General features: G+C 36.6%; 3 protein-coding genes across 4 annotated transcripts; 2 read left to right on the top strand and 1 right to left on the bottom strand.

The window, feature by feature from the left end:
- Window positions 1-34704: 34704 nt before the first annotated feature.
- leo1 (LEO1 homolog, Paf1/RNA polymerase II complex component) lies at window positions 34705-59002 on the bottom strand. The gene is made up of 11 exons (XM_067389811.1): window positions 58911-59002; window positions 57286-57888; window positions 53001-53105; window positions 52823-52917; window positions 50720-50868; window positions 50449-50628; window positions 49858-49992; window positions 47415-47550; window positions 40534-40723; window positions 36700-36797; window positions 34705-35170 (listed from the first exon to the last, which is right to left on the bottom strand). The coding sequence occupies exons 1-11, from the start codon at window positions 58966-58968 to the stop codon at window positions 35036-35038; spliced, it is 1884 nt and encodes a 627-aa protein (XP_067245912.1). The 5' UTR covers window positions 58969-59002; the 3' UTR covers window positions 34705-35035.
- A 3444-nt stretch (window positions 59003-62446) lies between these two features.
- On the top strand, window positions 62447-107299 carry tmod2 (tropomodulin 2). 2 transcript variants are annotated; one of them, XM_067389808.1, is made up of 11 exons: window positions 62447-62582; window positions 74500-74675; window positions 76593-76749; window positions 93396-93518; window positions 94090-94161; window positions 95375-95505; window positions 96343-96450; window positions 97494-97637; window positions 100123-100267; window positions 102292-102400; window positions 104452-107299. In XM_067389808.1, the coding sequence occupies exons 2-10, from the start codon at window positions 74550-74552 to the stop codon at window positions 102366-102368; spliced, it is 1083 nt and encodes a 360-aa protein (XP_067245909.1). In that variant the 5' UTR covers window positions 62447-62582; window positions 74500-74549; the 3' UTR covers window positions 102369-102400; window positions 104452-107299. The 2 variants fall into 2 exon arrangements, with proteins under 2 accessions (XP_067245909.1, XP_067245911.1); XM_067389810.1 differs by lacking the exon at window positions 102292-102400.
- Window positions 107300-121415: 14116 nt separating this feature from the next.
- On the top strand, window positions 121416-128827 carry lysmd2 (LysM, putative peptidoglycan-binding, domain containing 2). Its single transcript, XM_067389008.1, has 3 exons — window positions 121416-121902; window positions 123006-123340; window positions 128359-128827. The coding sequence occupies exons 1-3, from the start codon at window positions 121648-121650 to the stop codon at window positions 128405-128407; spliced, it is 639 nt and encodes a 212-aa protein (XP_067245109.1). The 5' UTR covers window positions 121416-121647; the 3' UTR covers window positions 128408-128827.
- The last annotated feature ends 1613 nt before the right edge of the window (window positions 128828-130440 follow it).

Raw genomic sequence — 130440 nt, 5'->3', positions numbered from 1 at the left:
TGTTATGAGGTGATGAGAATACTTTTTGTGTGCCAAAAAAAACAAAATTATTCAACAATATTAAGTGATGGGCGACTTCAAAACACTGCTTCATGAAGCTTCGAAGATTTACGAATCTTTTGTTTTGAATCAATGGTTCGGAGCATGTATCAAACTGCCAAAGTCATGTTAACCATTGAAATTTCGAAACGTTTCGAAACACTTATGAAATCACTTGACTTTGACAGTTTGATACATGGCTCAGTGAGGCCTCCATAGCCAGCAATGACATTTCCAGTGGTTCAATATTAATATTAGAAAAAATAAAATAAAAATAAAAATAACGACTTATTTAGTTATGGCCGATTTCAAAATACTGCTTCATGAAGCTTCGGAGCATTATGAATCTTTTGTGTCGAATCATGATTCGGATCGCGTGTCAAACCACCAAACTGCCATTTTAAAACAACCCAATCGCTGTGTTTGTACATTTTCAACCCAACTTGGGTTATTTTTTAGAATGTATACACTCTAAAAAATGCTGGGTTGTTTCAACCCAAGTTTGGGTCAAAAATGGACAAACCCAACCATTGGGTTAAATTTTTAAATGCATTTTTTAACCCAACGGTTGGGTTTGTCCATATTTGACCCCAACTTTTTTTAGAGTGTAGAAATGATCTGATGTTATAGGTCTACTCCAATCTTTCAGTACAATTATCTATTAGAATTAAACACATTGTCATTGGTGGAACAACATCCAATAATAACCGTCTGAACAGCTGCCTCACATAATGCAATATTTAGTCAAAACAAGGCTTTATACTGCCCAGCTATTTATGGTTTCTTAAGAAAATAACTGTTTTGGAAATTTTAGAAATGGCCATATGTGCAAAAAGTCTCAAACACGCACATTAATACCAGGTGTAAATAGCCATCTGTCCTTTAGTACTGAGCTGAGCTAGTACTTATGTAGTGTTTTCTCGATGTTTTGAAGTTTGTGTTGTGTAATCTCAGCTACCTACCGAGAATTCCTTCCTGGTGAATGCCACTTGCGTCATGTGCGCAATAAATAGTAAAAAAGCACTTTGACAAGGATGTGTAAAATAAAGGAAGTGTCATTTATGGCTAAACTTTGACTAGTTCTGAAAATACAGGCTCTCTAGGAGTGAGCTGTTATGTGTCTAAATATGTGAGTGCCATGCACATGTGCCTGCTGTGCTTGGCTGTTCCCTCAGTTTCAGCCTTTTGGAGTGCACAGACCTCAGATGATTTTTAGAGTTCATCTTTCTCTTGCTCCCCCATCTTTCCTTTATTTCTTCTTCTCTGTGACTTTATGACACTGTTATGTTCTCTTGAAGGTCCTTCTTTCAGGATGTTCTCTTTTACACTCAGAAAAACAAACAGGTTCAGTAGGGCATTTGCTTTGTTTTGTTTTCTTTTTTCATTTGACCTTATGTGGTGATCTGAGCTTTTGCTCTTTGACTGTTACTAGTGTTGCTGTCCATGGTTAATGTGATTTCACCAATAGAACATGTTCCTGGATCAACATCTTTGTTGATCCTGGAACATCATTCCAATCAACCAATCAGATTTGAGGAATATTTGAGGGATATATATATATATACATAATGACAAGTTCAGGTTTACAACAAATGCTTTTATGCCATTCTTATTCACCTATCATTTCCCCTTTTGATTTTAGTGATAAATCATGGATAGGATTATGTTTTTGGACAGGAATGTTGTTCCAGGATCAACATTAGATGTTGATCCAAGAACATGTCTTGCTTGGCAAAATCACTACAACCCAAGTATGATGAGATTTTTGCCTATTAGCATCAACATGACCAGTAGTATACTACTGAATGATTTGTTGACGCAATGATGTCACTCTCCACCATAATCTCATAGTACACCTCGTCCTTATCAGCACAGTTTCACAAGGGAAATATTCAAGTAGTGACGTCTATCCACATTCCACCAAAACATCACTCTGGTAAACTTTTAACCATAGTGTTTTGAAGGAATCTCTATTGCCTCAATCCTGTTTGGATGTTTTACTAGTAATATTACATTTTGTGATTGTTCTTCTGAATGAATATTCATTCAGCTATACAAAAAAAAAAAAAAAAAAAAACAGAAAAAGCTAACATAATCCAGGATAATAATTTAAGGTAACTTTATTTCTTTCTCATAAAAAAAAAAAGAAAAAAGAGAAAAGAAAAAAATCAACTGAATCCAAATCCACAGCAGGCATCCAAAGGTAACAAAGAGGTGACAGAATTCTCTATAACAACCTATTTTCCATGTTGGGTCAAGGTTTGTTTGACACAGTTTTAGCTGGTGGACCAGCATAGCAATATGCTCTTCTTATAGCAAAATTAGTTGAGAAAAGAAGTCTTGCTGCTTTAGCTAGTCTGCTAGGATGCAAGTATAGGAAAATGTGAACAGCTTTCTATTTCCTTCATCACCTTAATTAATGAAAGATAAATTTGTTTTGGACAGTCCATTACTTCTTGTGTGATTTTGAACATGACAAGATCAAAGTTACAGCAATCCAGATTATTGCCAGACTATGCTAGATTACATAATAACAGATACTCATGGCAAACTGTATCCCTCTCTCTTGTTCTCGGCTATGGGGCCTGTGCCATTACAGTCATAAATTAACTGATCAATAATGGGTAGACAGGACATGGAATGTGATCTGTTTTTAGCTACTCATGAATTGGACTTCATCCTGCTCTGGTCACGTCCATCAGCTGTGCTACAGAAACCTGAATCCATCTAACCAGGATACAAACCTCTCAATAGTGGGTGGAAATGACCATAAATATATCTTACCAGTAACAAATAAAATAATGTAACTGCAAGCAGCAATTAAGGGGCCAAGCACAACAGAAGCAAACAAACAAGCTAGCAGCAGAACAACAGTGTCATAATGGACTATGATAGCAACTGAGACAAAGACACTGCATGTCAATTTTGAAGTCAATCAGACCTCTCCAACATATGCGTGTCAAATTTGGTGAAAAATTTGGTTATAGACATTTATATGTATGAACATATAAAAAATTACCAACACCTGACTGATTGCATTTTTTTTCTTTTGCCACTTACTATCAAAATTTTGACATTTGGCCATTAGGGTATAGTAAACAACCTGTGTTTTCGATTTACCTATAGTGGATTTTCGTGAAAATTGGAGAAGTTAGAAAAAGTAGGTTTTTCTGAAAATTCAAAATGATGGAAAAATTTCTAGCCCTTACAGTTCAAACATTATAGCATAAACGTGAGTGAAACTTTGGACAGGTGGTGGCGCTAGAGGGATTGCGTTAGAGACTGCAAATTTGTTATGGTGACAGTTTAGACTGTCCTCTATCAGTGTGTCAAATTTCACAACTTTTTAACATATGGTTCTATGGGCTGCCATAGACTTGGAGAGTGGAAGAAGAAGAAGATGATGAAGAAGAAGAACACCAATGGATACAATGGGTCTAATCTTCCAATCAACAGCCAGAGTATATAAGCAGCTGCTTACCTCTCTTCAGTCTCAGCTGTTTCAGCATCCCTCCACCTCCCCAAACTCCACCTTCATTTCAGGTACCTTGCCCTATGTAATCACATCCTATATTTATTCACTGGGGGGTGTATCAGAGCTCGAGTTGAAGATGCTTCATCGAGCCCCTCCTCAGTGGACAGCAAGCCAAATTAGCTAACCTAATATCCTAAAGATTATATGGGCAAACGAACTCGTTAATTTTTATCAATGTTGAAACCAGTTGTGCTGCTTCATTTTTTGTGCAAACCGTAATGCATTTTTTTTTTTTTTTTGCAGAATTCTATGACAAATAGAAAGTTCAAAAGAACATTTATTTGAAAGAGTTTTTTGTAATATTTTTTACCATATACATAAATGGGTTACTGGCCTATAGCCATGTTCCCTTTAATGACTGTGATTTTTTTTCACCCATGCATGCAACGTATGAATGCAATTGAAGACAATTTCTGTGTTTAACATGAAAAATGACAGGCTGGTTGTATCACTCCAGATTATCTGAGGTTGGTTGTTTTATATGTGATGTATGTCTGATAACAGGGTTGTGTTTATGCAATAGCATGGAATAAAATTTCCCTTGATTCACACTGATTGTAATCACTCATAAAAATGACCATAGGGCCGTTAGGTGGCCTCTATCAGCGGCTGTTTCAGCAACAAAACTCTCTGAAAATGTTGCATAACTCTTGTTAATCATCAGTAAAGTTTAGACTACTGGGTGTGATGGCGTCATTTGAAGCACAATTCTGGGAAACTTTAAGTTAAAAGGCTGTTGCACCATTGTTTGATCTGACTGATTGTTTTATACCATTGTACTGCCTGACGTCCAAAATAATATTACGGGCACAATAACCTTCGGATTTTGCAACACATGCATTGTTAATCATAAGAAAGGCTGACATCACAAATCTCTGGTCACAAAAGAGTGTGGTAAGACTGTTTGTGACATCAAAGGGGGGTGTTTGGTCATGTGGCCTACTTTAAAATCTCATGGGATTGCTCCTGTAGATTTTTGGATGCATGACAGCAGTGGAAAGGAGAAGCAGAGAATCAAAGTATATCAATTGGTAGTTGCAGGTTGCATTACAAATATTTGATGTATATTCTCAACTAAGACATCTCAAACAAGGAACTTTGGAGTTTGATTAACTCAAAAGCAGTTTTGTTACTTCATTTGGTACCACCACACTGGTTATTAAAATTACCAAGTAGAATGAGAATGGATGCAAGGACGGGATGTGTCTTCTGAAAAGAGGCTGGGAAGAGTGTTTGTTTCATCCAAGTAGAAGGCCAATTATAGGTCGTAAATAAAAAGATCCAGTCTAAATTGGTTAGTGATATAGTCACAATGTGAAATTGAAAGAATGGATTGTCAGTTCTGGAAATGGAAAGATGCAGAATTTCCCTCAGCACTGCCTTAACATGAGTCCTGTGGAGAATTTGAAAAGAAGTGTAGCCTGAGATAGTTCTTGATTATTATACAGATTTCAGTTAAAGTAAAGACATGGATGGACATCATTTTGGCACTGGCTGAAACAATCACCTGATTTTATGACAAAAAAGGTTTTAAGAAGAGACCATTTTAACAAAACAAGACATACAGGACACAAAATATTCATGGAGGATAATTCACAACCTCCCATTATACACTCTTTTCAACATCTATAGGCCTAAACCTTCTTTCATCTCTCTGTCAATCACCTCCTAGTTGGTACTTTCAGTATAGTCTGTGTTTATATGTTTAATTTGTTGGTTACATACTTTATGGTTGGTTACATGGTTGTTTGGGGGATTCAAAGTTCTTGAGATTCTTTAAAGCACATATGTTCTAAAAATGGAGAATAAAAAGCTTTGTAGAACTTAAAAAATTCTCTATGGTCTCAGCTTTAAAACTATTTTGCTTCTAACTAGAACCTTTGTATGTGAGAATGTTCTTTGTTTAGCAGCCTTTGGTTAACCCTATAAAGCCCAATGTATTATTTGCAAGTTCTCTAAATTATTAAAATCAAAACTTTGCTGACAAACTGTACAGGTCTTACACATGCCTTCTGCCATCTGATGAATAGTTTATACTTTTTTAGCAAGTAAAATGTGAAAAATCAAATATGATACATCAAGCTTTTGAAGAACATTTATTTGTACATCTTTCAATCATCATTGTATAATGCAATAAAAACAGCAGAGCTTTGGTCATAAATGGCCATTTAAATTTCATCTTACTAAGACATTATTGGAAGATACAGAATGACAACTGATATTTATACATTTTATGTAGTCTGCTAAACTGTAATAAAGATCTAACATCTGTATTATTATACAAGCTATCAGAATTACTTTTCATCCATATAAATATCAGCAACTGCACCAAATTTTCCACCTTGAGTATGAGCTCCATATTATCATATAATACAATATTGGCCATAAAACCCTGATGCATCAAATATGATACATTTTTCTTAAAGATTTTGTCTTAATGTTCAATAAACTGTTCCATTTAAAAAAAATAAATAAATAATAATATATATATGACGAGCAGGGTGGGTGAAAGCCGTGAGGGAACGGCGTGAGGCTGCAGCTGCGCGCTGCACCGGTCTCAAATCTCTCAAGTAGGAGCTCCGGAAGCATAAAAGGGGAGGACCAGGCCTGAACTTTACTTTATGTTTTATTATGTTTGTAGATACGGGAAGAAGGAGGCGGGAACCGGCAAATGTTCAACATAACTTTAATATAAAATAAACAAAGAACAAAACGAAAGTAATGACACAAACGTAATAAAACATAAAGTCCAGGCCTGGTCCTCTCTACTCCTTCACTGTCGTCCCTCCCCTTTTATGCTTTCTGAGCTCCTCCATGAGAGATCCGAGACCGGTGCAACGCGCAGCTGATGCTCGTTAACACTCGCGTCACTGGCCTCGCGCCGTTCCCTCACGGCTCTCACCCGCCCTACTCGTCACATAAATAGAGATATTACAGACATACAGAGTAAAATTTTTTTTTATAAATTATATATATATATATACAATTATATATATTGTATACAGCTTTAAATAACGGCATAAAGTGAAGAAAAAGAAATAATAGGAGTTAGTTTTTGAGACCTGAAGGCACAAAAAGAGGGGCTCATGGAAGAAAATCACTCAAAATCCCTCTCTGATTTGCAAATGGAAAAGCAGAGATGCTGTATGTGATCCCCTCACTGTCCCTCTAGAGTCTGAAGCGCTGCACAGACAGACAGAGGATGATGACACCAGCTGACAAATCAGTGAGTCAGTGTTGTTGAGAGTGTTGTCTAGAGCTCAGAGACACTGAATATCAGGACATCAGACGTAGTGTCCGCGTGTGCAAAAGTCATGGAGCTCGAGAATCAGAGGCAGAAACTGCTAGAGGCATGAACTCAACTGAAGGGCTGTCAAAGAATCAAACAAGCACAAGTGTTGTGTAAGACAGTGGCTTTGAAAGAAAGTTTCTTTGCTGTGACTTCAGCCATTTTCTGACCCTTCGCAATTAAACGGGCTGTTGGGCCTAACATACTCCTCGCGTGTGAAATGAGCAGTGCTTTGCTGCATCTATTTGTGAGCTGTGGGTTGCTGTCGTGTCAAATATAGTTTTTAAGTCCTCCATCCTTCAGACTGCCCTGAAAAGCATGGACTGCACTGAGACAGATTCATAAACAGCTAGTGGACTAGTCCTTCATGCTTTTGCTACCAACATTGTGATTCACCTTTTCTTTTATTGTTTAATAAAGGTCTTTATATGGCTGAATGGGTTAGCTGAAGGTGTAGTGACTTCATAATAATGGAAATCGCAGGCTTGTTTCTTGAGATGACAGAAACAAAAGTTGTTGTTTGGATTTCAGTTTTGTTAAAAAAAAAACTTAGTAGCAATTATTAACAGAGAACTTTATGTAGTGATTGAGATGGGATTGCAACCATTGAGCAGTCTGTGGTCAAAATGAAATTTCTGTCATTAAGTACTCACCCTCATGTCTCCCCAAACCCGTAAGACCTTCGTTTGTCTTTGGAACACAAATTTGAGGTCTAGAAAGGTACTACAGACATTGTTAAAACTGTCGACGTGACTACAGTGGTTCAGCCTTAATATTATGAAGCGACAAGAATACTTTTTGTTGACTTTATTAAACAAATTCGTCTGTCCTCTGTCATACTGCTATGCTATTTTTGTTGCAGAGCTTCAGTGTTTATGTCTGAATGCGGGCTCAGTATTGGCTAACATGTGCACTGCAATAATTTAGAAATACACACATCGTTGTGTTGATGGACATACACCTGTTAATGTTGATGTAGAGGAATTACATTTGCAAAATCTCATAATATAAGTCAAACTGAGTAGTGTATCAGTTCTTGCAATGGAGGCTCGGGGTGAATAACTAGTTCTTCCAACTGTTTCATCATCGGACTCGCGCTCGGATTGATATGGTAAAATTGATGCCATCATTACTGTCTTTACAGTGTGTACAATCGCTGTGCTCCAGAAGCCTTCAAAGCTGAATCAGGTGTTTGTTTCCAAGAGGGGTGTAAGGGGTAGACCAATCACAACAGACTGGGCCATCTGGCCAATCAGAGCAGAGCAGGTTAATGAAAAGGAGGGATTTAGAGAGACTGAAGCATCGGATGAGTCATTTGAGAATCATTGAAAAATGTGGTGATGTGCAATGTATATTATGAGAAAAAGAAAGTGTTTTTTGGACTTTGATGCATGTAAACCTGTTATAGTAGACCGCCATAACAAAATGAAAGGGTTAATTCACCCAAAAACTGAAAATAATGTTATTAATTACTCACCCTTATGTCGTTCCACTCCCTTAAGGCCTTCGTTCATCTTCAGAACACTAATTAAGATATTTTTGATTAAATCCGATGGCTCAGTGAGGTCTCTATAGACAGCAATTGTAAATATCAAGATCCATAAAGGTACTAAAACACATTTCATGTGAGTACAGTGGTTCTACCTTAATATTATAAAGCAGCAAGAATACTTTTTCTGTGCCAAAAAAACCCCAAAATAACAACTTTTCAACAATATCTCGTGATGGTCGATTTCAAAACACTGCTTTGGATCTTTACGAATAATTAGTAGTAATAATAGCTAATAATTCTCTAATTGTTTTACATGGGGACATCAACAGAAAGTAATTATTTTAATGTTATCTGATTTAGAAATGTCAGTGTTTTTCTGCACACAAGTAAATTATTTTTTATTTTTTGATAAATGTGTGGTAATTTAAACCCTGTCCAAAGTTTGAAAGCCGGAATTAACCAAAAACAAACAAACAAACAAAAAAACTAAACAATACAACAACAACAAAAAAAAAAACATTTTAGAAATAGAGATTATTTAATACTGATTATGGCACTGCATACATTTTACAAAGTTTATTTTACTTATTAAGGCTGCATGATCATCGTACTTGTCGCAATATTGAACATGGTAATGTGGCTCATTATGTGAGAAGAAAACTTCCAGGTTCTTAAAAGCAAAACTCGCTTGTCTCTTGTGAATAAATTGTCCTTTGAATGCATATGTTTGAACACAGTGGTGTGTTTGCTTTTACAGACACCTCCTTTAAAAACAATTACCATTTGTGTAGTGCTTGAGTAAGTTTCACAAAAAACAGTATGAACAAATCACAGATGGGTTAGAATCAGATGGGATTAAAATAACAAATGTGTCTGCCCTCCTCAGGTAAAACTAATCCCATCTGAATAGGGCTTAACAACCATCTCCAATTAATTCATGCAGAACAAACAAACAGATCTCACTCTTTCTCTTCCATTACCCCTTGAGTATAGGATGCTGCTTTTCTTTCTTTCGAGGACAGCTGAATTGGTCTTTAGGGTGTGTGTGTGTGATCTTTCCCATGTGTTTTTATACGCATGTTCTGCGTGAGGCCTGTTGGAATAAGGAGTGTGTGTTTAAGTTCTGTTGTGTTTCTGCTGAGTGTTCTGAGCCTACTGGGATGAAGTGTGTGTGTGTGTGTGATCAGGTGTTCTGTACACAGGGGCCGCCTCCGTACCCTGAGACATTCTTCCCACGCTCTGTTTAACTGTCTGCCTGTCTTTCTCTTTCTGTCTCTCTCTCTGTCTCGAATACATCTGTGGGCAGCGTAGCAAGATTTTTCTCACCCACTTGAGAAATACACCAATCTTTTACATAACAAATGAAACGCGTGCTAGCCAGCTGCATGCAGAATGCAGCATTCTGTGATGATGGAGTAGTTCTTAAAAGCCAACATAAAATGGCATGCAGAAACCATTGTAGGCTACTTCAGTAATGTGACGTAAAACAGCATTTTTAATAAGAAAATAGATGGGACTTTTTCCATCGGGAACTGAGTGGCTAGTAAAAAGGGGAGGGGCTGGACAATAAGAGGACATAAAAGAAAGTTGTTTCAAAGGCAGAGAACTTGTTATATTCTTATAGCATTACATTCATTGTGGACCTTTACTAACCCTGTATAGACTGACATATGAAAAATAGTGAGAAAAATCCAAAATATTTTTTTTTAAATGGAAGCATTTATTACTTCTTTAGACAAAAAAAAAAAAAAAAATTATATTAAAAAGGGTTTCTGTTTCATTTTCATGGACTTTTAGTTTGTAACTCTTTCTTTACTGTGTTTCCTTTTTGTTTCCTTGGTTTCTAGAAGGTTCTCATTTGTTGTCATGGCTACTCGTTGTTTGTTTGATTGATTGGATTTAACTGTTCCTTGTTTAGCCCTTTTCTTTTTTTCCTTTTTTTTAACTCTACATATAACCCTCAGTTCAAATTGTTCTTGGTCAGTTCTTATCTGAGTTTATGTTTATTTTTAGTTGGTTGTTGTTCTCCTGCATTTTTCAGTTTTCTCTTGTGTTCATTGTTAAATAAAGTGACTGCTGTGTATAGATCCTGCCTCAACTACTCTTCCTTGTTGCAACTAACTTTGACAAAAAGCCTGATGTAACATATTTGATATGATTTTTTAGTCTAAAAATGAAGTATGAATGGTCAAGTAAACATACATTGAACATTTTAATTTGACACAAAACAGTGATGGCAAAAGATGGTACTTTGATATTTATTGTGGTACTGAATGATAACCATATACATGTTATTTGCATGGTACTCAAAGCTACATATGCAAAGAAACTATGGAATTACCATGGTACTGTGCAAAAATAATGACAAAAAATAAAACATGGCACATTTAGTCAACTCAAATTATGAACAGTATTTTCCCATCTCACTCTGTTACGTTTAATAAAATCAATTAAAGGTAAAATATGAAATAATTTTGTCCGCTAGAAGTCGCTAGAAGCCTATTCAAAACAAAGGCGTAGCTTGATGATGCCAAGTTTTAGAGCGGAAACTTGGGAGATGTCAACGGACAATCTCAACGGACAGTGCAAAAGAATAGGGATTGGAGTAGGGAAGAACTCATGCTCATGGATGAGATTATTATCGTTGCTGTAGTATGAAGCAGGGCAGAACAGAGTGTTGTAAAAGCTGAACGATGCCGCTGGAGCGATTGCGCAGCAGAACTTTTATTATGACACAGTCGCCGGCACCGCTTCCGCTTTTCCGGTCATGAGTATGAAGTAACACAGCTCTGTTTGTTATTAGATAAATTTGAGTTTGTTGAAAATATTATAACGTTACTCTGTGCGTTCGCTCGGCGGCTGCTGTGAGACACTTGTTTGAGACACACTGCAGTAAGATAGATCAATTTTAGAATATCATATAATATTGGATGTCTTGTGTTGATAAATGACATGCAATTCATTTTAAAATGTAATGTATGATGGAGGAAATCATGTATTACTGTTAATACAAATAAAGCTGCATCTGATTATGCTATATGTTAGCTATTTGACAAAATCGTGTTTTTCTCTGAGGCATATGGTAAAGCATGGTAAATCGAAAAAAAAAAGACTAAACGTATTTATACTAAAGTACATAACACTGGCCTAGTGGTTTTTGGATATTTTACTGCAAAAATATTACATATTGCACCTTTAATACAACATTACTTGTTGTCTTTTTATTATGTGATTGAGGCTTCCTCATATTCAGATATGAAAATAAAGATACTAAAGTATACAATGGTAATCCTCAGACAGAATCAAACTTACAGGTCACCTACATTTTAAGTGCAACACGTAGGCGCACATGTAGCACACGTTCACCCCTCACCTGGTTTTATTTGTTGGCAAATCTTTATCTCGGTTGGCATGTCTGCAGTCTCTCTATACTGTCTAGAGCAGCTGTCTGCTTCACCAGTCTCTTATAAAAAGAATACTTGTAATCATGGAGTTTAGCTAATCTGACTCAGAATGCATTTGTGACAGGCTCTCTGGTTTTATGCCTGTATGCCAACATAAGAAGACAGGCTTTCATATGTTCTGAATTACACTACAGGATTAGACTGACTTGCTATCAGACCTTATTATCTTGACCCTGGATCTCTTTGTCATTCTATTCTTTTGTTAACCTAAACTCTTTACATGTGTTTATGGTTTTTATGTACTGTAATTTCTTCAAAATTACACAGTATTGATGCTGTAAAATCTATTAAATCCAAGTAGACACTGTCACATCTCTGTTTTCAAAGACTCTTATTCTGATATTAATTTTGTTCCATTGTCCCTCCCTTCTTGTTTTCTGTATATGTCTTGATTGAGTTCACCTGTGTCTTGTAAAATTTTCTCATTTAGTCTATGTATTTGTAGCCCTCAAATATTAGTTGTCAGTTCTTATTTTTAAGTTGGTTGTGCTTCCCAGTATTTCTGTTTTTTCTGAGTCTTTTTTTTAGTAAATTAATAAATTACTGCTTACACCTAGATCCACTCTTCCTCCACCAGTCCCATCCAGTTCCAAGGCTTCGCCTCCTTCACTGGTTCCACACAGTTCCTTGCTCATCCATGTCCTTCTGCTTCTCCGGTTCCACTGGTGTGGCCACAATCTTCTGGCCAGCTAATTCAACCATGGTCTTTGGAAGAGAAATTTGAACCCTCCCATTCCACGTCGGCCCTCCAAGCCCATGACTCAGCCATGTCCCTTTGACCCATTGGCTCCACTCTGGCTCCTCACTCCACCATGGCCTGTTATCCCTCTGGCATCACCAGGGTCTCTTGTCCTTATATCCCTGCCTTGGTCTGTCATCTCCTTGGCTCCAACATGGACTTAGGGGCCAGGGGCCTGTGGCTGTGCCCTCCACTATTTCGGCTCCACCGGGGTCATTCAACCGTCCAGCTCCATTGTTGTCCTCCCTCCCTGCGGCTCAGCTTGGTCTTCCAAACCCCCAGCTCTATCTTGGTCCTCCGATCCTCCAGCTCCACCATGGCCCTCCGGTCCAGTGGCATCACTCTGGTTCTCCAGCCCTTCAGCTCTAGCCTCCGTGACTCCGGTTCGGCCTTCGTCTCCTCAGTTCCACCCTGCACTGCTCTACTGTAGGTCTGTCATCTGAGTGATTCATTCCATGAACAGAAAATATATGTGAAATGTGCAGTATACATGTTGTGTATAATGGTTGAATTATGAACATAGTGTTATTATGAACATGGCCAAAAAGACCACTTTGAAATGTAATCATCATTAAGTTTCCATGACTTTCTATTTCTATTCAGTTTAGAGTGACTTGACTGAGATGGGTATAGGTGTTAATGCTCCCTCTGAAATACATGACTTACCAGGTCACAGACTGATATTATATCATTTAGGAGCAACGTGATCCATTTGGGGTGGAAAACTCAATAGAGGGGGATGGAGGATAGCTATTTATGTCACCTGCTATCTGTGAAGCAACATCAAAGAGAGAGAGAAAGAAAAGTAGAGAGACATGAGGGCTTTAAAAGCTGTCTTCTATTTATAGCTGCTCTGGTGTTTGCTTGGAAGGGTGCTCCATAAGGACAGACAGAGAGAGAGACAGATAATGAGGGGGTGGCTAAATGGCAGATGGTATGAAACTGAAATGGCAAGAGTGAAAGAGCATTGAGGATAAAGGGTTAATTTGGGTTACAGCATTTGGTGTGTTAGCACATTCAACATTTCAAATCTGGTTAAATTCATAATCACTTTTAGCCTTGTACTTTATATCAAAAGTCAAACATCTTTGCATTTTGTTGGGTTTTTTTTTCTTAAACTCTACTGCATTTAGCTGTAAAAGTTGACTTTAATAACACAGCAGGCAAAGGAATGGTTCAGTCACAGTTAGAGTCTATACAACTGTATGAAGGAGGTTTATCCAACAGTGTTAAATACACCAGACCGGACCATTTGGAAAACGTGAGTTAGAGTCCATCCACTTTGCCTTTAGCTGTTCTCAACACTAAAAAGTAAAGTAGTAGTTCTGGAAACTACGATGCAATCTTTTGAGATGGTGTCCTTGGCTTTGGCTTTTCATTGTAGGACAAAATGGTCCCTCACCAGCAACCCAATAGATAACACATTAAATTCCGACCAAACTACTTTATTGCCAGGATCTCCTACTTATTTGATGCATAAAAACCTGATGCAAACTACAGAATGAAAATCCATACAAATATCAGTTCCCAGCAGGTCTCTGAAGTGTTGGTCTGCAGAATAAATGGTTGGCTGAAGTGTTGGGGCATATAGAGAACCTCTCATTCTAATGTACCTTTCAAGGTATTTAATGATTTTTCCTTGTTAGGCATGATTGATAGGGTCTGATGATGATGTCTATCTTATGTAGGTATGTGACCCATTCTCTCATTGAATTCATGTCAATTGTAATAAAATTGGAAAGTGCTACCCTTGGGACAATGACAACGGGACTGGACCAAGGGCTGTGAAACTCCTTGATAATTCCCAGCTGTAATATCCACAGGACTTACACTGGCTTATCCACTTACTGCTGGGCATGTAGAATTTGAAACATATGTTTGTGGATGAGGGGCATCAACCTGTTAATCGGCACTCATGTCTCGTACATGCTCAGTAGTAGAGCATTGTGGGTAAGGTTGTGTGACCTGAATTAGTTTGGCCATATCTTCCCCTTTGCAACCTCTTTGTTATATGCATAGGCAGTTGGCAGGGAATAGTTGGCAGGTTTTATGTGCCCATCCTTCCCATCAATATGAGGAAGAGGGATTGCAATTCATGTAAACGTGAATGCAACTCAAATTCTGTCACTTGTTCAGGAAGTAACATTCGCATGCATTTTAGCCAATGGCAACTGTCATGTGTAAAAGATGACAGTGCTGAAGATTTACCTTTGAGATGGGCGCAAGTCAGCATGTAGTGTAATTTGCAAGATGTTATGCACATAGGCACAAATGTAATTCACTCTGCATACACATAATATCATCAAATAAAAAATAAAAAAAAACCTACAATGTATTGACCTGCATTAAAAGAGGCAAGTCCACAGGAGTTCTGAAACAAGATCAATGATACAGGGGTGCCGGGAACAATGTCACTCGGATTCGGACCGCAGCAAATGTGCCCAGTGTCTAATCCCTCTGAAATAATGTTAATATAAGTGATATGTGAAGGGTATGCCTTGCTGAGTGCTGGATCTTATCCCTGTGTCTCAGGCCAAGAGCAAGGAAACACCCTAGACAGATGGTCAATCCATCGAGGGATGACACACATACTCTCTCAGACATTTGGGCAAATAAGTGTTTTTGGATTGTGGAGAACCAAAGTACCCAGAGGGAGAACATGCAAACTCCATACAGAAAGGTCCCATGATTCAACAGGGACTTGAGTCGGTGACGCAACAGTGCTACTCACTATGCCACGATGCTAGGCATTCTACTTTTGATGTAACATGCTAGTAGACATACTAAGATAAGATTTCCATAAGCATATATTGTAACTCCTAGCTTTTATCGCGCTTTTTAGATAAATGTTTACATTCAGTAAAAACTATGTGAAGGTAATATCAATAGATCTGATGATGTTAAAAAATGAGTTCAATTACAAAGATGCGGGAAAGTTTCCTTTAAGTATAAAAAACTAGTAAAGCAGCCCGTTAAACTGCAGAAGGTGCAGTTTCATGTTGAATGTGAGATTACTGTCAAGCAGGAGGTCACCTGCATGTTATGAAAGAGATCTGAATCCAGGCTCAGAGCTACAATAGCAGGCTCTGTTCAGCCTAACCAGCCCGTCATCAGCTTTTATTCAGCAAGGGCCAGTAACAGTGTGGTGGAAATTAGATATATTAGCTTTAAAAGCTGGTTCTCATTACAAATGTCCCCACTCCAATAAATGTTGTTTGTATAAACACACAAGCAACTGAGGTGGTGCTGACCGACTTTTCATCTGGTGTGTATTTCACTGTGCTTTTAATATGTCATCCTAATTATTAGGCCTACCATGTACTGGCCAAACCTGAGTGCACATGAGTATGTGTGTGTGCGTGTGTGATCTGTGGAACCCAATGGAAGTTGCTAGACTAGCATATGCAGTGACTTGCAAGCATATGACCTGCATGCTGCCATCTTTGCTCATGGGCAAGTCATTTGAATACACAGCTACTTATGGCCTTCAATGGAGAAAGACGCTTTTGCCCCCAAAATGGTGTGATTACAATACTAATGGACCATGCTAACCAGCCAAACCTATTAGTTCACTTTCAAATGAAAATTTGCCCAAGTTTAATTGCCCTCAAGCATACATACTCAAATGTATATTTTATTCTTTCTGATGAACACAATCTGAGCTTTACAATGGCAGTGAACAAGGGTCACGAGTATGAGCTGAAGAAAGTGCTTCCATCTACATCCATCCATCCATCCATCCATCATAAATGTATACTCCACACGGCTCTGGGGGGTTAATAAAGGCCTTCTGAAGCGAAGCAATGCATTTGTGAAAAAAATATCAATATTTAACAAGTTATGAAGTCAAATATCTAACTTCTGCCAGACCGCCTTCTGTATTCAGCGTACAAATAAAGTGTAACACTCTTGCAGTTCAAAAAGCTTATTCAACTGACACGATGCTAGTTTACACTTTCTTCGTAACTTGAATACGATAACTATGACTTTAATTTATGTTTTATTTTATAGTTTAATATATAATTTTTATAGCTTCTTTTTCATTCTTGTTCTGTTCTGAATACCATTAAACTTAAAGGATTTGTTGTAGAGGGAACTACAATAATAATTTTGTTTTATTTATCAATAGTAAATATATGTTGATGTTAGAAAAAATTAGAAATGCTTTGGCAATACATTGTAACAATTGTCATGCCAATAAAGCACACTTTAAATTGACATATAAATTAATGTAATTGTTTGCAATTACAAGAATAACAGGTGTTTTTGGTGTAAAATTAATTTCTCTTTCATGAGAGTAGTTCTTCTACTTGGCCGGGTTATGTTTCTCCATTTCATAAACTCTAGGGGCGAGGCTTCCAAACCGTGAATTTTTAGCGGCATGATATTTAAATAAAGATTTTTTTTTTAGCCGCCACATTTATCAACCTATGTATAATTCATACGATGGGATTGCCAGTATACGAAAGTGTGATGAATCACACGTGAACCCTGTCGTAAGACAATTTATGCGCTCAGATCTGCGCTTGTTTCTACGTTAGATTGATAAATGAGGCTCATTCAGTCTAGAGAGAGCACAAGTAAGACGGAGCTCAAATTACTTGGAAAGACTGCTGAATCTTGAGACAGGCTCTTTTAAAATTACTATTTTAACTTGACATGGTACATGTCCAAGTACAAACACCAAGAGTTTAACTTCTGACAAGCCAGTCGTGACAAAAAATTATGTATATTTACCTGTTAGACCTACCTGAATATCTTAAAGCACTGTATACAAGGTTACATGTCATGAGTGTCTGTGGTGAAGGAGGTGCACAACAGGAATAGAAATAGTATTTTATAGCCAAACAAATACAGAACACAGCCACGTACGCAAATCATAGAAGAGAATAGACAAAGGAACTGGGTCAAAAGACAGGCACTGAATTAAAACACAACTAAATATATAACCCTGACAGTATGCCCCCTTCTGGAAAGGCACGTCCTTGCACCATACAAGGGTCCAACTGAGGAGGAAGGGCGGGGGCTCTGGAGGAGGACAAGAAACTGGAAATGGGCGAGACTAGACAAAGTCCAACACATAAGTCCATGAGGGAGTGGACGGTGGGAGGAGGCAAGGGGAAGCCTGGAGCAGGATGTGCCAGATGTTGGTCCAGAGACCGGCCAGGACAAAGCCCCAGTGTAGAGTCGAAGGAGGAAGGAGCCATGGTGTAGACTTGGCAGGCACCACCCTGGGGACGGCTGATGGAGACGTTGCCACTGGAGATAGAGACCCAGGTGGAGCAGACAAGCCAAAAGGCCTACATGACATCACTGGCACTGGAGACGCAGTGGCAAACATCCGAGGTGGAATCAGGGAACCATAGGACTAAGGCAGAGCCAGAGGGACAGAGGATGGAGGTGGAGCCAGGGGGAGGACGGAGCTATACGGAGCCAAAGGTGCAGGCAGGACGAAGACTGACCAAGGCGCAGCCGGTGGGACGAGGGAGCCTGGCGAAGCTGCTAGGACGATGGTTTCTGGTGAAGCCGAGGGAGGGAGGAGCCAAGGCAAAACCGACAGGTAGACAAGCTATGGTGGAGCAATGGGTACTGAGTCTGGAGGCGGAACCAGGGAATCCTCTTTATTGGGCAGAGCTGGTGACTTGAGGCTCTGAAGCAGATCCTCAACTGATGGTGTTGGAGATGCAGAGTAGCTGAATGGAACCAGCAGAGGTCTTTTGAGTTATGCTATCACAAGGGAGTATGCTTTGTTTGAAAGCTAGTTGAGACATATTGCAAGGAGGCAGGTCCTGACATAATTTTTAACAGAAATCAGCTATTAAAAGTTACAGATAACAGAAGAGAAAAGCAACTAAAATGATAAGGGGAAACAGCTAGAGTTTTGTGCATCAGACAGTCACAATTATCAATTTCTTGAGCCTTCTGTCATCAGTAGAAGAGGTACGACTGACTCATGCTCTCTATACAAAAGAGAGCTGCTACAACACCTGAAAAAAATCAGGAACTGCAGATGCTCCAAGGACACACACAGCTACTAAATGCGTCATAAATGACCCTGCTTCATTTCGATTATCATGCATGATTATGATGCAGATTGATTGAGATGTGGGTGTAAAGCACATTATAAAGGCTCATCACAGACAGTTATGCTATTATTTGGAAATAGCAGCCTGATCGAATGGATGCTGCGCTGGTCTTACTGCTGCATGGGAAAATGGCCCATCTCCATTTTTCCCCCTCTAAACACAAACAGAGAAGCTCCGCAACTTGATTCTTGTGCAATTTTCTCTCTGTGTTTCTCCTGTTACTTAATCTCCCAGTCGGACGCGAGTTTGGGAGAGACGAGGGATGCATGGAAAGTGCTGATATGTGTTTCTCACTGTTTGACTCAAGTTAATGGTTCTGTCAGGGTGCTGATCACAGCTAGGTACCAGATTCCACAGATCTGTAGGTTATGAACTGTCCTGAGAATGATTGTCAGCATATTCTAAATCACAGGACCAAAAAAAAAAAAAAAAAAGAAAAAAGAAAAAAAGAGAGATATCTCTTTTAAGGAAAAAAAAAAAAAACTAATATATATATATATATATATATATATATATATATATATATATATATATATATATATATATATATATATATATATATATATATATATAAAATACTTTTAAAAAATTATATGAAGTAGTATAAGAAACAGTAAACTATAACACTCATTTTTGCATTTTAGCAATTCAATAGAAAGGAGGTTTTTCAGTAAGTAATTTATTTGTGAAAATTGCATATAATATTAAAACTTGTTTTCAGAGAATTTATCTTTAATATATTTTGAATTAAGTTCATTTATACCTATATCACTGGATTTATGCTTAAAACAAGAAAAAAATTCTCTATCGTGCCGGTCTTCCGTGGCGGGTGGCTGGTCTCTAGATGTGGAGTGGGGCTGGTGTTGTCCTCTGCCAGGCCAATGGTAAACGGGGAGTTGTTATTTGCCATTTCGTTATGGATTTATACTAAATTGAAGGATTTATGCTTAAAACAAGAAAAAACAATCCCAGTGAGGTCAAGAAGATTATTGGCCTGTTCTGTGTCAGTTGCCAGGTCATTCTTCCCCCTAAGCTAGTATTCTGCAGTTCTGTTCTCCAAGTTGATTCTCAACAGCATCCCAACAAAAAACATAGAGGAAGAGCTTGCAGCTGGTTTTGCACTGATTTGCACAGAAAATAAGTTTGTAGTGTGCATCTACTAAGTTGGTATGGACATTTATTTATTATCCCAATGTATAAATTATAAATGTAAGTATATTATATTATGCATTTACGTAACTCACTTCTTGTGATTTGTGACCCTGGACAACAAAACCAGTATGTAGCAATAGTCAACAATACATTGTATGGGTCAAAATGATTGATTTTTCTTTTATGCCAAAAATCATTAAGATATTAAGTAAAGATCATGTTCTATGAAGATATTTTGTAAATTTCCTACCATAAATATATCAAAAATGTATTTTTGTGAGTGGATATGCATTGCTAAGGACTTCATTTGGACAACTTTAAAGGCGATTTTCTCAATATTTAGATTTTTTGGCACCCTCAGACTCCAGATTTTCAAATAGTTGTATCTCAGCTAAATCTATCTATGTATCTATCTATCTATGTATCTATCTATCTGTCCGTCCGTCCGTCCGTCTGTCTTGTATTGCAAATATATGAACATGAATGTGTAAATCAGGCCATAAATCCACTAGTGCATGGACGCTTGCTTTGGTGTTGCCACTTCTCATAGTCCTCATGCCATTCCCCTGCCACCCCATAAATAATTTTCTAGATCTGCCCCTGGCTTGGCTTAAGCCCCGTTTCTCAGATGTTTCTCCAACACCAGTCATTTCCTCTAGACTGTCTCAGTCTGACATCCGATTTAATGCAAAGACCTAAGTCAGAAATTACAATATGATTTTTTATAAATCCTATCAAGACCAAATTCTCCTGAGCTATGTCTCCTTAATTATGAAAGAACAAGATTTAACCAATTCCCAAATTTTCATCAAAAATGAAAATTCTGTCATCATTTACTCACCCTTATGTTGTTCCAAAACTGTTTGACTTTATCTCGCAATTATGACTTGTGAACGAACAATTGTGAGACATAAACTCACAATTGTGAGAAAAAAGTAAGAAAAGTACAACCCAAATTCCGGAAAAGTTGGGACTTTTTAAAAATGTGAATAAATTGAAAAGTAAAAGACTTTCAAATTACATGAGCCAATATTTTATTCACAATAGAACATAGATAACAAATGTTTAAACTGAGAAATTTTACAATTTTATGCACAAAATTAGTTCATTTCAAATCTGATGCCTTCTACAGGTCTCAAAATAGTTGGGATGGGGGTATGTTTACCATGGTGTAGCATCTCTTCTTCTTTTCAAAAAGTGTGAAGACATCTGGACATCAAGGTTATGAGTTTCTGGAGTTTTGGTGTTAGAATTTGGTCCCATTCTTGCCTGATATAGGTTTCAGCTGCTGAAGTGTTTGTGGTTGTCTTTGACATATTTTTCATTTAATGTTGCTCTAAAACCTTGATATACCTTTCAGCATTCATAGTTCCTTCCAAACCTTGCAAGCTGCCCATACCGTATGCACTTATGCACCCCCATACCATCAGAGATGCTGGCTTTTGAACTGCACGCTGGTTTCCAACAAGAATGTCAAATTTGGACTCGCCTGACAATAAAACACTTTTCCACTATGTTTTGCAAGCTAGAACCTTATAATTTCAAGTGAAAAATTATTATTTTTTTTTTTAAGAATTAGAAGATTCTATCTGCATTTGACCCATTCCAAAAATCCCCATTTTTCAAATTTGAGAGCATTTTGATATTTTACAGTTAGAATACATTTAGAGTCTATGTCATTTATGAAAGAGACTTCCCCATTTACTTTTTGTTATAAAACTTTGAAGCTCAGTATCTCAAAACTGCTCAGAATGCAGATAGAACCTTATAATTACAAAGTGACGAAATGCCTCAGTGTTTGTTTTTTTACCTTTCAATGGAATCAAGCCCCAGTGTGGTTTGGTTCCCAACATTGTCCTACAGATTAAATAAAGTTATGCAGGTTTGGAACAGGGTGAGTAATGACAGCATATTCACTTTTGGATGAACTATCCCTTTAAGTCAGGAAAAACACTCACCAAGAGCCAAATGTGAAATAAATTTCAAGTAAATAAGTTGAAATTCAATTGTAAAATCGATAGTCTGATCCTTGCTAATGCAAGTCATGGTCATGAATACATCTGTCAAAACATTGCTGTCTTCAAATTCTTCTTTCTTCAGAAAATCTAATGTATTTTTCTCTATAAATTTACATAGTGACACATGGACTATTCTTCACATCAAACCAACAAAGAAAATGTGGACACTGTTTGGACCATTTAAATTCTAATTAAGTAGAAATCATGTTTGAAGCATGCACAGCAGTCATGTTTGAAGCAATCACCATTGTGATTATGCCCATTTCTCTGAAAATGCTCTAACATTAACCAAGTGTGACCCTCCAGGTAAAACTATATTGCCTGATAAGTAGGTCTTGTAAAGTGTTACACATTAGATGACGCACATTAGATGATGTTGTCCTTGAATAGTAACCCTCTGAACCCTCTGAAGCAAATCACCATGTTATCAATCAGCGACTGTACAGGAAGCTTAAGCCAGTTGGTGTGGTACTGTATGATAGTGGCTCTATTGAAGGGATGGGTAGACTTTTACAGCCAGACCCGGAAAAAAAAAAAGATAAGATAATAGTTATATTAATAAGGTTAGAGGTTGCACAGAGTTTGTAGAATTAAGAAAGTGCAATCAAACAAAAGCACCACAGTCTCTTGCAGGTCTGGACTGCAGCAATATTTAAAGGATTAGTTCACTTAAAAATGAAAATTACCCCAAGATTTACTCAACCTCAAGCCATCCTAGGTGTATATGACTTTTTTCTTTCTGATGAACACTATTGGAGTTATATTAATAAATATCCTGATGCATCCAAGCTTTATAATGGCAGTGAATGGGAATATGGAAGGTGGTCTGGCGGAAGCTATTTTACTTTATACCTTGTTAAATAAGGATATTATGGATATTATTAAGTTTGAAGCTCAAGAAAGTGGATGGAGGCACTTTCTTGAGCTTCATGGTCCTGTTCACTGCTATTATCATATGGGATTTGAACCCAGTTCTCCACAAAATTATTACCTTTCAACCATCAAAAAAGAGTTACACCATTGATGTTTAGAGTAGAGTGGAAATTCAAATACAAAAAAAGCTAACTTTAGCATACTTTCAGAACGAGTGCTTAGTACAGAAATAATATACTTTAAAAGAATATACTTAAGTGCGAACTGAATGTAATGTTTTCTCACACTTAATTTCAAGTAATTCACAATTAAATGAAAATGCATTATAGTTTCAGTTTATATTAAATGCAGTTAGTCAAACTTAAATGATTAGTTATTTTTAAAATGAAAATTACCCCAAGCTTACTCACCCTCAAGCCATCCTAGGTGTATATATGGCTTTATTCTTTCTGATGAACACAATCGGAGTTATATTAATAAATATCCTGACGCATTCAGACTTTAGAATGGCTGTGAATGGGACCAAGGAGTTTGAAGCTGAAGAAAGTCCATCCATCCACACAGCTCAGTGGGGTTAATAAAGGCCTTCCAAAGTGAAGCGATGCGTTTGTGTACGAAAAATATCCATATTCAAGTTATCAAGTTATTCAAGTGTAACATTTATTAGATTTGAAGTGCACTATAAGTGTGTATTCAATAAAATTAAGCACATTTTGTCATAATAGTAGACTTCATGGATAATGAACATGGATGCATTTTAGTACACAGCTAATGACAAATATTAATTCTTAAGCTAATGAAATACATGATAATAAAACCTGTTCATCAAATGATTACATGTGTGTAAAACATGGTAAATAATGTCTGTTTATAGTTGTATCCATGCAGAACAAGCATAGCATAGCATTGTCCTCCACAGTTCAATTGCTATAAAGCTAACAGAAGATGTTTTTTTTATCATCTTTTAAGTGTCAGTAAGTGAACATTCCATATCTGACTTTAAATAGAATTCAGCAGAAAACCTATGACTGTGAGATGTTTCCAGCATTAATGGGCTCTAATGGCTCTACATGATTATGTCTTCCCCAGAAGCTTGAGGGGGAACACAGGGAAAACAAGACAGATGAGGAACACTTGTGCGTCTATACAGAGCTCATATGACTTTCCAAGAAAGCCTGGCAACAGAGAACTACTTAAGGCTGAGGGAACCTCTAATAGCCACCATGATACAAGAGACTATGTCCATATACATTTGAAAGAAAAAAATACATAAAAAATATGAAAGAGTAAATGGATCTTTGTACTTTTGCAAAAACAGATTGAATATGTACACTGGACAAAAACAAAACTTTCTTTTATCTCAAACTGACTTTGTACACTTAGATGCATCAAAAGATTTTAAGTTTTGTGGCTTAAAGAAACAGTTGGGGAACTATAAAATCAATATACAGTTCAATTTGAGTTCATTAAGTTCAAGCACTAATTAGTCTGTGGGCCAAATTATAGGCCTGAAAATACATTCAGAGGTGAATTCATTACACAGTTGAGGCACTTTAGTCCATATTTTAGCACAAAACCTCCATCTTATTCACAAACCACCCACAGTCTATCTAAACCAATTCCCCACACACACTAGTGCCACATTAGGCATATTAAGTCATTTTCTTCAGCACACACCAATGCAAATTAGACTTATTATAGATTGTACCTTTTTCACTTACTGCCAGCCATAAATAACTTTGGGTTATTACCACCCACGGAAAACAGATGGTAAATATAATTTTAATTAAGTGATGTTTGTTTACATTTTCTAGTGATCATGGCAACAGCAATTCATCAAATCATAATCAAGGCAAATAACCAGGCATAAATCCATATGTATAAGCAAGCCACCTTCAGCATTTAAAGAGTCGATTCAGGTGCCTTGCATACCGCAGTCCTTTTATATTATTAATTTAAGAGTAATTTATCACTACACAACACCCTTAGCAACCACTCTTAGCAACATAATCTGTATGTTCTCAATTGATATTTTTCATTGAAGCTTACTGTATTATGTAGAAGAGTATTGTGAGCGAGTTTATTACCTGCATTCAGATTGAGCATTTTCCTTCAGGTCAGTCCTATGTTCATAATAAAAAATCTGTTTAAATGTCTGATGTATTATCCTGTTCTTTTAACAGTTAAGGGGTTTTCCCATGACTGACAGCGCTAGTCAAAGCATTTGTCAGTTGCGTCTTGTTCCGTGTTCACAACAATTCAGTCTTTTCAATGTAAAAGTCTTCTCTACTGACTGACACACTCATAAAAACAGACTTTGCTGCCATCTAATGGCGTAACAATGTAACTTCTATCGCTGTTCACTGTCAGGAACTATTTTTTCCAGCGGAAGGAAGGCTTTAATGAAAGTTTACTTCATGAAAGTTGCATTGATACTTATTTTTGGCTTTAATATTTGTATTGTGTGGTAATCATTTTATAAAAGCAATAAGGTTTTAGTGTTGTATTGTGAATAAGTCATGGCTGAAGGGGTTGCAGACACTCTGCTTCGCATCGGGAGAGACCGGGTATGGTTGTAATATGGGGAGAGTTGTAACACCACCAATTCCACCAATCAGGGATAAACTAGGAGTCCAATGATCATTTCATTATTTACCCACTTCCTCAGATGCCTTGTCAATGCTATAAATTGGTACATGCAAATGTATTTTTTATTATATTTTTAACTATATTTTGTTTAGCACTTAAACTTTTGCAGATAAAATCATATAACTTATATTACAAGTTATTGTGGTTAATTGTGGTTTCTCAGGTCAAATGTAATGCATTTTTAACCTGCTAATTTCAAACCATTATGGTAATACAGCTGGCTAAACACCGGCTGACAGGGGTGGGGTGGGGTGGGTTGTAACCAGTGTTGGGGAAAGTTACTTTTAAATGTAATGCAATATTGTGTTAATCCCTAAAATAATTGCACTACTTTTTATGAAAAGTAATTACATTACGTTACATTACTTTTGCGTTGGGCTGGGCTTGCTTGTTTGTGTAATAACAAACTTCTATTTTTGGCAAATGTAAAGGCCCTTTCACACCAAAAGTGAAATGAAGAAGCCTCAGGCTGAAGTGCATTTATTTACACATGTAGAGGGCACAGCTAAAACAAACCTTTCAGATGTGCTGCCATTCTGGATTAAAGAAGAATAGTTCAGCACTCTTATTTCTAAATCTAATCTAAAGTAATTTTTGCTTATTAATATTGTTGAATTGTATCATTTAAGATCAGCAGCAAAGACATTGGTTGATAAAGTGAAATTAAATACAAAGTATATTTGTGTAATTTAATATATTTAATTATTACAGATTTGTGTAAAATTCTGTGAATTTCACTGTTTTATTGCATTTCACTGTTTTTATTTGTTTTGAGGAATACTGAATGTTTTCGTGCAAGTGAGATGAGTAAATTCATGTTCACATTTAGGCTAGAACTACAATAACCAGTCGTCAATAAGCTGTTAGTAAATAAATATGAAAACAAAGTAACTTTCATTACTTATTTGAAAAAGTAACTTCTTGTACATTGAAAAAGTAATGCATTACTTTACTAGTTACTTGAAAAAAGTAATCTGATTACATAACTCAAGTTACTTGAGTTAACATTGTAACCAACACTGGTTGTACCATCTTTAAGTGTTACAACCATCGCCTTACATACAACTAAGAAAATTGTAATGTTGTCAGTCTGATGATGAAGATAAGAAGCAGAGAAGATCAAATATAAGTCCTTTTATTTAAAGGGGATGTGTAATGCATTCTGACTTATTTCCTTGTTAAAGAGTTGCATTCTCATGCTAAACATGGCCAAAGTTTCAAAACATGAGTTGGACGTATGTATTTTTGTGCCAAATACACTACCTCCGGTTTCATACCGGGTTTCGGAGAGTTTTTTTTTCAAGTATGGCCTGTGTGACATAAAAAGAGAGCAGAATTCCTTTTATAGGCACTTTTCCCTGATAAGTGTGCACACACACATCACCCAGAGCAAGAGCAAGAGCACGCCCATCAACGCATTTCGTTCGAGATATGGAAGCTGAGAGATTTTTCACCAAAGGCTGTGTCCCAATTCAGGGGCTGGACCCTTTGAAGGCTGCATACATCATCGGTCTCATTTAAGAAAGAAATTACAGTATTTTACACCTCACAATGAATATCAATCAATTTTATTACGGTTACTCTTCTTAAATAAGACATCCTTGATAACGTATGCAGCATTCAAATGCGACCTCCGGAGGACGCAGCCTCCGAAATGAGACGCAGCTCCTGTCACCAAAGGAGTGTGTTTTTGGCTGTGAGGGAAAGATGACCTTTTTCAGCTTCTCAAAGAACCCAGCATCAAGGGAACAGTGGTTGAAGTTTGTTTTTCCAGAGCAGCAACGGAGTTTTGCACGTATGTTGTTTGTTCCCGGGATTTCGGTGATGAATGCTTTGTAAACAAGTCCCAGTTTGGTGCTGGATTTGCAGATCGCGGGTGATGATTAAAGCTGCATCAGATGTCTCTGTTTTGTTGGCAATCGGCGCTCAAGTGCATATAATGTAAACAACACAACGCTCCGAAGCTTGCAGTGTTTTGAAATCGGCCATCACTATATAAGTCGTTATTTTGTTTTTTTTGGCGCACCAAAAATATTCTCGTCGCTTTATAATATTAATATTGAACCAATGTACTCACATGAACTGATTTAAATATGTTTTTAGTACCTTTATGGATCTTGAGAGAGGAAATGTCACTGTTGGCTATGCAGGCCTCACTGAGCCATCGGATTTCAACAAAAATATCTTAATTTGTGTTCTGAAGATGAACGAAGGTCTTACGGGTGTGGAACGGCATGAGGGTGAGTAATAAATGACAGAATTTTCATTTTTGGGTGAACTAACCCTTTAAGCACAAGTCCCTTTAAAGAATTTTGTACTAATATACTAATTTACAGACATGCACAAACTCCTGAGTCAAACAGTGGATTTGAGTTATGGCCAGTCACAGATAGGCATTGTTTTGTATCGTTCTTTTAGATTGATTCAGTAAACCTGTTTTTGAAGCATGTTGCATGGTGTGGCCACTGTTTTTGGTTCTTTTGTCTAATTGTTACAAATCACTCCAGTATGTGTTACAACCTACCATGGTAATGGGTATAATACAGGCACACCATGTATTTGACTTCAACCCTTAAGGGCTGTGATATGATTTGAATTGGTGGCTTTTGTAGTAAACAAATGTGTTTTTGTTTTAGTTTGCATAATAACTCGGGAACAATCCACAATGGAATGAGATTGTGTGTTGTGTGTTATCTGGAATGTTCCAGGGGACTGTGAACAACAGTGGAAAAACCGGTCTTCCTTATCTGACTCATTCAGTGAATTCAGAATAGCATGCTTAGCTACTACTCTAGTATGCTAATATGCTATTCTGAATCAAGGTCATGGAGTCTCTAATGAACTGATGAGTTGATGTCATGGTAAGACATCAACCATTTTAAACCAATGGTTGGGTTTGTCCATATTTGACCCAAACATGAGTTGAAACAACCCAGCATTTTTTAGAGTGAAATTGGCTTTCTAACATTACCCCATTAGCCCCTGCTACAGAGGTCATAACTACATCATTATAATGGGCAAAAAGCTGCATTCTCCATTGATGGCCTTTCAAAAAAAGCTGCATTCTGATAGAATACTTGAGCAAATATGGTAGAATTCAAATTGTATTATTGGGGGTTTCTTGCATCACATGTTCATATGGGAATGCTAATGGTTAGCTCTCTCCAGTTTTTATATAGAGCTCTTAGAATGAATCACATTTTTGAGGGCCTAAACATGCTCAAAAACTCATGAAACTCACAAAGTCACAAGTGGTGAAAATTTACATCTGATATGGGTTTCAGAATTAGGTGTGGCAAAATGGCTTGATAGTGGCACCTACAAAATTTCAATTAAGCGCCTTTCGTGCTACGTTTCACGTACAGGTATGAAATTCGGTAGACACATGTAACAGCCCAATACCTACAAAAAAGTCCCTTGGTGCAAAATCTGAAAACCCAACAGGAAGTTAATTTTTTTAATTTTGAAGTTTCTTTGCAAATTTTTTGCAATTTCCAGACATTGTATTTTAACCAACTCTTAGATATTTTATCAGAAAACATATTTGGTCAGTCTAATCTAAAGGCCTTTGTGACGTTAAATTGCAAAGATTGAGTTTGGGCGTGTCTGTGGTGGCCTGACAAATTTGGATGTTGCGCCATGAAACAGGAAGTGTTTGTATGTTTGATGTCTCACATGTTTGATGAGAGTCCTGGCCTACAGACATATATATGCCAATATTCAGTTAGTCATAGCGCCATCTGCTGGCAACAGGAAATGGCATGCTTTGCACTGTAATTCACTCCCAGAAATACATTTGTATCTGCCATGAAGCACCAAACTTGCTTGAAACACATTAAATCATGCAACACTTGTCTAAGTATGAGATTAACGCCACAAAACAGGAAGTTGTTGTAACTCAGGCATATAATGTCTGATCTGCTCCAAACTTCATGTTTGATATATGCACTGCATGGCACTTATCAAACATGGCAATATTCAATATTCAGTAATAGTCAAAGCGCCACCTGTTGGCAGCAGGAAGTGTGGCATGTCGAAATGACTTTGTCATATTTCTCTTGTATTTAGTCGTTTACATGCATGTCACCCATTATTCACTGTTTTCCTAAGGCCAACGGGTGGCGGTGAGCCCGGGTGAGAGGGCCCTTTCATCGCTGCTTTCAGCGTTAATATATCTTTGCATTTGAAGGTTTAAAAAATATATAAATGTTCAATTTATGGGCATCACAGTATATCATTTCTGTTTCATCTTTATTTTCAATAAAAAAAACTGACTAGATCAGCATTACCTACATGTGTGAAGTTCATTGAGACCTTTTTGTTCTTCAGTATATTCATTTTTTGATGCATGAGTCAAGTAGAGCAGTGCTCCTTAACTTTTTTTTGTCTTTCATATGTTTTGGGTCAAATGTTTATGGAAAAACAGTGAATTTATTATAAATGAAATCCAAAAGAATTGTATTCTTTGTATGATGGGATTGAAATACCATAAAAGCACAATAAGTCAATGAGTATGAAATATCTTCCTCTGGAATACTTGATGCTGATTGGTCAATGGTGGCATTTCTGCGGTATTTATATATATATATATATATATATATATATATATATATATATATATATATATATATATATATATATATATATATTTATATAATGATCACTAAACCGTATATATCCCGCATCTCTGCATGTATCACCATGCAGTATCTTTCTTCACACATACGAAAATTATTTAAACTCAAATTAATAATTCATGTCCATTATGTAAGAAAGGAAAAATAACAGTTTATTTCTCAATAATGACCTGCTGACTACAAATTTCTCCCCACTTGATGCATGCTATTTCACACAGTATTTTTAAAAATACAATAAGCAGTGTTATATAGCTACTGCACAGTATGCAGTAAAGTAAATTCCATTTTGAAAACAGCTATCAACTGCAGTACTGGCCACAATAGCTATAGAGTGGACAGAGAGATGATGGGGAAGACAGTGAGGAAATGCTGCAGAGGTCTGACCCCCCCATCCCCCGTCTGTGACAACGGCCTACCAGCACTGCCACACCATTACATAACACTACTGCAGAGAGAGGGAGAGAGAGAGGGAGAGGAGGTAATAAATCACACAGAGACACACTGCAGGATTCTCCACACCTTCAGCTGCAGTACATACAACCATTTCACACCGGAATGACAACAGACAGCATTTTGGACATACTATGTATGTTCATTCTTAAAATGCTCATTTATGTGACGTAGCTGCTGACTCAAGCAGTATTGTGTGCAATTGTATGGTGTGCAATTGTAACAGCCCTTAGACACACCTGAACAACACAAACACATCCGTCAGCATCTGTGTGAAACATGTGTGAGTGAGTTTGTCGATGAAGAAGCAGGACAAGATGAAGCCGCAATGTACGCTTACGTGTTTATATGATTTCATAACTACAGTTCAGTACAACCCTGAGGCAAAATGAAGATGAAAAGGGGATTCCTTAGTGTGCAGATGAATGGAGGAGAGCGTTGTGGAATGAATAACAAGTAATTTATGCAAGCATGACTGCTCAAATCATCTGGGTAAGCTTCTCCTGGATACAGAGTGGGAACATGGGAGAAAATAGAAAGAACTGGAGCTTTACATTTACTTAAGCAAGCATTAGTGGCTTTTGCCTGAGCAAAATTCATCGTCATGAGGGAAGGATGTTGTGGGTGGTTGCACTGATCTGCCGGCGATTTGATTTCGCCCGGCAACTCAGTCTGGAAACCCGTGCATTCATTTCTACTGTGGCTGTTACACTTTTGCAGGAACCAATCATAGACTGGCTTATCCACCTTGCTCACTGTTGGCTCACTAAACAAATCACTCGAGTGGGTGTAAATACCACTCACTTTCATGTTTTTTTTGCACATCCTGCAAAAATCACTCGATGCCATTGCTGCTTCTGCAAACCGCTGATCAATGCTACAAACCAATACAAACTAAACCTGTCTGGAGTTTTGATTGGTTGAAGGATTATCCAATTGCGTGAATAATGCTCGTTGATCACGCCTCTTGTGCAGTAGAAAATACATACAGACTCTCCAGACCAATGTTCAATTTTAAATTGAGCTTAGTCTGGTGATAGCCAGACAAGGCTTGATCCCCTCTGAAGGACAACAAAATAAGATGTTGGGGGGGTCAAAGAAAGTAGTCTCCAATATTGCCAATTGGCTACCATTCTTGCTGCAAGGAGGTACTGCAAGCATCTAAAGGCTTTTCTCCATTTGAACTCCTGTATTGATGGCGGGTCCAAGGGCCTGTGGAAAATCTGGGAGGCTACTTCGCCTGAAGAGACGACGAAGTCTGAGAAGGGCATCATCCAGTATGACCTTGAGATGAGAGACCACTTAGAGAGCTACAAAGAGAGAGAAACTCCAACAGACACAGAAGACATGGTACAACACGCCACATCCCAAGAACTGCAACCTGAACAAAAGGTTCTGTTACTGCTCCCAACATCTACGAACAAACTGCTGATGAGGTGGCAAGGAACCTACAGTGTGATTCGCAAGATGGGACCAGTGACATATAGGATTCATCACCCCAACAAAGGCAAGGCTACACAGACTTACCACATGAAGGAGTGAAAATAGCCACCCAGCAAACCTGAAACATTGCTGCTGATTCGTGTAGTGGAAGAGGATCAGGAGGACGAACAACCAGAACCAAAGGTGAGAGAGCCAGCACAGCCAGTGGTGTTGATTTGTTTCACTTGGAAGAGTCCAAACAGGCTGAGCTTCACCACCTTCTGGATCATTCCCCCTCGATGTTCTGTCAGAGGCCTAGGTGGACGAACCTGGTACATCAAATCCACCTTCTAGATCTGACACCTTCCAGACAGAGGACATATCAAGTACTGGGGAGGCTGGAGGCACCCCTGAGAGCAGAGATTTTAAGATGATGCTGGAGTTGGGAGTTATTGAATCCTCCAAGAGTGGAGCAGCCCAATTTTTATCGTCCCTAAGAAAGATGACAATTTACTCATCTGCACTGACTTCAGAAAGCTGAATGCCCAGTCAAGATTTTACGCATACCCAATGCCACACATTGATGGTTTTCTGGAAAGGATCGGCCAAGCCAAGTATATCACAACATTGGACTTATGCAAAGGGTATTGGCAAGTACCCCTGGAGGAGGCACCCAGACCCTACAATGCATTCCAGACCCCGCTGGGGGTTATTTCAATTCACTGTTTTACCTTTCAGGCTGCACGGGGTACCCACAACTTTCCAAAATCTGATGGAACAAGTCCCCCGATGCTGTGAAGATTGGTCAGCAGCTTACCTGGATAATGTTGTCATATACAGTATGACCCATAGACCCTTAGCAAGATCCAAGAGTCTTTAAATGTGGCCAAATGTGAGTGGGTTAAATCTGAGACCAACTACCTTGGTTACCACCTGGGAAATGGAGAGCTGAATCCTCAATTGGACAAGGTAGATGCTGTTCGACATGGCCCAAGACAAAGGACAAAGAAGGAGGTCCGATCCTCCTTCGGACTGGTGGGGTGGTATTGACATTTCATCCTCAACTTCTCCACTACTGTCGTCCCATTGTCTAACCTGCTTTGTAAAAACGTCAAGAACCCAATCTTCTGTACTGAGGAGTGTGAGGGAGCCTTTAACACCCTGAAGGAATGGATGTTATCACACAATCTTCAAAAGCCCACCAAGGAGTTTATCGTCCAAGTAGATGCTTCATATGTGGGGATTGGAGCAGTCCTGGCCCAAGGAGATGCGGACAAAGTTAGATATCAACCTTGCCCCCAGAACAAGATAGCTGACAACCTGTCTCTGTATCCGGTCAGTTCGCAGTCTGAAGAGGGGGGAAGTGATGTGATGAAGTGACCTGTCCCTGTTAGTTAGCTAAGCACTTACACACACCTCATCTTACCTCATTCCTCCGTTCCCTGCTAAGGCGATGCACACGCACGCCGTTAGCACGCTGGTTTTAACACACACAAACCAATTCACTCCATTTCCATCCCCGACAGCAATCCACACTGTGCATAACAACACATAGATACTGGAGTTGTCTTTCGTTTTTTTTCTTTATTTTTCGTTTTGTTTTGTTAATACTTATTTGTGTTCTGTGTTTGTAAGCGTCTGTGTAGTCAGTCTTTCTTGTTGCTTTTCCTCCATCGGCTGGCCAAATCCGATCGCCACCCAGCGGTCTGGTCAGTGTTGCGTTGCATTGGTGTTGCACATGTTTACTAAAAGGCCTTTTACATGCTAAAAAATGTATGAACTTAATCAGATGGTAGAAGGCATGCGTAAGACTGTGTACAAAAGGTTTTTCTTGTTGATAATTAAGAGGCCATAAAAATATGAGGAAGTACTGTACAGGCATGAATTTGTATTTTCTTCAGCCTGAGGCTTATTCATTTCACTTTCTGGTATGAAAGGGCCTTAAAATTTGTTTTTAAAAAACAAGCAAGCCCAGCCCAGGTGAGAAAAGGTAACACAAAACTAACGTGACACACTATTTTCCATAATAAGTAACCAAAACAATTAGTTACCTTTTTAAAGGAAAATAATGTCAGCATACACCACTAAAAGAAAGCAAAAAAAGTGCTAAACACAGCAAGTTGGTAAAACAAGGCTGCAGCTGTAGAGAGGTGACCTGATAGATCAGAAGCTCTGCAGTAATAAATGAGAACAAATGCAGAGTAAGGCCTGCATTACCTTCAAGGAAGTACAAGTGTTTGTGTGCGTGCGTCATTCTGGGGCCATGGGGCGAGATCTGTACATAAACAGCCTTTCAAATCTCTCTCTAGGCTGAAGATTCAGCAGGTGCTGTGAATAAAATGCACACCAACACAAACATAGTCGCCATGTCAATAATAAAACTGCACCTGTGATGGATGTGCTTTCACCCAATAGCATTCATAAATTACAGGTTATAATTAGGTTGATCATTTTACCAGGACATGAAGTCCTGCTCAAAATATATTTTAATATTGGAAATTAATTTTATCGCCCCCTGAAGTATACTTCGTAATACATTTGGCATTTGAAGGTTTAAACAAAATCCATTTCTGTTGCCTCTCTGTTTACATATATTTAAGTAAATCTGAAATGTCCATCATATACGGAGCATCATTTTTGTTTCATCTTTATTTTCATATAAAAAAAAAAAAAAGTTTTGATGCTGTATCTTTAAAAATTCAATATTAACCTTTGAAAAGTATAACACTCTTTTTTTTATCCTAAAGAAAATGTTTTTAGCAATAATTCACAAAACAAAAACCCTCACTGAACAGAAGACAAATAAAAATGATCAACTTTACCCCTGTGGAAATTTATTGAGGCCATTTTGTTGAGGCTATTCAGTGAAATTCAAGCAGAGAAGTGTTCCTCCAACCTTTTTAGTCTTTCATAAGTTGACAGTTCAAGGGTCAAACTTTCATGAAGAAACTTTCAGAACATGATTTTATTATAAATGAACATATTACGGTGTAATCTTTCAGTTACACATTTAATAAACCACTTGCGGGCCACATCAAGGTTATTGCTCTTTATTGAAGTGTTGTAATGATCTTCAGTCCTTATAAAATATACAAATAACTGCAGATTAGATTTTATGGATTAACCACCTACTTTACTGTGATTAAACAACCACAAAACTATTAAAAAAAAAAATAATGATAACGAAAAATCACTCGTCTTCCTCCACCTCCTCCTCCTCCTCCTCTTCTTCTTCTTCATCACTGATGACATATTTTTTGGGTTTCTTGGTGGAAGTAGATTCCTCATCTTCCTCTGCTTTTCGCTTTCCAGAGTTCTCTCCCTCCTGAAAGAAATGAAATATTAATTTTTAAAAAGTGCACTTATGATGCTAATCAAGGTATGTTACACCAAAACAAGTCAGAATTTAGTTTGATAACAATTTTCAAGCCTCTCAGAGCTTTATAATTGTTTCTGATACTGTATCTTTAAGACTTCTATCTGTAAATGACTTCTGATTATTAGCTAGTCTATTAAAGGGTTAGTTTACCCAAAAATGAAAACTATCATCATTTACTCACGTCTTTCTCCAAACCTGCAAGACTTTTGTTCATCTTCAAAACACAAATGAAGATATTTTTAATGAAATCTGAGTGATTTCTGTCCCTCCATTGACAGTTATGTGACTAGCACTTTGACGCTTCAAAAAGTTCATAAAAAGTAAAACTAACCCATATGAATTGAGTGGTTTAGTCCAAATTTATTAAAGATATACGATCGCTTTATATAATGAACAGATTTAAATAAGTCATTTATAGTGAATAAAAGCATAATTTCAATCTGTTCATGATATAAAGTGATCGTGTCTCTTCAGAACATTTGGACAAACACTCAAATCATATGGATTAGTTTTAAGATCTCTTTATGAATTTTTTGAAGAATCAAAGCGTCAGCCGCGTAGCTGTCAATGGAGGGACAGAAATAACTCAAACTTCATTAAAAATATCTTGTCCCTAAGATGAACAAAAGTCTTACGGGTTTGGAACAACCCTTTAAACTTTGAAAAGTAAACTCCCATTCATTTTCCCCATTCACTACGAACAATCCTTAAGCAGGATTCACCAATCAGATCCAAGTTTCTGTTACCAAGAAATGGGAATCATGGCAAAAGAACCAAATGTTGCGATTCACCTTAAAGAGATGAAAACTCGGTCATCATTTACTCAACCTCATGTCAGTCCATACACATATGACGTTCGTTCATCAACAAAAATATTTTTATTTTAGTCAATCCACTGCAAGTCCACGCAACCAAAATGTTCAAGCTTCAAAAAGAACAAAGACATTGTATAAGTAATACATATGAATTGAGTGGTTTAATCAAAGTCCTATAAAGAGAGACAATCACTTTATATGAAGATTAACAGATTTAGTTTAGTCTTTTATTCACGTATAAACATTGATCAAAGGAAAGCGTGCTTGCTTTACATGCAAAAACCAATGTGGTTCATTCTCACGTGTCAAGCAGGAGGTGATCAAGACATCTTTAACATTTTGAAGCTTGAAAGTTTTGCTGTGTGGACTTTCAATGAATAGACAAAAATTAAAAATATCTTCATTTGAGTTTCAAAGATGAACGGAAGACTTATGGGTTTGCTACGACAATTGTAAATGATGACAATTTTATTTTTTTTGTGAACTAGCCCTTTAAAGTCCTTTAGTTTGGTTCATGGCTTTGATCTCTTTCTGAAGAAAATGAATGGGAAATATACTTTTTTAACCAATGATACCGAAAAAGTGGGCAATCCATTCCATAACCATTCCATTTTTGAAGCTTTTTTCCAATAAATGTTCAGTTTGGACTGAAAGTTTCACCTCATCACTGTCCAGTGTCTTGGCCTTCATCAGCCGCTTGGCCTTGTCTTCATCAGAACCTTCATCGCTGTCTGAGGAATAGATCCTGGCTCGCTCCTCTATTACCACAAACAAATAAACAAACAAACAAACATTTCAGCACAGCTCAGAATTCAGGACTCATTTTCAAGCATTCCAGAGAGATGTTCTTTCAGTAAATACCTCTTACTGGCACAAACAAATCAAACTGAACAAACTAATCTAAATCTCAGTCGGACTCCAGGATAATGCAGTATTAAGGAGTCGGCAGGTAATCGGCTAACGGCTGTAACAGTTACTGTCAGTGAGAAAGTGTGTGTGTGCGCGTGAGACATGCTGTTTTGGGAACACAAGCTGTTATTGTAGAGCAGAATGTTCTAGCTGATCGCAGCAGGTCTCAATCTCACTCAAAGAATCTGTTGTGCAGAAACACTGACCCACAGGGGAGCGAGGGAATACAATATAGACGACAGACACAGCACCCCACCGCAGTTCAGAGGCCGTTTCAACTGACCTACTTCCTGTAGAGACGGTCATTTTCACACTTACATCTATTGGTGCAGATGTGATTTGTTTTGATGCTTAGGGTTTCCCCCCCCAAAAAAAGGTTTAGAGGTACCATGTTTCTGAATGGCAAAAAGCATATGGATGAGATTAAAGATGCACAGAAATTCTGTCAACCAAAAATATTTGCCCAATACAGCTTATTGGAGGAAATAGTTCTGGAGGGCCAAAATCATTGACCGAAAAAGTGCTGTGTAATTAGCACTTCTCAGATGTGTCCATTTTGTGCCCACAACGTGGATAAACTACAACAGGTAAACATGTCAGCTTTGTGGATGCTAGGGCTGGGTTGACAATATAATTTAATCAATTTTAATCCATCTTCATTTTGATGAACTGATATTGATTCTTAAAGGGTTAGTTCACCCAAAAATTAACATTATGTCATTAATGACTCACCCTCATGTCGTTCCAAACCCGTAAGACCTTCGTTCATCTTCAGAACAGAGTTTAAGATATTTTAGATTTGGTCCAAAGAGCCTTCTGTCCCTCCATTGAAAATGTATGTACGGTATACTGTCCATGTCCAGAAAGGTAATAAAAACATCATTAAAGTAGTCCATGTGACATCAGTGGGTTAGTTAGAATTTGTTGAAGCATCGAAAATACATTTTGGTCCAAAAATAACAAAAACTACGACTTTATTCAGCATTGTACTCTCTTCCGGAATCGATTCCATTGAATCCTTTCATCTGTCGGCGTTGGTAATGCACTTTTACGTCACTGTGGTTGTTTTTGGCGATTAGGACATCCGCGGCATGCACACTTGCGCACCATTTTAAAAAAATTTAGCAATACCAAAATACAAACAATGTAGAATAGCTTGAATACAGCGTGCGTCTCCCTCAGACTGAAAACGAAGCTCGGGCACACCAGATAACATGTCAGCAGCGTCACTGCGGAGTCGTGAACCACACTCCGGAGCAGAAGGGGGTGGTAATGCACCAATAAGCTGGATGCCAACCGCCGTAAAACAGGAAAGAAGAAGCAGAAGAAGCGGAGTCGTGAACACGAATTGACAACAGACCCGGAAGAAAATACAATGCTAAATAAAGTCATAGTTTGTGTTATTTTTGGACCAAAATGTATTTTCGATGCTTCGAAATGTCGTGGATGTCCTAAATGCCAAAAACAACCATGGCGACGTAAAAGTGTATTACCAACGCCGACAGATGAAAGGATTCAATGGAATCAATTCAATGGAAAGGATTCCGGAAGAGAATACAATGCTGAAAAAAGTCGTAGTTTTTGTTATTTTTGGACCAAAATGTATTTGATGCTTCAAAAACTTCTAACTGACCCACTGATGTCACATGGACTACTTTGATGATGTTTTTATTACCTTTCTGGACATGGACAGTCTACCGTACATACATTTTTAATGGAGGGACAGAAAGCTCTCGGACTAAATCTAAAATATTTTAAACTTTGTTCCGAAGATGAACGGAGGTCTTACGGGTTTGGAACGACATGAGGGTGAGTCATTAATGACATCATTTTCATTTTTGGGTGAACTAACCCTTTAAATCCCAAGATTGATCTTTTAGTCTGTTTCTTCAAACTTCACTAAACATTATATGTAGCACCTACCATACAATCACAATACACTTTGTGACATTTGATGTTAACATCTACGCTTTCAAAAGATAAATGTCATTTTGGCATTCTTTAACGTGGCATGACGGATCGCTGTGGCTGCCTAACTACAAGCGGCACATGAACCGATCATCTGTTCAGCTTTACTACTTGTTACAGCACAAAATAAACATGAATGAACATCAGGGGGGTATTCCAGAAAGCAAGTTATGTGACATACCTGGGTATGTTTAAGAGTAAGTAAGCGGATAACCTCAACTTTCGGTTCCAAAAACGGAGGTAACTTTTAGGGTATATAAGTAGCCATAGCAACTTGCTCTCTGAACATAACCTGCTTCGGAGCAGGTTATGTTCAAGGGTTAGTTAGCTTAAGAGGATATCAGATGCATGTTATATTATCAATATGGTTATATTAATGTATCTAAATTTGTTATATAGTTACAGTTATATACACAATGTTATATTATACAATATATAAATGTTTATTCAATTCTAATATATTAATTTATTTTATTGTCATCTCACACATGGATCTGCTTTTTATCCTTTAAAACAGGACATTTTCTATGCTATAATTTCTATAATAAAATACATATCATATATGTGATATATATTAAATAATTAGCATCAAAACAAACAATATTAAGATTAAAAAATGATTGCACAACCAAACAATAGGTGGTGATGTGCACCAAGTAGGTTATGTAAATCGCCATTAAACAAAAGAAGAAGAATAAAGTAGAATGGCGCGCATTTTCTTAGCGTCTGTTTCCATGGTGAATCATCGATTCGTCACTCTGTTGAGAATGTCTTGTGTGTTAACCGGGAACATACTCTGGGTTGGCTGAACTTACTCTCGGACGCATTTTTGGAACCAGCATACCTCGAGTAAGCAAGGTTTGGGTTAATCAACCAAGAGTTCAGGGTATATGTGACAGTAAGTTAACCCTGCTTTCTGGAATACCCCCCAGGTATGTTGAAAGAAATGGTACAATGAACTGAAAAGTATCATGTCTCATGTAGTTGCCCAAATAGTGCCTCAAACACAGAAAGACATCAATAAAACACATATCGTTACATTTGCCTCAGGAACGCCATTCAATATCCATAACTCATTAGTTTGCTAGGAAAAAAATATACATATGCACTATACTACTTATTCATTATATTTTTACTTAACCTGTTAGAGATATCTCATTTACTGCATGCCTGAATATATCTATCAGGAAAATCTGTCAAGTTTTTATAGCCACCGTTTAAATGTTTATATTTCAACAAACAAAACAATTAACTGCCTTTTATGTTTGGATATAACTCAATTTTTACATGAGTGTTGATTATTAAAATTATTTAATTATTTAAAAAAAAAAATAATAAATTAATTATTAAATAAACCTTGTTTCTTTAACTTCAGTAAAAAAATAAATTTCGGTGTATCACTAGAAAACAGTTCAACCCAATAAAAAGAGCTAGCTCGCTTATTTCATGAAAGGACATTTCAAAGAGGAAACAGACTGGGCAATCTCAGTCATGCACATGTACTCTAAATGGGATTTATAAAGTGATCTTTGCAAGGATTTATGATACAATCTGAAAATTTGGAGCTTTTTATCCTCGATGTCCCATGTGCATATATATGTTTTGTACGTCACCTACCCCTCAGACCTCCACCCTTATATTTGCTCTTGATTGCGGCTAGGCTGATGGATTCTTCACCCTCCTCATCCTCATCATAGCGGTCTGGCTCCAGGTACCCGGCGTTCAGACCGCGCTGATGCTGTTTCTCTCTCATTCGCCTCTGCTGGGACTCACGGCGGATAGATGCACGTAATCTCTCCTCTTCTTTCTGCACAGAGACACACACACACACAAAAAAAAAGAGAAACTGATGTCACTGCAGGATTACATTGAAAGAACACATCCACTTCCTAGTTTATCAGTCTGAGTAATGAAAAAGGATTCAAGAACTAAACCTTATTGGATTTAATACATATTTTCATTTATTACATTTTAATCCAGGACTCCCACACTTTTCAGCAGAGAAGTTCCATTACTTCCTCATGACCTCTGCAGTCAATCGTGATAACCAGATTTATAGATTTTTATATTTTTTATGCAATCATTTTACAGATTGCTGGGGTTTGTCAAATACTGAACTTTTACATATAGACACTCATATCCATTCCAGATGGCATAAATGGCATTTATTTATGATTTTAATTACCTTGGCCTGAATTTGTATTGTATATACGCTACCGTTAAAAAGTTTGAGTTTGGTAAATTTTGTTTGAAAATAGTTTGATGACCAAACCAACATTTATTTGATTAAAAACACATTAAAACAGTAAAATTGTGAAAAAATATTACAATTCAAAAGAACAGTGTACTCCAGTCTTCAGTGTCAAATGACCCTTCAGAAATCATTCTAATATGCTGATAAGAAACATTTCTTATTATGATCAGTGTTGAAAACAGTTGTGCTGCTTCATAGTGTGCTGGAAATCAAATTTTTAAATAGAAAACAAAAAACATTTATTTGAAATACAAATCTTTTGTAACAAAACAAAAATTTCTACTGTAATTATTGATCAGCTTAGTGCACCCTCACAGAATAGAAGTATTAATAATTTCGTCGTCTTCTTCAAAAAATATCTTACCGACCCCAAAGGTTTGAAAGTTATATACAATGTAATTTCCAGCCCAGTTGAGTCATGAACTGGTCCAGGCGGCATAAACAATATTTATCTCTGAAAACCACTTGTGAAATAATTTTATAGGTTTTCATTTATGACACTTTAATTCCAGCAAGGCTGTCTAATGGTGTCTGGGCGTTTCACTGACTTATGGTCACTCATCTGATATGAAATCGGTCTCTTTGGACATTAGAATTCTGGTCAGAGGGAGATAAATGAGTGAGAGGAAATAGATAAAAACATTTACAGTACTCCACTTTAGTTGTCAGACAATCTGTTTAGATAATACAGCTCAAATCATTCGTGCATAACCTGCTGCTGCCAAGATCTGTTGTGTGTGTGAGGAAACATGCTGCATGCAGAGATGGCCTGATCTTCAGACTCTGAAGTCCGTTATGTGACCACTGTCTTATGCAATAACTTATCAGATTTTTACAATGAGATTTTCTGAAATTAAATGATAAGAGTGGAGTCATTGTGTGCAATGTTGTCCTTTAAAGGCCCCGATATACTCACGGCGAAGTTCTTTTTCGTTCCTTGCTTAAGGGTAAAAATAAATTTTAAATGTGTGACCAGTGGTATAGTGTTAGCAAACACCCTGAATGTTTAGATGATTATGTAAATACAGTGGGTACGGAAAGTATTCAGACCCTCAAATTTTTCACTCTTTATTATATTGCAGCTATTTGCTAAAATCATTTAATTTCATTTTTTTTTTTCCTCATTAAATGTACACCCTGCATCCCATATTGACAAAAACAATTGTTGACATTTTTGCAGATTTATTAAAGAAAAACTGAAATATCACATGGTCGTAAGTATTCAGACCCTTTGCTGTGACACTCATATTTAACTCAGGTGCTGTCCATTTCTTCTGATCATCCTTGAGATGGTTCTACACCTTCATTTGAGTCCAGCTGTGTTTGATTATACTGATTGGACTTGATTAGGAAAGCCACACCTGTCTATATAAGACCTTACAGCTCACAGTGCATGTCAGAGCAAATGAGAATCATGAGGTCAAAGGAACTGCCTGAACAGCTCAGAGACAATTGTGGCAAGGCACAGATCTGGCCATGGTTGCAAAAAAATTTCTGCTGCACTTAAGGTTCCTAAGAGCACAGCGGCCTCCATAATCCTTAAATGGAAGACATTTGGGATGACCAGAACCCTTCCTAGAGCTGGCCGTCCGGCCAAACTGAGCTATCGGGGGAGAAGAGCCTCTGTGAGAGAGGTAAAGAAGAACCCAAAGATCACTGTGGCTGAGCTCCAGAGCTGCAGTCGGGAGATGGGAGAAAGTTGTAGAAAGTCAACCTTCACTGCAGCCCTCCACCAGTTGGGGCTTTATGGCAGAGTGGCCCGACGAAAGCCTCTCCCCAGTGCAAGATGCATGAACGCCCGCATGGAGTTTGCCAAGATGGTGAGAAATAAGATTCTCTGGTCTGATGAGACCAAGATAGAACTTTTTGGCCTTAATTCTAAGCGGTATGTGTGGAGAAAACCAGGCACTGCTCATCACCTGTCCAATACAGTCCCAACAGTGAAGCATGGTGGTGGCAGCATCATGCTGTGGGGGTGTTTTTCAGCTGCAGGGACAGGACAACTGGTTGTAATCAAGGGAAAGATGAATGCGGCCAAGTACAGGGATATCCTGGACGGAAACCTTCTCCAGAGTGCTCAGGACCTCAGACTGGGCCGAAGGTTTACCTTCCAACAAGACAATGACCCTAAGCACACAGCTAAAATAATGGAGTGGCTTCACAACAACTCCGTGACTGTTCTTGAATGGCCCAGCCAGAGCCCTGACTTAAACCCAATTGAGCATCTCTGGAGAGACATAAAAATGGCTGTCCACCAACGTTTACCATCCAACCTGACAGAACTGGAGAGGATCTGCAAGGAGGAATGGCAGAGGATCCCCAAATTCAGGTGTGAAAAACGTGTTGCATCTTTCCCAAAAAGACTCATGGCTGTATTAGATCAAAAGGGTGCTTCTTAGGACCATGTGATATTTTAGTTTTTCTTTTTTAATAAATCTGCAAAAATGTCAACAATTCTGTGTTTTTCTGTCAATATGGGGTGCTGTGTGTACATTAATGAGGAAAAAAAATGAACTTAAATGATTTTAGCAAATGGCTGCAATATAACAAAGAGTGAAAAATTTAAGGAGGTCTGAATACTTTCCGTACCCAGTGTATGTGTTGGGCGCTTTCATTTCAACAACAAAGTAAACAACAATGACAGCTGTGTGAAAACAGCAGATAAGATAGCATCCGATCATAGCGATAGGGATATGTTTGCACCAGCTCTGCAATTCAGCAATTCCAGTAAAGTCACGTTACTTTTGGAGATCCCTTTACAGCAGAGTCCTGCACATGGGCGGGTTCCCATGGGTACCCGACGGATGAACTGCTAATATTTGATGTAACGGGTGGAATACTTACTTTGACATTTGTGGTGCAGGTCGGGAATCAATAAGCAAGACTATTTTGACTCAATTCGGTACCCAATGATAGGCAGCAGCTTCCAAATGGTCCTGTGCTTATTTGACACTCTGAAGAGCATCAAAGGCTTCTAATCACGACGAGATTTGCAGAGTTGAGCATTGTAGCCAATGACCTGATTGACAGCTTCAGTCATTAATGAAGCACTCTTTGCTCGCTTTCTGTATATAATCCATTCACAAATTTGAATAAAAGTTTTATTTTTCATGCTTTTAAGAGGACCGATGGCCACAAATACATGGCAGAGTTTCAGGAGAGACAACCGCATTTAAAGACACAAGGTGCGTCCCAATTTGCGTACTTGTGCACTATTCTATGACGTTTTTAAGTACAAATAGTGCAGTAGTGCGTTCACACTGAAAATTCCAAAAAGAAAACGTGCACTTTAAATATCCGGATGATGCACTAAATTAACGGAAAAAACTAAGTGTGGAATGTTGGACACCATGCACTCAACTGTCGCAGCTTTAATTACGTAGTGGAGGGGAAGAGAGGATCGGACTCCGTTGTTAAATGACAAAATAACCTTATACAATTCACGCACTAAATGGATGAGTGCATAGTGCACAAGTACATAGTGCACAAGTACATAGTGTATAAGTGCATAGTGTATAGTGCATCATTTGGGACGCAACTATAGTGAATCTGCTAAAATGTCCCTAATATTGTATGACAGTAAAGCCTCATATTTGGCTATGTTCTTTTAATTTATGGAGACCTCCAAGCGTCTATAGACCCTTTTACAGCCCACGTGATCAAATAGTTGCGCGCGCATTTTGGCAACGGAAGTGGTGTTGTTGCCTATTGGTTTTAACGTGTTAGCAACTCTGAAAGTTTTTCAGGGCTCTCAAGTGTAACGCACTGAGCGTGACAGTCACTCATTTCGGTCTTTTGTCACGCACTCCCGCCACACATTGTATTTCTCACGCAGAAAAACTATTTTTTATAATTTAATATGCCGCTACGCCGGGCAGGAATCAAGCGCGTCTCCTCTGGAGTAGCCTGCCACTTATCAGCCAATCAAAAAAAGAAAGAGGCTACATAGTAGCCAATCAGAAAATAGCACTATTGTATCTGGGTAAGATTTAACGCAACAACCAATGGAAAAAAAAAAGCATATCCTGGAATTGTTCACCATCATCCTCGTTCACCCACAGAGGAAAACACTGGAGCTCTGAGCATCACTTTGAGCACAGAGTAAGTCATGATCTCCTATTTTAATGTTACAACAAATTCACAGCTTGTTTGACACAAACAATGACAACTTGACTGCTGTTAGAAAATGTTTCCCAGATAATCAACATCAGTTTTTCATGAGTGTCTGAACTAAGTCAACAGTTTTACAACCTGTTCACTGAAAACACCTGCTCAGTAGTCTAGACCTAGTTATATTTTCGTTATCACACGATGACTGACATTTTGTCACATTAAACATCTCTCTCTCCAAATAGGCTTAATTTTATTAGCACTAAATAAATTATTGTGTATTACATCGTCAATGTTATTGGTCACTTTAAAAATCATGTCATGTTGTTGGATATTTGTTATTCTTGCCTGTCTTTAAAACTTGAGAGCCCTGGTTTATGTATACATATCTGGCCACTGTATTTGGCCATCTGCTAACGTCTTCTATCCACTCGACTACACGGATCTGATAGCCGGATACCATTTGATAAAGTCAACTTTTTAAAATAACTTTATCTGTCTGTGTTGCTTAATCCGCTCGTGAAGCTGTAGATGTATCTATCACTTTCGGAGTTGCTAACACGTTAGAACCTATGGGGAACAACACCACTTCCGTTGCCAAAATGCGCGTGCATACGTTGCTACGTCATCATTGTGTACAAACAGTAAAAGGGTCTATATAGCCTATGGTGTGCTTTATGCACATTTGTTCAACATAGTCTGTATAGGCAGTTTGTTCATATGATGTAGGCAAAAGTTTTGTATTGTTACACGACGGATGCACGTTCATCTTTTTTTTCTGTTAATTACTACCATGTTGGGCTGCGTGTCTATTTTTATTAAATGCATCAACTCAGAATGCCTAATGTTGGTTTGATTGCTTGTTACATGAGAAAATTTGTCTACCCGATTTAGTAGATTTAAAGGGTTAGTTTACCCAAAAATGAAAATTCTGTCATTAATTACTCACCCACACCCATAAGACCTTCGTTTATCTTCGGAACACAAATTAAGATATTTTTTTATACGCGCTCTGAACCACTGATTTGAAACAAAAAATCCGTAAAGCTTCTAAGCTTCATGAAGCAGTGTTTTGAGTCCATTAAATCAATTCATGACAATTTTCATTTTTGGGTGAACTAACACTTTAATGCAGGTGTGTTTCAGGTCACAGTATTTGTTAAAGGGGTCGGGTCAGGCAGAGAATTAAATTAGTGCTGTATTAAATTTAGAGTGCTGTATTAAACATGAAAAAATAGTGTCAGTGTCCCTTTACATTAGAATTACAACTTCAGTTTCTACTATAAAATTGAATTTCCAGCGTGTTCATGTTTTTGAACATCTGACCTTGATGGCCTGAACAGAAGAAATGAACCGGAGAAGATTTCCATGTCAAAGAAGGCAGAGTCTCAGAGCACACCTACCTATAAAATCCTCGCTATGAACCAATGATAGTTCCATTGTGTTTACCAGCCAGAGGGAACTTTCCAGAAAGTCAAACTTTCGAAACGAACACAAAACAAACTTTGTTTTGGCCTGATTTTGTTCAAAATGGTGTCACATCAGTTTGTTCTTTAAGTATATCGGGCTCTTAAGATTCAAAACATAATGCTTAAACTGCCTTTGGAGGACAGCCCTATGACCTAGTTTCCTCCTAAAACACCAGGGTTTCAGGAAGAAGAGCTTTTTATTAAAGGATTAGTCCACTTTCAAATAAAAATTTCCTGATAATTTACTCACCCCCATGTCATCCAAGATGTCCATGTCCTTCTTTCTTCAGTCAAAAAGAAATTAAGGTTTTTGATGAAAACATTCCAGGATTATTCTCCTTATAGTGGACTTCAATGGCCTTCAAACGGCTGAAGGTCAAAAGTAGTTTTAGTGCAGCTTCAAAGGGCTTTAAACGATACCAGACGAGGAATAAGGATCTGGACATCTTGGATGACATGGGGGTGAGTAAATTATCAGGAAATTTTTATTTGAAAGTGAACTAATCCTTTAAGGAGGATACAAGTTATGATAACCTCCCTCTGAAAACACTGCATTTCTGTGTTGATATGAATCCCACTAAATTTTTTATAATTGGTCTAAACCCAAATCTCTTTGCGGAGTTCTTGTGTGTGTGTGTGTGCGTGTGCGTGTGCGTGTGTGTTACCTTGATCATCTCATTTCTCTGGGACTCTGGGTCTCTGCCAGCCATGGGCAGAATTCGGATCTTCTGTGTCTTTGAGCAGCGGTCCGCAAGAGAGAGGGTCATTTTCCTGTGTGTGGCGCTGTCTGTGGAGTGAGGTCTACAAACACACATGCATGTCAGTAACGTGTAGAAATACACACACAAGCATCCTGAAGTGTGATATGCTTCAGTTAAACTATTTTAAACATTTTTAATTTTATTATTATTTTATTTAATTATTACAAATGCATATTACTTGAGCATGATGGGACATTTGTACTTTTAAAAGAAATTTGTACTCTCTTAAACATTCAAAACTTAAATTTAAAACGCAGCATCCATGTTATTGGTCAACCCTGAGAGACCTCTTTAGTTGTTGACTAGCTGCTGATTTAATAAATAATCCATCTGCTAAAACTCTTAGCAACGTTTGTGCAAACAAAACTAAGATATTTCACTGAAACTCAGTTTTTGCCCTGCGAATATCATTATGAAACATTTGGTTGAGGTCCTGGATGCTGATTGTTTATTGCATCACTCCAGTCATGATAAAACATGATATAATTACAGCTATGATGTAAACTACTAAATGTAATCGTAATGAAAATATTAAAGATTCAAAAGGTCTTGGAAATTGGAAATGTTTTTATTATGTGGTAGTCTTATAAAAACTAATTCTTTTGTGGTATCTAGAGACAAATTTGAACTAATTTAAAAAAATAAAAAAATTATATATATATTTAGTTAAATCTTTACATTACTACATTTTGCCAAGTTTCAAATAATTATTAAACAGCAAGCACAAACTATACAAAAACAGCTGCCCTTCAGGTGCACTCCGAATTCACTCACTCGTTTTCTTTCACTCCCTCAGGTGAACTATATTAGTGGACTAATGTAGGGAATTATGAATGAGGGTACAGGGGGTGATTTTGAACACAGCCCTTGATTAGCTGTGCTTGATTGGGGTTGGTGCTAAACACTGCAGGATGGTACATCTCCAGGAGTAGGGTTGGAGACCCCTGGTTTAATCAAACACGTTGGGTCATAAAAACCAAATATCCCTTCTGGACATCACTTTTGGCCACTACAGTTCAATATTGACTTATACTGTAATATACATTACTATCACAAGATGTAACTGGTGCCTAACATGTTAGTTGAGTCAGTTTAAATGAAGACATGATATTAACATTAACTAACCACATAACATGAATTATAGCTGTATATTACCGGCTCATAACAGAAAACATTTTTTGTAACATTGAAACAAGCATTTTCTATAAAGCTGCTTTGAAACCATATGTATTGTGAAAAGCGCTATACACAAACTTGAATTGAACAGAACATACATAAAATAAAATTAAACATTTATTAAATATATATGGCTTGCAATACTGGTTATATCTTATGAGGGATGATATACCGGTATGAAATTTATACTGGCTTAAATGGAGGAATATCATGAATGAAACTTACTTGAAAACAGCAACAGATCCTATAACAATAGCCCTAAATAATGTATAGTTTGTCTTGCAATCATGCCACTCATGTGTACAGGTACTTTTCATTAAAAAAAAAAAAATAATTCAATGCAGATGTGCAAGGTCATGGTAACAATACCCGTTTATGACAGTGAGTGAAAATGTCACTAAAGGCTAATGAGGACTTGAGGATGATGGAACTGGAAGTGCTAAAATGCTAACTTGCGTCCAAGTTTTGGCCTACAAAAATATGTAATAAATGCAGCACTGCTAAGCAAAAATGACCCCATAGCACCACCTAGCGTCCAACAATTGATATATCACCACTACCAATACTACTGCTGCATCCAAAAGCTGAAAAATGCTGCCTCTGCAGGCAGGATACAGAGGTAGGAAGGCAACAAGACACATCTGAATACAGTGATAATATAGTTTAAAGGCAGCATAGAGGTATCCTGCCTTTGATATTCCACAATCCTGTGCATTCTATTCCATAACAGTTAAGCTAAAAAAAAAAACATATGGTGTCTGAAAGTAGCGGTTGGTGGGGAGTTTGTGTTTAAATGTACATTATTGACTAACTTTTTCCACTTTTGATGTCATTTCTAGCAAGAAATTAATATTGCAGTAATTACATATTTGTTTAGTTATCACCAAAGCTCTCTCTATTTTGTTGTAATTGATCATTAAACTGTTATGCTGCCTCAGAAGTCTGTCCGAAATTAGTTAAGTGAGATACCTTAGTGCGTAAACGTTGCCTGCAAAGTCATTGCCTGGTGTGTCTGTGTCTGTGTCTGTGTGTGTGTCTGTGTCTGTGTGTGTGTCTGTGTCTGTGTGTGTGTCTGTGTCTGTGTCTGTGTCTGTGTCTGTGTCTGTGTCTGTGTCTGTGTCTGTGTCTGTGTCTGTGTCTGTGTCTGTGTCTGTGTCTGTGTGTGTCGCACCTGAAGGTGAGTTTGGTCTTGAACACAGCCTGACCCTGCAGTCCTGTGCCCTGGCGGATGAACAGGTGGTTGTGGTCACCTTGCAGCGGAGCTTTATACACGTCAAACACCTCATTCCCCAGGTGCAGAGACATGCTGCAGAACGAGAAGAGTGAGGCCGATTTCCATATTTCTGCAGCATCTTATCATCCGAGCGACTTAATATTCAACAATATTGTTGATTTGACTGCACTAACACTATTGGATTAGAAATGAACTGAGCTGGATGATGATGTCACTGTTTTTCCTCAAAACTGCTTTATAGATTAAATGAACCAATTTAATAATTGATCATCTTTACAACAGAACTGAATCAACACTGAACTGACTTCAGCTGAACAATGACACTATTTTCTTTTAGAGCAGCTGTACAGCCAAAATGAACTATGTACGGCATCATTGAATCATTTTCCTGTTATCACTGTAAAGCTGCTCTGGAACCATCTGTATTGTATAAAGAACTTTATAAATAAAGGTGACTTGACTAATCAGTGCCTTCTGAATTGATTCTATGCAGTTATTCAACACTAAATTCTGCATGCGTCTCCTCACCTGCCGTCGGACCATTTAACGATCCGTGCGTTGCTCTCCTTGATTTCGATGCCCTCCTCATCACGCCTAGAGCGCCACCTGATGGTGTTCTCCACCTTCAGCTTGAGACGGGTCCGTCCTTCCTCATCTAACATCTCCTCATCCTCGAATTCATCCTCATAGTATTGAGGGTCAAACGGCCTGTGAAGAGACGGTGACAGAGGTGACAAACTGCTGACTGACTAGGATTGTTAGGATAGGATTGTCAGTTCTCCGGTAGACATTCACACACCTGGGCTCCACACTGAGAAAGTTGGGTAACTTGACGAAGTAGAGCTCACTGCCCAGATCTGTGCTGACTTTGGGAATCTCCACTTCGATCCTCGTCTCTGGAACCGGCTCCTCTTCAGGCTGATCTCCCTCCAGACCGTCCTCACCATCCTATTTAATCAGTTCAGATCAATTCATTTGATCAGTAATTTGCATATTGAAGGATTACAGTTTATTTTAAGGTGATATTGTTACAGTATAATTGCACAAATAAGTATGGAGTAATATTAATTAACTATATGTACTTGCTATAGGGTTAGGATTAGTTACTTGTAATTAAGCATAATTTACTGTTATTAGTATAGCAAGTACATGTAACGTGTGTAATTACATCACCCTAAAATAAAGTATTACCTACTGAAAAATACAGTAAAATATAACAACCTGTTTAATTATATAATTAATTAAAACCTGTATAATTATTGTTAGAGAGGGTGAATGTTGTGTAAATCTAAAATATGACTTTTTTGAGACCAAGATGTAATTATTAATAATAATAATAATAATAATAATAATAATAAACAACAATTATTTTTATTATTATTATTAAAAATCCTTTTTTATTAAATTATAAAAATAAAATAATTATTACATAACATTATTTATTAAATAAATATTACCATAGTAATAATACTACTGTAAAATGAATGCATTTAAAGGTGCCATCGAATTGAAAATTGAATTTTCCTCAGCATAGTCAAATAACAAGAGTTCAGTACATGAAAATGACATACAGTGAGTCTCAAACTCCATGGTTTCCTCTCTCTTATATAAATCTCATTTGTTTAAAAGACCTCCGAAGATCAGGCGAATCTCAACATAACATCGACTGTTACATAACAGTCGGGGTGTACGCCCCCAATATTTGCATATGCCAGCCCATGCTCCCAACATTATGAAAGGCATTAGACAAGGGCAGCCAGTATTAACATCTGGATGTGCACAGCCAAATCATCAGACTAGGTAAGCAAGTAAGAACAATAGCGAAAAATGGCAGATGGAGCAATAATAACTGATATGATCCATGATAACATGATATTTTTAGTGATATTTGTAAATTGTCTTTCTAAATGTTTCGTTAGCATGTTGCTAATGTACTGTTAAATGTGGTTAAAGTTACCATTGCTTATTACTGTATTCTCATGGAGAGCCATCGCTATTTTCATTTTTAAACACTTGCAGTCTGTATAATTCATAAACACAACTTCATTCTTGATAAATCTCTCCAAGCACTATCAAACTCATTCAGAATCAAATGTAAACATCCAAATAAATACCATACTCACGCGATTAGACTTTGTAAAGATCCATTTTGAGGGTTATATTAGCTGTGTAAACTTTGTTTATGCACTGTTTAAGGCAAGCGCGAGCTCCGGGGCAGAGAGCGCGAGCAATTAAAGGAGCCACAGCCCTGAATCGGCGCATTTCTAATGATGCCCCAAAATAGGCAGTTAAAAAAATTATTTTAAAAAAAATCTATGGGGTATTTTGAGCTGAAACTTCACAGACACATTCAGGGGACACCTTAGACTTATATTACATCTTGTAAAAAAAAACGTTTGATGGCACCTTTAACAACAACAACAACAACAACAGTATAATTACAAAATTATTTATGGCTGTCTTAATTTCTTTTCAAAAGTCAAAGTCATCATGAAATCAAAATCAACAATTACTATAAATACTGCAGTATTTTTTATAAATGATCCATGCACACCTTTTTCCTTTTTAATTAATGTGCCTCCTAATCTTTAATCAAAATTCTCTTCTCTGATGATGTTGGAGCGAGGGCGGGACAACCTGTCACTCACATGAAATCCTCCAATAGTAAACCACGACAATCCAATTAATTCCTGATGGACAAAATCAAGTGCTGTCCTACATTTTTTTTTTTTCGTGAACCTGTTTCACTCAGGATATACGTCACAATAGTGAAGAAAAGCCTAAACTTCTGTTTAATCATATTTCAAACCACATAAGAAAGGTGTCTTAAGAAAATCTGCAAAATTTCATTAGTTATTCAGCAGATTAATTTATTCTGATGTTGTGCATGTAAAAGTCTCACCATTGGCTGCCCAGGTGTGAGAGGTTTCTCTGCATCGCTATCTGATGAAATATCATCTGCTTCCCCAAACAGATCATTTGCTGCAGGCTTCTTACCTACACACACACAAACACAGAGTTTAACAGAGCTTCTGTGTGTATGACACCATGTTTCATCACAGCAAGTGTCTGTCACTCACCCCCCCTCTGTGAATCACGGTCAGAATCCGAGTCAGAGTCTGAAGCCATTTTTTTCTTTTTCTTGCGTGTGAAATCATCTTCACTGTCACTGCCCTTGATAGACTCTGAAATGAATGAGCACAAACAAAAAGATGTGTTAGAATAAACATGTTAATATCAGAAAACGGATCTATAATATCTCAGGTGTTGTCCGAGAATGTAGTCATTTATTTTTTGCCACAAATACAATAGCTACATTCAAATGCATCCTAATCTGTTATTAATCATAATGATTGCTCAGTTGGATTAAAAAGGTTCCACGTAAATGCCTCGTTCAACTGAGCTTGATCCAAAATAAATTTCAATCAAACTGAAAGGGGGGTGAAGACCTGAAATAATCTGATCAATAGAAAAAATAAATAAATAAATAAATAAATAAGTGAATGCTTTAAAAGGGTTAGTTCACCCAAAAATGAAAATTCTGTCATTAACTGATTGTTCCAGACCCGTAAGACTTAAGTTCATCTTTGAAACACAAATGAAGATCTTTTCAATGAAATCTAAGAGCTTTCCATTGACAGCCAATGCAACTACCACTTTCAAGCCCCAGAATGGTAGTAAAAACATTATAAAATTATAAAAACATTAACCACCCAGGGTTAAAAGCAGTGTTTAGAATGACGATAACCCGTGGTTAAGTGCAGTGTGAAAAGCCCTCATGTGACTCCAGTGATTTACCACTTTATTTACAAAATACAAAGTGTTGTGTTGATGCAAAAGACGACATTGTAAATAAAGTGGTAAATTGTGGTGGGGGGGGTTGTGCAAGCAAAGTACTCACGTTGCTTCATAAACCACTGGAGTCACATGAGGGCTTTTCACACTGCACTTAACCCCGGGTTATCGTCATTCTTAACAATGCTTTTAACCCTGGGTGGTAAAGGAATGTTTCACACTTGTATTTTAGAAGCAGGGTTACTCAATAGTACAGTCGGCAGTACAAGGATACACAATGCTAGAGCTAAATACAGGTTGCATGCTGTGTTTATCCAGACAATGACACTGACACTGCAAATATGCAAATAATAACTTTAACCCAGGGTTTAGGAATGTACAATGTGAAACGTCAATTTATGAATACCCAGGATTAATTGTTACCCCGGGTAAATTATGAGCAGTGTGAAACATGAAGCAAGATAACCCAGGATTCTGTTTACCTGGAGTTTAGAATAACCCATATTTCAAGTGTGAAAAGCCTTATGGATTACTTTTATGATGTTTGTGCTCATTTGTGTTCCAAAGATGAACAAAAGTCTTGCGGGTGTGAAATGATATGAGGGCGAATAATGACAGAATTTTCATTTTTGGGTGAACGAACCCTTTAATCCCACCATCTTTTCTCAATTGGATTAAAAAAATACTAGGGGTGTGGTGTGACGAGATCTCGTGAGACTAAAATGTGACGAGATTTCTCGTTGAGGCGAAGAGTAGTCTTGTGATATTGCCATGACAGAGTGGTTAGGATGATTAGGAAAGAATATACCACCGCTACCTTTATATTACACCTCTCCTGTCATTTTTCTTTGTATTTAAACAAAAAACATTTAATTCAGGTCGCTGCCGCTCCATATTCACAGAGTTACGCGCGATCACGAAAGTGAAAGTAAATGCGAGCGCGCATTCAAACGCGATGTCAATACCCCGCATTTTGAAAGCGGCTTCCTGATGCTTGCAGATATCTCCCAATACATCCAAGTTATTTTAGGCTGGGCAGTGTAGTTGTAACCATCTCTTAGCTCTGTATCAAAGAAAAATTTGGTCTTATTTGCACTTTGAATATTGAGAGAGTGCGATTATGATTGCACTTCTAAAGTGTTACCATAAAAATGAACAACAGTTTTCTCTTAATCTTATTAAGCACAAACAATAAGGTTTCATTTGTTAACATTAGTTAATGCACCGTGAACTATCATGAACTAACAATGAGTGACTATTTTTATTAACTAACAAAGATTAATAAATATTGTAGCAAATATATTGCTCATTGTTAGTTGATGTTGGTTAATACATTAATGTTAAAAAAATGAGACCTTATTGTAAAGTGTTACCATTTTTATTTATACTGTTTTTATTTCTATGACCAGTTTGTGGAAAGGAGTTCAGTTAGGAGGTCAAAAGGTGTAGAAGCTCATAAATCATGTACAGTAAGGTCTGAAGAGACTGAAATCATACAGAAGAGAAGCCAGTCAGTTGAGTTAGTGGCAAAACCTTTTACAGTACTTGAGTATTGTTGTCTTTTACTGCATATGATAATTCATACTCAAAGTAGAACTGAGGATTTCTTAAAAATAGTGTGTAAAAATCTCGTGAGATACCGGTCTCATCACACCCCTAAAAAATACCTTGCACACAAGTGCAGTGTCTATGACGTTTTTGTCTGCTTTTTAAATAGATGTGATAAAGGCAAAAACTTAAAAAATAAATAATAAATACTGGTTTTTTTTGTGCCATTATCACTGTTCTAAACAAACATCTGATATAGACTGCACATTAAGAGAACTTGCAGAATCTGAAATCGGACTGAATTCATTTGGATTGACAAAATTTAGTGCATGTAAACATACAAAAATGTTACAAGTTTCAAAAGACACACTGAACTCCTTTAACACTTAAACATGAGACAGATGTTAATAATCGCAGGTCAGATCACACAAATATGTACGATTTTTTCCCCAAATCAGTTCAACCTGCAGCCAATTTCATTGAGAAAGGTTAGGGCTTAGCAGGGAACTACACTAACCTTTTCCACTGGTGGCACTTGCGCTACTAACTTTTTCAGTTACTGGCGCAAAACATGATTTGGTCGCACAAATTATTTATAGTAAGCCACTCTGGATAATAATGAAACTGTATTGCATACAGATGTGCTTTTTATTTTACTTGCCATCTTTTAAACCACATTCTTGTTTCCTTTAACATTGGTTGGGATAGATTTACTGCAATAAAAATACAATACACAATAAAATGCAAAATGAATTTCTTTTGGATTTCAACATGCTATGCAGATGGGCAGACTCCTGAACTCTTAAGGAAAAATAAAATAAATATAATCCATAAAATAATATAATAATAGATTTTCAGCAGCTATTGACTTTTCTGTATTAAAGATACAAAAAAAGAAGAAATTTTGGCACAGGTCTTTTGCTTGAGAGTGTCTGAGATTACTCCAATAAATTCAGCACATGATTTGTGGTTAGCGTATGTTGGATTAATGGCCACCCCGTTATTCTTCAAAAGAATAATTTGCAATTTAAATTTGGTGAAATGCATTTATTCTTTGGCTATATTATAAGCTACATTGAACTCCTCACTTGCTCGGTTTGCTAAATCTTGACACCGAAATGCAGTGGGGAGTGCTGCTAAGTCACGGGATATGTACCTGTCTCTACACTTCGCGTGCTTCATACTCTCATGAAGCTTCAATGATTCGTGTTTGAATTGTTTTGACGCAGTTACAAATTTGGACAGTCCAGCAATTGAAGGCCCACAGAATTTACAGTACACAGTGCATTGCTCCGTCTTGGTACCTTAACCACTGGTATTCTTCGAGCCACTGGTGTCGAAATTCATATGTCCGTATCGTTGTTCCCGCATATGCTTTCCCTGACGAATCCTTCTAAGCCTCATCATTCTCACTCACAGGCTCCGTTTGATATGTCGCATCGACATCAAGTGATGGTTCTGTTACACTTGAACTTCCCTTCTTAAAATAGGAGTCAATTGTCTGGTTCATTTCAACACGTACAGATTGTAGGCTATGTTGAGATATATATGCGATTGCTGCGTGTGTCTTAACGAGAGGTATATTTTTTTAAATCAACGTTAGGCTACGCCTCGCCTACACCATTCCGGGAGGGGGCGGGGGTCGCGGTTTTGAAGCCAACTTGATGTGTTGAATGCTCAGAGCACGTTATAAAAAGTATTCTTAAAATACACATTTTTGTTTTAATAAATGATCATAGTAAGTCATAGCATATTGCCTAAAACATAAGGTAGGTACAAAAATAATCAGTAGTACATTTGCGACCCTATAGAAATTAGGGTCGCAATGGCATTTCAAAAGGTCGCATATGCGATCATTTTGATCGCAGTGTAGTTCCCTGCTTAGTTTTAGTTGTAACATTATGTAGGCAATCAGCACTGAGATTGACATGATCAATGAAATGTGACTTTGGGGCGAACTCTGTGCTGAACTCGTTTGGGGGAAAAATAAATAATAAAAATCACACCGCTAATGTACCTCACCTGATTTTTGTCTTTCCCCTTCATCGTCAGAATGGTCCCTTTCATCATCGGAGTTCTGCTGTTTGTCCTCATCCTCTGATTGGTCACTTTTTCCATCCCCACCCCACTTCTCATCTCCAGAATGGACATCTTTCCCTGACCCCTCTCCATCTGAATGAGGTGTGCCAGGATCTGAATGACCGCTTCCTGCTTCTGAGCGTGGGCTGCCCGCCTCCGACACTGGACTTCCACTTCCTCTGTCAGACCTGTGGCTTCCTGCTCTTGAGGCTGGGCTCCCTACATCTGATCTGTGGCCCCTCTCATCATCATCATCGTCGTCCTCCTCGTGATGGCCCTCTGACCCGCTGTGTTCATTGTCTGAATGCATGCTCGCCTCTGATTGGTTGCCTGATCGCTCTGACTGGCTGCCGCTGTGCTGGCTGCCACTGTGCTGGCTCCCGCGCTCGTCTTCGCTGTCGTCTCCAAACAGCTCTTTATTGCTTGGCTTTCCACCATCTTCATCCTCATCTTCGTCATGATCCCGGTCACTCTCGCTGCCAGAAGCATTGCTGGCAGATCTGGGTCTCTCATGCTCTGATTCAGAACCAGAACCAGAGCCGGACTCTGGAGGAAACACATCAATGCATACACTGATTTATTAACTTGTCATTTAGGATATGCTTGACTGACTTACAGCATACTTGAGTTTCACTTCAATATGGAACACGGACCATAAACGAGTCCTTAAGAAACATTTCACATCCCAAATAGAGCTACATGATGAGGAATCTTTTTATTTAATTTTAATTTTATAATTGCACAACTAGTAATAGTTTTCAATTGTGTTTTCAGTTTAAAAAAAGTTTTTTTTTTTTTCTTCTACAAATATGAATTATGAATCAATAAATGTCATTGAGATTTTGTAAAGTTGCACCACATTACATTTTAAAACCTGAAATAACATTGCCTTGTCATACAAAAAAGTTAAAATATGTGATATTTAAAGAAAGAGTTATTGAGATTTATCTTGACAGACGATCATAAGGGGATTTCTTATATATTTTAGAGATATCTCTCTGAATTCACAGTTTTTTTCTGCATTTGGTTGGACGATATGACCGATTTGAAAATAATATTTAATTTAAAATAATTTAATTTCTAATGGCTAAATAAAAAAAATAAATAAATAAATAATAATAATAATAGCATGCACATTGTGGAAGAGGTTTATTCAAGTCAAATTTAAAATGCACCGTTTTAAAATACATTTTAGAATACAATATCTTTCTTGATAGGGAAAATGTCTATTTATTTACCCTAATATAATTACATCTAAAAGTGTACTGTGAATATTACATACAAAATATACGTATTTGGAAAGACTGCTGCATTTATAATAGATCATAAAGTTTTCAAATACTTGTAATTGTGGGCCACATCTTTGGTTATTGTGGTTATTTTGTGAGAAAAATCCCTAATCTGACCTTACTAATAAAACGGGATGAAAAACTGTATGCAGTGCTAAAGCAATGACCGTCTTATAAATGCACATACCGCTAAACCAGAGCTATGTTGACAGAAACAAATTTAATACACAAATGAAGCACATTTTCAATGATTAATGCAATAATGCAAGTGTAAAGTACCTCGTTGCTCATTGTCACTATCGCCATCACTCCCGAACAACTCGTCCATGTCCGCCATTCTCACCGGCTGTAAATAACGATCAACATCCGGGTGAAGGTTTGTACACTTAAAGCGGCAGTAACACTCTATAAAATAAAAGCCCTTTTCATAAAGTAAAAGCCCTGGAGAGATTTTATACAGACGAAAGCCTCTTAACGATACATGCAGTGAATCATTCGGCTAAAATATTTGTTTGAGTGGCAAACGCTTTGCCTTAAATAGCGAGACATCCATCTAGTTTGTAATGCGCATTTTAATTTTTTTTGTATGAAAGGAATCAATAAAATCAAAGATAAAAAAAGAATTTTACAATTAATAATAAACATAGTAAGTGTTCTCATTGCATAGCCTACCTGTTCACATCTGAGTTTTCATGACCCTTTAATTATGCTCCAGTAGTTTGGATAACATATTTTTTGTTCTTTTTTTATTTCAGTGATTTCCCACAGATGATAACGGATGTTTACAGTTTACATATAGTCCACAAGAGAAAATAAAGGCTAAGTGAATTTACACAAATGTTCAAAAGTTTACACACCCAACATAGGCTACTGTGTTTTGCTACCTGAATGATCAAAGAGCGTTTTGTGGTTGTTGTTTGTGAGTCCTTTGTTTTTCCTGAACAGCTGACCACTATTCTTCAGAAAAATCCCACAGGTCCCGCGCATCCTTTGGTTTTCATAATTTTCTGCATATTTGAACTCTTTCCTATATGGCATTTTGACATCAAATAAATTACATAAAGCAATTTATTTACATCATTGCAATGATAAGTAACTAATGTTTATTACAACAGCAGAGCAAAAGACAAATTTTACAGATTGCTTTACATTGTCTGCTTTACTTGTGTACGCTGTAAAACAGTATGCAAATATTTAATTGTACTAGGGGAAAATACATTTTATAAATTATTTGAAATATATTAACGTTGATTGAGTATTAAGAATTTTATTTTTCTTTTGAGTCCTTGAAACTGACACATTTTAAATGAACTGTCTGTTTACATTTCCATGAACTGTCTGTTTACATTTCCCTGCACTCATCTTGTGATGATGATCACGTGATCACTGATGTGGGGCATTTCAGGAGCCTGTCTGTAATAGCCAACAGCTGGCAACCTGTAGCTGTTTACACATGTAGTTGAACCTGGATAGGAGGAAAAAGCTAAGTAGCAGTTGGAAGAGATGTTACCTCAAGTTATTAATTGAAACTCTGAATTAGTTTTAAGTTAGCAAAACTTAATATTTTTATTTTACTACACAAGAATGTAGCTTATTTCAAGTTAAGTACAAGTGAACCTTCTTCTCCTGCATCCTCTTCTTTTGCAATCCAGAATGGCAGCACATTTGCATACTTTTGGGACCAGATTTATTAAACAGGTCAAATTAGCATGAAAGCGAAAAATCTGTGCGTGATCTACTGACAATGCTCAAAATTAAAGGACACAGTCGGATAATTCCCATAATGACTAACGAAATGTACCAAGATCAGAGCAAATTAGCGACTGGTTTAAAACATGCTTTTTGGGGCAGTAAATAATGGTGTAAATACCGGTAAATTGACTAGCACAAACCTTAGTAAATCACCTTGAATGATTAATTTGAATAATCTCCTCCCATAAATGTTGCGTCTGAAAGAGAAACACCTTTAAATGCATTGGAGTTTTATGGTATAAAAAAATAAGGTGAGAAAATGAATGCAAAAGTAATGTAACATTACTTACCATTAACTAGGTAATGCAATTAGTTACTTTTTTAGAGAGTAACGCAATATTGTAATATATTACTTCTAAAAGTAACTTTCCTCGACACTGGTTAAATAAGTCAACACTGAATTTAATTCAACACTGAAGTTAATTTTATAGAGTAGGTGTAAAAAGGTGTATTTTTAATCAAATACTGTATTTGCAACCTTGGTGAGTGAAAACACTTTTTTTTTTCAGAAACATTTAAAAATCTTACCGACACCAAACTTTTGAACGGTAGTGTATATAAGCATACTTGATGTTTGTAGATTCTCTGAAATGAGTGCTGAGTCTGCTGACCAATATATGGTTAACCATTCAAATGTATTTACTTGTGCCATCTGGTGGAAATGAGAAAGGTGATTCTATTTATTGTCTATGATTTTTTTGCAATATTTCAAGGCTGTTACAAAATTTGGGACATGTGTAAATACAGTTTGTCAGGACTATGGACTTGTTTTGACCACTAGTGGCCCTCGTTGTGTTTCATTTTCAGTTTTTCCACCTTTGTATCATGTGTCCTTGTTTTTTCCTGTGCCTTGTTTCCAGTTAGTGTATATAAGTTCTGTTCCTCAGTGTTTGATGTGTTGGTTACACTTTGACATTATTTTATGGTTTGTCTTGGATTTACTTTTTGGTCTTGTTAACAATATTTATTGGACATTTTAAGAGTACTCCCTGACTGTACACTAGCTTCTACAGCATCTCCTGTGTTCGGCCTTTCATATCTTGGTCCTGTCGAAGATTCAAATCTTGATTTGTGTGATTTGCAATTTTCTGTTTGTTAACATTAAGCAATCATTTTGTGGAACATATGCTGTTCCCTGTATTCCTTTAGAGAAATTAGATGTAGCCTATCTGCAACACCGATTCACTAGTGCATGCTGTTGACATTTTCAGTGCTCTGCCTTGTACTCTTTGTACTTGCTCACTTGTCTACTTACATGATGTATTTCCAGTGTTTGGCCAAAGTGTTCAAGCGGGCATGAAGACTTTTCAGACTTTTGTTTACTTAGTGGGACACAGTTAACATTTTCGACACTTACCTGAAACCTACAGGTTTCTTTTATTTGAAACAGTGTGCAAAATTTCACATTCATTGTTAATGAAATGTGCTTTTATTTTGTTGCTTCTGTGACAAAATAGGTATTTTTCTGATCTCATCTGACATATGCTACTATTAAGCAAGATTGCTGAGCGTAGAGCAAAGCTTCTACTTAAAAATGGTTTGAAATATGACATCATTCCTTCATGGGTATTTTATTTCAGTTGAATGTGACACATCATCAGCAGTGTGTGCACTGATCTGACCAGTTAGGCTACAGGTCTTCACAAGTATCTTATTCTTTGTAAAGGAATGGGGCGTTTCAATTGTTAAAAAAAAGAAAGAAGAAGTTTGATTTATCTGAACATGATCAACACCTGAGAAATTCACAAACAAAGTTTGTTTGTTTATGGTTTAACGCTCATTTAATAACAATATACCAGTGGTTACTAATTAATAAAAACATTCGGTACAATGAGAGTAATTAAAATAAATAAGGACGTACTCAATAATCAATAACTTATTCAATTTAAATAGCGACATAATCGCGCAAAAACAATGACGCCATCTGTGGACTTCATATTCCAAGCTCCTTTGTACCTCGAAAATTCTACAATCTCTGATTGGTTGCGTGTTTCTAGTAGGCGGGAACAATAGTTTATGGGCGTGCTCTTACATTCCGATTAGCTGTTGTGGATGTCAATCATCAGGACATTTCTAGTGTCTGGTTTCCTGTGTTACCGCCCTTGGGTTGAGACAGTGAAGACGGGTGCGGGAATTTCTTTGCTTTCCCACCAGGAATAGGTCAATAAAGAGTAAAACACTTGCAGAAATTTTTCTAAGGTAAGAAATATGTTTCATCTTCTCTCAGTGTGAGGGTTATATTTAGGTAGAGGTCATAAATGTAGAGGTTTGTGTGGTTCAGGAGTTAGCTGGCTAAGAGCTCGAGCGGTGATATCCGTATGAACGTGAGCAGATGGGCCAACAGTTTACGATATTACAATTATCCAAAACTATCAAATGATCCTATAATCACAGCACACTGAGCTTATTATATGTACTCAGTAATATATTAAACTGGATACTTGTTCGAAACTAATTAACACATGCTTCACTGATTTTATCAAGGTAACACTTGAGACCATATGTGATATGGGCACCCATCATAGTAAATCTTACATGTACTGTAAAAACTACATACAAATTTGATTCAGTCTGATGTCTCATAGTTGAATAGCTGGATTAAATCTCATTATACATATTTGAAACATGATTACTAGCAGCCTACATCCTAATACATCATTTATGACTTCGCATTAGACATCGTTATTAAAAAGGGGCTGTGTAGAGTTTTGAGTTTTGTATTATTGGCCATATTTACATAATTTAAATTATTTAGTATAATGACAATGCTGCATTTGGATCCGTTTACAAGCATTGCAGACGCTGTTCGTCTTCATTAGAGCGTGCACGCGCTGATGCTTGTGATAATGCAGTCTCGCGGAGGTCATGTCTGCTGCTTAATTGTATGTTTATACTTTATATAGAGACCCGTTGTTCTTATTATTATCTAACTGTCTCTCACAGAGCGAGCCCAGCTGTGTGTGAGCTCTTGTGTCTCGTTATAACGGGTGTGGTCTCCACCCCGGGCGTGACTCTGCGTGGTTTTACATAACTGACTCATGGGATTTAATGCATATAGTATAACACAATATAAGTTCACTTTTCACAAAGGCATTATGAAAGTGTAAGAATGAAAACGGTTCCCAAAAGAGCATGTTCTGCTTTCAGAGATGATGATGGATGAATTAAAGAGCTTTTGAGATCAGAATCAGATCTTTTTGTGTCATTAGTGACAACGAAAACTAATGCTATAGGGCCCTATGAAATTTAAATTAATTTAATTGATTAAAAATTTAATCTGTCTGTAGAAACGGATACAGCTATTTAGCTGATGCTCCATTTATTATTCAGTTTTATCTAGCTCTTTTCACAAAGAATTGTGGTACTTGATGACAAGATGCAGCACTGCAACACTGATGAGTGATTGAAGATTTTTTGCTTGAGTTTGAAGGATTTGTGTTGTTCCCTCTAGTTTGAGTAAGAATACCCCTTAAAGGCTAGGCATTTGTTTTGTAATGAAATTTTCACCTTCTGAAATGGCACTTTAAAGAGCACTTGTCTAAAGTAACGATTGCTAGATGTACCTCTTACACAATAAACATTTCAAAACACACCCTCCATCTGGGTTCCATAAGCCTCGGTCTCTGCCTCTCAGAGGAAGTGCTGGATGAGAATCTTCTCTTCAGTTCTTTCTCAATGTTGTCTCTCTCAGGAGCCCAGCTAATTTTAGCTTTTTTTTCCCTTTCTAGAGTAATGAAGCAGATCTCCTCATATTTCCTCTTTTGAGTTTAATTTGAGTGAATACGGAACCAATATTGACACTATTAAGTGAATAATATACACTACCCTTTTTAAAGTTTGTGGTCAGTATCACAAATATGCAAATTTAAATGTCAAAGCTGCAATATTCTGAAAGGATATTGCTTCAGAAAATGAAAATTTGTTTACACCACAAAAAAAAAAAAAAAAAAAAAAAAAAATTCTGGACAAGCAACTGTTTTACTCACACAAGTGAATGACAGCGCTTAATGTCGAGCCCTGTATGAAGTCTTAATGGGCCGCATTTCAGTCACCATTTCATATTGTCTGACAACAAAAACAGAAAAATATATAGATTAAACAATTTTACTGGAAATTTGGCTGTATTAAAATATATTATTTGAGCAAAAAGGGTAGCAGCAGAGAAGCAAACAAATTGCCGCATGACGTCATCTATCGACATTTAGCAACATGTATATGTACACGCACACACATATATATATATATATATATATATATATATATATATATATAACATTTATATAATTTATATATGTGTGTGTATATGGCATTAAAAATTTGCATACAAAAAATTGCCATTAAAAAGCATTAAATCAGATTTGATGAAACCTGCAGAAACCCTGAATAAGATTTTTTATTTATTTATTTATTTTTTAACTTTTTTTACTAAATTAATATTTTTAATCTGCAAGGATGTTAAATTAACCAAAAGTGACAGTAAAGATATTTAAATTGCTACAAAAGATAATTTAAAATGTATACAAAAAGTTAATTGTAAAATATATTAAAATGGAAAAGTTATTTTAAATTGTAATAGAGTTGTCATAAGTACCAACATTAGTACCAAGTCGATACTGAAATTTTAAAAATGTGATACTTTTTGTTGAGCGGATTTGTAAACACCTCTGATTGGCCATTGTGTTCACATGCTCAACAAATATGTCTGTGATTGGCTACAGTGATCAACGCACGGTGGCATTTGAAAGAACACGGAAGTATGAAACTGTTTTGAAAGCTGGAGCGTTTGAAAGCAGATGTCTGTCAACGGACTGTTCCTGGATCAACGCCTGCTTTCAAATGGTCTCGTGTGTATCTGTGTAAGCGTTCAGTGAAGAGTATCATTGATGACTATTTACAATGTGTTTTTGAAGCATTGATCATTGTAGCCAATCACAGGCGTATACGATGAACACGTGAACACAGTGGCCAATCAGAGGTGATTATGAATCTGCTCAACAGCGCTCAAAAAATTTAAAATTTTAAAAATGTGATGCTTTGACAACTTTTGACAATTCTAAATTGTAAGAATATTTTACAACAATAAACGAAGCGTTGGTGATCATGACACTTACTTGAGAGAAACATTAAAAGTCTTACTGACCCCCAACATTTGAATGGTAGTGTACTGTATATCATGTTAGGCTTAGAAATAGCTAACAGTGCTCCAGACTGCGCCTAAAACTGTCACATTTGTGACTAAAAATATTAATTTGCGAGTGATATTTTTGCTGAGGTCGCCACTGGTGACCATACAAATAAACACGTTACGACTTTAAAATTTGCGTGTTATTTGTGTGGTCTGTGACCTGTAGCCTATCACATAATTTGTTGTGTTGACGTAATTAAATGAGATGCTGCAATGTGAAAGTTTCACTGAGTTAGAGTTATCACACACCAAACCAACGCCAAAGAGCTAGCGCTGATAAAAGCCGACTGTGTTGTCACCTCGCGTCACCTGCATTGGTGCAAAAAAGCTGCATTTGAACACATCCTTCTGCTCCTGCATAAAAGAGACCACTCCCTATTTCTTCATATAAATTTGTCTATATTCGTCATTCAAAAGGGGAAACCAGCTCTGCAGTCTGCAGATACACACAATGCAGTGCGTACTTACTGTTTTGAATATCAATCATGCTGATCACTTTCATTATTCCACTCCGCTCATGCTCATCAGAAAAAGTCTTCAGTACCTTAAATAGTGTAACAAGAGTATTAATAATTATTTTAAGGCATCTTATATTTTGTGGATAGAAAAACAAATCACGATACTCCCTCATGTGATTATTAACCTTAATTTTTTATTAAATAAATGTGAGCGCTGCATATTTTAAATTCAAACGATGGTGCTGTTGCACGTTCTTAGGCTCTTGCAACAGTGCTTCAGAGCAGCTCACAATCTGATTTGTGCACATTTGTCAACCGATTGATTATGAACTAATGCTAAAGTTTACTTTATATTGTTTATATTGTAATGTGATGTAAATGGTTGTAACAATGTCATTTTTTTATCTTCCTCATCTGAACTTGAATGAGCAGCAAAAGTAAAGCACATATATTTCAAAATAAGAGTCCCGCTGCATTTTGGCCTGTTCATTAATCAAAGTCAAGTATATCAATTTCCCCCATTTGTTGTTTGGTTACACAAACCAAATTTAATATATTTATAAATTTATTTCCATATAGTTATATTTATTTTCATTTGATTCGAAGTAAACTCTTGTAGCTTCAGGAAGGAAACATTAAGAACATTACCTGACATTATTTATTATTCAATATAAAGATTTTACTAGCATCAGGGTTATTATAGTTAACTAAAAACTTTAAAACATTTTTTCATTGCTTGAAATAAATGTTAATACTGAAATAAAGTTTATTATACAAACTAAACTGACACGTTTAAAGGTGCCCTAGAATTAAAAATTGAATTTATATTGGCATAGTCAAATAAATAAGAGTTCAGTACATGGAAAAGACATATGCTGAGTTTCAAACTCCATTGTTTCCTCCTTCTTATATAAATCTCATTTGTTTAAAAGACCTCCGGAAAACAGGCGAATCTCAACATAACACCGACTGTTACGTAACAGTCGGGGTGTACACCCCCAATATTTGCATATGCCAGCCCATGATTGAGGCTTTACACAAGGGCAGAATGTCTGGATGTGCACTGCTGAATAATCAGACTAGGTAAGCAAGCAAGGAAAACAGCGAAAAATGGCAGATGGAGCGATCATAACTGACATGATCCATGATAACATGATATTTTTAGTAATATTTGTAAACTGTCTTTCTAAATGTTTAGTTAGCATGTTGCTAATGTACTGTTAAATGTGGTTAAAGTTACCATCGCTTCTTACTGAGACAAGAGCCGTCGCTATTTTCATTTTTAAACACTTGCAGTCTGTATAATTCATAAACACAACTTCATTCTTTATAAATCTCTCAAACAGTGTACTGTTAGCCAGTTAGCCACGGAGCATAGCCTCAAATTCATTCAGAATCAAATGTAAACACCCAGATAAATACAATACTCACATAGTCCGACGCATGCATTCAGTATGCATGATGAACACTTTGTAAAGATCCATTTTGAGGGTTATATTAGCTGTGTAAACTTTGTTTATGCACTGTTTAAGGCAAGCGCAAGCTCTGGGGGTGGAGAGCGCGCGATTTAAAGGGGCCACAACCTGAAATCGGCTCGTTTTTAATTATGCCCCAAAATAGGCAGTTTAAAAAATTCATTAAAAACAATCTGTGGGGTATTTTGAGCTGAAATGTCACAGACACATTTAGGGGACACCTTAGACTTATATTACATCTTTAAAAAAAAAAGTTCTAGGGCACCTTTAAAGACATCAAAAATAAAAAAAAATAAAAAAAATTAAAACTTAACGAAAAATAAAAGCAGAAAATATAAAAATCCAATCTGATTCAAAATATTAACAAAAACTAGTGACTTTCATTTCCCAGAAAAATCACAAGATGAAAATGCTGAAACTGTAAAGGGGAGATATATAAACACAACAGGATGACTAAAAGTGATTAAGTGATTGTTAGTTAGTTAGAAATTAGTTACTCTTTATTTTATGGTGCCCTTGTTACAATGTAATACAAATAAGTACTGAGTAATATAACAGTATGTACTTTGGTTTAGGGTTAGTTGCTTGTAATTATGCATAATTTAATATTATTAGAATGGTAAGTACATGTTAGATGTGTAACAGGGACACTGTAAAATAAAGTGTTACCTACAACTCTACAGCAGTGTAGGCATCAAAACAATAAAAATGTAAAGTGTCTATGATTGAAGAAAAAGTAACTCTGAAAGTAACATTAGTAAAGGTTGTTTAAACTCTTCAAGGTTTGAACTTAACTCATTCTTAATCAATAGAAAAACAACAACAACATCTTATCTTTCTGAGCTCCAGAACATTCACTGATGTCTTGTTTGTCTCTGTCGTGGTTGTGACCTTTTGCCCTGTGTCTTTTCATCCTTATTATGGATTTGTCCCGTAATGCACTTACAGCAGACAAGAGGTAGGACCAGGACTTCCTTTGTATTTTGTCTGTCTGCCGGATTAAGAGGTGTTGATAAGGTTTGTCTGACGGACGGTCACAGAGAATAACTAGCATAACTAGATTTTATGTTTTATAAAGAGAAAGAGTGGTGCAAAAGTCTCAGCGATGATGCTTCTATTGGCTGATTGCGAGGTGGTTCTAGCCAGAAGATCCCATCCCCTGACTTCTATGATATTCTGGGTTTAGAGCTTAAGTGAATGGAGAAAAGCCGAAAAAAATTTCTCTGTAACGTGACTGTTGTATAGGCTATGTGTTGGTAGCCATTAAAGAAAACATAGTTTCATATTTATGTTTAAATAGTCCTATGTTATATTTTAAATTCATCTATTTGATTATGAAAAGTTAACAGCATGATGCATCATGAGATGCGCAGTATATCCGGAGACATGACATGTCAGACATGATTTTAAACACTTGATTAAGTTTTATTTTCTAGAAAGCCTTTCTTTAAAGTGAATTTCGTTTTAAAAAATTGTATCTTAATTTTAATCAATGTTTCATTAACCAATTGCCTGGATGTAATAAATAAGAAGCAAATATAACAGACAATATAATCATGACATGGAGGCGCGGGCGCGATCACTGGCGCGTGAACTGGAGCGCGTCTTACAGGCTAAATGAAACGAAACTCAGCGGCTGCTTGCCTCACATACATGAGAAATATATCTACAGAAAGCTTTAAATACCTACTTTAACGAAAACGAATTAATTCAAAACGAAAAGAAATAGGCTACTCTGATTATGTAGACTAAACCGAATGAAGTGCATTCTCTCTCTAGCGCATCCATAGATGATGAGAGTCAATATCAACTTCATCTTTGCAGCCGACACTGATTCAGAAAACATTACTTTATTAATAAACAATTAAAATGTCTCCTTGCCGTTTTGCGCATTCATGAGACCAATATCGATTCGTAAACCATAGTCGATCTCTTGGTAGGCTATGCTGTTTTCAGTTGATGATTAAACGGTGCATTGTGCGCCTCCCATCCAATAAATCGCAATAGGCTTAACGCTTTGTGTTGCTTTTGATATGGAACAAAAGTCTCAGATTTCAAATTCTGTCCATTTCATTAAGAAATTCAAGCAATAAATACCGTTTTGGCGCTCTTTAATGTGGCGAGAGAGTTGTAGCTTCTGGGTAGGCCTACTCATCTGTGCGTTATCAGTATCAAACGCATAGCAAAAGATTCGTGCCAGTTTTTTTTTGTTCTGGATCCAGTGCTCTGCTGCTACATTGGAGCGCACTCGCCACTGGACAGGGGTGTGAATTACAGTTACAATTTACAGTAGATCACCCTGAGTGTAATCTGTCACCGTGACGGACGGCCTTCAGATTTTTCCGTCATTGATAAAAAAATTCCGTCAATGACGGAAAATTTTCGGTTAACGCGACCTCTGATATATATATATATTAATTAGTGTTGTCAAAAGTACCGACTTCGGTACCTATCGGTACTGAAATTTTAAAAACGTGACGCTTTGAGCGCTGTTGAGCGGATTCATAAACCTCTCTGATTGGCCATTGTGTTGACGCGCTCATCGGATATGCCTGTGATTGGCTACAATGATCAGCGCGTGGGAGCATTTGAAAGCACACGGAAGTGTTTGAATTTGAAAGCGTTTTGAAAGTGGGAGCGCGAGCGATTGAAAGCAGGCGTCTAACAGTGGACCGATCCGCGATAGACGCCTGCTTTCAAACGCTCCCGTGTGTATCTGTGTAAGTGCTTAGTGAAGAGATTAATTGATGACTATTTACAATGTTTTTACAGCGTTGATCATTGAAGCCTATCACAGACATATCCGATTAGCCGTGAAAACAACAGCCAATCAGAGATGTTTACGAATCCGCACAACAGCGCTCAAAGCGTCAAGTTTTTAAAATTTCAGTACCGGCTAGGTACCGAGGTCGGTACTTTTGACAACACTAATATATTAACCATGGGGCAAACATTTTCAAAAATATCTACAGTACTTAAGGGGATAATTCACCCAAAAATGAAAATTCTCTCAACATATTACTCTTCCTTTGTTATTCCAAACTTGTATGAGTTTTTTTTTCTTCTGAAGAGCACATAAGAATATATTTTGAAGAATGGGGGTAACCAACAGTCGATAGATTTTCAATGGGGTCCATCAACTGTTTGGTTAATCGCGTTCTTCAAAATATCCTCTTTTGTGTTCAATATGGGTATCAGTGGCATTCAATTCGATTTCTATTCACAAGATCTCAATTCGATTAGATTCTCAATTCTATCCGATTCTGAATTTGATTTGATTCAATGAATTCAATGATTCAATTTTCACTGGCTCCACCACAAAAAAAGTAATAAATGAATAAAATGGTTGTTTTTGTTGTTTTTGACCCATGTATCCTTGTATTGTAATAAATAAGGTTATGACACCCAATATTTTAGATACCAGTGAAATTTAACAATTCTTAATACCATTTTCGATACCACCGCTAAAACTACTAAATAATGAATTTCAAAGAATATTAAAGACAAGTAAAGTCAATAATAAAAAAGAACAAATAATTAAATAAGCAATAACACAAAAAAGTAAATACAACAGAACAAAGATACAAATGAAATAATCAGTGCTTTTAAAGTTTTTCAGATAGGTCTAACAGCAGTTCTCAGGTACAGAAATTGAATCAAGTAATGAAATGTGAAATAACACTGCATATAATATTCACAGTACAAATTAAATAAAGGTTAATTCTTACTAAAATTACAAAAAAGCGATTTTCTGTCTTTTGTAGTTTGATTAACACTGAAAACAGACAGCAGCAGGAATATTAGGTTGCTGTTACTTTAAGACTAATGCATGAATCCATTAATGATATGCATGTGTTCTTTCTCTACTGCTTACTTAAGCCATAGTGTTCAGCAGAAGAAAGAAATTCATACAGGTTTAGAACAACTTGAGGGTGAGTAGGCTATATGATGACAGAATTTTCATGTTTGGGTGAACTAATTTTGGTGAATTTTGGGTGAATTACTTATTAAAGTCTTTAACCGATAGTATATTAACCAATCAACATTCTTACTGTCTGTTAACTGGTTAATTATGACTGTCCTCTCTTTGAGTCATTTTGGATTTGGACGTGCTCAGGAAAAGGAAAGGCTTGTGGTTAAGGATCTTTGCTGACTGCAGGTTTGATCTAAGCGGCAGTCCAGGATCAAAAGGGATACTGAATTTGTTCCAGTTTTAGCACCATTTAGCCATTAAGCCACATTAACCCCTATTTTCTCCTGGTTCAACTGTTACTTTGTCTTTTACAGTAACAAGAAACATTGTGAGTAAGAAATCCTTCAAATCAATGCATTAGCTCTTCAGTCAGCTGCTGCTAGTACATAACTTCCTGAATGCTTGCTTATTTGAAAGTTAATGTGAACATAATGGATACTGACCTTTTGAGGGTCTTACATCTCATCTTAAGACTGAGAGTTAAGCTGACACCAATCCTGCCGAGCAGCCCAATGGATTTTTACCGGATTTACAACTGTTTTTTCTTAGTCTTAGTGAAAGTCTGCTTTACTTATCCATCACTCCAGCACTCATAATTTAGAATGAGTTGAACATAAAATCTTGCTGTGATTTGTTATTGTGTTTGGCTCAACGCAATAAAAGCACTGAAGTTAAAACTCTTCATGAAAAACACTGATGCTGTTTCACTGATGGATTGACACTCAGCTTGAATTCTCTCTCGGCTTTGGCACAAGCACCGGTTAAATACAGCTCCTTCCAACATTAATACAGCGTTTTATTCCCATGCCACAGTCTGATTTAATGCTTTTGACCACCTTCACATTTAGTCTAAACTGATCAACTCTTTAAAAGTACATTGAACAAAGAAATTCTGTAATGGCAGGTTCTATGAATAAACTATAATCTTGTGCTGTGGTATTTCCCAGGGTTTGTCATTACATACTTTTGGCAACATTTAATTTGTCTTTAGGATGCCTTATATTTAGTCTCTGAGTTGTGGGCCAAAATGACAATTTATTCATAAATTGGTGAATAAATGACATCAGTTATTCCTGCAGTATTTTCGGCTGCTGGAATTTCCTCATGTTTTATGGGTCTAATGGCTGACTTGAGCTGGCAAGGCTTTATTTAGGCTTCCCTAAAACCGCAACCTTAAAGTCACAATTTGCAACCCACAATTCATGACGCTTTTTGCTCTAGCTGAGTGTTCCACTCAAGAGTATAGCAACAATAATAATTAATATCTTTACTGAAACACTGCTGTCTGATGAAGTAACTGAGGAATTTGGACATGGTGCAGTTTTGCAGGGGAGTAAAGTTCAAAGGTCAAGGTGTTTCCATATGGGAATGAGATGTTGCAAAATTAAGTTCTAGCCTGAGGTTAAAGGTCATGAGAGGGAGGCTTGGGGATCTGTCGGATATCACAGAGGACCAGTTCAGTAGTGTCTCTCTCATTGATTAGTGGAAAAATCAGCTTGTGTTTGTAAAGTTAGTTATGTAATGTTAGTCTGTAAGTGTGTACTTACTACAGATAGAGTGAATTTGCATTTTCATTCAGCCTGTCTGAACAGGCAAATGCACTCTATGTATGATTGTGTCCACATTTAGTCTCATGCCATGGGACATTAGACTTTGGGCATGCAAAAAATTTTATGGACGCTGCAACAGTCATAATATGACGTCACACTATGGAGTCTTTTTTTTAAAACAAACAAACAAACAATTCAACATATAATACATACAAAATGTAAATAGTAAATTCTTGTAATTCAGCTTGGCGTGATGCATCAATCTTTTATTGATCACACGTCATCGGCTGGCCTATGAATATGGAACCCAGTAAAGACATCATAAACACCTTTGATTGGCCATTGTGTTCACATGCGCATCAGATAGGCTATGTCTGTGATTGGCTACAATGATCAACGCAAGGGAGCGTTTGAAAGCGTCTGTACTTTTGTACCATTAAAACAGTGACATCTGCTGACGGACACTGTGCTGCGTTGTCACGGGAACATCCCAGATAATGATGAAATTACGCCCCTCCCTTTGCAAAGTGCATTCCAAATGGCTACATACGCACACGCGTGCCCTGCTCACATAGGGATGATCACATAGGGCATAGGGATGATCACTTCCATTTGGAATTTGCCTCGTGAACTGTTCGGTACGAATACGTGTACCGTTACACCCTAATATAATGTAATTATTTGTGAACAACAGTTATTATAAATATGACTTTGCTACTACCAACAGTGAACAGGCCTTTATTCTGATGGCAGGACATGTTTGCATGTTTATTACATTAATATTTCATCAGTCAAAAACACATTTGTGACCACAAAACCAATCATAAGGGTCTTTTTTCTTTTTTTTTTAATTGAGATTTATACATCATTTGAAAGCTGAATAAATAAGCTTTCCATTGATGTATTAATATTTGGCCGAGATACAACTATTTAAAATCTGGAATCTGAGCTTGCAAAAAAATTTAAATATTGAGAAAATGTTGTTAAAGTTATCCAAATTAAGTCCTTAGCAATGCACATCCACTCACAAAAATAAATGTGATGTATTTACTGTAGGAAATTTACAAAATATCTTCATGGAACATGATCTTTACTTAATTTCTTAATGATTTTTTTTATATTTGTAGCAATAGCCAACAATACATTGTATAGGTCAAAATTATTGATTTTTCATTTATAAATAAATGAAAAATCAATAATTTTGACCTATACAATGTATTGTTGGCTATTGCTACAAATATACCCATGCGACTTACGGCTAGTTTTGTGGTCCAGGGTCACATTTTGTAACTCTGAGTTGCCACAAAGTGTGCTACAACAGACATTAGTGTAAACTGTCAGTTTTCTCAGTTCTTCTGTCATGAGTAACAGTAACAGTTTGAAGGATGTCTTGCTGAGCAAGATAGTTAAATGCTTGACATTTCTGTAGGTAGTTTCCTAATTAATAACACATTTTTGTGTGTGTGTGTGTGCAGACACTCAATCAAACTGGACCACGGTCTCTCTCTGACAGACAGTGTGAATCATGGCTCTTCCTTTTAAGAAAGATCTGGAGAAGTATAAGGAGATCGATGAGGATGAGATTTTGGACAAGCTGTCAGAGGAGGAGCTCAAGCAACTGGAGAGTGCTCTAGATGAGATTGACCCAGAGGTGAGGCACACTTTTCTTCACACTTTCATGACCGTTTGACAGAATCTATCCAAGCTTTATTAATTGGCTTCTGTGCGGAAAACTTGATCATTCGTTGATAATTCTAAGAGTGGTCGATATCAAAACGTATTCGATGTATCAAGAATGATATCAAAACTTACTTTTTGGTAGTCTCTGATACAATTCTTAGGAGTTATATTTTTAAAAGTGCCCCCAACTCCAACTGTAGGTCTGTGTTTTATTGGTTGTTGTCTCCCCTCTTCCCACCCTCTATACTCCCACTTTTCCACATTTGATTTTAGACATTTGATTGATGGTTTAGCACCTGAAACATTAGCAGAGGCAAAATTGTAAACTCAGTCAGGTCGAACGAAATTTTAACAGGAACGAAAACGAAACCAGTGAAAATTGCAGGTTAGTGTAGAACCGCTACTATTCAGGATTTTTGTTTTCTTTAAAAAATTTCATTTTTAAACTATTAATGCCTTGTTGTCAAAGTTAGTATTGTGGCTTTATGTATGGTCAGACTAGCATGTGTCTTTATATTTTACCAAAATCAAGCTCAAATGGAGTAACCAGCAAATACCAGCAAATGTCAGAAATTTGAGTTTTGTAAAACAAGCAGAGACAGTCTCCAAAACACATGTAGGACTTAATTCACGATTGAGTCAGGTGGAGCTACTGTATGAGGTTTTGTCAACAGTTTGAGGATCCACTCGAGTCACGAGGTTTATTCAATTCAAGGTTTGGTATAAAGTATAGGCTAAAAAAAATAACATTATTAACTGGTATTTTTTTCTAATAAAACCATTTTCTGAATGATAATATTACAGAGGGAACACAGAACAGAAATGGTAAAATGCTGATTCTGTTTGGAGTGAACCTATTGAATAGTTTTTAAGCCCTGCTCACAGTTGCTGTAAGAAGTACATTTCCTTGCATTTGTGTTGATATCTACATCATTACAGCAGCTGATGGAGATATACCAGGATTTGATTACACTGCTTAAACAAAGGGATTTATGTTTTTCACCTCAAAATCTGTATGACTTTCTTTCTTTCTTTTTTCTGTGGAACATAAAAGATGATATTTTGATGAATGTTGGTACCAGTTTTGGTGACCATTGACTTCCATTGGGGAATAAAAAACAGACATTTCTCAAAATATCTTATATTCCACAGAAGAAAGATGAGGGTGAATAAATGATGACAATTTCCTTGAAGTACTTGTGAAAAAATGCATGGAAATCAGTCCTAAAGATGGGAATATAAATCATTTTGCATAGAGCAACTAAAAAAAAAACTGCAGTGATAAAGTGTTGATAAATCAGTTTATCAAGCTGGTGAAAATAAACATTTTTCAAACTCAGTAAATCTGCCTTTCTGGAGTTTCTGTTAAGACCTCTCATTAACATCTCTCTGTCTGTTTGTTTATGAGTAAACAGAGCTCAAGTTTGCTTCCAAACACAAGAGCTTCCTCTTAAACAAAAATATCTCAGCCGTTTTTTTTCCTATTATGCAAACTTGAATGTGAAGCATATTTTATTGGAATGACCTGCTTTAAATTATATTAAAAATGTTTGTATTTAGAAAGTACATTAATGGACATTTTTAAAAAGGTTTCTCCTGGAAAAGTGTTTTTTTTTTAATATCATATAATATAATATAATAAATATAATAAATATATAATATATAATATAATATAATATATTTTTGTTAAGTGATTGTATGCAATTAATGCAAATGTTATTTTTTGTATTATGACTATTGTAAATTGTATTACTCTTGGGTTTTCCATGAATATAGCCTTTGATGCCGGGATGGTGTTAAATGACAGACAGACCAATTCTGACATTTTGTTCAGAAACATTCTGTTTCATAGTATAACTGGTACATCTGTTCTGAATCCATTACCCAGAATGCTCTGTTGCCAGCTGGACTCCGGCAGAAGGACCAGACCACAAAAACGGCCACCGGTCCATTTAACCGTGACAAACTCCTGCAGTATCTGGAGAAGGAGGCTATGGACCATAAAGACAGAGAAGATTTCATCCCCTTCACCGGAGAGAAGAAAGGTACCAGAATGAGATGAGACATGTTTGATATTAGCCTAGTTTTTGATACAGCAATAAACATTACTTTATCAGAAATGCCACACATGGTATTTCCGTAAGGGTCCAGGTCTTGAAGATGAGCTGCATTAACTTTTTAGTAGAGTTTCTTAGAATTAATCAGTCAGAGTTTGTATGGCATGGCACAGTTGAGGGTTTAAAAGAATCTGTTTGATTTAAAGATCTGGGGCCGTATTCACAAAACATCCTAAGGCTAAAAGTAGCTCCTAACTTGCCGATTTAGGAGAAAAATAATGGGCGTGTCAGTCCTAATTTTAGGAGTCCTAAATTTTTGCTCCAAGAGTATTTCACAAAGCATTTTAGTGCAAAAACTAGCTCCTAAATCTGTGAAACATTAGGAGTAATCAAGAGGACTCCTAAATCACTAAGACCAAATCACGAACAATCCTAATCCACCCAAAGACACTGTACACCATTGAGGCAATAGCGATAAAGCCTTAGGTGCTGAACCTTTTCTTCATAAATGCAATACATTTTGATTTATAGATTTGAATCTACGATGAGACGCCAAAAAAAAAAAAAAAAAACTTTAACTAATAAATATTGTTTGATTATCTGTGGCAATGGTTTTCATGAATTCACACTTACAAATGATTGAAAAAAATTATAAAAATAAAATTATATTTAAAAAATATTTATTTTTAATAATGCAACATTTGTATTTTAAAACCTTTTATTTTAATTTGGAAACATGACACCTCATTCTACAATATTTCTATGATTAAATCGCTGACTCCTCCCCCATCAGCCAATCAGTATGTTTACTCCATAGCAACAAGGTCAACCCCGCCCTTACTATTAGCTTAAGACTTCAGTCTATTCCTTTTGTAAAAGCTTGTCTCAGCAGCTTTGTGAATAGGTTTTAAGAGAAAACTCTTAGCTAAGAACTTTTACTGCTATTTAGGAGAACTCTTAGTGCTAAGATAAAATGTTTTGTGAATATGGCCCCTGAATTTTAAAACAATAGTTCAATCAATCATGGAAAAGTCTGTCATTTACTCATCCTCATGTCATTCCAGACCCTTATGACTTACTTTTGTGCGTGCCATGATAACCAATTACATTACATCCTAATCCTAATTTCATTTCTGTCAGTTGTGCAACAGTTTGCAGGTATCATTGAAATGAATGGTGTAAACTCAAAAATTAATCAATCCAAAATGAATTTTTTTTTTGGCATACATGTTAAAGATTAGCCAAAATGATGTTGATTTAAGTGATAAGCCATTTCCTCACAAAAGCAGTTTATTCAGTGTACTGAAGGCTCTTCTCCTTTGACATCCATTCAAAAATGACCTTTTTTCTCTTCCCCATTGTACTGCAGCTTTACGTTTTATTTTTGCTACAGTAACATTGGAGGCTCATCTTAAAGTGGCTCTAGTTGAGATACATTTATAGAGATTCTTGTCCTTTTGGAGCTTGACCATATACGTCACTGCCCTTTTTTGTTTATAGGGAAAAGAACAAGCCATACAGCTTTAGTGTGTAAATAAATGACAGAATTTTCTTTTTTTTTTTTTTTTTTTTGAGTAAACTGTTCCTGTAATGCTGGTTGATTTGCCTACTCTGAGTGGGTTTGTATTTTGAATGAGTACATACTGTGTGACTGTTTAAAAAAAAAAAGTGTATGTTATATAGTATGATTGTAATCTGGATGTACTACATTTATGACATTTATTGGTCTCATGGGATAGTAAAGTGTCCGCTGGATGCACAGCTCAGAATATCGGCAGAATTCGTAGGCCATCTGGGCACTTTTTGCCTATTGTTTTATGAAAACTGTGAATTCAGATATACTACTCGTTTCACATACTGTTTTTCGCCTACTGTATTGTAAGGGAAGTAGGCATATTTACATCCAGCTATTGAGATGATTGGGTAGGTGACCAGAAGGGGTTATTCTATGTTTCGTTTTGGCCCCATGTTGGTTGCTAATGTTTTGCTGAAGTTTTCAGAGCTTAGTTGTCATACTTGTCATTTGCTGCACAGAATGTGTGTGAAGTGTTATTTTTCCACCCATGCTGCTGAGAGCTGAGTTTAGATTAATATATAAATATGTACCGCGTGCTTTCCTCTCAGTAACAAAATAAACACGCACAACCAAAGTGACAGCAGTGAGAAAACGGCAGTTAAGAAAGCATCTGATCATAGTGATAGGAATATGTTTGCACTAGCTCTGCAATTCAGCACTCCAGTCTAGCACTTTAGACTGCTTTAAAACAGCAGCTTTACAGTATTGAACATGAAAAAACAGTGTCAGTGTCTTTCAATTAGAATTTCAGCTTCAATTTGTTCTATAAATCAAGCAAACAGAAGAAATTAACCAGAGAAGATTTCCACGTCAAAGGCAGAGCCTCAGAGCACACCTACCTATTACAAAACACCACAGACCAATGAAAGTTCGAAGGTGTTTTGCTTTGGCAAGCTGTTTTGAACTCTCAAAACGAACTCCAAATGAAAGTTTTGTTTGAAATGACATCACACCAGTTCGTTCTTTGATTTCGCTTTGAAGCATATCGGGAGCTTGACCCTTCCATGTCCTCCTGTTGTGTGTGTGTGTTAGTGAGAGTGATGTATCAGCTCATGTAGTGATTTAAATTCTGCTGTCTCTGCAGGTATGATTAATTAATACCGTCTGCTCTTACATAACCACACACTGCAGCTCGGATGTCCCATATCTGCCTGTGCGGTTGTGGGATTGTCTGTGTGTATGTGTTGGCTTGGCATTTGAATGTTCCATCTAGTAAATACACACTGATTTTTATCTACTGAAGTTGCTGAGACACGCGCTCATGCTCAGCTCCATGATGCAGATGGTCTTTGGAGGGACAGGATCTTTAATAATAAATGATAGTGTCTGATGGTAATGCTGCAAGTTTAGCTCTATCTGTTTGTTTGTGTGTGCATGTAGATTTAAGGCCTGTTCACACCAAGACGAATATTTGGTGCGACAATTCAGTGCGATAAACATTTGAATTTGAATGAACGGCTGTTGAAGTATTAGTTCACTTCAGAATTCAAATTTCCTGATAATTTACTCACCCCCATGTCATCCAAGATGTTTGTCTTTCTTTTTTCAGCCGAAAAGAAATGGTTTTCGATTAAAAAAAATTCCAGGATTTTTCTCATTAAAGTGGACTTCAACAGCTACCAACGGGCTTTAGGTCCAAATTGCAGTTTCAGTGCAGCTTCAAAAGGCTCTAGATGATCCCAGACGTGGGAATAAGGGCCTTATCTAGCGAAACAATTGTTCATTTTCTACAAAAAACTAAAAATGATTATACATTTTAACCACAATTGCTCATCCTGCACTGCTCTGCTATGTGCCACGCATTATGTAATCGCATTGGAAAGGTCACGTGTGACGTAGGCGGAAGTACTGCGGTAGAGCGAAAAACTCCATCTTATTTTCTCCTCCAACTTGAAAATCATTTTTGTAAAGGTCGTTTGACTAGTCTTTGCACGTTCGCTTTGTAAACTCTTTGCACAGTACTTCCGTCTATGTAACGCATGACCTTTCCAACATGATTACGTAATGTGTGAAGTCGTGGACTCACATAACAGAGCTAGTGTGGTTAAAAAGTATATTATTTTTTATTTTGTTTTTGAAAATGACCGATCTTTTCACTAGATAAGGCCCTTATTCCTCGGCTGGGATCGTGTAGAGCCCTTTGAAGCTGCACTGAAACAGCAGTTTGGACCTTCAACCTGTTGGTAGCCATTGAAGTCAACTATATGGAGAAAAATCCTGGAATGTTTTCCTCAAACCTTAATTTCTTTTCGACTGAAGAAAGAAAGACATAAACATCTCGGATGACATGGGGGTGAATAAATCATCAGGAAATTTGAATTCTGAAGTGAACTAATCCTTCTGTTCAGATAAACAAGACGTGACAGATTTTTAAGGAGAGGAGTTCTAATCTCTTTTCCATCGCACTGCGAAGAAACCTAGCCAGCCAATAGCATTTGCGCTTTTGGTCACATGCCCACAGAGCCGCTGCTGTGACATCAAACTAAGACTTGGTGGCACTCATGAGTATTTGCTAAGCGACAGTGAATAGCAGAGGAAGAATCCGGAACCGACTCTCTTTCTTCATACTCTTGTATTTGGTGTTGATTGAAAAACACCATAGAGAATACAAAATATGAACGGCTGTTTAAAAGCACAGTCAAACTGTTTGACTTCTTCTCCATTTTGTGTCTTGGAGTAACCAGGGTGTTTCTGCTTTCCTATAAACACCACCTACTGTCAGAAAGTGAATCTGCATTTTCATTTACACATATCAAGTGTTAAAACTGAACTGAATTTTTATGCAGAACATTCATGTGAATAGGCCTTGATTTGGCTGTAGATTAAGTTTCCCCAAAAGTGAGCTTAGTCTGACCAAACATCCCTTTAGGAGACATCCTCAATTGATTATAAATGTTTTTAATGTTAGTTTGTAGTTATTAATTAGCTTTATTTAATAAAAACACTACATTTCTATGGTATGTCCTGATTTAGAGGTGCTGAAGGTCCTGTTGTGCCCTGAACAATTAAGTTGTTTGTTCTTGCTAGGTGTGCTCCAATCGATCAGTCACTGAATGGTTTGATGATCATTTCCTGTGACCCGACTGTTAATATCTTGGCAGATCACATAAACTGATCACATTTTGACAAGATGTGAGCCTACTTTAAGAATTCATCATCACTTTCATGTCATCATGGGTGCAATTTTAGTTTCTGAAGTGTTGAAATAGTATGTCCAAAATATATACAGCATGGAGAAATATTAGCCAAAGTTTGTAAGATAACTAACCGAATTCAGCTTTTATGAAAGATACACATGAGAGGTGTGGGGAATTTGGAAAGGTTGTGTAAAGAGGAACTAATATTAACAAAATCTGTGTTTTAAAATAATTTAAAACACCTTGTTTAGTTTAGTTTTACGTTTAGGTTTAGTTTTGTTTACTTTGTTGTCTCTTCAGCTTTCCTGAACATAAATTCATCTTTGACACTGGCATAGAAAATACATCTTTACGGACAATACTATACATTCACATATCACATAATAAAACAGATGGAACACACATTTGTCCCCATAAAAAAAATCCTTCTAATTCTATGATGATAAACAGGTTCAGCAGAACCCACAGAACTCCATAAATTAATTAGTACTGAGCAAACTGGTATTTACCTAATTATTCGTATGAGAAATGTTTTCCTGAACACTTTACAATCATTTTCACATGCAAGAATCCATGATGTTAATGACTCTATTGGTCACCTGTGGTCATTCTCATCAGATTGATTTTAGTATATTTAGCTTTATTAATGCTGAGAATGTTTCCAGCCATTTTCTGGACTGTCAGGAAAGTAAAACTCTACAGGAAATGATCTAAAGATCTTTTAAAGTATGTCTAATGTTTCCCTGGCATGAACTGCTAGTCTGTTAAATCCATCATCTTAAATGGGTTTAATATCATATTTCTCGCATATGAGCACACACACACATCAGATTAGCTTTTGTAATGGTTTAATACACTCCAGTTTTAGCATTAGTGTGTTTAGTGTGTACTCGCACATTAGTGTGAGTAGTGTGTATATTAGTTTTCACACTTCACAGTGAGTAATGCTGATTCCAATTCAGTTATTTACAGCTCAGACCTGTGAAAATTACACACACGTTGTATTTCCCACACACCCTTGTCCTGTTAGTCATGGTTAATTTGCATTGTGTAATGTTTTTAGGTCACTGAATGCTTATTAATTCAAGTGTCTATATAATAATTTGTTACATTTATATAGCGCTCTTCCTGCACTCAAAGCGCTTTACATATGGAAAGGGAGAATCTCCTCAATCACCACCAATGTGCAGCATTCACCCGGATTATGCAACAGCAGCCATTTTGCTCCAGAACGCCCACCACAAATGTGGTTAAAGTTACCATCGTTTCTTAATGTATTCACGGAGACAAGAGCCGTCGCTATTTTCATTTTTAAACACTTGCAGTCTGTATAATTCATAAACACAACTTCATTCTTGATAAATCTCTCCAACAGTGTAATGTTAGCTTTAGCCACGGAGCATACTATCAAACTCGTTCAGAATCAAATATAAACACCCAAATAAATACTATACTCACATAACCCTGAAGCATGTATGCAGCATACATGACGAACATCTTGTAAAGATCCATTTGAGGGTTATATTAGCTGTGTGAACTTTGTAAATGCACTGTATTATAGAGTCGTGAGCTCGATGGGCAGGGAGCATGATATTTAAAGGGCCAGCAGCCCCTGAATCGGCGCATAGTTAATGATGCCCCAAAATAGGCAGTTAAAAAAATTACTTTAAAAAAATCTATGGGGTATTTTGAGCTGAAACTTCAGACACATTCAGGGGACACCTTAGACTTATATTACATCTTGTAAAAAAAATTTTCGATGGCACCTTTTAAAGTAAATTATTTTTGACTCTTCTATTCATAATCCAATCTTTAAAATTGGCTGCAGAAAATAAGTTTGACAAAAATTATCAATTAAATCTCCTCTCATTTTAATAGTTTGATTGTAACTCATCAAATATGATCAAATTGTCACACACTGTCTAGTGTCTTTCCAAAGCTTAAATCATTGTAAACTCTGATAAAAATCAGTGTTTTAGTCTTGTTTTAAGTGTTTATATATTTGTAGTGAAGAACAAAGCAAAATTATATTAGATAAAGACTCCTTTAGAAAATGTACACCGATCACCTTTATGATGTGAACTTTTTTTTTTAAATGCTCTTATTCAGCAAGGATGCATTTATTTAATCAAAAGCAACACTAAAGACTTAAGTTTAAAATTGTATTAATATTTCACAGTGTTATCATTTTTACTGTATTTTTTTTAATCAAGTAAATGGAGCCTTGGTGAGCATAATATTTTATTTTATAATTTTATAATAAAAAAACGTAACCTTAAACTTTTATAGTGGTAGTGTATATTGAACACACTTTTAATTCAATATTCGTTTAATTCTTAAAGTTGTCCTTTTTAAACGCTCAAATTTTATATCTGCACTGAAGACTTTTTTTATACTGATAAAATGCTGATTAAATGGTTTTTGTAATATGTTGAGTCTTTTTCACCTTGTAACTGCATACAATTGTATAAAATTGAGTTGAACAAGTGTTTTCACAACTTCTAGTTTAGGATTTGTGAGAATGGAATTTAAGTGTTTGTTCAATCGTAATGTCTGAGAACCAATGAGGAAACAGGAAGTGCTGGAATTCCTCTGGGATGAAGTCTAAATGGCCCTTAGCGACAGAGAGGGAATTTGAGAGATATGCAGCACTTGGCAGAGATGCCTATCTCTTTCTTCATATTGTATGTTTCCAGGGTAATGCTGTCACATGACATTCAAATAGTTTGTTGCTGAAGCATCATGGGATCCATCTCGGTGGGCAGATCTGTTACTTGACTGATAGTGAGTTAGTACAATGGAAAACTTGACTCCATGGATTTGTTGATGCCCATATGTCTTCTCTCTGATTTCCTCTATTTGCTCTCCTGCCCTGCTGGAGCCTTCAGTGTACAGCTGGCTGTGACATAGCCTAAGCAGAAAGCCTCGTCTGTGCTGGTCCACAGGGGAGGACACTGTGATTGGGTCGGGAAAGGACAGGAAGTAGTTTGGGAGGTAGAGGTCAGCCAAGATCAACCCAGCGGCACAGCTGAGCCCAAGAGACCCACTGTGATGGGCTGAGCTCCTTTCTTCTGGTTCTGACTGGTTTTGTGCTGCAGGCTTTTCTCTGCACCACAGTGGTTTACATGAACAGAAAACAACCACTAAATAAAGGTCTTAAATAAAGCGTTCCCTCTTTTCTCTGTGTGAGGTCTGCTTAACAAAGATGCCCCTTCAGATCCAGTACAGAACTGCTCTGTTCATATCTGGCCTTCAGATTCAGATTTTGTTCATTTTCTGACCAGTTTAGTATAAACCAAAACTCTAAGTTTTAAACTTAGCTTTTTGGATTTAAACTGTTACGAATGCACACATATTTGGATATAATATACAGCTCTGAAAAAAATTAAGAGACCACTCCAAGTAATTTTTACTTTTTTTTACACTCTTAATTTTTTCCAGAGCTGTATATGTCAAGAAGATTCTTATATAGATCCTTGTATAGGTTTTTTTTTTTTTTTTTTTTTCATTGGTTGTCATTGGTTGTTTGTACTGATCAAACCAGCTGTAGGCTGACATGGATCTGTTTAGAAGGAATACAGTTTCCGCATAAGCAGATGAACAACCAGATGCATTTACAGATAGATATCCAATCTTGAAAAACACATGAAGTGTCCAAGTGTAAATACCCTCATGTTGCTGTTGTTTTGGAAACATTTATGCGGAGGACATTATTGCATCCCATAGCCTCTGAGATAAGTGATTTCTTCTGTGAAACCAGCAGTTTTAAGCCGCCGGTTCACTTAAGATTGTTCTTAAAGGATTAGTTCACTTTGAAATGAAAATTAGCCCAAGCTTTACTCACCCTCAAGCCATCCTAGGTGCATATGACTTTCTTGTTTCTGATGAACATAATCGCAGAAATATTAATAAATATATCCTGACTCATCCGAGCTTTATAATGGCAGTGATCGGGATCAGTGCGTATGAGCTGATTCCATCCATCAAAAATATGTGCTCCACACGGCTCTGGGGGTTAATAAAGGCCTTCTGAGGCGAAGCTATGCATTTGTGTAAAAACATCCATATTTAAAGGGCACCTATTATGCCCCTTTTTACAAGATGTAATATTGGTCTTGGGTGTCCCCAGAATGTATTTGTGAAGTTTCAGCACAAAATACCCCACAGTTAATTTATTATAACCATTTGAAAATGTCATTTTTGGGGCCTGTTTTAAAAAGAGCTGTTTTGGGGTGTACCACCTTAAATATAAATGAGCTGCATATCCCCGCCCTGCCTTTGGATGAGAGCGCAACTTGCATACCTATGGCAATAAACAGTCGGTAGAAGCAGAATGGCTGAGAGTGAGAGACCCGCTGTTTTGTATGGCATTCAGCCGTACATGTTTGAACCAGAATCAGACCCAGATGATGAAGAGACTCCGAAAGAAGAAACACAATTGACAATGGAGCAGGACATCTCTGAATGGTTATTTGATACATTTATGTACTTATAGAGTTTTAATCGCATCCCCTTTGCAATTATGGATGTGCAACACACACACACACACACACACACACACACACACACACACACACACACACACACACACACACACACACACACACACACACACACACACACACACACACACACACACACACACACACACACACACACACACACACACACACACAATACTGTGATAACTGTGAAAATGAATTTCGAAATGTGCATATAAAAATACAATTAGTTAATACAATTATATATTATATTGTATACTATATAATATAAATATAGTTAAAAACATAAACATACTGATACTCCTGTGGTGTGTTTGAAGCGTCCTCATTGACAGTTGTGTTCTGTCTGCACGCCAATATCCCTCGTTCTACAGCTTCGTGTCGATGTGCTGGCCTTTGTATAAACATAGCAATTTTGATGTATTGTCTTTAGACATTACCGGCTGTCGTTGAAACAATGGAGGATGGTTGACAGATCACTGAGGGCGTGGTCTATGCCAAAACCAGATTGTCAATCAAACCACGTGGGTGGGGCTTAGCGCAATTCTACGTCACAGTGAGAGCAATCTTAGAACAGGGCGTTCTGAGACAGTGCTTATGAATTATTGAGATTGTAAAAAAAAACACTGGGTGGATTTTTCTCATTCTAGGGTGGTTTTGCTCACATACTGCCAACACACATGTATGGTCAAACACCATGTAAAAGTGAATTTTGCATAATAGGTGCCCTTTAAACAAGTTATGGAGTAAAATATGTAGCTTCCGCCAGACTGCCTTCCGTATTGATGTTAGGAAGAAAGTGTAAACTGATGTCACGTTACTGTTAATTTTTAGTCTCTTAAGTCTCTTATGCTCACCAATGCTGCATTTCTTTTATCAAAAAGACAGTAAAAACAGTAATATTGTAAACTTATACAATTTAAAGTAACTTTTCTGTTTTAATATATTTTTAAAAGTAATTTATTCCTGTGATGCAAAGCTGAATTTTCAGCATCATTTCGCCCATCTTCAGTGTCACATCATGGTCCTTTAGAAATCATTCTAATATGCTGATTTAATGCTCATAAGATGCATTTCTTATTGTTTTCAATGTATTTTTGTGATACCGGGATACATGATACAACCTTTTTTTTTTCTTTAATGGATTTGATGAATAGAAAGTTCAAAAGAACAGTTTTCGGTAACACTTTAGTATGGGGAACACATAAACGATAAACTACAAATTTTCCCTCATTAAACCCCTGATTTACTGCTTATTAATAGTTAGTTAGGTAGTTAAGTTTAGGTATTTGGTAGGATTAAGAATAGGGGTGTAACAATATGCTCAGCTCACGATACGGTACGTATCTCGATACGGAGTTCACGATTCGATACGTATCACGATATTTTGAACAAAATTAAACTGAAATGCAAACAAGATTTATTCAAAAAACATTAACAAATTTCAATAATTTTCCTTGTTGTACATACAAGATCACATTTCAAGGTTTACTAAAAACCTTCTGTATTCAGATCAACAGCTGGGAATAGGTCTGTCTGTCACTGAAGAAGAATGTTAAATTTAACATGAACTTAGAATTATAAATAGGGGCCATTCACATATCGTGTCTAAAAACGCGTGGAAGGCGCTACCGCACCGCTTCTCCAACTTTCCAAAGCACTTGCGCTCCAGTGTTGGTCGTTGCAATGCAACCATGAACTGCGATCTCAAAGAGGATCAGGAAGTTTCTGCAAAGGATAAATGATTTCTAGCCCTTGCATTAGCTTTACTACTAGGTATATTTATGGAGATAATATATAAAAACCACCCTGTACAGCTATGATCAGCTGTTCGGCTGAGCTTTTGTTGTTTTGTTATGGAAAGGCCATAGCTGATCGGTCGATTCTTGTCACACGACCTGCGGTGCGCTTGCAGCATTCTGAAAAGTTGAGAATTGTTCATCTTGATGCGCATGGAAAACGCACCAGATGCACGTCGCAACCGCATTGATCCCATTATGAGCGCGTCTGCCGCACGGCTACATTTGAAATAACTGACTTGTACGCGGAAAAGACGCAATATGTGAGCGGCCCCGCGGAACTTCTTAAAGCAAAGCATCGCAAGCATCTTTTGCTTTTCTGTGAGAACAGCTGTTGCTGTGGCACTGCGGTAAAGGAAAGCCACGACTTTTCTCACGCGACCAAGCAAGAGACTGATTGAGATTCAATGTGTGCCCGAAACACTTACTGAACTAGAGAGCTGATTGAGACACACCATTTATATGCGGTTACAACCGGCTTCTCTCACTCCTACCTTGCAGAGTAGGTCACGTTGGCAGCTCAACCAATAAGATTAGACTGCCGTCATATCGTAAAAGCATCGCCATCACTCTACGATGCATATCGTAACATTTTTGCATCGCGATATATCGTACTGCGATAAATCATTGCACCCCTAATTAAGAATGTAGAATAAGGTCATGCAGAATAAGGCATTGATATGTGCTTAATAAGTACTAATAAGCAGCCAATATTCTGGTAATATGCATGCTAATAAGCAACTAGTTAAAAGACCCTAAAATAAAGTGTTACCCAGTTTTTATTTGAAATGGAAATCTTTTGTATCATTATAAATCATTACTCTCAATTTTTAAAATTTAAATTCAAAATAAAATGCATACATGCTGAATAAAAGTATTAGTTTCTTTTAGAAATAAACAAAAATCTACCAACACCAAATTTTTCAATGGTAGTGTATATAGGTTAGTCATATGCAAGCCTTTTGGTTGATAGCACTTCTTTAAAAAAAAAGAAAAAAAAAAAAAAGAAAAAAAAGGCAAGTTTGAGCCCAGATAAAGGTGACCTAGCAATGAGTAAGTAGGCTAATAGAGAGAAGAAGCTGTGCTACTAATGTTATACTGTATGCCCATTTAATAACAGCATCTGTGTAATAACCAAACCCTTATTTACTACACTGACATTAAGAGACCATAACGGTACAGGAAAACAGAGTCTCCATTACAACAGCAGGAGAGAATTCGCTAATTTCAAGCATGAAGCATGTTTTAATTTGGTCTTATTAAAATAGTTGAGGAGTGATCTAACCCGCATCATTCTGTCCTTCAGTTCTGTTTCTTTTAACTTTTTTGTCTGGTGCATAAAAACCCATACTGTTTTAATTCATGTTGTTCATTTTAATCAGAGTCTTGAAGACATTATCTTTTTGCATGTGGGACATAGAAAACCCAAAACCATAAAAAAACATTCTTTATCTGTCAATGGTAATTAATGTGAATATTATTAAATATTTTATTGTAGTTGACTGTGTGTATTGCAGATATGTTCTAAACACATGAAACCATCTGTTTATGGCAAATAAACTCTTTAATACTCTTTTTAAAACACGGCAGTCTATAATTTCCAAACCAGTGACTCTGCAAACAGTTTTCACTAATCCTTTGTTTTATTTTCCTGGTTCACATTCATTTTTTGCACTGATAACATGTTTGTGGAATTCAGCCACACCTCAAACACAAAGCCTGTTCTTGTGTCCAGAGCAGTGAGAAAGGTTTGAACCCTCAGCCTGTTCCTGAGTATATCGTTCTAGTGTATGCCAAGGCCAGAGCTGAGGTTTATTCACGTCTCATGTGTAATGAGAGGTTTCTGAGCTGCCAGCTGCTTTTATGACAGTTGGAAAGATTCTGTCATACATAAAGGTCTAGAATCATCATTTAACATTATGGGTCCTTAAAGGAAAATTTTACAAGTAAATGAAATGTGCCTTGTTGTTCTAAACCTCTTTTTATTTTAGAACAATGCCTGTTCACTTTTTCAGTGGTCTTGGTTCAGGAAGTATTTTTCCTCTTTGTTTTCCCCATAGGGGTTTTAAAAAAACGCCTACAAACTGAACCACAACATTACAAACTTTTGATTTGAAGCAAAAAATTGGACAAAAATACAAAGGTACAAGACTGTGACTACCTAAATATTTGCATGCATATTTCGATTCTCTGATTCACTCCGAAAAATAAATTGTTGGACTTAAAAAAAGCAGTGTCAAGTGGTTCCACGCAACTGTACATTGAGTAATTTGTACAAATAACAATTTAGTTGTATGAACAAAAGAGATAATATAGGTAATATATCCCTTATATAAGTGCTCTCAGCCTAAACGCAGGCACCACTCTTCTGCATAATGGTAACCACAAAATGTAAAAAAACATTAGAGAAACTCCTCTAAATGTCCAATAATAACTGAACATTAAACACTAACATAAGCTAGCAACATCTTTTCCCTTAACTGAAAAACACATAAAATGACACTTTAATCCATAAATTTACTCTGCTAATGCAGTCCCTTGCAAAGCATGCTGGGAACTATGGATAACACTGCCCAGTTAATTGTCAACATTAATTTGTGCGTTTCACTCAGCAATGTTACGTTGACTGAACAAACACTTAAGTAAAAATGACAATACTCATTTTTAGTAGCAACAACTCTGTTAAATTAAGTTCATGAAGTTACATGAGTTTAAGTAATGTGAACAAGGATGGTTTGAGTGAAACCAACAACACTCAAAAAAATAACTTTCACTGTTGTTAGAGATTTCTCTGCAGGATGATGTGTAATGTGGTGGTGCTGTTGTTGATTAACCAAGAAGAAATCATTTGAAATACTGGTAATGCTGACTGACGGCTTCAACAAAAGCATATAACGTTGATTAACAACCTTGTAGCTAGGCATGTGACTGTATCAAATTTTCATGTTGCTATAATTGCTGAATCCTTTATCGCGATATACGGTATTATCACGATATTTAAATAAGTCGGCAGTCATGGTATAACAGGTTTAAGAACTCTTTTTATAACAAAAAAAGAGCTCAACTTGCAAGTGCTGTTTTCTGGCGTAGACGTGCCAGAGGGGGTTAGTGCACACCTCAAACACACCACTACAAGTCAATTAACCATCGTAAGGACTTAGAAAACTATTTATGAAGGTAAAAGTTACTTAGTTCTGCTTTAAATACTGTTCAGTAGAGCAGCTGCTTTGTTTACTGGGTTTCCGGGGTAACCGCTCTATTTCTGCTGTTCCATCAGCGCCCTCTGCTGTCAGAGTGAATGTGCACTTTCATTTAGCGTGTCTCCTTCACTCATTCTGCCATGTGCTTCTCATGCACATTGGGTTTGTTTACATCTGAGTGCGTGTCCTTTTGACGCCACATATAGCGGTGTTGTGCATTTTATAAGGTTGATGGGGAAAGTATTCTTCATGTATTATAAATTTTAATAATTCATTATAAATAATTATTCATGGTATTTTGAAGTGCCCACGAAAACAATATCATGCGTATTCATTGTTATATATTGTATTACCGAAGTGTGTCATTGTCAATCAATTCCCCTATGGAGAAAATGAATGGAATTTTTACTTTGAGATCCTCACTATTTTTCATTTATTTTTTCCATGGGGCATGAAAAGAGATGTTTTCAGATTGTTAACGCTGTTTTTTTTCCATATAATGAAAGCATATAGTGACCAGGGCCACTAAAAGTACCATAGAAGAACCTTAAACTTAGACCAAGCGACTTGTGTGCAATATTGCAAATGATGACCGAATGTTAATTTTGGGGGTAAACTGTTCCTTTAATTGTGTGTCAGGATCCAGCATGAGCTGGACCAGGGCTCTACAGTGTGAGCATTTCGCTCGCTTTTTCGCCTGAAAACAACTGCGTGCGACTGTGAAAAAATATTTAGGCACACTGGTGCGAGTGACCTGATCGATTCTCATGAACAGAACTATAATACAATTGGAACAAAAATGCATCTACACTGAACAACAGTTAAGTTTCATACTGCAATCGGCTGCTTTTCATGCTTTCATTCAAAGACGCTGCTTCAGTCAGCAGAGCAAGTGCAAAAGACGTGCGCGATGGACTAACATTACACTCCAAATGTTGTTTACAAGGTGAAACGAGACCATCTCATGATGCTGATGTTTCAGCCAAATTAACTGGAAATACTACATTTGGATTTTCATAAGCAATGTCGGAAATTATTGGGGGCTTGAGGGCAAAAATACCACCAAAAATTAATAAAAACATTTTACTTTCGCTTTTAAAGTAGCGGCACCTCGGAGACTACAATTGCTTGAATGGTTGGTGGGTTTATTATTATTCTTAATGAAAAAACAAAACAAAAAAAAAACTGTACAATGACAAACTTGCTTAAATATGCTTTTACATTTCGCAACCAAAGGTTGAGGAGCAGAACAAAATTTGATGGATATTGAAGAATGAATTTCCGGTAGTCTTTATATTCTTTGTGAAATACAGTTTAGTTCATATGTGGGGTTTTATTGAAACACAAGCTGAATGCTTTCAGCCTAGCAGAACATCCTCTCTCCCTCTCTTTACACTCACTCATTTTAAGAGCGAGAGAGAGATCAGCAGTCACATGTCCTGAATAAAGCTGTAGAGTGTGTTTTTCACTGTCCAGAGTAAATGAGCTTGTCACAAGACCAGCATCATATTACCCGACCTCATTATCAGTGACAGAGAGAGTTTGGATGAGGTCAAGCGGTGAGCTGTTATCATGATGGGCCTGCTGTACGCCATCATTATCTGTGTTGAGTTCATAAACACCAGCCATTTATACAGCTGGACATCATGTTTGACCACTAACCCTTTCTCTCTGTTGTGGTCTGTGATGTAGTCTTTTGGGAGTTTTCAGTGAAGTAAAGGGTCATTCACTTTACTCTCATGTTTTTATCATTGGGCTGAGCAGCAAAGAAGAAATTTTAGGAAGAGGCTGACTCTAGTGTTGATTTAAACTTCTAGACTAATGTTTAAGTGGAACTGCTTCTTTTTGTCCTGCAGTGTAACACTTCCACATGATACTCTACCCAGCATTTAATTCTCATAAAATACTCAACCATTCAAATGTTTGGGGTCAGTAAGAATTGTTTGAATTTTTTGAATTTTTTGGTAATTTTTTTTTTTTTTTAGCAAGGATGCATTCAATTAAAAAAAGACTTTTACATTGTAACAACAAACAAAAATAAATCTTTATTAAATGTTGTTCTATTGAACTTTCTATTAATCAAAGAACCTGAAAAATCTGCATAAGTTTCCACAAAAATTAAGCAGCAGTTTACAAGTTGTAATGACGAGATCGACGAGGACGTGAAAATCTCATAATTATGGCATGGCGTGAACACACTTTAAAACTCCTTTAAACGGCATTTTTAAAATTTGTAATAATTGAGCGACTACATGGAATATTTTGCTTAAGTCATGAAAAACTTGGTCACAATCTAATCATATTGCACATTTCCTTACACACGCACCTCAATTTTTTCTTAATCAGAGGAACCATAATTTCAGCCAAGCAACAAGCTGTGGGATTTGTTACTGAACACTTTTTGTCTTTTCGTTCTACAGGAAAGGTATGGATTCCCAAACAGAAACCTATTGAGTTGCGTCAGGAGGAAGTCACAACCCTTGACCCGGAATTGGAAGAAGCACTGTCTAGCGCTACTGACACAGAACTGCATGACCTGGCAGGTAAAAACGGCTACAGAGACTCACAAAAAGAGGGATAATGGGAGATCAACAAGCAAACGCTAATATCACTAGGATTAGTTTTTATTGCTCTAATGAGCCAGAATAAATAGCTTTGTGTTGTCTATTGTTCTAGTTGTTTTCCATCACTCTGTCTGCAATAACTTTTCCTCTGTGGGTCTGAACGCCCACAATGCATCCATCACAGCTCCAGAATAAACCAGCAAACATCCTTTTTCTCTCTCTAAACAGCTTCTTTTAGCTCCCTGGCTGGTTTCCCTCACTGCATGCTTCATTATAAACCTGATACGCTTTATTCTCTTCATGAGCTGAACAAGTTTTTTGTGCAGCTGTGCTGAAATACAGGAATGTGAAAGTGGCTTCATGCAGTTTCATGCATAATAACATGGAAAAAGTGTGGTAGAATAAGTGTTAAAGAGCTTTTTTTTTTTTAAATACGCTTATAATCACTATACCTTAAATCATGTTATAATATTTTAATCATATCATGCGCTCTTTCAAGTACTTGTTGTTTGTGTATATTGTAATAATAGTTTTATGTTGTGTTGTCTAGCTATTCTTGGAGTGAACACACTGGTGACGAGCACGCAGACTTATGACGGCACCTGTAAAGATGGTTATAACAGTGAGTTTATTCTAAGTTGATGTCATCTTTCAGCAGATCATATTCATGTTGACCTTTTTGTCAATTAATAAGTATGAGACAAAAATATTAGGGAGGGACGATTTGGGAAGAGATTCAGTCACAATGAATCTCTTCATGGTTTGGAGGTTAGATGTGCACATTTGAATGGTAATGTACTAATCTTTCCAGCGGGTTGGTAACATACACTTGTTGCATGTCTGATAAAACATTTAAAATTACATTTGTGAGAAAGAGAAAAACAGATATGTATAAATTTCACATTTGATAGCAAGGAAAACAAGACCTTTCTCTTTCGAGCTTGAAAGGAAAAATACACATAAAAAATATATCAAACTGCCTGCTTTGGTGAGTATTCATTTAAAAAGTTATTCTTAAGTGAAAGTAGAAAATCGAATTTGCATCCTGCATTAGTTCTTAAAGTGACAGTAGCCTAAACCTGCTGCTGTCTGAATCCATAATGTTAATTCAAACAACAAAAGACAGAGAATATCACCCACTTCTCTTGAGTGAATAACTTTATTAGCTTTAATAAGGATTTATACAAGGCAATGCAGTGTTATTTCATTACTTTAGTCAATTTCTTTAGGTAGTGTTTCTTACATGAATACTACTGTTAGACCTACCTGAACCAACTTAAAGCACTGTTTATTTCATTTCTATCTTTGTTATATTGTATTAATTTAGGCTATTTGTCCTTGTTTTTGTTTTTTATTTACTGTTAGATTTGTCAACTAAATCTATTGTAGATTTGGTTGACTAAAATCTTATGATATATGTTAAACCGAAAATCTGTTTATAATTGGATTGATGGCTCAGTTGGCCTTGATGTGAACACCTCAAAGGACCCAAATGTTATTTCCATCTAGTTGAAAGGGTAGTGTAATGGCATGTAAACACTTTAATCTATTTTCTGAATCAGATTCCAAAATACCTCGCACACCTGTGCAGTGCCGTTATGCACGTTTCTACATACATTTTTACATACATGTTTATTTACATCTTGCACCTTACGAACTGGTCATTGGAAAAGACCTGTAGATATGTCATCAGGCCAAAAACCGCAATTATGCTCCAAATAAACAGAACTTTCAGAATCTGGAATCGGATTGCATTCATTTGGATTGATGTAAATGAATGCATGTAAACATACCTAGTGAAAGCTCATTTGTTGATTTTTGTGTTTGTGTCATAGATGTTATTAAAGGAGAAAAGGTAAAGCCAGTTTTCGATGAACCACCAAACCCTACAAACGTGGAGGAAACTCTACAGAGGATAAAGTCCAATGATTCCTCACTGACCGAAGTTAATCTCAACAACATAAAGGTAATGACAAATGTGCCCCCCTTACACACAAACCATATGAAATTTAATGGTTAAATAAAAATTGCATTAAAATAGATTTATATTACCAGCAAAATACTGCCAAATGCACTTTAGTCCAAACATCTGATACCACATTGACAATCTGGGATTAAAGTAAATTAAGATTGGAATTAAACAATTTTTTTTTTTTTTAATTAATATTATTGTGTAATGTGCATAATTTCCGGGTCACTAATTAAATTAGTCATGTGACTCCTTTGTACAGACAACTTGATTTTCTTGCTTCCACTAAAGGACAAGATGCTCCATTAAACATTCTCAAATTATGCTGAGAATTCTATGAGACGCTTAAATCATTCTCAACTTTTCACTCAAATTGTTATGCTGATAATCTAATTTGTGAAAAATGCAAACATTTATAGTGGTCTTTGAATTTTGGACTGTTGCACTTTTTATTAACTATAAAACCAATTTGTTTCAGCTGCTTAAAGTCTTCTAAAAATCTTTTAAATATTAGCTATTAAATTACTATACAATACACAGACACACAAACCAGAACTAGAATAAATATCTATTTCTTAACAGCTCCCAACCCACCATTTTTTACATTTTAATGATTAAATTATGGCTAGTCATTTTAGTTATCTGGGATGCATGTTATTTGATTATATAAATTCACATGACCTAAAATGGCCCTCATTGATTCCAAACCCAGAAAATAGAGAGTTTGTTATATAATCTGAAGACCATGATGAACAGTTTAGTGACATACAAGAGTCAACATTTAACTGTCATCAACAAACCTGTTCTTAATGTTTCCCTTCTCTTTTGTTCCAGAACATTCCAATCCCGACTCTCAAGGAGTTTGCCAAAGCCATGGAGAGGAACACTCATGTGAAGAAGTTCAGTCTGGCTGCCACCAGGAGCAATGACCCTGTCGCCGTGGTTAGGGACATTATTCATTCTCTTGAGATGTTTGTGTGTTCTGGGTTAAGATTGGACAAATGCTGCCGTTAGGAATGCGCCTCCCTCCAATGAATCTCTTGAGTCATGGACCTTGAAACAGTGAATTGACTCTTCCATGTACAGTACAGTACTGCATGTCATGTGGGTTAAGTGTGTTTTACAAACTAAACAACTGATGTTGTTTTTTAGCACCTCACACTTAATTTTAAATAGTTCAATTTGCTTCACTCACTCCACGCCAATGTACACAGACTACACGCACCGTTATGAATGCCCATGCGTGCGCAATTCGGGGGCAGCAATCGCTTGAATGGTGGGTTCATTATTATTTTTAATGAAAAACACGACTATAAAATCACAGCTAATGTTTTGCAGGTTCCCTATTAGCAATGGATTTAAACTTTAAACTCAAAATATTGCCAAATAGGCACTTTCACCTTCCGCTTTGAAACCAAATCTTCCGCGGTCGTCTTGTCAGTCAGCTCCTCACTCTCGTGATAAATAAAATCTGACTCCTGCTGCTGATCTGTGCTGCAACTCTTGTTCGGCTCAGGCTGCATTGAGCAGATGTGTTCAGTTTTTAATTGTAGTGTCTGTTCTCTAACTGAACTAAATGAATTTTATTACAATAAAATATGTAAACGACTGTGGGGGAGGTGCCATGGTGGGCAAGTGATGTAACCGGACACTGTGACACTATCGCAGCAAGCCTAATAGGCAGCACTTTTTAAACCATGGAAAAACTGTTGTATAACCAGCTTTAAATATATTGAACTCTAAATAATATTTACAAGGTTACCGGTATTCCTTTTGTTGTAAGGATTCAAGTGTCAAGTAATTCTTCACTTCTTGAAGTGACAATCACATTCAATCAAAACCTGTTTTATGCGTAATATACATATTATACAAACTATCCACCATTAACCAAGTGATCGATGGCAGTTTGCAGCTGGTTAAGATGAACACTAAGGTAATCATGCGGTTCTTTTGTAAAGCTATATGTGTTTCTCTGTTCACTGCAGGCCTTCTCAGACATGCTACGAGAGAATAAGACGCTAAGGAGTTTGAATCTGGAGTCTAATTTCATTACCGGTGCAGGAGTACAGGCCCTGGTAGAAGCTCTGCGGGACAATGACACGCTCTCGGAGATCAAGATCGACAACCAGGTACCGCCACATTTTATAAAATTTTATTGTTTATCGTTTTAACGAATTACAATTACAGTCAGGGCGGTACATTAAATAAACTTCAATAAACAATCATAAAACAAATACATAAAATAAACCAGGCAAATTTAAAAAATAGAAATAAAAGTTAAATAATATGAAAATGTTTACAAATAGAAGCACATTTTTCAGCTTTCTTATTTTTTTAAACAAAACATTGTATTTTTGAATTGTTTGATTTCTAATTTTAACATTAAAAACAAAAGCTTATTTCCCCCAAATTTAGATTTATGAATGCTAACTTTAACTAAAAGAAGCAGCAGATTAATGAAATAATATTCCTTATGATAACATTTGTTATAGGAGAAAAAACAAATAAAACATTTTTAAAGCACAGTTCAAAGCTGGGCATGATGTGAGCCTTAATAAAAGAACAGAAATCTGACCAAAAACTAACTAAATAAGGACAACTCCAAAATAAATTATATAATGTTTCAACATGTAAACCACAAAATGTACAAAATATTTCAATATCAAAATTAAATCTGTTTACAAGATAGTATTTGCAAGGGTAAAAGTTTAAAAGAAATTTCTTTGATTTTATTTGTGATTTAAATAGTTTCCAGATTTTACTCGACAACAGACCTTCCACATAACCATTCCAAAATTAAACAATAGCAGGACTGGAGTCAATATCCCTTTGAAACAAAGCCCAAATGTAACGATTATTATTCTTAACAGAGGAAAGAGAGAAACAAAACCGACCAACTTCAGTATCAGCAGGATCCAACAAGGATAGAAAGAGTTGAGGACAGGTATTTTTAAGAAGCATTTTTAGACCAGAGGGAACAGCATCCATGACCACAGCATAATCTTTCGGAGTGACTGGAATATTATATTTGGAAAGAAATTCAGAATAAGTTAACACAAGCCCTTCATGGTTAAAAAGTTGGCTAACAAAAACTATGTTATTACAAAACCAGGTTTTAAAAAATAAAGATTTTGATTTATACGTAATGTGCTTATTATTCCAAATAAAAAACCTGTTTGGAGAGAAATTGTGTTTATAAATTAAATTCCAAGAAAGAAGCATCTGTTTGAAAATTAGACAGTTCTAAGGGCATTTTGGTAATGCTGTAGTCGCAGAGCAAAAGGAATTGAAGACTACCAACCTGTGAAAAGATAAAGTGAGGTATAATATTTCAAATAGATGTCGTTTTTTTAAGGAATTGTTTAATCCAATTCACTTTGAAGGTGTGATTAAGGGTTTATACCTCCATTTTCGGTTGAGTTCATAACCACAGATTTCTTTATATAGTGGGTTTTATTTTTCCATAAAAAGTTAAAAAAGCATATTATCAACTTTTTTTTTTTAAATTTTAAAGTATTTTTATTAGAGAGTGCTGCATATGTAAGCCTGGAGATGCCCTCTGCCTTCGTGATCAATACCCTCCCCCTCAAAGATGGTTCTCTCAGTAACCACTGATTTAATTGTTTTTTAGTTTGTTTTATCAATAACTGGGGAAAAATTAAGCTCAGGTACCGCCACATGGACCACTTGCTTTTCTAAACCAGCAAGCCATTTTCTGCTCTGCAGACTGTTACAGACAGGTGCTACCAGTGCAGAGAAACTTGCCACATTCATATAGAAATCAATTGATGTGCGATTACTGTTGTGTTTTTGCATTTGTATATTTTACAGCATCTTTAATGTGACTCTTTCAGTTAACTTTGTGGCATACACTTACATGTATCCCCCTTTTTTTTTTTTTTTTTTTTTAAAGATTAATACTTTTATTCAGCAAGGATTGAATTGATCAAGTGACATTAAATACATTTACATTGTCACAAAATATTTCTATTTCAAATAAATGCGGTTCTTTTGAACTTTGTTCTAAAGAATCTTGAAAAAAAAAATGTTAGTATTCAATGTTTTGAGATTGAATTTCCTGCAAAAATGGCTACATCATAATATACCTACTGTATAGCTTTATGCTTATTATGCAAACTAATCATAGTCATTAAACCCAATAAAATAAAAGTAAATCAATTATTATTAATGATAAAGCAGTACATTTATATTTTTCATGTTTTTGGTTAATTGTTCTTGCTTGTAACATTGAATATTTAATGGCAGTAATTTGTGGGGGAAAAAATAGTTTTGACAGCAATCTAAATTCTTTTATGAAGAAATGTTTCTGTAGTTATGAAAATAAAACAGGATTTAATGTAGTATAGGCCACTGCATAAATGGGTCTGATTTCAGTTATTTAGTGATGAATATAGGTTTCATCTGTATATAATTCAGCACTGGTCTGGGTACTAAATGCGTTAAAATGTTTCAAAACCTTGCTATTTTCAGACACTATACAAAATGAATGCCTACATAGTGTTACTATGTTACTCATAGTGAAATGTCTGTGTGTGGGCTTACATAAGCACATCTAATAGAGATGTTTCCGATATGTGTGATGTTTGCTCTCAGCGGCAGCAGCTTGGTACGTCGGCGGAGATGGAGATCGCCAAGATGCTGGAGCAGAATACGAGCATCGTGAAGTTTGGGTACCAGTTCACCCAGCAGGGTCCCAGATCCCGCGCCGCTGCTGCAATCACAAAAAACAACGACCTGGGTGAGAACAAAACCTAACGCACATACACTCTGATTGACAGAAACACTGGGAGGAGGGGCTTGCTGTGAGTCATTGGTCATTTGCCATTCTGTAAAGCAATGCTGTTTCCTCAGAACTCCACCCACAGAATCTGCTGTTACCATGGTAAAGCCTTAAAGTGGTCCTCTAAGATGGAAAACAGTGAGACTTGGTTAAGTAACTTGTTGGTTAAGAGCAAGTACTCAAGTTCATTACTAATGCATATCTGTAATTTATTCATCAAGATATATTCAGTAATCAGCAGCTTGTTATATATCTTACAGGCGATGATGTTAGCCAGTCATAACAGCTCTTTTACATATAGACGTTTTAAAGGCACAGTAGCAAAAATAGCCTGTATTATTAGGTTCAGAAAGAGGGTGAAAATGATAAAAACCAAACTGATTTTGGTGCAAAAAACATTTTACGCATTAAAGTCCCCATTAAAAACGTTTTTTAGCTTCTAGTGTGAATATGCTAGCCTTAAGGTTATGAATTAGCTGGTGTGTTCCAAAACAATGACAATTCGCATTCAAAACTTAGTCTCTCACTTTTGCTAAAATGGATCATGGATTTTCATGACATCACCGTGGACTTCAGCTTCTCATCAAATCTTCTGTCCAATCAAATGCTCTCTAGAATCTGAAGTCCCACCCCCTCCTACACTATAAACAGACGCTGATGCTATGGCTGAAATCGGTCATTTGTTCACACATTTACTAGTTTCTATATGGTGAATGGCACATAGTGCACTATGTAGAGGATAGGGAACAATTTAGTCCCGAATGCAGTCCGTTTTCGCATTAGTGTCATGTGAACTGCTGCAGGTCCAGAGACACGAGAGAACAGAGCGGATCATGTGCTCGAGACATCACACACCACAAAACGTTCAGACACATTTGAATTGTACAAACAATGCTATATTTTAAAGCAATATGGAGGAGAAACGGTTCGAGATTATGAGGAAAATGGGGTTTTATGAGCACAACGGCTCTGGTCGATTTGTGATTTAGGCAAACCGCTATTGGCTGTTTTGAGAAAGCTTCTCGATATATCCCGACCTGTCTTCCTGTTTCATTGGAAATTACATCAACACATGGAATAAAGCTGCGTGTTCCAAGGCACTTCAGTGGACCTTTTAAGTGGTCAACCGATGTTGAATTTTTTTTTTTTTTTTTTTTTTTTTTTTTTTTTTATGGCCGATGCTGATATCTTGGAGAGGAGGGTGGCCGATGGCCAAAATAATGCCAATATGATATCATTCTATTAAATTTTAAGACAATAAAACACATGCATAACAATTGCTGACATTTACATTTATTTTCATTTTTACATAATATTTACTAAATTACAAATAGAGATTTGAAAATGACCTAAATGAAAAACATAATTTGAAAATCATGACATGAATCTGACAACGGCCAACTGGATATAGCGCAGTATAGTTTGAAATCAAGGATTTAAAGGTGCCATCGAATTGAAAATTGAATTTACCTCAGCATAGTTAAATAACAAGAGTTCAGAACATGGAAATGACATACAGTGAGTCTCAAACTCCATTGTTTCCTCCTTCATATATAAATCTCATTTGTTTAAAAGACCTCTGAAGAACAGGCGAATCTCAACATAACACCGACTGTTACGTAAACTCATTCAGAATCAAATGTAAACATCCAAATAAACACTGTACTTACGCGATTAGACATGCTGCATGACGAACACTTTGTCGTATATTATTAATATTACATCTTGTAAAAAAACTTTCGATGGCACCTTTAAAGTTTGTTGATTCTGCACTGTCAAAATAAAAGTCTCACTTTCGACACATTGGCCAAAGTTATCTGACAATGCAAAATATCGGTCTTGCCGATATATTGGTCGACCACTACTCATTATAAAAAGACTTTATAAGAAAAAAATTAGTACAGAACTTTAGAATAAGGTCCTTTTGAAATGGTATTTTATTAACTGGACTTTGTCTTCCTTTCTCTGTTTCTTGGATGAAGTCTGGATCTGTCTCCTGTTCACCAGTCTTATAATGATACCACATGCACACAGTGTGCATTACACGTGCGTGAGATGATGTCATGCACCAAGCTCTATTCCTGTCTTTAGGTATAATGTGTGAGCGCATGGGTTTGTCATTTACCCTTTGGCATGAATGCTAACAGCACAAATTGTAACACATTATTTGAGTTTTATTAAAGAGTGTTTGTTTGACTCACCTGTACAGTGTACAGTGTGATAAGTTATCAGATCCTCACTGTTGTGAATTCAGGCCTTATATAGATGTGAACTAGTCAACACTGATTAACCAAACACACAATGCCACATGCCACAGCTCAGAGCAGTAGTCTTGTTGTAGGCAGTTATTTGACTTTCAGTATAAAGTCTGGTCCACTTTGCTGCTTATTCTCTCCAAACTTATTCTCTCTTCAGCATAAAGTCTGTCCCACTCAGACAGAACCCTGTAGAATTTTGCATAAAATGTGCACAGCTGTACGTTTGATTTTTATTTTTTTTATTTTTTTATAAATCCTTGTATCAAGCTGGTACCTTCTAAATAAATCTTAGTTTCCTATTGATCTGATTAAAAACCCATGTCTCCTGACTCCCAGACATTGCGTAGCATTTGGAAGTCTAATTGGATCATTTTTGACTGTGAGATGCATCAGATGAACAGACTGTAAGTGGGCCGCCCCCCTGAAACAAATGGGTCCCCCACACAAATTGTCGAAAGGTCTTTTAATTTGTACTCTAATTACTCCTAATTAGAAAACATGCAGATATGGCATGTCTATTTATATATGAAGAGTTTGGTTCCAAAACGCTATAAATCCATTTTGACTAATTTGAGTAAAAATGTGTTCTCTTTACTAAGAAAGCAGCAAGATGAAAACCACTATTTTCGGTTTCAAACTTTCACATAGCATCTTTTGGTTATAAAGACATTAAAAATTCAAATCTAGATTTTGATTTTCAAAGGTTTATTATTAAAACCCCCAAAATGCAATAAATCCATGACACTTTTTTTTTTTTTTTTCAAAATGCAATTAATCCATCAGTATAAGTTATTTTTCATATTGAAAATACACAACAAAGTAAGTTGATTCACATATATGACAGCCTCTGAACTTTGTCAATACTAATCTTATATACAGGCATTTTACTAAAAATACATTCAGCCGTTGCTCCCAAAATGAATTCAAAGAGTCATCTTGTTAATGTTATAAATTAATTATGTCTCTGTTTGTCATTACCGATTAAAGTGTATCTGGTGCCACCACACGGTTAAAATAAACACATTTGCCGAGTACATTGGTATTAAAAACGGCTTTTAAAAACTGTTCATGATTCAGTTTTGGGGACCAAAAGTTTGATGCTGTCGTGGAACAAGCAACAGCCGGCATTGTTCCTCCTCCCGACTCGAGTGCCTCATCTACTTAACCTCCTCACGTAAATGATTACATTTCGATGACTTACGTTTCTTCCCCACCGCAGAATCCACCAAAGGTTCATCAATGATGTCAAAATAATTCAATTTTCTGTTTTTGTTGATTTACAAAGTACAAAGCAGATAAGGAAAACTAGGATGCCGGGTGTATTCAGAACGCCGCCTTTACTGTTTACAGTGCATGGAATGGTGCGCTGTGATTGGTTGAGCGGATATATCGCATTCTGCAGAGAAGGGAGACTGGCGTTTGTCGCGCTTTGGAAAGAAAGGGAGAAAACATGACGGAATAACACGACTGATATTGCATAATGTGCAAAATTAATAAATGACTTTTCAATACCGACAAGATACAATGCTGATTTTTAAAAAATGGCGTTTATCGCATTTTGGAACCAAGCTCATCATATATAGCCTTAAAGGGCAACAATTTGCAAAAGCAGGCAACAATTTATAAAGACTATTCCCTGGATCCTAGTGTGGACCCATTTGTAAAGGGGGACCTGATTTTTCATGACACCAAACAAGGTTTTGGCTGAATTTGGTAATCGTGTGTAGCTTTGTAACAGGATAAAGGATTGACTAACACACCTTTTGATTTATTAATCCTCTTAAATGAGCAGATCTCATTAAAGTTTCTCGTAGCTCACAGCATGTTGACACAGAGCGCTGTAAGTGTATCCGATTACTAACACGTCTCCGTTTTCTCTTTCAGTGCGGCAGAGGCGAGTAGAGAGGGACGTGTAGAGCATGTTCTCCTCTCCATCTCTCTCTTTCTCTCTCTCTCTCTCTCTCGAGCTGATCAGACTCTTGTGCCAAACCCTCTGAGGGAGCCGCATCACCTGAAGAAGGGACACAACTGGATATTTTGCCTCCCTAATATTAATACTCAATGATCCTTTTGTTATGTTTTATTGTCGTTCATTGTTGTTTTTATAGCTGCAACTCTTTTGCAGCTTTTTTGTTGTTTTATTTTTTGCTAATGTAAAACCTTTTATGCTCTTTTCTTTATAAAAGTTGAAATGAAACAGAACAGGTTACGACGGTTCCATCCACACAAGTTTCTATAGTGATCTCTTTATGGATCGGCTGGATCAGAACCTGTCGCCCACATTCACTCTGAACAAATCTAGACTCAACTGGACTGGATCTGCTGTGTTCCCCGCTAAATGTGAGCTAAATCTAGATTTGTCGAGTCTGGGTTTGGAGCACAGGTTTGAACAGAGCTGCGTTAGCCAATGAGAGTCGTGCTGATCGTAATGGACACTCCTTAATAAGTCATCTTGCTGTTAGCTTCGCCGTGAGGGCTATAGCGCGGGCTGTGTGCGGATGTCATTGGGCAGCTTGGTCGTCTTAAAAACACTCTGTTTCCACACTCGCACCTTCTGATACATGTTCTCCCGTCGGTTTTGCTGCCGATTAAGATATTCGTATGGTAAAATTCACCATTCCCAAGACACACCAGCTGATACTGTGTGTCTGAAGAATTACAATGCTAATTTAAGATCAGCGCCCCATTTCTATCTACTGTCATTGGAGATGGAAAAACTTGTACTAGATCAGCACTAATGACAACTTTGGGTGTATAAATGAAGGTCAAATGTTTAACCCGGTTCACATATGACTTAAAAGCTGTAGACTTCTAAGGTTTTTTCCACCAAGCAATGCACTAAGGGATATTTTCTTCTTTTTTTCTGCACAAGAGGTAAGCATTTATGTAATGTAGTTGTCAATTATAGATTTAGAAGAGAGTATCTTTCCTATAGATGCATCTGAAATGGCTTTTCTAATACCATGCCAAAGACTAACACCTAAATACTCTCATTTGCAGGACTCTAGCTGAGGTCAGACAGGAAATGGGAGTTTGGATTTCATTTTTGAATTTAGTAAAGCAATAGTTCATTCTGAAAAGAAAATTCTGCCATTTGTTTTCTTGCACTGATTTGTTCCAAACCTGTACACTGTTGATATTTATGTAGTTCATGTTAACCAAGGCTGCCACAAAAAGCACCATAAACGTAGTTAAGTTGTTGTATTCCCCTTCACTGTAGTTATCATGTCAAGGTTGCATGTCAGTGACACCAAAAATCATTGCCTCACCATATGGCTTGGAATAAAGCTCACAAGACAGTCACTGGGAGCTTGTATGGACAAGAGCTGCATAAAGATTCTTCAAAAAGTCTCTTTTTGTGTTCCATGGAAAAAAAGAAGCAACAACCAGATATGGGTTTGGAACAACATGAGTGTGAGTAAATTGTGGATGATTGGGGTGGATTATTCATTTAGTTTATGTTTGATCTCTGCATCCAGAATAATATTTTTGAAGCACATGGAGGAAATTAGGGAACTCACTGAATGAGAGCGAGAGGGATGAGAAAAGGTTTCATCTTAAAGGGACAGTTCACCCAAAATCATTTACTCACCCTCGTGTTGTTCCAAACCTGTATGAGTTTCTTTCTTCGGTTGAACACAAAAATGTTGGTAATCAAACTGACATTAGCCATTGACTTCCATAGTAGGAAAAAAAAAAATACTATGGAAGTCAATGGCTACAACATTCTTCTTTTGTGTTCAACAGAAGAAAGAAACTCATACAGGTTTGGAACAACATGAGGGTGAGTAAATGATGACATTTTCATTTTTGGGTGAACTGTCTCTTTTAAAAAGCAAATGATTCTGGGAGCATTTAGTTGTCCCGGTGCAGCTAGAGCCCAGAAAATACACACATGCATGTTTGCGATCGCATGCATGTTTGCAATGTAAAGCAAAGCTTTATCTTTTCACTAAAGCGATCTAACATGCTTTCAAAATAACAGTGTAGGAATACCGAATTAACCTTTATACTGCTTGTCATTTTTTGTGAGCTTGTACTTCTTACAAGGTTCAATGATTGTGGTATATATTGTACAGCACAGATGCTTTGGCAGGATTTTGTGGAAGGTGGTGAATGGACCTTTAGTGCAAAAGTAAGGCATCTCGGACTGAGCAGTCTGAGCATGGCCAGTATGGATTATTTAGCTGGATTACAAAGGGGAACATGTTTTTTTAAAAGCAAAAGCTAGGACCAAGTTTGAAGTTTTCCTTTTCTCAACATTGACATTGTGGTTTATTGTTTTGTACTGTTCTGTTTTGTAAGAGCCTTGTGTATCAATTGACTTTGAGTTTGTTTGTCCGTTATTTTCCTTTTTGAACAAATGCTGAATTGTGTGTATGAAATTGTAGTTTATTTTTTCCAGGTTAGGGTTCGTGTTTCATTCCATCTTTATTTGATTATGGGTTAAAGGTTCATTACTTTACTAAAAGCTTATGCTTGTAAGAAGGAGCTCTGCAGTCTTACTGTGAGTTTATTTGAAATATCCATCTCAAATCCTCTTCAGAAGACTCCACACATATAAAGGTATACATATAAATATCATGTATCGTAAATGCCTCATATATTGCCGCAATTTTGTATGTTGATACTACATGTCTGGATTCCAGAAGAGGAAATCTTATTATGTACTGTTAATAACACAACTGTGTAAAGTATCAGACGTCCTCAATAAAATGTATGTTTTTACAGATATGTCTGTTCATTTTCTTCCTCTAATCCTGCTGTATATATTATATAAATATAACAGGTGCTCTCATTTGAAAATCGGCAAGAGCAAGGTTTAACAAGCTTTTTATTTATTTATAAAATATCAAGTTGGAATAATTAATTGCCCATTAGTGCATAGCCATCTATTTAAAGTGTGATTGACTTACTGAATATCTGCAATGACTACCTTGAGTGATACTGTCTGTTCAATAAGGACTAGTAAAACTGGATAAGATAGTCACTATTGGGAATATGTAATAGCAATAAAAATAAATAGCCTACTATTTGAGTTTCACCAGTAGCTATAAAATACTAGTATGTATTATAAGATACTCATAACTGTTGGAATGGTGGCTGCTGGTGTGTGTGTGTATATATACACAGTGGGTATGGAAAGTGTTCAGACCCTCTTAAATTTTTCACTCTGTTATATTGCAGCCATTAGCTAAAATCATTTAAGTTCATTTTTTTTTATTCCTCATTAATGTACACACAGCACCCCATATTGACAGAAAAACACAGAATTGTTGACATTTTTGCAGATTTATTAAAAAAGAAAAACTGAAATATCACATGATCCTAAGTATTCAGACCCTTTGCTGTGACACTCATATTTAACTCAAGTGCTGTCCATTTCTTCTGATCATCCTTGAGATGGTTCTACACCTTCATTTGAGTCCAGCTATGTTTGATTATACTGATTCGGACTTGATTAGGAAAGCCACACACCTGTCTATATAAGACCTTACAGCTCACAGTGCATGTCAGAGCAAATGAGAATCATGAGGTCAAAGGAACTGCCTGAAGAGCTCAGAGACAGAATTGTGGCAAGGCACAGATCTGGCCATGGTTACAAAAAAATTTCTGCTGCACTTTAGGTTCCTAAGAGCACAGTGGCCTTCATAATCCTTAAATGGAAGATGTTTGGGACGACCAGAACCCTTCCTAGAGCTGGCCATCTGGCCAAACTGAGCTATTGGGGGAGAAAAGCCTTGGTGAGAGAGGTAAAGAAGAACCCAAAGATCACTGTGGCTGAGCTCCAGAGATGCAGTCGGGAGATGGGAGAAAGTTGTAGAAAGTCAACCTTCACTGCAGCCCTCCACCAGTCGGGGCTTTATGGCAGAGTGGCCCGACGGAAGCCTCTCCTCAGCGCAAGACACATGAAAGCCCGCATGGAGTTTGCCAAGATGGTGAGAAATAAGATTCTCTGGTCTGATGAGACCAAGATAGAACTTTTTGGCCTTAATTCTAAGCGGTATGTGTGGAGAAAACCAGGCACTGCTCATCACCTGTCCAATACAGTCCCAACAGTGAAGCATGGTGGTGGCAGCATCATGCTGTGGGGGTGTTTTTCAGCTGCAGGGACAGGACGACTGGTTGCAATCGAGGGAAAGATGAATGCGGCTAAGTACAGGGATATTCTTGACGAAAACCTTCTCCAGAGTGCTCAGGACCTCAGACTGGGCCGAAGGTTTACCTACCAACAAGACAATGACCCTAAGCACACAGCTAAAATAATGAAGGAGTGACTTCACAACAACTCTGTGACTGTTCTTGAATGGCCCAGCCAGAGCCCTGACTTAAACCCAATTGAGCTGGAGAGGATCTGCAAGGAGGAATGGCAGAGGATCCCCAAATCCAGGTGTGAAAAACAACATGACATCTTTCCCAAAAAGACTCATGGCTGTATTAGATCAAAAGGGTGCTTACTAAATACTGAGCAAAGTGTCTGAATACTTAGGACCATGTGATATTTCAGTTTTTCTTTTTTAAAAATCTGCAAAAATGTCACTTAAATGTCACATGAACTTAAATATATAAATTGTAATAACAAGACAAAAATGGCTAATTAATAGATAATAGGCACTTCAGTAAGTGGTAAACTGGGGATTGTGAGTTGATGAGAAAAGCTAATTATTGGATCATATAAAAAAAAGTAAATTTAAATAATTTTAAAATAAAAACAATAAAAATATACCACTTATTTAAATGAGGAATAAAATAAAAATCAGTACTAACTTATCTAAGGTTTAGTGACTATTAGATAATCGTGCTTGTGCATGATCATTTAAACATTGACTAGTATCTATTTCAGTTTTAGCTTATTGAACATTTTTAATGTCAGAAAAGCTGGAATATACTAATAACAAACAAAATAAACAGACTAAAGTAGTTACTTGTAAGTTTTGAGGGATAAATGTTAAACACCTTGGCAGAGTCTAGAAAGATATAGATTCACAAACAGTGTTGGAGAAAGTTGCTCTTAAATGTAATGCATTACAATATTGGGTTTCTCCTTAATTATGTTAGTTACTTTTATGGAAAGTAATGTATTACATTACTTTTTGCGTTACTTTTTCTTACCTGGGCTGGGCTTGGTTGATTGTTTTTTTGTTTGTTTGTTTGTTTCTATAACAACAAAAAAAGTTCTATTTTTTGGTAAATGTAAAGGCCCTTTCATACCAAAAGTGAAATGCAAATTCATGCCTGTACAGTAGAGGGCGCAGCTCAAAGCATTCAGCTGTGCTGCCATTCTGGATTAAAGAAGAATAGGATACAGGAGAAGAAAGTTCAACAAAAAAAATAAATAAATAAATAAACAATACTTTTGCTTATAAGTATGGTTAAATTGGATCATTGAGGGTCAGCAGCGAAGACATTGGTTAATAAAGTGAGATTAAGTACATAAAGTATTTGTGTTATGTTTAGTGATTGCAGTTTTTGCATAATATTCTGAGTTTGCATTTCTGTTTGTATACATTTTGAGGAATACTAAATCTTTGTGCAAGTGAACTGAGAGAATGCATGTTCACATTTAATGTAGAACTACAATAACCATCATGTTCACACCGTGCACACAACACCTCTGCACTTAGTCTTGATTTCTCTCAACATCGGGACAAGAGAGCTGTCAGTCAATAAATGGGAAAACAAAGTAACTTGCATTACTTCTTTGGTAAAGTTACTCGGATATTTTGTTGTAATTTTAAAAGTAATACTTTACTAGTTACTTAAAAAAAGTAATCTGATTACATAACACGCTTTACTTGTAATGTATTACCACCAAAACGGTTCATAAATGTTTTAAAATAAAGCTCAGCCTGTTCTCTACGGTCAGTCAGCTAGTTACAGCCATTCAGATACTTCTAGACTGGGAAACAACCTTCAAGCACATATGTGCACAGATGTTTTCAGAAACACAAGCAGTGCAGTGTGTACAGAGGTAAAGTGAAATATGCAGGTGAGGTTTTATTTTAATCAGATCCAGTTTCTATGATTATTTGGAGATGCTAGACACATGATGTCATTGAGATTACATCACTCCTGCCATGTCTTAAACTCCAGCAGAGCTTATCTCATCCTAACCAACCCCAGCCCAACAGACCTCACTACTGCTACATGGGAAATGAGTCATAAAGTTCTCTCTCTCTGTGTGTGTGTGTGTGTGTGTGTGTGTGTGTGTGTGTGTGTGTGTGTGTGTGTGTGTGTGTGTGTGTGTGTGTGTGTGTGTCAGAAAGGCATGGAAAATGTTCTGCTCTGAGGCTGACGTCATTGAACTTATGTATTTTCACCAGATGTATCCATCTTCTTCTGTGATTATACTTGTCCCAAATGATCTACTGAGTTTCCTGTGAACTCCTCATGTTGGTGTTTTTGGATTTGAGGAGAAACCACATTCCTCAGCACCAGTGAGTGATCTATAGACTGGGTTTGGAATCAAATTACTGAACCTCTATAGTATATTACTGGATTGACCCTGAAAGTGAATCACATTATGATCTGTGGTGTCCAATAAGAGGAACAGAAAACATGTTTATTATGTACAGATTAGAAATAACAGTCTGATCTGAGGTTAAGGTCACCCAGAAACAGAGATGAAGTAACTGTGTGTGTGTGTGTGTGTGTGTGTGTGTGTGTGTGTGTGTGTGTGTGTGTGTGTGTGTGTGTGGTTGTGTGTGTGGTTGTGTGTGTGTGTGTGTGTGTGTGTGTGTGTGTGTGTGTGTGTGTGTGTGTGTGTGTGTGTGTGTGTGTGTGTGTGTGTGTGTGTGTGTGTGTGTGTGTGTGTGTGTGTGTGTGTGTGAATGTGTAAGTGTATGTGTTTATCACTGTTTTATTTTATCAGCCCTTTATATGTGCTTTTTTTCTGCATCATGGTTGATTTATAGATAAAACAATTGATCTGTATTTTAATTTTTTTGTATTGCCTATTCATTTCCCTTTTCCCATTTTTCCCAGCACATGGAAATGCTCCACATAAAATTATGTTATTATTAATATAATAATAATTAAAATTATATTATTATATGTTTTATATTGTTATATTTACTCATGCATAAATGGTGTAATTAATGTAAAATAAAATAAAAATACTGTAAAATAGAATAATTTACAAACCAGATTCCAAAAAAGTTGGGACACTGTACAAATTGTGAATAAAAACAGAATGCAATGATGTGGAAGTTTCAAATTTCAATATTTTATTCAGAATACAACATATGACATATCAAATGTTTAAACTGAGAAATGTTTCATTTTAAGGGAAAAATAAGTTGATTTTAATCAACTTATTTTTAATAAGATTTTAATAAGTTGATTCTATCACTGCCAATTATAGATGACTCTATTCACAATCAATCAAATGCCTTTTAGATGTTTTGTGGTCAAAAAACAACACAGAGGACTAGATAATTACAAACATTGATGCTGACTTGACAGAGCTTGAAGACCACAATAAACCACACCAAAACCATACTAGACCAGTAATATAATTTATACATTCTGTAAAAGTTTAGTGGTTCAATATTAACATTATAAAGCGACGAGAATATTTTTGGTGAGCCAAAACCCCCCAAAATAACAACTTATTTACGGATGGCCGATTTCAAAACACTGCTTCATTAAGCTTCAGATGTTATGAATCTTTTGTGTCGAATCATGATTCGGATCACATGTCAAACCACCAAACTGCTGAAATCATGTGACTTTGGCACTCCGAACCACTGATTCGACACAAAAGATTCATAACGCTCAGAGGATTCCTGAAGCAGTGTTTTGAAATCAGCCAAGTCGTTATTTTGTTTTTTGGCGCACCAAAAATATTATTGTCGCTTTATAATATTAATAATTAATTAATATTGAACCACTGTACTCACATGAACTGATTTAAATATGTTGTTAGTACATTAATGGATCTTGAGAGAGGAAATGTCATTGCTGGCTATCACTGAGCCATCGGATTTCAACTAAAATATCTTAATTTGTGTTCTGAAGATGAACGAAGGTCTTATGGGTGTTGAACGGCATGAGGGTAAGTAATAAATGACAGAACTTTCATTTTTGGGTGAACTAACCCTTTAAAAGTTCTCGTGCTTCTCTCTCCATTTCTCTGAAACTGCGGTGGGTCAAGAAAGAACAGATTCTTTGTTTCATTTGTTACTGTTTCAGGGCTGGTATGAATTCTCTATTCTGCAAGCTCCTAAAAGGAGCTCTTTTAAAAGGTGTGCTCATACACACACACACACACACACACACACACACACACACACACACACACACAAACACACACAGCAAACACCCAATCTTTCAATCGAAACAGCACTAACACAGACTATGCATACATTTTGGTGTGTTTGTACAGTATAAAAATCATTATGTTTACGGAATGTCCCCATAAAACATGGACACCCAACATGTGTGTCTGTGTGTCCGTGTGTGTGTGTGTGTGTGTGTGTGTGTGTGTGTGTGAGAGAGAGATCCTATGTGTGTAAACACTGACTCATTTGTGTTAAATGTCCTTGTCAGACAGAGGACAAACCCTAGGTGTGACAGAAGTTAAACATTGACCTGTAAACTGTTTGTGATTAACAGCATCTGAATGTGAATAAGCAAGAAGGCCTGTTTTCATAGATAGATAGATAGATAGATAGACTATTCTTTAACATTTCATTTCAGAACAAATGAAAACAAACAGCTGTTTAGAAACGACTTTCATACTTGCAATGTGCTCTATTACAACAGGAAATAGGTTTTTTTTGTGCTGACAGACTTTGTTTTAAGTAGTTGTCAAAACCCACAAGAGGAGTGATGAACGGACATTATCGGTTAATGTGCGCCATCTACACAGAGAAAGACGAATTACATGTGATACCACAGCGACCAGTAGAGGTCAGTGTTAACCTGATATTATTAAGGAGGCTTGTTTTTAAATTATAAAAAGCGATTCAACCAATAAGGTAGCTGTAGATTACACAACAGTGACTTTTCCAGCTACCTTGGTTCTGAGCCATGAACAAAATCAAACTAGCTCCAAGATAAATCACAATATAGTTTCATCTTAGAATCTTTTATGAGTGAATTAACTACTTTATTCCAATGAAGAGCAGCAAATTACATAACTGGACCAAAAGCTAGGCCACGGGTAAAGTGTAAAAGTTTACAATATATTCTATTAATATATACGACTTTCGTTTACATGGTAACATCGAATATGGATGCATCTTTCCTCTGGATTATTATTAGGTAGTGTTAATAAATTATATATATATATATATATATATATATATATATATATATATATATATATATATATATATATATATATATATATAAAACATTATGGATTCAAATGTTCAAAATATTGCAAAAAAGATAGGCCTATAGTTCCTGACTTTCCCTGAGTTGTATAGTTGAGTCTGCGGATGAACAGCTGCTTTACTTTATAACTATGGTGTTTTATGAGTGAAACACTGTATTGACCTCTTTATTGCTCTTTTGTTGGATTTTTAAAATGTATTGTAAATATAAGATATTCCACATGACATATGTTCCTGTGTTTGATCAGGAGCTTTGATGTTTGAAGAGAAAGATGATCCTATAAAAAATTGATGTGAGGGACAAGAAAAAGAGCAGAGATGATCTGTGGAATAAAGCAGAGGAGGATGAAAGTAAACAAAAATGACACGGCTCATTTCCATTAAAACCATCTACCATCTAATGATAAAAGGCCATGAGATGACCCTTATATTTTGAGTCTGTGACCTACTGGCTTCCTTTGTTTAATAGCATACAGATTATGTTTTCCCACTTCATTAAATGAAATGGTGTGTGTGTAAGTGGCATTAGTAAGAACTAACACATGAGAATGAACAGATGCTCTGAGCTCGCTCAGATTATAATCCTCCAGGGTCCTCAAACACCTGCTGTAAGAACATCCAGAACCCAAAACACACCACTGTGACACCTCCAATACTGATTGCTTATGTTCACACAAACCTTGACATTTGTATTCTTCACCTGTTTGTCACACAATTCATCCTTAGTCATCCTTGCTAAGTCAAGCATCACTACCACCTCTTGTAGTGTAGTGTGGGTACTGTTTGTCCAATATGAACCTGATTTAAAATGTCAAATCATGTTGCTTGTTGAGGAGAGGTGTGCCATTATTTTGGTAGAACTATTATTTTATTTTTATTTTATTTTATTTTATTTTATTTTATTTTATTTTATTTATTTTATTTTTATTTTATTTTATTTTATTTTATTTTATTTTATTTTATTTATTTTATTTATTTTATTTTATTTTATTTTATTTTATTTTATTTTATTATTTTATTTTATTTTATTTTATTTTATTTTATTTTATTTTATTTTATTTTATTTTATTTTATTTTATTAGCATGGATGAATTGCCCAAGGGGGCATTTGAAATTTCAAAGTGGGCACCTATAATTTTGAAATACAATTATATTTAGGGCTGGAATATATGGGAATATATGGGAATTAACGGGAATTAATGGGAATAAACTGGGAATTTGCAAAATTGCAGGTTAGCCTATAACAGGGTACTTAAATGTAGTTGAAAAAAAACATCTTACAGCATAATTTTGGTTAAAACAACCAGATTTAATACAAATTTAAAGAACAGCATTTATTTAAGATAGAAATACTCTACCGTTCAAAAGTCAGTAATTTTATTCTTTCTTTTTTGAAAGAAATTAATACTTTTATTCAGCAACAATGTGTGAAATTGATAAAAAAGTGATATTAAAGTGATATTGTTAAAAAATATTTCTATTTTCAGTTATTCATCAATGAATCCAGAAAAAAGTATTACAGGTTCCAAAAAAATATTAAGCAGCACAACTGTTTCTAACAATGATAATAACTGAGTATCAAATCAGCATATTAGAATGATTTCTAAAGGATCATGTGACACTGGAATAAATAACACATAACAGTTGCTGCAATATTTTTTTTTTAATTTTACATATTTACTAAATTAAAATTAATTGAATGCGAAAAATAAATAACTGTTATTTCATGTTATGACCAAACAAAATGTTTATATTTGTTTGTATATGATAAATTTTATATAAATATTATACATTTATATAAATTTCCCAAAATCTCCAATTAATTCCCATAAATTCCTGTTAAGTTTCCAAATTGTAATATTTCCAGAATTCCCCAGGTTAAGTTACCATGGAAAGTTTCTGGAAACGTTCAACCTCTTTGCAACCCTAATTATATTACATATTAATAAACAGTAAAAGTGTATTTACAACAAGTATCATGTTTGGGATTTTATTTAGATTGATATTTGACAGAGCTGTCAACATTGGACACTCCATCAGCATGCCTTTCTTTGACAGATGTCACATTTATTTTTTTCAAGAAAATATTTTCCTAAACCATTTAAAACAAAACTATATTATATGTTATTAAATATTATACATAAAATAATTTCATTTACAAGAGCCAAGTTTGTAATTTTTGTTTGTTATTCAAATAAAAATGCTTTGGCAGCTACCATTTTTGAATGCTCATTTATTTTCTCAGTTACCTAATAATTAATTTCGTAAAAATAAATGTGGCAAATGGTAGTAAAAAAAAAAAAAAGTCAGCAGTGATTTTAATAATGATGGAGGCTTGCAAATTACCCTATACAGCTAGTGTCTGATTAACCTGAAATAAGTCACTTCACTCGGCGGCCATCTTTGATACGCCTTTCGGGCATTCAAGAACAGCTCCTATCTCTTTGAATGAGAAAAAATAAAATTCTCCAAAGCTGTTTGCCAAGCTTTCAATTAAATTTCTTATTTGAAATCACCAATGAAATCTGACAGCAACTGTCTCATAAATTTTGTTTCTAAATGCTCGAATCATGACAAAACACTGTATTTTTTAGGCTGGATCAAGTTAATGCGCATGCGCAGTCCCAAGTGCCCGTCTGACTGTTTCTATAGGAACCGGAGCTTCTAATGGACGCTGCAGTGACGTGGTGACTTTACCAATCGCCGATTGGCTCTTATTTAGAAGACGGGTCTTATTCCGCCATATTGTGCGTTGCACTTTCTCCTGTTTAAAACAATACGAGTGATGCGTCTTGTGTTATTCCATAGTCTTTGGTAAAGGCCAGATTAACATGGTAAATGTCTGCCTTTGAGCACCATACCAACTACCCAGAACACCCTGGCAACCATCCAGAGCACCCTAGCAACATCAACCTGTAGCATCTGCATAGCAGTAGCATAGCAATGTTCATTTGCCACTCAATGCAGTGCAGTCTTTACTTCTTTAAGAAGTCTTCCAGCATGATTAGAAGATGTGCTCCTGTTGAACATCTGTCTTTTCACCTGTACCAGGTGCAATAAATTTCACACTCTATTTAAAATACGCATGACCCCGTAACCCCTCTGCCACCCTTCAGCTCTGTTCTATTAGAAAATATAAGGGCATGTGTGTATGAAGTGGTATACACTAATGACATTATGGAAACATTATTCAAGTGGTTCTAAATAAACAAAACATGATGCATATTAATTCAGTCCTTTCAGTAATGAGCTTTTCTGAGAACGGAGGACTTTAAGAGAGCGGCAGGTCTCACATTTACAGCACCTGCTGCTCCTAATAAGGTCCGAAACCTGAATTCTCGACATTAAGTCATATAGAGATTATAACATCATTTACTCAGTCAGATCTATCTATCTATCTATCTATCTATCTATCTATCTATCTATCTATCTATCTATCTATCTATCTATCTATCTATCTATCTATCTATCTATCTATCTATCTATCTATCTATCTATCTATCTATCTATCTACCTGTCTGTCTATCTACCTGTCTGTCTGTCTATCTACCTGTCTATCGATCTATCTATCTGTCTGTCTATCCACCTACCTGTCTGTCTGTCTGTCTATCTACAGTATATATCTATCTATCTATCTATCTATCTGTCTATCCACCTGTCTGTCTGTCTGTCTGTCTGTCTGTCTGTCTATCTATCTATCTATCTATCTATCTATCTATCTATCTATCTATCTATCTATCTATCTATCTATCTATCTATCTATCTATCTATCTATCTATCTATCTATCTATCTATCTACCTTCTAATTAACAGGTTTAGATATCCCAGTAAATCCAGTGATATAGCACACAATGGCATTCCAGAGAGTGCTTCCGACTTTGTTGCAGCAGGTTGGTGAGTGTCATTTTCTGAACAATAAACCTGTGCCCAAAGTGAAGAACTTGACTCGCCTGCACATGGCCTAGACCTGACCTCACTGATGATATATTTGAAGGGGCGCCTAATCCTGTTCCTGGAGACCTACCATCCTGCAAAGTTCAGCTCCAACCCTGATCAAACACTGAACCAGGTAATTAGATTTTCCTGGAACACTTGATAATTACAGACAGGTGTGATGGATCAGGGTTGAACAGAACTCTACAGGTAGGTGGATCCGATTGGCACCCCTGCTATATTGTATTGGAATGGAAATATCTTTTCCATCGAACGTTTATGTTTTGGAAAAGTTTCTTATGCTCACCAAGGCTCAATTTATTTTATTGTTAAAAATATTACAATTTAAAATAAATATTATAAATATTAATAATATATTTTTTATATTTTTTTTATTCAAAGCTGAATTGTCAGCATCATTACTCCAGTCTTCAGTGTCACATGATCCTTCAGAAATCAAAATGAAAATGGTGTATGCTCTTCTTGAGGAATTTAACTCACAGCCTTTTAATGCTTGTATCATGCCATGCTACTTGAGCTACAGGAACTTTTCATATGTATTACCACAAAACTACATCACATTGTGGTATTACAGATGTAACATCAGTATGATCTTATGATCTACTGTCAATCAAGCTTTTCATGTACAAACCCGATTCCAAAAATGTCGGGACACTGTACAAATTGTGAATAAAAAAGGAATGCAATAATTTACAAATCTCATAAACTTATATTTTATTCACAATAGAATATAGATAACATATCAAATGTTGAAAGTGAGACATTTTGAAATGTCATGCCAAATATTGGCTCATTTTGGATTTCATGAGAGCTACACATTCCAAAAAAGTTGGGATGGTAGCAATAAGAGTGTACATATAAGGAACAGCTGGAGGACCAATTTGCAACTTATTAGGTCAATTGGCAACATGATTGGGTATAAAAAGAGCCTCTCAGAGTGGCAGTGTCTCTCAAAAGTCAAGATGGGCAGAGAATCACCAATTCCCCAAATGCTGCGGGCGAAAGATAGTGGAGCAATATCAGAAAGGAGTTTCTCAGAGAAAAATTGCAAAGAGTTTGAAGTTATCATCATCTACAGTGCATAATATCATCCAAAGATTCAGAGAATCTGGAACAATCTCTGTGCGTAAGGGTCAAGGCCGGAAAACCATACCGGATGCCTGTGATCTTTGGGCCCTTAGTCGGCACTGCATCACATACAGGAATGTTACTGTAATGGAAATCACAACATGGGCTCAGGAATACTTCCACAAAACATTGTCAGTGAACACAATCCACCGTGCCATTCGCCGTTGCCGGCTAAAACTCTATAGGTCAAAAAAGAAGCCACATCTAAACATGATCCAGAACCGCAGGCGTTTTCTCTGGGCCAAGGCTCATTTAAAATGGACTGTGGCAAAGTGGAAAACTATTCTGTGGTCAGACGAATCAAAATTTGAAGTTCTTTTTGGAAAACTGGGATGCCATGTCATCCGGACTAAAGAGGACAAGGACAACCCAAGTTATTATCAGCGCTCAGTTCAGAAGCCTGCATCTCTGATGGTATGGGGTTGCATGAGTGCGTGTGGCATGGGCAGCTTACACATCTGGAAAGGCACCATCAATGCTGAAAGGTATATCCAAGTTCTAGAACAACATATGCTCCCATCCAGACGTCGTCTCTTTCAGGGAAGACCTTGCATTTTCCAACATGACAATGCCAGACCACATGCTGCATCAATTACAACATCAGAAGGATCCGGGTACTGAAATTTCCAGCCTGCAGTCCAGATCTTTCACCCATAGAAAACATTTGGCGCATCATAAAGAGGAAGATTCGACAAAGAAGACCTAATACAGTTGAGCAACTAGAAGCCTGTATTAGACAAGAATGGGACAACATTCCTATTCCTAAACATGAGCAACTTGTCTCCTCAGTCCCCAGACGTTTGCAGACTGTTATAAAAAGAAGAGGGGATGCCACACAGTGGTAAACATGGCCTTGTCCCAACTTTTTTGAGATGTGTTGATGCCATGAAATTTCGAATCAACTTATTTTCCCCTCAAATGATACATTTTCTCAGTTTAAATATTTCATCTGTGTTGTATTCTGAATAAAATATTGAAATTTTAAACTTCCACACCATTGCATTCTGTTTTATTCACAATTTGTACAGTGTCCCAACTTTTTTGGAAACTGGTTTGTACATAAAAACAAAAATAAATTAAATATCATAACCAGAAGGGTTGTAACACTTTTCAATGTACTCCTGTTGGAATCACAAAGATTGCACAAAACTGGAGAGTGTATTAGGCCTATTGCCACAACTGTGAGAAGTGATTAATACACAAAAACATATACTGAGTAGTTATGTAAAAACAAACAAACAAAAAAATACAACAGCCCGGATTCCCCTGAGTTTCAGTTCAAAGGAACAATAGGGAATCATAAAAAAAAGAAAAAAAGAAAAGAGAACTGTTTATGAGAGCACTGTCACTGTAGTGGTCTTGCTTTGTCGGTTGAATCTGTTTCCTCTCAAATTGTTTGCTTGCCTACTGAACCTGTGTAACCACAATCCAGCAGCATGTAGACACCTGCTTCCTCTTTCTGTCTTAAAACCAGGTCATGTGTGGTTTAAAAAATCAAGAAACATCTTAAGGGTAAAAAAAAAAAACAGATTCAGGGTGTATAAGAAGAGTTTCTGTCACCAAGTCAAGAGATAATGTAGCCTTTTTTTATATATATAAATATACTTTGCAATAATCACATCCTCTGTATGTAAAAGCACAAGAAGATTTTGTATTATTTTGAAATAAGTATACAAATCCATTAAGGTGTGTAATTTTAGAAGTATTTATGTGGGTTTTATTATGTTAAGTGATAATCTGCACAGACTAATATCTTAATCTGGTTGGATTATATTTTGTGACCTCACTGTCCATGTTTAAGTTTGGATACATAATACAGAGACGTTTCATATTTCATGGAATTACTTTCTGCATGTAGAATATTGTCATCAACTTAAATCACTGGCATTCATATGATAAGTTTAGTAGCCTACATCTCATAACATCTGAAAGCATTTCAGTGTTGTATCGTTTGTTTGGTGACATCAGAGTGTTACATTTCTTCAGCCTGTGTAAATGAGTTGTGTTTTTAAGCAAATAACTCACAATCACATTCTAAAAGAAACAAAGCTTTAAAACGGGGGGGAATCCATAATATGTTTTGAACGTGTAGCCCTGTTTTGAAGACAGGCAGGTCTGTTGTGCGTGTGATTATTATTGTGAAAACTGTATTAAAGTATATCCCTATATCCCATTTCCTTTCTAAATGGATGTTTACAATCAAACACTAGTCAAATCTATAAAAATATATCTATTTTTCTTAAAGATATAGAACAACAGGCACTGTCTGTACCTCAGAGCGCGTCTGAACTTTACATTGAACGCGACGCTTGAACAAATTCTTTGATTGGTCGACTGCCTGCTGACGTCACATTCTAGTCGTAGCCGGGAAAAACGCGACGCGCTAGTTTGTAGCTAGATAGGGGTGTCATCAACACACACGCGCAGATCAGGTTTCACTCACTGGACCGCGTCTTTCACGCAGGCCCGCGGTAACGACAATGGCGTCTGGAAAAATCACACAATTTTCTGGCTTCCTCTAAATATCACCGCTAAAAATGCGCTGCTCGGGGTGTGACGGTGGAAACATGCGTATCTTGTGAGTTGGCTAAAATTAGTCTTTTGGTGGTGAAGCGCGCGCGCGCGTCAGGGCAGCTTTAATAATAACGGATTGAAGATGGCGGAGTTTTCTCCGGTGCTGCCTCCGTTGCGGGATGATGGAGGAGGCGGACGGTATGGACAGCCGCTGTTCCCCAGATCACGGTCCGGTTCGGAGTCGGACAGTGAATTATCGCAGAGTTTGGCCCGCACAAAGACGCGCTCGTACGGCAGCACAGCGAGCGTCACGGCGCCCTTAGGAGAAACATACGTAGAGCACCGGGTAACGGACGGGGATACACTGCAGGGTATAGCGCTCAAATATGGTGTTACGGTGAGTCTCGCATCAATAAAGTCACCCATTTATAAGAAGCCATTTCCTAGTCACCTCCTTGCATACTCAACGTTGTTGTGCATCCTTTTGGAGCATCATATAACGTTACAGGCGCAACATGGAGTGTGTCTCAAAAACTAGTGAGCTGCCTATCTAGACAACATTTATGGGACAGCAATTTTTGGGCCCATGCCGTTACATGTTTCACAACATAGTGAGCTCCCTACATAGGTGTGTGTCATAAAAGCATTCATTCTTTTTTTTTTTTTCCTTTTTTTGTGGCCATCATAGATGTGATGAGGAACGTTACCTGAAAATTAGGGGAAAAAATTTAATGTAAGCGTACAGGTTCAAAACGTCCATTGTTTTAATGTTTTAAAAAGGTTTTTCTTGGTTATACTAATGTTGAGGGAACATTCCATCATGGAAAAATTACTTTTAAATGTTCTATGAACCTTCTGAAAAAGTGGTAACATTTAACGTTAGATAATCGTCAACTAAACGTTCCATGAACTATGTATACAGTTTTTGTGCTGATGTTTTAATAAAATTTTTAAAGACCAGAACGAACGTTCTAATGTTATTACTTGAAGAGCATTTAAAAACATTTGAGCACTTGAAGATAATTTTTATTTTTGAACAGTCTAGATTGGCTCAAAACCTATTAAGTTGTTAAAGATGTGCAAAACTCCTAAAACACCTATGATGCCAAGGTTAACTGTACGATGGCCATGCAGACATAATGATGCTCAAGATAATTGTGAGAAACCTAATTAAAAGTTCATAATTCCACACATCCAGCAATGACTGAGTGTGTTAAATTTGATTTAAAAGTGGACTAATCCTTTAAGAGAAATTTGGAGATGTAAAAACTGATCAAGTGAAAGTGGGAATTGTCAGGAGTCGCCTAAGGAAATCACAGCCTTCATTATAACCTCGATCTCTAAGCAAATATTTACTCATGTAATTTGATAAGTTACATGAGACACATGCGCATAATCTAGAACAAGCAAACACTTCATGGATATGTTTGTTTAAGACTGTTTCTTGAAAATAGAAGTTCATATTTGATATTTTTTTATATTTGTTCTTGATTTCCACAGATGGAGCAAATTAAACGAGTCAATAAACTATTCAGCAATGACTGTATATTCCTGCGAAACACACTCAATATTCCTGTTAAGTCCGAAAAACGTTCCCTCTTTAACGGACTGTCTCTGGAGTCACCTGACAGTGAGGGAACCACACTGCTAGAGTCGCCGTGTGTGAGTGAGGATGTGGACATCCCATCTCCCCCACCAGAACCGGCCGTCCCGGAGCCTAACACCCGACCCTTGCAGGCTGAGGAGCTGTCTGCTAAAGACTACTTGCACCGGCTGGACTTGCAGATCAAACAGTCCAAACAAGCCGCCCGCAAACTGAAAGAGGATGGTGGGAGGTAAATTAACCTTTGACCTGCATGAGCGTCTCTCTGCCTTATTAAACCGACTGACCTCTTAATTAATGATGAACAGAAGCTCTGTTCCAAACCCTAGGAAGTTGCCTTGCTGTCTGTTGCCTACGTAGACAGTGACCTTATAAGGCCGCATCGTAACTGAAAATTAACACTCTTTATGTGCAATTATGTCTGTAAATGAATTTATTACTTTGTAAATATGCACTAGACAGTGATAGACACACAGGACATGTTCTTCTGTTCAAAGCTAGATAGACCGCAACTGAATGTAACAAAATGCAGGGGTCCTGAGATGACTCTGAATTTAATTTTAAACTGATAATTAGAAGAAAGGATCGTGTGACACTGATGACTGGAGTACTGATGCTGAAAATTCAGCTTTGCCATCATAGGAATAAATTACATTTTAAAATATATTCAAATAGAAAAGCTGTTTTAAGTTGTAGTAATATTTAAAAATATTACTGATTTTATTGTATATTTATCAAATACGAGCATAAAAGACTTACTGACCCCTAAACTTTGAACTTTACCTCCAATGTAGCCATCAAAAGATTTCAGTAGTTTGACATGAGCATGTTGCTAAGTGAAAGATGCCATATTCTAATAATCACACCGGTCAAAAGTTTGGAAACATTACTATTTTTAATTTTTTGAAAGAAGTCTCTTATGCTCATCGAGCCTGTATTTATTTGATAAAACATACAGAAAAACAGTAATATTGCGGAATATTACAATTTAAAAGAATGGTTTTCTATTTTAATATACTTTATAATATAATTTATTTCTGTGATGCAGAGCTGCATTGTCAGCATCATTATTCCAGTCTTCAGTGTCACATGATCCTTCAGAAATCATCCTAATGTTGATTTATTATCAATGTTGGAAACAGTTGTTCTGCTTAATATAATATAATAAAATATAATATAATATAACCAGTGATACTTTTTTTCAGGATTCTTTGATGAATAAAAAGTAAAAAACAAAAACAAAAAAAAAACCAGCATTTATTTAAAATATAAATATTTTGTCACAATATACACTACCGTTCAAAAGTTTTGGGGTCAGTATTTTTTATTTTTTTTGAAAGAAATTAATTATTTTATTTAGTAAGTGATAGTGAATATTTAAATAGTTTGAAAAGATTTCTATTTTGAATAAATGCTGTTCTTTTTAACTTTTTATTCATCGATCAATCCTGAAAAAAGTATCACAGGATCAAAAAAAAAGGATGCTGAAGGATCATGTGACACTAGAAACTGGTGTCAGTAATGGCTGATGAAAATTCAGCTTTGCATCACAGAAATGCATTATATTTTAAAGTATATTAAAATAGAAAACCATTATTTAAACTGTAATATTATTTCACAATATTACTGTTTTTTTTTCTGTATTTTTTTTTTAATAAAAAACAAAAAAACAAAAAACGCAGACATGATGAGCATAAGAGATTTCTTTCAGAAACATTATAATAAATAGTAATGTTTCCAAACATTTAACCGGCACTGTATGTGATGCAACATAGTCAAAGTCACATATTTAATTATTATAATATTAAGTATTGAATGAATTATATTTATACTATGGGGCTGTTGAATGCTTGAATCTGATTGGTTGACCAACTTTCTAAGTTGTGCAATTATTTATATAATTATAAGGAAACGCACGGCTAAAGTAGTTCTAGACAGGTCTTGACCTCATGCAGTTCAATATATCACTTCGCCAAATGTTTTCAGTTATCTCAATGGGTCTTTAGAGCCTACAACCGCAAAAGAAACAAAACCCACAATGACACCGACCAAGCAAAGAAATATAGTAAACGAGAAAAACGACAAATTATTGTGATGGTTTTTGCCACAAAATACATTTTATTGTGTCCTGAAAGCGCTTTCTCTCTCTTTTAACGTACACACATAGTACGGGCACACACTCGCATAGAAACGTTGGGTCAGTGCTGCTCTGACGAATTAATCAGTAAAATTGTTTAGCAACTTAAAAGATAGATGACTCACCAGTGAGGTAATATCTGCGGTTCTTGAGATAAACTTATAGTTTCGCTATTAGTAGAGACACTGCTGCCGACGCACAGATCAGGTAGGCTAATTCACATATGCTGCTTATTCTCTCTCAACTTTGTTAATAACAGTATAAATGGTATTATTCTGCTATCAAGGCTCAAGCCTTCGTTACTAGTTCTGAAATGACGTTTTGGAATGAAGACTTGGGATGAGAAGTGTAAGAAATTAGTCCCACACACAACAGTGTTTTAAGGACAAAAACCTGAAAATGTCTTGAAATACAACATCAGAACAGTGTCTAGAGGTGTGGTAATTGTAGTATAAGTGTAATAATTGACTCTGGGCCATTAAATTCTTAGAAAATAACGCACACCCGAGGTGGTAATGCGGCCACGACGTGGAGTTAAGGCCTTTGCACACTGAGTCTGAAATTCGCATGCAGAATTTTCGCACGTTAAAAAATAAATTCGACCTCCCGTTATGTCAATCACGTTTGCACACTGCCTCCGAAACTTTCGTCCGTCATTAAAAAATTTTGGATCAGGTTCGATTTTCTGCATTTTTCGCATTCATGGCACGCATTTTGAGGGACGTTTTGACACCATACGTGAACGCCAAAATCCAGAATGCCATGTGACAAGTTGATCCACGTCGTCTACAGCACAAAGCAGTAGCACTGTATGACAAAGAAAGTGCGGAATATGAAGAGACAGAATATAAAGACAGATTGTGCCAGTATCAAAGCATTAAACTGAGCCACTGATATCCTGAAGTAAACTTTGAAACGCTTGGGATAATCAAGCAGCTCCTTGATGAGGTGAACTCTCTTCTCTCTATGCAGTCTCGGGATTGGATGGACCCAATATTTCTTTTTCTTCTATTTCAATAATTCTTTTTTTCTTTTTAAGAAGAGAGAGGACAACTAAATCGTGCTCACTGCTTGAAGACTTAATTTTGTATTGTTTTGCGATTTTTCCGCAACTGATTCATTAATACGCATCGGACTCAGTATGCAAGGTCTCTGTGCGTGATGAATCTTTAGGATCACGAATACAAAAAAACACATGCGAAAATTTCGGAGTCAGTGTGCAAAGGCCTTAACTCCACTTCGTGGCCGCATTACCACCTCAGGTGTGCATTATTTTCTAAGAATTCAACGGTCTGTCGTCAATTATTCCTTATTTATATTCAACATACTGTCAGCTTTGTCCGGCATCTTAGTTTTTTTCTATACTTACCTTGTTGCAATAAATTGCAGGATTGTCTGTAAAGGTTACATGCAGAAATTGGCCAAAAGAAGGTATCTTGAAAGCATAATGTGTGCTTTTTAAAGAAACAGACCTTTTTTTCAATGTTACTGACTCATCAGAGCACCTTTTTGATCAGCAGCAGTAGGAAACTTACTGGAGCAGAGGACTGAGAATAATTGCTGAACTGTCCATCTGTCCATCAGTCTGACATGGTGCAGTTTTTATTTTAGCTGAATAAGTCAGCCAGACTTGTGTCTGCATCTTTTAGTGCATAAGGCAGCAGTGTTTCGAGAGAAGCCTTTTTGTCTTCCCTCCATTTCAGGGCAATGAAATTTCAGTTGTTTGTCATATATTCTTACAATAAACATACACTTGACATGTTTCTCAGAGTGGAACCGGTCAAGTCAGTCCTGTTAAAGACATATCACTGACATGTCTACAGGCGTGAGCTTAATTTATTCACTCAAAGCTGCAATTTGGCACGTCTTTGCTGATGGCGGTAAATTGCAGGTTGTAACCTGTTCAAATGGTAAACTCTGAACTCTGTGAAGCTCCAACAACAGGACGGCTCAATTAATGCGAAAACAATTCTTCTCATCATTTGCTCACTTTCATGTCATTCCAAATATGTATGACTATATGCTTCTGTAGAACAGAAAAGGAGATGTTTTGATTACAGCTTGATGACTATAGCCTGTCAAGGTCCAAAAATGATACAAAAGCACCATGAAAGTAGTTCATAGGAGTCATGAGCTGTATTCCAAGGCTTCTGAACCCATAGCTTTTCAAGAGGACTGACTGAAATTTCAGTATTCAAACCGATGGACATTTGATTCCTCTTGAGGTTCTTTGGGCAGCTTGAACATTCTGGGCATTTGAGTTAGTGTTCAGTGCTTCTCAATCTGCCATGAGACACACAGGCACCAATTGTGTTTGGCGACACAAGGGGTGTCAAATGATGACAATTTTGTTTATTGGGTGAATTATTCCTGGAATTAATTTCCTGTGTAATATGTTCTATAGTTTGATAACTGATGTGTAAAAATATCGAACTGAAAAGCGATTCATGATAATGCTTCCTATGCTGGTGTAAGAGATATGAGTACAATGGCAGAAAACCGCTCAATTAATCATGAAGCTCTGGAAAGGAAGTAACAAACCCTCAGTACACGTGTGCTCAACCGTGTCCTCCACATGCAACGATCAAACAGAAGTGACATTCTGATCAGATCGATGCTGCGACTGAGTCATGGAAATGATCAAAGGCCAGTGCTGATCATCGGCCATTTTCTGCATATGCAGGAACTGTCAATCCAAAACCTCCAATATGGAGATATTTATTGACTGGTAAACATGCTGGTTTCAATGAAAACAAATTTCCTGTGTTTAAACAGTCTGTTTGGGAAATACAGGAAGTCAAAGCGTACACGTAAAAAAAACGAGGCTTTACTCACCCTCATGTTGTTCCAAACATGTATGACCCATTTTCTTTAGTGGAACATAGGTTTTGAAGAATGTTGGTAACTAAACAATTTCGTATATGTACAGCTTTCATTGTATGACAATGGAAGTCAATGGGAAACTAAACTCTATGGTATGCGTGTGTGTGTATTATCTATCTATCTATCTATCTATCTATCTATCTATCTATAAAATATAAAAAAAAATGTCCTTCTTCTATTAGTGTTACAGCTGATTTTTTACAATATTGTTTGTCTGTGTTTAATTTCAGAGAGGAAGACGACCCGACCAACTCAACGTCATCATATCAGGAGATCTGACTGATTCTTCTTCATCCGTTTACCCGCAGCGCTGACAATGACCCATCATCATCTTCATTATTCCATCCCTCTTTTGCCTACTTTTTTTTTACTCTACCATTACCCAAACTGCAACACAGGACCACGGGTCCATCATTGCCTTCTTCAGCAGTATTATAGTGATTTTATTTCTGATTTTTATCATCGTTGTTCCATCTCACATAACCGTAAAGATGCTACAGCTGAGTATGTCTTCTTTAGGAAGCAATAGCCATCCACATCACAAACTTATAACCACAGTCTACGCTCATATGAAATACTGTATCTGCAGTCTGTCCCGTATAACGTATCACAGATAAAAATACTAGGACTCTGTGTGGCTGCCTGCTGATTTTAATTTATTGTTTTTTGTTTTGTTCACCTATAAAAGCTTTATGTGTGGGGTTGAAAGGGATAAATAATGCTGTTTTGGTGTGAATGTTGTGTTTTGTGTGTTGGGGTTTAATAAAAATGTTTTAATGTGCTGTTTGATTTGGGTTATGCAGAATAAATGCTTCTGTAAGATGATCAGAAGAGCTTCCTGTTTCATAGATTGTAGATCTGCAAAAAAGTTTTGGGTTATTACAGTATGGATCTCTAAATTAAAGTTAGTTGCAACCTTTATCTCTAAATAGGCTATTTTTAAAAGAACAAGATACTTGCAATTGTAATAACAGGCTATTGAGGTATTTTTGCATGCGATGAGTGAGCATACGCAGCGATAGGAATTAAACAATAATGTATTCAAAAACAACAACTTGTGCCTACCTTACTGATTCGGCAGGTGGCGGCAAATCGCTGTCTTAATGAATGAGTCATTAAATAATTTAAAGGGGCAGTATGTAAGATTTCCATCCACTAAAGGTCGCTAGAGGCCTATTCAAGACAAAGGCGTAGCTTTATGAGGGCAAGTTTGAGTGCTGAATCTTGGGACGTGGTCTTCACATCACAGCCGGTGGAAACAATCGGGATAGGACTCAGGAAGAAATCATGTTCATGGATGCGATAATTAACATTACTGTAGTATGAAGCAGAGCAGGACTGAGTGTTGTGGGAGCTGAACGAGGACGCTGGAGCGATTACGCAACACACGCCTCACGAGCAGCTGAACTTTTATTATGCCGCCGTCGCTGCTTCCGCTTTTCCGGTCATGAGGTAACGCAGCTCTGTTTATCATATAAGATACATTTGAGTGTGTTAAACATGATGTTATAACTAGTGATGGGCAGATCGAGGCTTCATGAAACACTGAAGCAGTTGAATCAAATGTGCCGTAATGATTCGAGGCTTCGAAACAATCTGACACCCGTCTCCACGGTGACCCCTAGTGGTCAGAGCAGTGCAAATGCAACAAAACTCAGGCCAAACATGCATTAAAAATACACTTTAACAAATGTATTGCAAAAGTTTTATTTAAAGTAAAATAAATTAAATGGAATTAACTAATCATCTAATAAGATTAAATATAGAGTGTCTGTATAATTTGTGTTCTTTTATCAACTTTAAAGGCTTGTTTCTCTGTTCCATGGCTCAAGTTAAACAGGCCAATAAGAGATTAATAACTACCATTATTAATTTTAATTATTCTAATGTATAATTAAACCATGTACAACTGTATAAAACTGATCGGAGATCAGGTAAAACCATAGGGTAAAGCTAGACACTTGTTCAATAGTTCAGTAGGCTCACTTTATCATCGCCCTCTGTTGGTGAACCATTGAAATTTCGAACTGTTTCGAAACAACAGTAATGACGTGATGAAGCCTCGTTTACTAAAATCACGTGACTTTGGCAGTTTGATACACGCTCCGAATCACTGATTCGAAACAAAAAGATTCATGAAGCTTCGGAGCTTCATGAAGCAATGTTTCGAAATCGGCCATCACTAGTTATAACGTTACTCTGTGCTGTGAGACACACTGCAGTAAGCTAGATAGATTTTAGAATATCTCATTAAATGCTGGATGGCTTGTGTTGATAAATGGCAAGTGAGGCCTCTATTTATTTATATTCTT

This window comes from Chanodichthys erythropterus, chromosome 7 (genome assembly GCF_024489055.1).
Source record: "Chanodichthys erythropterus isolate Z2021 chromosome 7, ASM2448905v1, whole genome shotgun sequence".
NCBI classification, from domain to species: domain Eukaryota; kingdom Metazoa; phylum Chordata; class Actinopteri; order Cypriniformes; family Xenocyprididae; genus Chanodichthys; species Chanodichthys erythropterus.
The sequence above is the reverse complement of the archived record's forward strand: the minus strand, read 5'-3'. Positions and strand labels throughout refer to the sequence as shown.

Excerpts from the sequence above, each read along its gene's own strand:
- lysmd2 (XM_067389008.1), top strand. The coding sequence starts at position 121,648 with ATGGCGGAGTTTTCTCCGGTGCTGCCTCCGTTGCGGGATGATGGAGGA. Across the intron at positions 121,903-123,005 it reads CGCTCAAATATGGTGTTACG|ATGGAGCAAATTAAACGAGT; the intron begins GTGAGTCTCGCA and ends TGATTTCCACAG. Across the intron at positions 123,341-128,358 it reads CTGAAAGAGGATGGTGGGAG|AGAGGAAGACGACCCGACCA; the intron begins GTAAATTAACCT and ends GTTTAATTTCAG.
- tmod2 (XM_067389808.1), top strand. The coding sequence starts at position 74,550 with ATGGCTCTTCCTTTTAAGAAAGATCTGGAGAAGTATAAGGAGATCGAT. Across the intron at positions 94,162-95,374 it reads CTGTAAAGATGGTTATAACA|ATGTTATTAAAGGAGAAAAG; the intron begins GTGAGTTTATTC and ends TTTGTGTCATAG. Across the intron at positions 97,638-100,122 it reads AGATCAAGATCGACAACCAG|CGGCAGCAGCTTGGTACGTC; the intron begins GTACCGCCACAT and ends GTTTGCTCTCAG.
- leo1 (XM_067389811.1), bottom strand. The coding sequence starts at position 58,968 with ATGGCGGACATGGACGAGTTGTTCGGGAGTGATGGCGATAGTGACAAT. Across the intron at positions 57,889-58,910 it reads TAGTGACAATGAGCAACGAG|AGTCCGGCTCTGGTTCTGGT; the intron begins GTACTTTACACT and ends TGTTTCCTCCAG. Across the intron at positions 35,171-36,699 it reads AGACACTGGACAGTGATGAG|GAGGGAGAGAACTCTGGAAA; the intron begins GTGAAACTTTCA and ends CATTTCTTTCAG.